Here is a 119,395-nt window from a genome sequence, read left to right on the forward strand (position 1 = left end):
CCCAGCCCACAAGGGTCTGCGGCCACGAGCAATTCCACTGCCTGTTCTGAGTGCTCTGTGTCTTGCTTGTCACGGGGGCAGCCTGCCATGGGGGGTGGGGGGGTCTCCTCCAAGTGCCAGGAGCAGCGAGGGGGTGTGTGAAGTCTCTTAATGGGGAACTCACTAGGCACGAGAAACGTGATCAGAAACCACGCCCCCCCTCCCATACGGCTGCTCCGTATTCCCGGGCCACCTTCCAATCTGTTCCAATTAGAGTCCTTGTCTAATATTGAGATAGATGTTAGAAATGGCTTTAGGAAAATTAAAAATAGATCTACCCTACGACCCAGCAATTGCACTACTCGGTATTTATCCCAAGGATACAAAAACGGTGATTCGAAGTGGCACATGTACCCCAATGTTTATAGCAGCGCTATCAACAATAAATGAAGTATGGAAAGACCCAAATGTCCATCGACTGACGAATGGATAAAGAAGATGTGGTATATATATATACACACACAATGGAATACGACTTGGTGAATAAAAAGGATGAGATCTTGCCATTTGCAACTATATGGATGGAACTAGAGTGTGTTATGCTAAGCAAAATAAGTCAGTCAGAGAAAGGCAAATATATGATTTCACTCATGTGGAATTTAAGAAACAAAACAGATGAACATAGGGGAAGGGAAGGAAGACATAAGAACAGAGAGGGAGACAAACCATAAGAGACTCTTAAATACAGAGAACAAATGGAGGGTTGCTCGAGGGGTGTTGGGTGGGGGGATGGGCTAAATGGGGGATGGGCATTAAGGAGGGCACTTGTCGGCATGAGCACTGGGTGTTGTATGTAAGTGATGAATCCCTAAATTCTATTCCTGAAATCCTAAAAAAAAAAAAAAAAAAGATGACTTTGGGGGCACCTGGGTGGCTCAGTCACTTAAGCATCTGACTCTTGATTTCAGCTCAGGTCATGATCTCAGGGTTCATGAGTTCAAGCCCAGCATCAGGCTCTGCATTGACAATGCGGAGCCTGCTTGGGATTCTCTCTCTCTCCCTCTTTCTCTGCCCCTCCCCTGCTCGCAACATCTCTGTCTCTCTCAAAATAAATAAACTGAAGAAAGGAAGAAAGAAAGAAAGAAAGAAAGAAAGAAAGAAAGGAAAAAGAAAGAAGGAGAGAAAGAAAGAAATGACTTTGGATGGTGACAAATTATAGACCTATGCCCGCCCCCTCTCACCCTTGCCCGGCACACCCAGGGGTCCACACTCTGAATAGCACCCAGCCCTGCGTTCAGAGGCTAGTGTCTGATTGCCCAGCTCTGACGGGAGTTTAGTTGCAATCCTGCCGGGAGGATGTTGTATCTGCTGCCAGAGAACCTTCCTTTCCACACAGATGCTGATGGGGGTCTCGAAGGGCAGAGGGATGGCGCTCACCTGGACTACAGGTCACACAACGTGACCCTTTCCGGGTCTGCTTGTCAGTGAAAATCTCAGCTTCCGGCCCTTCACCTGCCTGAGTGTGCAGGCCACCTGGTAGGGAGGCTGGGGCGGAGGTGGGGGTGGCGGGTGGGGACCTATGGCCCTTACTATGGCTGTCGCCTTCCCTGCCCTCCATGCCTGCAGGACCCCGGAATCTGCCAAAGACAACCTGGTATCGGGCTTATGTTGGTTTGCAGAAGACGGGGGGGGGGGGGGGCGCGGGGGGGACTCCTTTGTCATGAGTCACAGATCATAGATTTACCCACCTTCCCTAGTACGAGGCCCGGAGAGGAGGCAGCCGGTCCTCGGGGCAAGCGGTGCCACAGGGTCCAGTGAGGGACTCACTGAGGTTCGTTGAGAGCTTTCTCTGTGCCAGCGCTGTGCTAAACATTCTCGGGTCCTGGCACCCTTGGTGCCTTGGTCATTGTCCACAGCGCTCCCAGGCCAAAAGAAATACCTAACATCTCATATCTATTTGCCAATTTTATTTTAGGTCCAAATAATACAAATTTATGTCCTAATAACTTAGTGGTCATTTAGGAAATAGAATATGCATAAATAGGAAGAGAAAACAGTACTTTTATTTCATTCTTCAATAACTACTTGGGGCACCTGGGTGGCTCAGCTGGTTAAGCATCTGACTTCAGCTCAGGTCATGATGTTGCCTTGCGTTCGTGAGTTGGAGCCCCACATCAGGCTCTGTGCTGACAGCTCAGAGCCTGGAGTCTCCCCCTCTCTCTGCCCCTCCCCCACCCGCACTCTGCCTCTCTCTCTCTCTCTCTCTCAAAAATAAACATTAAAAAAAAAAACAAAAAACCTACCACTACTTACTAATCAGCTGTGTGCACTGGCCAGCTTCTCACACCTTGAAATCAGACTGGACGCCCCCCAACCTCACTTCCTGGTCCATGGTGGTGACTTTCCCTTCTTATCCCCAAAACCACAGGAAACCCAACGTCTCAGAGATACAACGTGAAGGGAATGTGCCGTGATCTGATGTTGAAGCTGGGAGCCACCTGGATCTATTAGTTCGCTTGGGGTGGAAAGGTACGCAGGATTGCTGCTTCCCTCCCAAATTTAGAAAATGTAAGATAGTCTCTGCATCCTTGTGAGTTTCCTACGGAGCCACTGTGCTGAGGGGTTTCAAACATGTCTCCTTGTTTACGGACGCTGACTTTACCAAGAAGGAATCTGCGGCTCAGATGGGTCAGGCCCTTGCCTGAGGTCACAGAGCCTGGCTCCAAGGCCCCCTAGAGGTTGCTAGATGCAAACTCGAGCGAGGCCAGAGAGAAGAGAGTGGAGGCGTGGTTTATGGTGGTGGGCGTGGGGTGTCTAAGAGAACTGAGGCTGAAGTGGGTGTGGACACGGTCTGGCCTTGGCCTTCAGGGGGTAGAGGGGATGTGAGGGGGTGAGGAATGGTGTGGCCGCAGCAGAGGATCTGTTGGGATGCAACCAGGGCTTTATGACCCTCATGTGGCCCCCTTAGCTGTCCTCACCCAGGCGTTCAAAGCCCTTTCCAGTGGGGTCTCAGTTCCTCCCATGGGGGTCGTGGAGAAAGGGGCACCCTCGGGCTGTAGGGGGTCTGTGGCTCTCACGGGCCCGGCCGCTGAGGCTACAGCAGGGCAGTGGCCAAGTCCACCGGGGCTCAGACAACCATTCTCCCTGCCCAGACCAGCAGGGGCGACCTTGACACGGCTCAGAAGTGGACCTGGCTCCCAAAGGAGTCCCTTGGGGGAGCTGCAGGCAGAAACACCCCAATAGACAGAAAAAGGATGAGTACGGGCGGGAGGGCTGGAGATGCTTATGGAGACTGCAGGAGGGGCGGGGGGAGTTGGACCTTCGGAGTCTGTCGCGCCCTCTAGACCCACGAGGGACCGGCAGCCCCGTCACACTCTCTTGGCCGCGGTCCCCGCAGGCCAAGCCGGGCGCTTCTCTCTCCCGGGTGGACGCGGTGGGACCTGGAAAAACAGGTGGGTGTGGGGAGGGGCGGGGCTTCCAGGAGGGAGGCCGGGCGGGTGGGCGGGGATTAGGGGGCCCTCCCCCTCGGCGGGGGTCAAGGGGTCGGAGATCTTGCCCCAGGAGGGTCAGCCGGGCACCCGTCCCGGGCGCCCTCCTTACCCCCGCAGCTCGAGACTTCCCGGTCAGGACAATACAAAAGCTCTTTATTTCTCATTTTCTATAAAAAGTCGTGTCTCTTCACGGACCACGGGGGTATGATGTGCAAAGCGCGCGGTGCACTGGGCGGAGCCCCGCAGCCGAGAGCGGAGCTGGGGCGGGACCGGGGGCGGTGGCGGCAGGAGGACCCCGCCCCTTCTGGGGCCCGGGGAGGGGTCGTGGAGGGCGGCCCCGGAGGTGGAGGGGTCGGCTGTGCCGTCTGTCTCTCCAACCCAGGGGTCTCAAAGCTCCGTCTCGTCCAAGAGGGGCTGCGGGACGGGCCCCCGCTGCAGGTGGCCCGGGGGCTCCGGACGGCCGTTCCCGAACACGGGGTTGGGGGCCAAGGTCCTTCCTGAAGGAGGCGCAGTCACGGGGGCCCCGACCTGAGACGCGGTAAACCGAGGCCGGCGAGCAGGCTGGGCCCCCTCACTGCTCCTCGGGCCCGTCGCCTCCCAGGGCCTGTTCGTAGGGGCAGGGCCGGCGGCAGAGGCCGGCCGGCTCCGGGCCAGGCCGGGGACCCGCGGGCGGCGCCTCCTCCTCCACGCCGTCCCCCGGGCCGCCGCCGCTGCCGCCTCCGCCGCCGCGCTCGCCCTCCGCGTCGCTCTCGTCCGAGTTGTCCTCCTCCAGGTACCGGTAGCCGCGCACCTTGTGCTGGGGCCGCGGGATGCGGGGCTGGCGCGGGACCACACCCCGCCGCAGCTTCTGCTCCATCCACAGGTACGAGGCCGCGGCCGCCACCAGCGTCAGCAGCAGCACGGCCAGCTTAGCCTGTGCGCACAAAGAGGGATGCTGGGGACCCGCGGGTCACCGCCCCCGCGCCTTCCCCGCTTAGCCCCTCGCGGGACAGGCGCCCTCGCGTCCCGCATCGCACTGCACAGCTGCCCAAGCCACCTTAGCTTCCTGAGCACCCTGCCGCGGGCGAGGCTCAGAGCCCAGCTCTGCCCCTCCCTGGGGCTTAGCCTCCTGTGTCCCTTAGCGCAGGCACCCTTGTAAGAAATGCCTCTCAGACGTTTCTGGCTGTAGCCCACAGCCAAACGTAGTTCCCCATCATAACAGTCCATACACACATATAAGCAGCACATCCTGCTCTCATGTCTTCTATTTCATTTTTTCAAATGTTGGGTCTCGACCTGCTAAACTGACCCACCAGTAGGTGGGAGCAGAGCACGAGGAACCCCGCCCAGCTCAGAGCTCACATCCTGTGAACAGATCATCAAACCACCCGCAGGTGTCTGGGATGAACACCCAAGGAAAGAGAAACTGTGAACCCCTTCAGAGACAGGTAAACTGAGGCCCATGGGAGGTGAGGCAGTGAGCGGGTCCTGGGTTTGGAGTGGGCTTGACCCGGCCCTTGGGGAGTAGTGCCTTTTGGGGGGCTGTGAGGCTAGGGTGGGCACTCAGAAAGTATCTGCCTGGGTGCTGGCATGAGGGGTGCCTAACGCCCCCAGAGACCCTCCTCCTACCACGCTCAGGCTCACCTTCATGGGCAGGCTTGAGCCCAGGTACACTGTGAAGATGGCCACCGCCTGCCACCAGTGGTAGATGGTGAAGACGAAGTCTTGCCTTTCTTTGTCCTCGTAGAGGATTCCCAAGAGTGCTGCAGGTGGGCAGGACAGGGCAGGGAGGGGAGAGGGGTCAACCAGAATGGCTGATCTCCCACTTGTGACCCCCTCAGCGCCAGCACTGGGTTGGTCTCAGCCCTTGGCCTTGGAGCTCCTGGAAAGCCCTTGTGAGCCGGCCCTGGCCTGCCCCCTGGTGGAAGCCCCCGTTATTACGCTGCCTGGGGAGCTGAGCAGAGGCAGGAACAGGTGAACTTTGCAGGGGTACAGTGTGGGCCTCACTCTGGAGCACATGTGTGGTCTCAAAGGCGGAAAACTCTATATGCCGTCATATCCTGTCCTCTCTCGGACCCCAGGTGCCTAACGCCAGGCCTTTGGAGGAGGCTGTTTCTCCTCACCCTGGGCTCAGGGGGGGCAAACTGCTCGCAGCAACAAGCTTTCTGCAAATCAAACCTGAAAAGGGGAGGTTTGGACTTATTTTTCGAGGAATCATCCCTGGACTGGGAAGAAAGACCACCGGACAGGGAGTCAGGAGACTCAGGACTGTGAAATGGAGAGACTTAGTACAGAGATGAGGATTCAAATGTTGGCTCTATGGGGTAGTCTCAGCGTAAGTTAACTCCCCATGGCCAGTTTTCCCAACTGTAAATGAGATGCTGCATATTATATGTCGTGTTCTGAGGTTTTAATGTGAGAGCGCCCACAGAGCACCTAGCAAATCGTACCCTCACCTGCCACTCAGGACATTAACTCCCCTGCCCTAAGGCCTTGCAGTGTGACCGCTCCTCCCAGGGCTACTGTGGAGGGACAGGGAGCCCCCCCCCCCCAACAGGGTTCACAAGGAGGAGGCAGGAAGCAGAACTGGGCAGGCAGAAGGGGATTCCAGGACCAGGTCCTAATCCAGACCTGGTACCAACGCCGGATGCTGCCCAGATCTGGCGGCCTCAGAGCAACAGCTAAGAGAGTGTGGCCCAGAATGCAGGGCTCCATGCCCTATGACAGATGAGGATACCGGACTGTCTGATGGCGGGTGCAGGGGTCACCTGAGCCAGCCCCCACCCTGCCCACAGCAGGCATGACCTCCACCACACCACGCCCCCAGGGTGATGTTCAAAACTGTTAACAGCACTGGCCCATCACAGCGGATGCTGATGTGGAAGATCCAAATAACCGCACCAGTGTGTACTGACTGCGTGTCACGGGCATATGCCTACCTGGGGGCAGCGAGCATCACACAGCTGAACTCTGACCCACCCACCCCCAATTTTCTGCCAACAGAGTTCCACTCCCCGGGGCCCCCACCCCAGCAGCCCAGACTCAGGGCCCGGACCCTGCTACTCTGCAGACCGGCGTTGGGGCTTCATGCCTGCTCCCAGCTCTTCTCCATAAAAAGGTCATGTGTGCGCCTGCACCCTGGAGCGTGTACAGGGCCACCTGCTGCTTCCCAGGCTCCCTAGAGCACGGACTGGCAATCTGCTCCCAGTGTCAGGGTGGGCCCTGTCCTCTGGTTGGAAAGCAAAGTATCCCAAGTGTGGTTTTCCACACTGTCGCTCAGGGGTGCCCGCAGAGCCCTGTACCTACTCCGTGTAGCCACAAGATCTCACGCTGACCGCCCCCACCCCCAGTGGCCACAGGGCCCCAAGCCCACCCTGGGGTGTCGACAGGATGTCCATGGCGTGCAACTCCCATACCTGCCCCTGGTGCGTCCACAGCCCTCCTCATCTGTCCCTGCAGCCCATGGAACTTCCTCCCACTCCTGGGAGTGTCCACAGGGATGCTCACCCACCTCCACCATAACAGACCCCTGGTGTATCCGTGGGACCCCATGTCTGTCCCTGGGATCTCTGTGTTCCTCCCCAACCACCCCGAGGCAGTCACAGGGTCCCCTGCCCAGCCATCCCAGTGCCCATGGCTATACTCACTGCTGAGCCCGGTCTTATTGAGGGCACTGCCCACACCCCAGAGGACAGCCGCTACATAGAGGATCCAAATGTGTCGCAGGACCCGAGGTGTGGGGGCCCAGAAGAAGAGGCTGAGAGTGAGCAGCAGGTGCACTCCAGCCCCAGCCACCAGGGGCACCGGGCGCGGCAGCCACAGTCCCAGCAGGCCTAGGAGCGAGGCAGCGGAGGCGCCCAGGCTATAAGCCACGAGGAGGTGGGCCAGGCGTTCCAGCCCCACGGAGCACACACCATAGCCCTGGGGGGACAGGAGTGAGTGTCAGAGGTCAGCTGGCCCAGGCTCTGGCCCTCCCTACCTGAGGTCTTCAGGCCACACCCTGTCCCCTCTGGACCAAGTCAGGGCTAACTCCTGGGAAGTTCATGGGGAGCTTCTGAAGGCACAGACAGGGGAGAAGGCTTGAACAATGTCCTCGGATACCAAGGCTGTACCCCGCATGGAACTATACACTTTATGGGCGTTATTCTATCTCAACCATGTAACAGCTCTGGGAGCAAGCATGGTTATTAGAATCGCTTCACAGATAAAGGAAATTGAGGCCCAGAGAGGTTAAAATAACGTGCCTAAGGCAGTGGGGGAATGGCGGAAGGGAGGGAAGAAAGGAAGGGGGGTGTCTGGGACGCACCTGTGCATACTTACACATGTATTCAAAACCTTTAGCCGAAATACAAATTTAACCTGAAGTTCTGTATATTATCTGACAACGCTATGCAGGGGGTACTTACCAGGGTGAGACCAGTGCAGGCAAAGAGGACCTCGAAGCCGCTGTAGATAAAGAAGGGCACGAGGTGCCGCAGGCGGAAGTCGCGCACGTGCTTGAAGGGCAGCTGGAAGATGTTACCCCAGCCCACGCTGCGCAGGTCGATCTCCTCAGTGGGCCGGTAGGCGGCGCCGCACAGGCCCAGAACCTGCGGACCCGCGGGCTGAGGGGGCGGGCTGCCAGGCACTCAGGCCTCAGGCCCGGCCCCTAGACACACCCACAGACCTCAGCCCCGCCTCCTAGCCCCAGGCCCCACCCCCAGGCACATCCACAGACCTCGGCCTCACCTCCGGGCTCCGCCCCGAAACACACCCATAGATTTCAACCCTGCTTCTCAACCCTGGGCCCTGCCCCTAGACTCACCACAGACTTTAATCCCGCCTCCCAGCCCCCGGGCCCCGCCCCTAGACACACCCGCAGACCTAAGCTCCACCCCTCAGCCTTTGGCCCTGCCCTCAGGCTCCCCGGTAGACCTCGGCCCCGCCTCCCAGGCCAGGGCCCCGCCCCTAGACACACCCACAGACCCACAGACCTCAGCCCAGCCTCTCGGCCTCGGGTCCTGCCCCCAGCTTCACCCGTAGACCTCGGCTTTGTTCCCCAGCCCCGCCTCCAGGAAGATGCCACGCCCAAGCCACGCCCCCTGCACCTTAGTTCTACCTCTCGGGTTCTGCCTCCAGCCCAGTCCTCTAGGACCCCGTCTCCAGCTCCACCCCAGACCAGGCTTGGTCCCCCTTTCCTTGTTCTCTGGGATTCCAACTCCAGGTTCATTCCCAAACCTCTAGCCTGGCTCCTAGGTTCAGGCTTCCTCCCCAGGATTCAGACCCGGCTCCCACCTCAGACCAGGACATTGCCCAGGCTGCCTGCCAGCAACGCGCCCAGATGGCACCCGTTTCTCCCCGCCTCAGTCCCCAGACTTTATTGACTCCGCCGCCACCCCATCCAAGGCCGCACCAGCAGCATGGCCAGGAAGGCCACTGCCATGAGCACGCTCTCCACCACAATGAGGTTTCGGCTCCGTGGTAACGTCTTCAGAACTGTCTTGTTGAAGCCACTGAGGATGCCCTGGCTGTTAGTACCTGAAGAGTGGGACGCAGGGAGTAGAGCACACTGTCAACTCAACCACAAAGAAATGGACCGAGGAGGGAGGGTGCAGGGGAGAGTCAGGGGTGGTGGGTGAGGACAGTGCTTGCAAAGGCAAGGTTCATTTGGGGAGCAGCTTGGGGGAGAGGGCCACTGGGGCTGGAGGGGCCACAAGGAGAGGAACACCTAGCCCCCCTTCCTGCCCTAGTGCCTGGAGGCTGGAGGTGGGGACCAGTCCATCCCCCAACTGCATACATTCACCCTGCAGTGACTGAGCTCTGAGGATATCTGTGGCTCAGCCCAGATGGCATCTCCTCCAGGCAGCCTTCCCTGATGCACTCTGTCCCCACCAGGCTGGGTCAGATGTCCTAACTGCATACTCCTACAGGGTCCTTTGCCTTGCCCGTAAGAGGTGTGGGCCACCAGGCTCTCAGCCCCGGACCCGTGGGCAAGGGCATCCTCTCTGGGCACTCTCAAGAGCCCAGTGTCTGCCGGATGACTCAATGGGGGAGGTGAACAGGCCTGGGGGTCGCACCCCATGCAGACTAACCGCAGCTCTGCACGTTGTAGAGTGTGTGGTTCAGGTCATACAGGTAGTGGTTCAGGAAGTAGATCATGGGCAGCTGGGCACAGGCGAAGCTCAGCTGTGGGCAGGAGGGCAGCTTGGGCTGGGCTCAGAAGCAGGCACGGGGCACAGGCATGATCTGAAAGGGGTCTGGGCACAGCCTTGGCCGAAGAGGAGCCCTCCCCCCGCTCTGGGGGCAGCCTGGTGGCAGGAGGGAGTGCCCAGCGCAGGAGGACTTTCTCCTCAACAAGGAGACGAGGAGGTCGGTCACCAGAGGTCAGTAAGCAGAGGGCGGCTCAAGAAAGGGCAGTCGGACTGGTGGGTCGAAAGGACTGTGGGATGGGCTCCAACGTGTGGGTTCTGGGCTTGCAACACCCTCCCCCCATGGCGCCAACGTGGAGCTGACTCACATGGAAGAAGCTATAGAAGATCACTTGGAAGACCAGGAGGTATGGCGCGTGGGAGCCCCGCGGCGGGCGCTTCTGGGGGCCCTGATCATCCTGCTCCTTATAATGGGAGTACTCGTAGTACTTCTGAGCCATCCTGGACCACAAAGGAGAGAAAGCTTCCCCCAGTCCAACCTCTACCAGATGTCTCTGATTCCTGCACCCAGGGCTATGGGCTGTGTCTCACGGACGGGGAAACTGAGACCCGAAAGGCAGAGAGAGCTCCGCCAGCTGAGGTTGGCAGTGCGGCAGAGACACAGCCAGGTCTCCAGCCTCCCACCCTGCGGCCCCCCAGGCTCACCTGGTGATGTAGTTGCCCATGGAGGCCCAAAGAGGCACGATGGCCATGCCCAAGGCCACAGCTGAGGGCACGAGTGTGTAGTAGCGTTCCCAGTAGTTGGTGGAGACAAAGAGGGCATAGATGCCCACAGCCAGGAACATCATCCACTTGGTGCCAAAAAACCTGCGGGCAGTAGGAGGGATGCTGGCACCGCGAGCCTGCCCAGACCACTGGGGCCTGAGACCAGAGGGGCCACAGACCCGGGTGCCGGCTCACCAACCAGGCGGTGCGAGACGGAGAGTAATCCCTGGCCTTGGAGTCAGGGGCTCTAAGAGTAGCAGAGACAGGGACTTGCTGGTGGTCTCAGTCCCAGGTCCCCACAATCAGTTTCCACAGCTTAAGGGGGAGCACGCAGCCCAAACCACAAGCTTCTCGTGGCCACTGCAAGGATGGGGGGAGAAGGGGCGGTGTCACCAGTCAGTGGCCTGTGTGTACATCCAGCCCTCATTTGTGTTCTGGGCTGGCTCGCGAATCCCCCTTCTCCATCCAAGCTCACGTGCTGTGGCTTCAGGGCCCAGGGACACAAGTCAAACCGGGTCGAGGAAACTTAGGACCAGAGAGAGGTCCTGGCAGGACCAACATCCCTTCCTCCCTGCCCATCGCTCTTGCCGTCCACTGTGGTCACTTGGGAAGCTCCGTCCTCACTGGCTTCTAGGACAACAGGCTTGCTGACTCAGAAAATGCCACACTGGGCTTAAAGGTGGTTGACCACTGACCGGATAAGGGCCCGCTCAGGGCGCGGAGGCTAGTCAGGCTAAAAACCACTGCCAGGAGCTCTGGGGTGTTTTTGAGTTATTTGTGCTCATTAGTTCCTTTCCTTGCTTTCGCTTCCAGGAAGCTCAAAGCCAAATGACTCTGCTTTTCCGATCACAATTACTTTCTCTATTACAGGGCCCAGTTCTTTTATTATCCTTATTTTGCCATATAAAAAATAGATAGGCAGCCCACTCTGATCTCTTGGGGGGGGGGGGGCAAGTCACATTTTGATGGAGTAAATGAGCAAAAAGTAAAAATATCAGCACTCATTGCTGGCGAGGCTGTGGTTTAAAAAATGATGCGCACAGCCCGAGGCCATGCAAATTGGCACAGCCCTCTAGGAAATCAGCCTGACAGTTTGGGCAAGGGGCAAGCTTAGGGCGAGGGAGTCAAACTTTCCGACTGCCAGGTGCTACCGGGGGGACCTGGGCAAGCCGTTGAATGTCTCGTTTTCTCCTCGTCTCTTAGATCTCCCTGGGATCCTAGGGAATGAGGGAACGCTCAGAAAGTGCCCAGCACATGGGAAATGAAGAATTAGCTATTCTTATCAACAGTGGTATGTTTTCAGAGCCATAGTCTTTCATATGGCTCTGATCTGCTAAATGTACCGCTAGAAATTGATTGTAGAATTTTTTTAATTTTAAGAAGGGAAGAGCTACAAGCATAAAGTGAATATGCAAAAAAAAAAAAAAAAAAAAACACAAGAAGGAGGGGGGCTGAATGTCCAACTCTGAGCCTCGGTTGGGTGCCCCCATCTCTGCAGAAGATTCTACCATCACAGAGTCCTCAGTGTGAATTCAGCACATGCTCTGGTGACAAGGACGTAAACGTTTATCCCTGCATGCTGCTGGGACAACAAAGTTAGCTGATTTACTGGAGGGCTTGGGAGGGTTTTCTTTTTTCTGATTTCAGTTAGGATCCTAATGGTCTTTGTGCGATGATGTTAAAGGAGTTTGGGGTTTGGGGGGTTTGGGGTTTTTTGGTTTTGTTTGTTTGTTTGTTTGTTTTAAGATAGAGGAACTAAAACCCATCTAATTGGTCTGCTAGTCTCTGGGTCTCATCTGAGCGGAGACCCACCTCCTGGTGGGGAGGGTGCATGTGGAGGGGGGTTTTGCACTGGCCAGAAGGCTGGACCAGATGCTTCCAAGGCTCAGGTCCAGGGTAGACCCTCTGGGGCACCTGCCGGGCCATGTCTTCCCTCAATACCGGCCATGGGGCTGATCAGGCCGGGCTTGGTTGCCTGGGCGTTAGGGCTGATCAGATCCTCTCCAGAGATTCCACAGCCCTGGTCTTGGAAAGGTCCCTGTAGCTCCAAACCACGGAGGAGGACACAAAGACAATGCCATGTGGGGCACAGGCAAGGTGAGGGAAGGGGCAGGAGTGGATTTCGGTTGTGGGAAATGTGCCCTGGGGTCAAGTTCCTGCTCCCTTCCCTAAACCTGGGTCCTCCCCTCTCTCTCACCCCTCCAGGTAGGCAAGGCCCCTCCCCAGCTCCCCACCCCCAAGAACACGGGGGCAGGGGGAGACCCCATGGGCCAAGAGCCCTTGCACCCTTCAGTATCTGAGTGACCGTCCAGCCCTGTTGGGGACAGCAGCAACGCACCTGATAAGCACAGGTGTGTAGAGCAAAGCGGCGATGGGCGTCACGTTGATGCCCATCAGCATCTTGCTGTCGATGTCGGGCAGCCCCATGTTGCCATACTTCACCTCTCGGTAGGTCTCATCGTAGTGCAGGATCAGCTGCATCTGCAGGAGGCCTGGGGGGGCAGGGGGCGGGCACAGAGGGGGCAGCCTAACTCCCGCGGCAACGGAACAGAGGCCGGCGCGCGAGCTTGGAGGGAGCGCCAGTCACCAAAGGAGTCCCCGATTCCAACGCCCATGAGGACCGAGAGGGATGCCCAGGCTGGGCCAAGCGTCCTGACAGCCCGTGGCAGCGTCGGCCACTTGAATCCAGATCCTCCCCGCACCCCCCCACCCTTCCCGCGTACACACGTCCAGCGCTCCAGAGCTGGAAGGCGGCAGACCCGCCCAGGGCGCCCAGACCCTGGCCACGCGCTCCCGAAGGTGCTGCCTGGGAATCCAGAACACTGCACCTGACCCCACCTCCATGTGGTGAGGCCACAGCTGCAGCAGCTGCGAGCGCGGCAGAGGAGGAAGTGAAAGAGGAAGGGAAGCCAACCGGCCCCTAAGGTTTCTCTTTCCCTGACCGGGGCTGGGAAGGGAGGCCGCGGGGAAGCCGCGGGTTCTGGCGCTGCGGGCCGCCTACCCAGGTAGACGGCGTAGGTGAGCATGCCCCCCGCGCTGGCCGCCAGCACGTTCTTGACCACGCCGAGGCGCTTGCGCCGGTAGTAGCGGCGCTCCTCCTCCTCCTCGTTGTAGTTGGGGTACGCGCCCACCAGCTCGTCCAGCTGCGGGGCACGCACGGCGTGCACGTCGCACCCGGGCTGGGGGCCCCGGGGGTCGCATCGCACCGCCCCACTCCCGGTACCCGCTGCCACGGCCCGACCCGGGGGCGGCGCCTCCCCGCCGCCCCCACGCCGGGGAGACCCCCCCCCCCGCGCTCCCGGTCCTCGCACCCCCCCCTCACAGACCCGTCCCCGCTCACCGGAGCCCCCGGCCCGTCGGGGACACCGAGCCGGTCCTCGTCGCCCTGCGGCCCCGCGGCCCCCGCCACGCGGTAGAGCGGCGGCACCGCCTCCATGGCCCGACCCCGAGGGAGCACTGACGGCGGCCGCCTGGGGTGCACGAGCGGCGGGCCGGACACTTCCTCCAGGCGGCGGGCCCCGCCCCGCCCCGCGGGTCGCCGGCTCGCGAGGGGCGGGGCCCAAGGTGTCCGCGAGCGCGGGGGCGGGGCGGGGGGCGGGGCCTGTGTCCCCGGGCCGCCGGGACCTGGCCTCGGAGACGGGAGGGGCAAGTTCGACTCTTCGCTCAGCCGTTTCCTGGCTTGGTAGCTTTGGGAATCAACTCCACTTCTCTGGGTCTCCGTTTTCTCACTCAGCACGGCTTCCCAGGGCAATCACCGGATTGCTAAATTAATGCAGAGCCTTGGGGGGCCTGGGGGGCTCAGGTCATGATCTCACGGTTTGTGGGTTCGAGCCCCAGGTCGGGCTCTGTGCTGACAGCTCAGCGCCTGGAGCCTGCTTCGGATTCTATGTCTCCCTCTCTCTCTCTGCCCCTCCCCTGTTCATGCTCTCTCTCTTCTCAAAAATAAAATCATTGAAAAAAAATTTTTTTTTAATTAACGCAAAGCCTTAGAAGAGTGCCAGGCCATAATAGGCTCTACTCAGGGCTACCAGTGTCGCCCTCAGCTCCACCTCCACGCCCCATGCGGTGTGTTTGCAGGTCAGCAAAGAGCCCCCCACAGCAGCCCCACGGAGGGATCCCACCACCGGACTTGACAGCCGGTGCCCTCCTCCCATGCACCGCCCTCCAGTTGCGGTGCGGCGGCTGCAGGCAGAAGCTCTGGCAGAGCTGGTGGGAGGCTGCTGGCTGCGCCCCGGAGCCTCCTGCACCCTCCCCGTGGGGTCCGCCCTGCAGCGGAGCCCCCGAAGTTCTTGCGTTGCAGGAGCTGAGGCTCCACAGCGCTGGCTATCACCTTGGTTGCGACCACTTGGGAAGCTTTTAAAAATCTACAGTTCCCAGGTCAGTCTCTTCAACAGATGGTGTTGCGAAAACTGGATAGGTAACCTCACGCAGAAAATGAAGCTGGATCCCCATCTGACACCCTCACAGAATTTAATTGAAATGGATGGAAGGCTTAAAACCATAAAACTCCTAAAAGAAAACAGGGCAAAAGCTTCTTGACATGGGCCTTGGAAAGATTTTTTGCGTATCACACCAAAAGCACAAACAGTACAAGAAATAAAAATCAACAGGTGGGACGACATCAAACTTAAAAGCTTCTGCACAGCAAAAGTAAACAGTTAAGAGATAGCAAATGTCAGTGAGGATGCAGAGAAAATGGAACCCTTGTGCCCTGCTGGTGGGGTGGCAAACTGGCCGGGCCATCTTGGAGAATAGTCTGGAGGCTCCTCAGAAAACTCACAGTAGAACCACCACATGATCTAGCAATCCCACTTCTGGATGTACGTCCAAAGGAAAAGAAAACAGGTTATCAAAAATATGTCTACACTCCCATGTTAATGCAGTCTTATAATAGCCAAGATACAAAAGCAACCTAAGTGCCCATCAGTGGGTGAATTTAGGGTAAAGAGGATGTGATGCATATAGACACAATGACACACTTTTCAGCTGGGAGGAAAAAAGAGAAAATTCTGCCGTTTGCAACAGCGTAGATGGACCTCGAGGACATTATGCTAAGGGAAACAAGTCAGAAAGAGAAGGACACGCATGATATGACACACCTTATATGTGGAATCTAAAAAGCACAACAAGGGGGTGCCTGGGTGGCTCCGTCGGTGAAGCGTCCGACTTTGGCTCAGGTCATGACCTCGCGGTTCAAGAGTTCAAACCCCGCCTCCGGCTTTGTCCTGACAGCTCAGAGCCTGGAGCCTGTTTCTGATTCTGTGTCTCCCTCTCTCTCTCTCTCTCTCTCTCTCTTTCTCTCTCTGTCCCTCCCCTGGTCATGCCGTCTCTCTCTCTAAAATAAACAAACATTAAAAATAGAACTAAAAAGAACAACAACACTGACTCAAAAAAACACAGTGGAGGGGCGCCCGGGTGGCTCAGTCAGTTGGGCGTCTGACTTTGGCTCGGGTCATGATCTCACGGTTCCTGAGTTCGAGCCTCACATCGGGCTCTGTGCTGACAGCTCAGAGCCTGAAGCCTGCTTTGGATTCTGTGTCTCCCTCTCTCTGCCTCTCCTCCGCTTGACTCTGTCTCTCTCTCTCGCAAAAATAAATAAACATTTGGGGGGCGCCTGGGTGGCGCAGTCGGTTAAGCGTCCGACTTCAGCCAGGTCACGATCTCGCGGTCCGTGAGTTCGAGCCCCGTGTCCGGCTCTGGGCTGATGGCTCGGAGCCTGGAGCCTGTTTCCGATTCTGTGTCTCCCTCTCTCTCTGCCCCTCCCCTGTTCATGCTCTGTCTCTCTCTGTCCCAAAAATAAATAAACGTTAAGAAAAAAAATTAAAAAAAAAAAAAAAGAAACTAAAAATTGGGGATGGCAATCACCACGGGCTGTTGGGACGTGTCCCCAAGCTGAGATGTGCCAAGGACACTGCCCGGTGCCTGGCAGAGCAAATGTCCAGGAAACGGTGGCTGTTGCTTTCGGCGTAGAGATGAGGCTCCCGGGCACTGGGGTGACTCCCCTCGGCTCCTAAGCAAGGACTCGGGGCACCCTGGAAACGCTGTGGGCCAGGGAGACAGGCCTGGCTGGACTGGAGTCCCCATCTGTCACTCTTGCTGTGTGGGCCAGAGGGCAACAACCTCTCTGAGCCTGTTGTCTGTCCTGCAAAGCTAGGACCATAATGTCTGAGACTTACGTGAGAATTTGCGTTGAGCGCCCGGCTCGGGGCCTAGCATACCGTAGGTGCTTAGTCCGGGTTTGCTGAGTGTGTGCTGGCCCTTGGCGACAAGTTAGCACCAGCGGCTTCTAACTCTGCCCCTGGAATGGGTCCTCCTGGTTTCTGAGGGGAAGCTGGGGGGGCGGGGGGCGGGGGGCGCAGAGAGAGGAGCCAGGGTGGTCTCGCCTCTAAGGCAGAGACAAGGAAGGAAGGGCCCCAGGGACAAGAGCAGGGGTGGCCACGGCCTCAGGAGGGTGGGAAAGGGGCAGAAAGGCATCCGTGCCTATTGAGCACCTACTGTATACCGGGTGTTTCCAAACGGGCTTCTGTTTCATCTTCTTGGCAGCCCACGAGGCAGGAAGAGTCAGCCCCGTTTCACAAGGGGGGCGGGGGGGTGGTGTGGAAGCGAAGGCCCAGAGGGGCCATGACAGGCTCAAGCCGCTTACAGGTGGGCCAAGGAGCCCGGCTGGAGTCTGTCAGCAGGCCAGGCAGGGCTGTGCTCTTGAGCAGGCCTGAGGCCCCATGCACCAGGCTCACCGGGGTGTCTGAGGGAGGGAGGAGGGGAATGAATGAGTGAATTAATGAGTCTGCCCGATGCCATCACCCCCCCGTGGCCAGCCCACCCTCCCCCACCTCTCTACCCTGGAGAAGGGGGCCAAAGGTGACGATGATGAAGGTCATTTCATCCAAGCCTCCAAACTAAAACCCAGAGGAGCTGTCAAAGGGCAGGGCGCCTGAGGGCCTCTGTGTCCCCTCTTCCAACCTCCGTGCTCCCCCAACGTCCACCCCACCTGGGTCCTTGGCAGAGTCTGTCACGCACCAGAGCTGGCCCTAAGCGAGCCCCTCGGTAGACCCCCACGCAGACCTCTCCCCATTTATCTCGAGGTTTCCACAACACAGACATGACCTCCAGACCCCTGAGGACCTGGAACCTCGAGGACCAGTAGAGGCATCCAACCCAGAGAGGGGAGAGGGCTGGTACCTGTTCCTCCCCGACAGGCAGTGCCCACTCAGGCTCCCAGGCCAGGTTGGGACGCCTGTGCCAGGGGGTCAGGCCTCTTTGGAGATGCCCCACGCTGTTCCTGAATTCGTGACAAGTCCACGGGTAGCCCCTGCAAAGCGGTCCCTGGCCAGGGAGGGTCCCTTCAGGATCCTGCAACACCCATCTTACCCACCAGTACTTCCCCAGGCGGGTCCCTGATTTGCTGTGTAGCCTTAGGCCAGCGGCTGCCCCTCTCTGGGCCCGGTTCCTGACTCGGGGCTGTGAGGCTCAGCCCCAGCCCAGCCCCAGCCCAGCCCCGCCTGGTGCCGGCTCTGCCTCTGCCTTTGCCTGGCTCCGCTCCAGACAGCAGGGCAGGGCTGTCACATGCTGAGCCACGTGACAGGCAGCGGCCGGGGGCTCCATCCCACGCCGAGGACGGGGGCCCCGCGGCCCGTCACCCCCGTCCCAGCTGGCTGAAGCCTCCAGGGACCAGAGCAGGTGTGGGCCAGGAGACCTCTCCTGCCCCCCAGGTAGGCAGGGACAGCAGGGAGGGCAGGGAGGTGAGGAGACTCCCAGGTGCCGGGTCGGCCCAGGGGCCCCAGGCCAGGATCCCGGGCAGACCCAAGGCACCGAGGCAGAGAGGCAGCAGTGGGCCCAGGGCCCGGGCCCAGGGCGGTGGCACAAAGGATGGTCCTGCCCCCGCACCTGTAACCTAATCGCCTGGCTGTCTGACACCAGGAGCTGCTCGGGAACCATCCCCCTCGGCACAGCTCAGGCACCAGAGGGGCAAGCTCACAGGAACCACCATGGGGACACATCATGACAGCTGTCCTCGAGGGCAGAGGGTGGCGCTCTTCCCTAAGGAGGCGATAGGGGACATCTGGGGACGACACGGCCCCTCTGCTCCAGAGCGACAAGCTTCCAGTGTGGGTCCCGGCCCTGACATGCTTGCCCTGGGTGGTCAAGCCCTGTCCCCTCTCGAGGGCCGTGTTTTCTCGCCGTAAACTGTCAGGTTGCAGGGTGACATATTATTCCGTGAGGCGGTGCTGGATGAGGTGGTGTTGACAGACACGACAAGATGGGGAGAGCTAGGGAATGGAGGGGTTCGTGAGCCCTGCGATCGTCTTTCTGGACTCCAGCCATCTTTGACGCTGATCTCTTCGTTTTGCACATGGAAAATCTGACGCTCGCAGGGGCTGGGGGGTGGTGTGGGGGCAGGGCTTTCCCTGTGATTCCGGACTACTGGACCCCCACCCCACACCATAATTCCCAGGGTCAATGCCTTGGGCTCTCCTCCTCCTCCTCCTCCTCCTCTTCCTCCTCCTCCTGGGCCTGGGTCCCTGCTCACCAGACCTTGGGCTGGACCCCTCCGATCAGAGCTCCCTAAAGAATTGCGGTGTGGCCCTGGCCTCATGCTCGCCTTCTTTGGGCCCTGCCTGACTCCTTCTCTGTGGTCCAGGAGAGGATCCAGAGGCCCCTGAGAGAGGAGGTGGTGAAATCTCAGGCTGCAGCTTCCAGCTGGCCCAGAGCCAAGGTCAGGCAGGAGGCCAGGGCGGCCCCGCCCCACGGGCTGGCCCAGCCTCGGACATTTCATAAGGGCTCGTGACTCATAAACGACAGGGCAGCAAGGCAGAGCAGGGACGGCCAGGAGGAAGGGCAGCTTGGCAGGGCCTCAGGTACGATGTCCCAGGGAGGTGGGGTTGGAGCAGCCGGCAGTCAGGGCCAGGGCCCCGGCTGGTGGGCTTGCTCGGGGACTCCAGGTTGCCGGCTGCCTGGGCAGGCCTGGCCACTCACGGCCACATGACACAGTCTGGCTTTGTCTTCCTGACTGCCTGGGGAGAAAGGGGAAGGAGGGAGGAACTTCCCTCTGTCCCGATCTAAGAATGAGAGTGGGAGAGGGAGGGGCCGAGGAGAGGCTCTGGGGTTCCTGAGGCTGGTGGTCAGCGGGCACCCTCCTTTTGTGGGAGCTGGACCACCGTCTTCCTCTCGCTGGTGTTACTGCGCATCTTTTATGGGTCCGAGGGCCCCAGCTCCGGTCCTGGCTGCCCCGGAAGGGAATCCCATCCTTGGGCGGGGGGGGGGGGGAGGGGATTGGGGAAGGGGTGGGGCGTCAAGCATCCACCTGGCAACACGTATTTCCTGGGCACTGCTGTGCGTGCCCGGTGCTGGGGCAGGGGTACCCAGTGGTTCTGGGACGTCTCATCCTTGGGAACGGGCTCTGCCAGAGTCCAGGAAGGTGGGACCAGCCAGACCCACCCGGCCTCGAGGAGGGACTGATTCTCAGAGGGACATTGCTGGCATCAGGGGAACGGGTAGCCCGACCTCTCTGTAGGGTGGGGCTGGGGTTGGCTCAGCCCACAGGCCAAGGGTTGGTCCCCAGTTCCTTTGGTCCCCATTATAGGGAGGGGACTCTGCCAGAGCTTCTGGACAGCCTATGAAAATCCAGCTCAGGCTACAAGGGGAGATCTGGGCTATTAGGACCTATGGGATCACCAAGGCCGGCCCTGTGACGTCTGCCTCCGGCAGCCTGATCGGGGTCCCCCAGGCCCTCAGACCACCACGTTTATCTCTGTCTCTGTGGCCAGTTCCATATCCCTGCCCCTACGTGGCTCTTGCCTCCCTGGTGCCCACACTGGGCCAAGGTCTCCTCGGGCTCCTCCCCCGGGGTCTCCGCCCTGAAGCCGGCACAGGTGTCCTTCACAGTCCGTCTGAATAACCATCCTGCAGAGCCATAGTCACCGAGCACTCACGGGGCTCGGCCCTGCACAGAACACTGCGCGCCCGAATTCTCCCAACCACGGGGCAGCTACAGGAACCATCCCCATTTCACAGATGGGGAAGGTGAGCCACAGAAAAGCCGAGCCACCCGCCCGAGGACTCCTAGCCAACAGACAGGACTGCCAGGATCCCGACCCCGGGTCATCGGGCCCTGACACGTTATACCAAAAGGATGCCCTTAGGAGGCCTCTGGGACCGCCGAGGAAACTGAGGCAGAAAGATTGACAGAGCGGGCAGAAGCCGGGGTGTGAGGAGAGTAGGGTCTGCACCGAGGATTGTTCGTCAGCAGGACTGGCCAGGATGCAGCGGGTGGGGGCAGGGCAGTAGATTCCCAGTGATGCTCTGGAGCCAGCAGACCTGAGTGCCCACCTTATCCACCCCTCCTTAACTCCACGCGACCTCTCTGGGCCTCAGCTGCCTTCAGGGTCACCATGCTAACACCCACACTGCACCACCCCGGGCACCCAGGCTGGCACGCTGCAGTCAGGGCCTGCTTATCACGATGGTTAGGGGAGCCCCGGGCCCACGGCCTTGAGGGGTCGCGGCTTGTCCTCCCCCGGCCTCCAGGCCATCCACTTATTGGTGTCATCATCAACTGATGTAGCCACTCCCATCACCCCACCCCCTGCCGCCCTCACCCAGAAGCATCAGGTCAGGAACAGCACACCTGCTCCCCCCCGAAGGCCCCTCCCGAGCCCAGCCACACAGCCCGCCTGCCGGGCCCTGCATCTGTAGTTCAGGCCAGCCCCCCGAGGTGTCCCGTCTCCCCAGGGGTCGGGCTACCCTGCTCCCCACCCGGCCACGCAGGGGATGAAGGGTGGATGGTGGCAGCCCTGTGTTCCTCTGGATTCCTCTGGATTCCTCTGGATTCCAGTTTTCTTTCTTTTTTTTTTTTTTTTTAACGTTTATTTATTTTTGAGACAGAGCATGAACAGGGGAGGGGCAGAGAGAGAGGGAGACCCAGAATCTGAAACAGGCTCCAGGCTCTGAGCGGTCAGCACAGAGCCCGACGTGGGGCTCAAACTCACGGACCGTGAGATCATGACCTGAGCCGAAGTCAGCCGCTTAACCGACTGAGCCACCCAGGCGCCCCTGGATTCCAGTTTTCAATGTAAAGAAGCTAAGCGGTCTCGGGCCACCTCCTTGCCGTCTCTGGGCCCAGGTATCCCTCTCGTTGCGGGAGAGGACAATGCCCTCAGCAGGCTGTCACGGTGGTCCGATGAGTCACACAGGCACAGGAAATGTGATTCAGCATCCTTAGGAGCCTCCACAGCGTCAGATGTACCCCGGGGGTGAGGGGCGGGGGACGGGGATGGGCTCAAGGACTCCAGCCCAGCCCGATACACGAACCCCCTCATCTGGGTGTCGTTTGTGAGGTCACAGGCCCAGGGGCCCGCAGATCCCAGGCAGAAGGTGGCCTGGGCTCCTTTGCACGCCTGGGTTGTGCCCAGCTTCCCATCCCCCAACAGGCACCCCTCGGTCCCTCAGTCCAGAGTGACCAACCTGCCGGGGATGCTATCAGGTGAGTTGACCTCAGTGTTGCCAAGGGAGGCTGCTGGAATGTTCCATCCAGAGCTGCACCCCCACGGAGCTCCCTGCCCCTCACTTGCCCAGACCTGTGCCATTATAGTTACCTGCCTTACATTTTTGTGGGTTCTTCACACGCTGTTATGAAAAGGCATGGGGGGGGTGCTGTGCTTTGCCCTCGACATCCGTCAGCGGGGGTCCGAAGGTGTGAGCGAGACAGAGAAGGGAGTGGCGGAGGGTGGAGAGAAAGAAATGTTTGATAGGTACTTAGTAACCATAACCACCGCTGGCCTTTCTTGAGCGTGCAGCACGTGGCTAGTGGCCAATGCTCTACATGGCTTTATGCCATTTAGCCATCAGGACGGTGGCAAGTGCCATTATCGTCCCCACTTTACAGACAAGGAAATTGAGGCAGAGAGATGAGTTAGCTGCCCGGGGTCACAAGGCCAGTATGAGTCTCGGCCAGGGGACAAGCCCGGATGGCAGGCAGGGCTCTCGGCTCCTGGGTCTTGGCACGGGCCAAGATGGAGGGCGGGGTCTGGGGGTCAAGGCCAAGACCGAGAGGGGCTCTGAGAATGTCCCCTTTCTGCTACACTGTCACCCTCTCTGGGGGCCATGGGGCCTGCCTTGTGCCCCAGGCAACTGCTCAGTTAATCTCAATCACAGCAGGAGGCCTATGGGGTCAGTCTGGCCCCCATCATGCCTAGGGCTCCAGCCAGGCTCTCAGCACAGAACGCCCTATGGGCTGGGCCATCCAATTGGCTGGAGCAGGCTCGGCTCTCAGGACTATGGAGCATTCCAGAAAACCGAGGGCCGTGGGGTAGCCCCTTAACCGTAGCTGGCAGCCTTGGGTGCACGGATGTCTAGCCCTGGGCTCAGAACTGGACAGCACGGTCTCATCCTTGAGAAGCACCGTGTCAGCTGGCAGGCGCTCCCATGACCCCCTAACAGATGAGGAGACTGGGGCACTGGGACCGAACTCAGGGAGGCAGGCAGAGAGGGGCCGGGGGGCAGAGAGGGTGAAACCCACTCCTTGTGTGAAGGAATAATCAGGGCAGGCTGCCTAGAGGAGGCATTAGCCAAGCTGAGACCTGAAGGGAAGCGAGTCAGAGCGGGCAGGCAGAAAGGGTCCCCACGGGTCCTTGGCACCAGGGCAAGAAGTGAGTGCGTCACCGTGTTCCTCCGATGAGCTTCGAGTAAACAGGCGGGGGCCCGGGGGACTGTGGCTGTCACTCAGGGCAGCATCACTGCCTCTCAGCCCTTGCGCCCCACTGTTCTCTGCTCTTTCGTCCCTGGCACCGGGGACGGGGCACAGAAGTGGCCACTGCCCAGGTCACTCAGCCCCCTGAGCCGCCACCACCCAGCCTGGCCTCCCCAGGCTAGGAGCCGGAGGGGACAGTGTATTCTGTGTCTGGACGGTCCCACAGTGATCGCCACGGTGGCTGTTGGTGGACCGTCCCTCTACTTACCAAACTCCTCCTGGTTACTCCGTGCAGGCCTGGCAGGGACGAGGGCTGCCCCATCTCCCCGAGGGGCACCAGGGTGGGACGGGGGCGCGGCCTGGGGGCAGGAGAAAGCGGGGTCCCCTGGCTGCCTGCCTACCCTTAGCGGCAGTGGGGTGGCTGTTCCCCAGCCCACGCCCCGTCCTGCACCTCAAGGTCCGGGGCTCTCCTGCCCCCCTGGCCAAAGGGAGGGGACTGTGAGCCTGTTGGGGTGCGTGACTGTAAGCGTGTACGTGTGAGTGTGCCCCGCGCGGTGGGCGTGTGCTCGCGGGGGCAGCCCGGGCCCTCTGGGGCTACACGTGTGTCCCTGCGGGAGTGTCCTGAGCCTTCGTGGCTGCGGCCAGGGCCGGGGGCGGGGGGACTGGCCGTGAGGGTGGGGGAGCCCCGGCCCACGCCGCCCCCTCCCTGCAGGATGGACCCCTTCGCGGACACGCTGAGGCGGCTGCGGGAGGCCTTCAGCGCAGGGCGGACGCGGCCGGCCGAGTTCCGGGCGGCGCAGCTCAGGGGCCTGGGCCGCTTCCTGCAGGAACACAAGCAGCTTTTGCAGGAGGCGTTGGCGCAGGACCTGCACAAGGTGAGGGGGGGCGGGGCAGGGGTGAGGGGGCAGGACTGGGGGAGCAGGGATGGGGGGCAAGGATGGGAAGGGGGCGGGGCTGGGGGGGCAAGGATGGGAAGGGGGGCGGGGCTGGGGGGCAGGGCTGGGGAGGCCAGGATAAATGGGAGGGGACAGTGCATCCTCTAGGCCCCCAGGAAGGGAAACTAAAAGCCCATCAAACCCCACCCCCTTCCCTGTGCCTGGAGGGCCTCTTCTGCAGGGCCATCCACTCATTTCTTCACCCACTCCACAACTATTTACTGAGGACCTACTAAGTGCCAGGTACACCGTTCTAGGCTCTGGGGGTACAACAGGGTAAAAAACAAAGTCCCTGTGCCCAGGGAGCTGGCCTTCTAGAGGGAGGCACAGAACAATAAATAAATAATTGTATATAGCCTGTTGGATGGAGAGACCCTCCCCGGGTGAAGGGGGCGGGAGAGGACCAGGATCAGGGTGCTGTCTTATATGTGGAGGTCAGGAGGTCAGGGACAGTTCCCCCAAGAAGATGGCATTTGAGCAGAGACATGGAGAATAGTGCCTCGCGGCACCCGGGGTCATGGATCAGGGCACCCCCGTCCTTTGGGGACAGCAAAGTGTGGCCACAAGGACTCATGCTGAGGGTGTGGCCTGGCGATGCCTGTTCCCTTTCTCAGTGTCCCCAACCTGCCATTAACCAGGATGCTCTGGGACTGTAGCCAGGTGAGGCCCAGGCTTCCTCGTCGGCCATTTCTGGAATCATCCGTCTCTCTGTGAAACCAGCGTGCCAGACCACACCCCCCTTGGTGTGCCCTTGCCTGAGGGGCCCAGCTTTGCCTTCTGTGGGAAGTGTCCCACTCCCTGGGCCTGGTCCAGGATGGAGGGGCTCACATCTCCCACCCCCAGTGAGCCTCAGCCACCGCCCGCCTGCTGGCCTGGCCTGGCCTGGCCGCCTCTGTGAGACCTGACCTGTCTGTCTGGTCCCTTTTCTCCCTTGGGCTCAGATTTTACCTGTTGCCTCTCATTCCAACTCCTCAAGGCTCCAGGAGCACAGAAAATCAATCCTGTCCCTGACCCTTCTGACAGACAGCATCTGCCCTGCCTTCCCTGAACCAAGTCTCTCATTTCACCCCAACAGTCCTTCCAGGTAGGGACAGTCACCCCCAGTCATCCCCACAGGAGGCTCAGAGAGGGCACGTTCTTGCCTCAGGACACACAGCCCTGGCTGAAAACAGCCTCCTCTTCCAAAGTTCAGCTGGGTCCAGACGGCTCATAAACTGGTCCAAACCTCGCTCAGGTCAAGGGCCACCTTGCTGGGCAGGAACGTGAGCTTTGGACACAGGCTTAGCGGAAGGCATGCCTGAACCAGGCTCAGCTCCTAGAAGCGCTGGTGTATGTGGTTCTTTTCCCCAAGGTCCCGGCTCCTTCTTCCTCAAGGCTCAGCTCTGGCCCTGGCCTTGCCCCTGGCTCGTTGAGTGACCCTGGACAGGCTTCAGTTCACTCTCTGGACTGTCCTGGCACGCCTCAGGCTCGTCCCTCTCGATTCTAGCGGGGGAGAGTTTGCACTATAACAGCCGAGTCGCGGGCATCAGGACAGCCTGACTCTGTATCCCAGGCCATGGGCCTCCAGCTCCTGTAGCCCTCGGCCGGGTCTCTTCTCCCCGGCAGGAGTGGAACAGACATACCCACAGGCAGAAATCAGGATAATAATCCCCCTATTGATTTTTGCCTCTCTCTCACTCCTGCCCTGTCCCCCGGGCTGTGGGAACTATCCACAATTACCCAGGGACATCTGTCCCCGGTGTTCCCCTGCAGACTGATAGCCACACAGCAGGCCACAGCGCGGCCACACCGACAGTTGAATTAGATCTTGTCCCTGCTCTGCTCGACAGTCCTCGCCCCCGTTGCCTGGGCCCATCACCTCACCCACTCTGCTCTTTGTTTAGCAGGAACAGGGGCGCCTGGGTGGCGCAGTCGGTTAAGCGTCCGACTTCAGCCAGGTCACGATCTCGCGGTCCGTGAGTTCGAGCCCCGCGTCGGGCTCTGGGCTGATGGCTCAGAGCCTGGAGCCTGTTTCCGATTCTGTGTCTCCCTCTCTCTCTGCCCCTCGCCCATTCATGCTCTGTCTCTCTCTGTCCCAAAAATAAATAAACGTTGTTTAGCAGGAACATAGCCAGCCTGCACCCGCCTCAGGGCCTTTGCACATGCTGTGCCCTTTGCCTGGAAGATTCTGCCTCCAGGTATCCTTAGGCTCCCTTCTTCCCTATCTTCGCTGCTCAAATGTCCCCGCATCTCCGAGGCCAGCGCTGACTATCTGGTATAAAGCAAAGCAAACACACATACATGCGCACCCAAGCACACACGCTTATGCACTCGCACACGCACGCTCGTGCACAGCGCCCCCCCCCCCCCCCCCCGAGGGGCGGGGGGGCGGGCCCCTCTACCGTGTTTCGCCTTCCCTTGCTCTTGTCACATCAGTGTTCTCCCTAGCATGTTGGCTGTTCCCCTACAACATCGGCTCTGTCCGAGTCATCAGGCTGTCCGTGCATTCGGTCACGGCTGCGCCCCTGGCACAGGAGGGGCCCCTGAGCACTGTAAGCATTCACCGACCACTGAGTGGATGAATGAACAAGCAAATAAGAGGAGGGCTTGCTTGGAGGAGGCTGTGCCCGCCACAGGGCTCTGGCCACCTGCCAACGCTGGTCCCCTGGCCTCTCCCCCGCAGTCAGCCTTCGAGTCGGAAGTGTCTGAGATCAGCATCAGCCAGAGTGAGATCAACTTGGCCCTCAGGAATCTGAGGGCCTGGATGAAGGATGAGAAAGTGCCCAAGAATCTGGTGAGCCAGCCTGGGGGTCAGGGCGGGCAGGCAGCCGGATGGAGGGCGGCACAGAGCGGCTGGGGGGGTCTCTACGCCTCGTCACTCACCACCATGCTGGCGGGGGCCCAGGCCACGCAACTGGACTCGGCCTTCATCCGGAAGGAGCCCTTCGGCCTGGTGCTTGTCATCGCCCCCTGGAACTACCCTGTGAACCTGACCCTCGTGCCCCTGGTGGGCGCCCTTGCCGCAGGTGAGAGCAGTTTCCACCTTCCCGCTGCTGCTGCCCCGCCCTCGGGCCTCACGGTGGCCCACAGAGCCCGTGAGCAGGGAGCCGGCAATAATTGGCTGAGAAAACCTGCTTCCCACCTGGCCCACCATGCCCCGGGCTGTGGGGCCTTGGGCCCGTCGGTCACCTCTCTGAGCCAGATTCTTCAACTGAAAGGAGAGTGAGGCGGGACGGGAGGGGCCCCCCCTCTCCCAGCGCTCCCCCTGCCCTGCCCTGGTCTGCAGGGAATTGCGTGGTGCTGAAGCCATCGGAGCTCAGCAGGAGCACCGAGAAGGTCCTGGCTGAGGTGCTGCCCCGATACCTGGACCAGGTGAGCCGGGCAGGGAGGGGACCGAGCAGCTACCCTTGGGCTGAGCAGGGCCAGGCAGGCCCCCTCGGGCAGGACCCGAGTTCCACCCTCAATCCTGCCTCCCCTGGGTCGTGTGGCCATGGCCGGGTCACCACCCCTCAGCCTCTTTCCCTCTGGGTGAAGCAGAGGGGTGGGGAGCACAGCTGTGCTCTGAGGGGCCTGTCCCCTGGGGACTCCCATCTGTCATCTGGTCACCCCTGCTTGCCACGCCCCAGCCTCCGCTCCCCCAAACCCCAGCCAGGCTCTTAACCACGCGCCTGTGGGGCTGCGACTGGCAGGTGCCCAGTGTCCCCGGGCAGCTCCCTGCTCCCACCTTCGTCCCACCTGGTCCACCTAGAGCCCTGGCAACTGGGGGGTCAGGCCAGGCAAAGGGGGGCGGCCCCACGCAGGCAGGCCAGCCTCTGGGTTCTCCGGGCTGGGGTCCCAGAGGGATCCCTCTGCCATCCCGTCCTACAGAGCTGCTTCGCCGTGGTGCTGGGCGGGCCCCAGGAGACGGGGCAGTTGCTGGAGCACAAGTTCGACTACATCTTCTTCACGGGTGAGGCTGACCCCCCGGGACCGTCTGAGGGCTGGGTCCTATCCCCTGGCGCAGGCCCCTTCACTGGTCACGATGTCACAGAGGACAGCATCTGTCCCTGCTGAGCTCTCATTGTGCCCCCACGACCTTCTGTACCACCCACTGGCCTCAGGACCTTGTACGTGTGACCCCACCAACCCAGAGGTCTTGTGGAGGGCTGGACAGGTGAAGGATTAGAGGCCAAGGTGACAAAGAAATGAGGCCCCCAGCCTGGGTCACCCCCTGGGGCCAGGATCGGGGAAGGCTGGATTTTCCTTCCAGGCCCTCCGAATTGTTCTCAGAGGTCACTTGTCATCTCCCTGGCATGTGTCCACGAGGCCCAGGAACCACCTGGCTTCAAGTGGCCAGGAGGGAGTTTCTCTGAGTGAAAGAGCTGAGAAGGCAGGTAGGTGGCAGTCTTAGCTGGCCAAGGTTCTGGAAGAGAGGGAATCTTGCTCACTGGCCTCCTGCCTTGCACCCTTTGTCCACATCAGAGCAGGGAGAGCGTTGTCTCTGCCTTTCTGCCCCCCCCCCCAGACCCTACCACAAGCCCAGGACAGGGCCCAGAGGCCCCCTGCCTTGGCGGTCAGGGGGCAAGCAGAGGGCAGGGTCCTCAGCTGGTCCTACAGATTCCTAGTGAGGGCGAGAAGACAGCCGGGAGGAGGCGGTCCTCCTTCCAGCATCCCAGCCGCGGCTCGGCGGGTTTTGGGCCTTGGGCCCCCGTGACTGCGGCCAGGAACCTGGGCAGCTTGTGCAGGGGCCGGCAGACTGACCCGGACATACTCTGCCACAACCTCCCGGCTTCTCCGGGCCTTTCCTTATCTGACGATGGTCACAGGTCTGTCTCCAGGACACATGAACTCATGGGAGCCTTTGTCACGGCACATGGCCTGGGGAATGTGTTGTTCACTTACTCACTGCATTTTGAGAGAGCGTGCCCTGTCCAGACTCTGTCACGTCATAGCGAGGGCACAGGGGACAGAGAGAGGAACAGCATCTCTTGGAAGGGCCCGTGACAGGAAGCTCGTCGGGGTTCAACAGACAGGGAGGACCTCACAGGAAGGCCTCCCAGACAAGGAGATGGTTTTGAAAGACAGGAGGACCTGAAGGAGGAATGGGGGCGGGGGAAGGTGGGTGGAGGGGACTGTGAGGCCCTGCAGATCAAGCCAGAGGAGAGAGGTGGGGACAAGCAGGTGGCCACTTCAGCCAAGAGTCAGGAGCAGAGGGAAGGGTGGGTGGTGAGGGGGGCAGGACGGCCATGTTGGTCGGAGAGGGAGACCCAGGTGCCGGCCCCTGGAGCTGGAGTCTGGTCTCGGGCCAGAGCAGTCAGAGTCAGTGCTGGAGGAGCCTGGAGAGGTGGGGAGGGGTGCAGGGCAGCGTGGAAGCAAGAGTCACTGGCAGGGTGAGCCTGGGACCAGAAGCAGGGCAAGGGGCGCCTGGATTTCTGACCAGGCAGCTCGGGAGAGGGAGCAGGGGCCTGGCTGGCTGCCCCGTGCAGAGCCCTGCACAGACTCCACGGAGACCCTGCGTTGTTCGGGCTGGTCTGGCGGAGGACGTGAGCAGGGTCCTGGTGCAGCTCTCCGGGGAGTGGGCCCTCCTCGAGGGGTCCTGATCCCCAGGCTGAGGCCGTCCCGCCTGGCTGAGGTGACTGAGGGCCACTCTGGTTTCTTTCCACCACCAGGGAGCCCTCGGGTGGGCAGGATCGTCATGTCTGCGGCCGCCAAGCACCTGACGCCCGTCACGCTGGAGCTGGGGGGCAAGAACCCCTGCTACGTGGACGACGACTGTGACCCCCAGACCGTGGCCAACCGCCTGGCCTGGTTCCGCTACTTCAACACCGGCCAGACCTGCGTGGCCCCCGACTACGTCCTGTGCAGCCCTGACACGCAGGAGCGGCTGCTGCCCGCCCTGCAGAACGCCATCACCCGCTTCTACGGCGAGGACCCCCGGAGCTCCCCGAACCTGGGCCGCATCATCAGCGACAAGCACTTCCAGCGGCTCCGAGGCCTGCTGGGCTGTGGCCGCGTGGCCATTGGCGGCCAGAGCGACGAGAGCGAGCGCTACATCGGTGAGCCTGCCATCCTGCCATGACCCCCGTGGGAAGGCCCGTCCATGAGGCGGGTCCTGCCTGGGCCGTGAGTCTGGGCCAGGAGGCTCCCACCTGGGCCACGAGTCTGGGCCGCGAGTCTGGGCCAGGAGGCTCCCACCTGGGCCGTGAGTCTGGGCCGCGAGTCTGGGCCAGGAGGCTCCCACCTGGGCCGCGAGTCTGGGCCGCGAGTCTGGGCCGCGAGGCTCCCACCTGGGCCGCGAGTCTGGGCCGCGAGTCTGGGCCAGGAGGCTCCCACCTGGGCCGTGAGTCTGGGCCGCGAGTCTGGGCCAGGAGGCTCCCACCTGGGCCGCGAGTCTGGGCTGCGAGTCTCCCACGGCTGCACTGGCTGCGCCCAGCCTGGACCCCGGCTCTGGGAAGACCGTTGGGAGACACAGGCGCTCCGCCTCAGCCCCGGCCAGGCTGGAGAACCCCTCACGGTCCTTCCTGGGGGCCGTGGGGACACCGTCTTCCCCAGAAGGTCCCTGAGCCCTGCCCGAGGCCCCCCTCCCCAGGGCTGAGCCGCCCCCTGTGCCCGCAGCCCCCACGGTGCTGGTGGACGTGGAGGAGACGGAACCCGTGATGCAGGAGGAGATCTTCGGACCCATCCTGCCCATCGTGAACGTGAGGAGCCTGGACGAGGCCATCGACTTCATCAACCGTCGGGAGAAGCCCCTGGCCCTGTACGCCTTCTCCAACAACAAACAGGTGGGGCCTCGGGTGGGGCTGGGTAGGGGTCGGACAGAGGTAGAGACAGAGGCCAGCAGTGGATGGTGGGGTGGTTGCAGCAGAGGGGAGGTGGCTCTAGGACTGGAGTGGACCAAAGGGACTGCAGGGTGAGGGGTCCTGTTTCTCTGGGACAGTCAGACCTCTTCTCCTTCCCATCTAAGCCACCGTCTCCTGGGCCTTTAGAGAACAGCCCCCAGAACCTCCCCCCGGGGTTCAGTGTCCCTGCTCTATCAGTCCCCACCTCGGTCTTCCTCATTATCTGGGCTGGTGGACAAGGGTCCCCTTCCAGCACCTGGCTCATCGAAGGCACACGTGGCATGGGGTGGAATGACAGTGGAGGGTGACGGACCAGACAACGCAGGCAGGACAATGAGCCCCCGCCCCCTGACCGGCTCACCCGCTGTGGGCAGCCTGGGAGCCTCCAGGGCACTGGGTGGGCATCCTCAGTTCGGGGCCCACCTTCCCCTCTCGCCCAGCTCCCACGAGATCCCTCGTAGGCTGGACAGGATTTTTTTTTCAATAAACTTTTTATTTTGGAGTAATTTTAGATCTACAGAAGATAAGAGCCAGTCCAGGGAGTCCCACTACATCCCACAACCAGTTGTCCTTCTTTAAGGGCCCGTGTGTTGGTCCAAATTAAGTAGCTGAGGCTGGTGCGTTACCGTTAACTCCACTTCGTATTTGATACGGATTTTGCCAGCTTTCTTTCCAGCCTCAAGATCCAAGCTAGGGTCCCACGTTGCATTCAGCTGTCATGGCTCCTCTGGCCTGTGACCATCTCTCAGCTCGAGAGCTCCTGTCAAGGTCTCCGGCAACACCGTCCCCACTTTCAGCGGTCTGTGGTATTGCCCATGAGAGAATTACCACGGAAGCAAGGGCTGGCCTCTGACGTCCTATCAGGGATCCGCGGGATCCACACGTCGCGGGTGAGGTTAACCTTCACCACTTGGCCGAGGTCTTGTCCGCCAGGGGTCTCCACCAAGAGAACTTCCTCTTTGGGAACGGTCACTAGCCCCCCTTCCACGGGAGGGGGGTGATTCAGCTCCACCTGCTGGAGGGGAATCTGTGCACAGATCACCTGGAATCTGCCAGGAAGTTTTCGCTCTGGAATCACTTCTTTGTATCAGCGTGGACTTGCTCGTATCTGCTTTATCCTCTGGGTGACAAGGCAACACCTGGCTCGTTTCCTTGCTCAAGCTGTCCTGCTCTGGGCAGTGGGAGCTGCTAGGTCCCTCAGACATCCAGCCCTCCATCCATCGAGTCACCCTTCTGTCTTCGGACCATTTCCTTCCTTTCAGGGTCTACCAGGTGCTCTGGCTCATCCTGTATTTCCCTTGCCCAGCCCTAGAGCCAGCCATTCCTCGAAGGAGCCTTGCTTTACCTGGATGGGATTAACTTTAGTGGGGTGCCTGGGTGGCTCAGTCAGTTAAGCATCCAACTTCGGCTCAGGTCGTAATCTCACGGTTCGTGAGTTCGAGCCCCGCATCGGGTGAGCTCAAGCCCCGCTCTGGGCTCCAAACTCCCTCTGCACCTCGTGGGATTCTCTCTCTCTGCCCCTGGCTCACTCGCACGTGCTCACTCTCAATAAATAAAATAAGGTAAAACATAAAATTAAAAGACTGAACTTTAGAAAATGCAATCCGGGTTTTCTGGAAGGGGGTTGTCTGGCAGAGTGACTTTCAAGCTCTTCTGAAGGCCCAGCACTGCCTGGGAGACAGAGAATCACACCTATGAGGCTTGGCTGCCCCCGTGACTGGCCCCTACTCCCCGAGAAGCACTGTGACACTCCTGTCCCATCTTCTGTCGCGATTGCTGCTGGCCTCCACGTGATTCCTGAGCCCCTGGTGGGGGGGTTCACTCTACCCACCGTCCAGACAAGCCATTAGCTCAGGATCACGTGTTGAAACTAAATACAGCCAAGTTTTCGGCAATGACTATTTAGCGTTTACCAATCTTCTTTCCCTCTCGTTCTTCAAATACACCTATAGGTTAAAGAGAAAAGATCTGGGGCGCCTGGGTGGCGCAGTCGGTTAAGCGTCCGACTTCAGCCAGGTCACAATCTCGCGGTCTGTGAGTTCGAGCCCCGCGTCGGGCTCTGGGCTGATGGCTCAGAGCCTGGAGCCTGTTTCCGATTCTGTGTCTCCCTCTCTCTCTGCCCCTCCCCTGTTCATGTTCTGTCTCTCTCTGTCCCAAAAATAAATTTAAAAAAAACGTTGAAAAAAAAATTAAAAAAAAAAAAAAAGAGAGAGAGAGAAAAGATCTTCCTGAAGTCACGCAAGGGCCAAGTTAATGTTTTTAAAATACCAATCTGGCTGTGTTGCCCTGGGTCAGTGTCCTCCCTGTGCTGCACACCGCATGGGCCAGTCCCTGGGTCTCTGCACCTGTCCCTCCCTCTGCCTGGGGGGCCCCCTTTCCCCCTGAGATGCCGCAGGTGCAGCTCACCCCTCCTCTGGGACGCCTCCCTGACGACCTGGCGTTTCACCCTGAACTCTCCGTGTCCCCAGACGACCGCTGGGCTTCCCGCCTCCCTCTCGGCTCTAAGCCTGGATCCCCAGCAGGGGCCACACGGAGCAGATGCTCAGGAAACACATCCCGAGTTGGGGGCTCAGTGTCGGGTGCCACGCGACCACACCCCCCTGCGGCTTACACGGTGGCCAGACTCTTCCTGGTGGCCTCTTGCTGCCCAGCCACGGGGTCTCATCGCTGCTTCCCTTGCAGGTGGTCAAGCGAGTGCTGGCCCAGACCAGCAGTGGGAGCTTCTGCGGGAATGATGGCTTCATGCACTTGACCCTCGACAGCCTGCCTTTTGGAGGAGTCGGTAGGTAGCCGGCACGGCCCCGCCTTCCCTAGCTGTTGCCAGACTGAGGGGCATCCCGACATCTCCATCCTGAAGAAACCTTCCAGACTTGTCCCTGCATGCACCCGTGTGGGTGGGCCCATGGAGACACAATTCAGGGTTCTCAGCCCCACTGTGATCGCTGGCCCTGCCCTTCTCACGAACAGCACGGCTCCGAATCTGCCTACCAGCTCACGCGGGGCAACCTCGTGTGTCCCCTTCATTCCACGGTGAGGCTATCAACTGCCCCTTTAACCCTTCCTGTGTCCCCTCAGTCCAGCACTTGGTATGTCACCCCCTCCCCCAGGAGATAGGGGCTGTTCCCTGCCCGGGGGAAGCCAGGTGAGCGGGGATCCCCGGCCCCGGCAGCCCCCATTCCCACTGCAAAGTTCTGGCCTCCGAGGCAGGAAACCTTAGGGCTGGTCCCAGCGAGCCCACTGGCCGTGTGACCTGGGGCAACCACGTCCCCTCTCTGAGCCCACCTCCTCCTCAGTGGACTGGGAGGGCCAGACACTGACCCTGGAGCCCCGACCTAGCCCGCCCGTCTCCAGTCCCAGCCCCTCCTCCCCAGGATTAGTGGGGCGGTCTGTCTGGGGGCGAATCTGATCCTGCTACTCCCCCCAGGATTGAGCAAGGCCCTGACTCACAGCTTCCGGAGGCCCAACTCTTCCCGGCTTGGCAACGGGGTCCTGCTCCCACCTCCTCTCCCTGCTGCCCCAGCCACACTGAGCCCTGCCCAGGCCACCCACCTCCAAGGCTGGGTTGTCCCCAAGCCTGGGCCCCTCTTGCCCACACTGAGCCCTGCCTCTTCATCTGGTCAACTGTACGTCCCTCAGACCTCACTCCCGCCAGGAAGCCCTCCCTCACTGCCCCCACCCCACCCATCCTGGGTCTCCTGGACTTGCGGTGCCGAAGCCCGGTCCTTGACTGCCTCCCCACCTGGATACTTCAGACTCCTAACACACCCCAGGACTTACTTCGTCCACGGGCCTGAACACCCGCCCGACCCCCACATCTCTAGGAAGTGGGTGCCATGGTCACCCGATGTCACATGCAAGCAGACCGAGGCAAAGTCAGTTGCCCAAGGTGAACTGATTCAGAGCAGGGATCGACTCTGGGCAGTCATTCCAGAATCCACACCTTTGACCACTGTCTACCTATCTTGCCACAGCCTCTGGTGAGCGGCTGTAGGCTCGGGGCTAAGCCCATTTTACACATGGGGAAACTGAGGCTCGGAGGCGAGGTCATACTGTGCGTGACTGGCAGAGCCCAGGTCTGTCTGACACCCCTCGGCTGGCCACCGAGGGGCTGACTGCTGTCTCCCATGCCCCTGTACAGGTGCCAGTGGGATGGGCAGCTACCATGGCAAGTTCTCCTTTGACACCTTCTCCCACCACCGCGCCTGCCTGCTGCGCTGCCCCGGGATGGAGAAGATCTACTCCATCCGCTACCCGCCCTACTCACCTCGCAAGCTGAGGGTGCTGCTGATGGCCATGGAGGCCCGTGGCTGCAGCTGTACCTTGCTCTGAGCCCGCCTCAGGCACCAGGGTGTCCCTCCAACTCTCATCTGAGTCCACTGCCCCTGCCACCTGCAGCTCCTGGAGATGTGGCCTGGGCTTCACACACAAGGAGGAAAAGACCACAGCCCGGACCGGCCTTGCCCTCCTCCCTCCCAGGGCCTTCTCCTCCAGCCCTCAGCCTCCTCCCTTGGCTGCCCCCCGGCTAGGACGGGCCACGGTGAGGGAGCATGGGAAACAAGGCAGTAACCTGCCCTCTCCCACCTCCGATGTAGCCACCTGTGTCCTGGGAGAGGCAGGCAGACAGGGATGCCTCTGAGTCACCCCCTTCCTGTGAAGGGTGCAGAAGGGGCCCTGGAGTCTGGTCCAGGCCACACCGCAGACCTGCAGTGGCCCAGGCCCTGGGCAAAAAAATCTTTGCCCTCCCTCCCTGAGTTTGTTTTTCTATCTGCACAGTGGAGGTGATGTCTTGGCACCTTTGGAGATCGTCATGAGGATTCGATTTTGCAGTTTAATAAATGAATTGTTGACCCCAAGCTCCCGGCATCCTGTCTCCTCCTTTGCGTGGGGTCAGTCTGTCTCCCCTCAGGCCCCTTGGGAGTTCTGAGCAGTCTCATCCCCGGGGACTGGGTGTCTTCCCCTCGCCACATCCCACATCGGACTCACCCTCTTCCCTGCCCTGCTCACCCTCCGGGGCCCTGACGCCATGAAACGGGTCCCTCATCCGCTCACCCACCAAACTAAACCCTGGGGGATCCCTGCTCAACACTCCCTGCTCACCTGCCAAGTCCCATCTTTGAGAAAAGTCCTGAGGGTCGTATCATGCTGTAGAACCTGCCAATGCACACACGGAACACCAGGCCCGGGGCCATCTATCACCTCCCCTTTCCCCGTGGGCCCGACCTCAGGGCACCCGAGGAGCTTCCCAAGCTGGACCGTTCCACCCCCCAGCCTGAGTCCCTTCAGTGGCCCGCCGAGTCAGGACCCACACGAGTCCTTGGGGGGCTCCGCCATGGCCCTGTGCCCCCACACCCGGCGTGCTCCTTTTCAAGAGGACTTCTGCGCGCACGTGGGCACGCCTGCTCTGCCCTTGGACTGCCCTGTTCCTCCTCGCGGACAGCCTGGACATCACATCATTCAAGAAGCCTTCCATGACCACCTCCCATTCTCCCCAAAACACAGAGGCGGTCCCAAGGGCCTTCTCGGTGCCCGCAACCTCCGGGGGCCCTCTGCCACACAATCAATCCACTGGGAGGAAACAGGTTTGGTGGCTGTTGAGGGACAAGGATCCCGAGTCACACAGATCCAGGTGGGATTCAGGCGGCCGCACTTTGCAGCCCGTGCCTCATTTCCCCAGCTGTAAGGCGAGAATAATCCTCCATACAGAGCTCCTGGGTAAAGGTTTAGCGCCGAGCAGGCACGGCTCCCGCGGAATCACTGCCGGCCGCAATTCTCAGCACCGTTATCACACACAACCCGCAGCGGTGAGCTGCCGGCCTCCAGCACGGGACGTCCGGTCCGACCCGGAGCCACTTCCTAAGCCACGCCCCGGATGTCCCGCCTGCGGTGGTGGGGGCTCCTCGCTTATTGGCCTCTCCAACCCAACATGGAGGCGCCCTACGCAACTTCAAGAGCCTGCTCTCCCCTAGCCAATCAGAGGAAAGATGCTGCTGGATCCCGCCTCTTTCAGGGGCACTATTGGCCAATCAGAGTACGCCGTAAAAGATGAGCGCGGAAAAGGTGAAACCAGCCGGCCCAATGGCAGCGTCTCAGAGTGTAGGCTCCGCCTCTCGGCGGACAGGCCGCTCAGCAAGGGAAGGAGAGGCAGCGCTTCAAGGTGGGTGCTCAGGGGTCAGCTGTTAGAAGCCGGACCTCGGCGGCGCGGCGTCGGGGGGTGAGTGCGGTGCTCTCGTCGGCCCCGTTGACTCTGCGCCAGGCTTCATCTCGGTCGGCTCACGACGCGCGGCCCGGGTGCCCTTCAGCGCGCCGCTAGCGGACCCGTGACCCGGCACCATCAAGGCGCATGCCCCGCCCGCGTCTGTGGGGTCAGAGGTCACGGCGAAGGTCGGGCAGATGTTGGGCTAGGTGCCTGGCGCTGGAGTCAGCGGTCCTAAGAGATGGGCCCGAGACAAGTCACAGATCACGGGAAGGGCACTTTCGAGCTTCGGCCAGATGCCAAGCTCTGGGCATGTACACCTCCCTTCGTTCTCGTGGCCCCCCTTCCACAGATGAGAAAACATGTCAGATGACCTCCCCCGCCCAAGGTCACTTGGCAGGCTAGGAGACCGGTCCAGAAGGACCTCGATGCTGGGGAAAAGAATTTGGTCCCGAGGGTTATTTAAGCCTTTAAAAGGGTTTCCAACGGGGGTGGACTGTGGGTGTGCAGGAGTTCCATACTGGTCCCACTCTCTCCACCCCTCAACCCCCATTGTGTGACTTCGGACAAGTCACTTAACATGGCTGAGCCTCAGCTTCTCTGTGTCTCTCACGAGGGATCTTTGTAAGGACCATATGACAGTGTGTGTGACCCCCTAGCCCAGTGCCTGACACAGTGGGCTGTCGGTGCTGGTGGCTGCTGGCCAGCTTATTTGGGTCAGCTTTGGGGAGGATGAACAGGGGAGGGGAGAGGTGGGAGGCAGGAGCACCGATCGGGGAAGAGAGGAGGGATGGATTTTAAAGACTTCTTAGAAGGTGAGCTAGATGGAACTTGGGCCCACGGATACTCCCTAAATCTTGGCCTCGCTGAGCGGAGTCAGGTTTGGAGGGCTGAGAGGTGCCACACCTGGGAACAGGGAGGCCTTGTGTGCCTCTGACAGGAATGGGGGGAATAGGAGACCAGGTGACACGTTGGGGTCAGGGCTCCCGCAGCGCCAGACTTCCCGCGGGGACAGGTCTGGGACCCACCCGTGTCTCCCTCCGTTTTCACGCCCGCAGATGCACTGCCTGACTACAGCTACGCTGCTTCGGGCCGTGGCCCAGGCCGCACGTGCAGGTAGGACCAGGGGAGCCTTTCTTGGGGCGCAGGGGGGCCCAGCCTCCCGATGTGAGGCCGCCGCTGACAGCGTCATCCCCCTCCTTCCAGGGCACCCCAGTGGCCGGAGCCTCCACAGCAGCACGGTGGCAGCAACCTACAGTGAGTCCCCGGGCACCTCGAGCCTCATTCCCGATCAGGAACTTGCCAGAGGCTGGGGAGGAAGCCTGGGTTCTAGTCCTGACTTTGCTAGAGGCTCCCCCTCTCTGAGCCTCCGTTTCTGCTCTGTCATGACGATCAAGTTTGAGTATGATTCATGGGGGCAGGGTCTGTCAGCTAGGGGGTGGGGAGCCTTCCCTGTGGCCACACAGGGGCGTCTCGGAGCTACCCTGCGTGGCACAGGTGGGAGGGGGTGTGTTGGGGCAGGAGACTGCCAGGTGTGAGCCTTGGGTGTGCATCCTCCTCACCAGGACCCCACCACCCAAGCCCCTTCCAGCCCCCTTCAACTCCTGGGCTCAGATGGCTGCCCAGACACAGGGAAAGGTGGGCAAGGATTGGCCAGGGCCAGAGGCAGGCCTGTCCGAGCTTGCTGAGGTGGGAAGTTTCGGTGAGCAAACAGGCCCTTGGGGGGAGGTCCAGCTGGAAGGAAGACCAGGCCCTTTTTTTTTTTTTTTAATTTCTTTTTGAATGTTTATTTACTTTTGAGGGAGGAAAACAGAGCCGGAGTGGGGGGGGTGGGCAGAGAGAGAGGGGAGACACAGAATCCGAAGCAGGCGCCAGGCTCCGAGCTGTCAGCACAGAGCCTGACGCAGGGTCCGAACCCACAAACTGCAAGACCATGACCTGAGCCGAAGTCAGATGCCTAACCGGCTGAGCCCCCGCCCCCAGGCACCCCGTGACCAGGCCTTTTCTCCTTGAGTCGGGTTCGTGGGGGACTTGGGCATGTGCGGCTGTGAGAAGCCCTATCACGACGGCCCCTCCGCTCACCTCCCCTGCAGAGTTCGTGAACATGCGGGAGACCTCGATGGACATGAAGTCGGCGACCGACCGGGCGGCTCAGACCCTGCTGTGGACTGAGCTCATCCGAGGTGGGCCCTGGGGGGAAGGGGCCGCACAGGCGGGGCGTGGGCACAGATTGTTGGGGGAGGAGGGGCCCCCACCCACCCACCACCACGCCCATGCTGCCCACAGGCCTGGGCATGACCCTGAGCTACCTGTTCCGGGAACCGGCCACCATTAACTACCCGTTCGAGAAGGGCCCGCTGAGCCCACGCTTCCGGGGGGAGCATGCACTGCGCCGCTACCCGTCCGGAGAAGAGCGCTGTATCGCCTGCAAGCTTTGTGAGGCCGTCTGCCCTGCCCAGGTGAGCCACTGTGGCCCCTGCCCTCGAGGAGGAGGCTGCAGCCTGTTGCGGAGAGGGGGAAGCTGGGCAGCCTGGGGCCCGAACTCTGGTCCCCCTGCTGGCTGTGTCCCCAGGAAAGCCCCTTTCCCTCTCTGAGTCCTGTTGCCGGGCCGGTTCAGCGTTAGTGAGTCATCGGAGGCAGGCTTGTGGCCCTGAGCGGGCCGCGTGACCCACGTGACATGACCCACGTGGGCCCCGCGCCTGGGGATCTGGTCAGGGGCGTCAAACCTGGGCTTGGGAGCCACGGGGCGGCCCCTGAAGGTCTCCGCTTTTGCCCTGAACACAGCAGCAGTCTCAGGAGCTGTGCACGTGTGCCTGTCACAGGGCCAGCCCTGAGGACACGCGTGCCGCAGCTGAGGCCCTCCCTGCCCCTGGTTGCTGCTCCTTGGAGCCCCCGGCTCCAAGTTCTGTTGGAGGGTCCCACATGGACCACCCAGAGGCGGGGGCTGTTAGTGTAGAAACAGAAACATCCAGCTGAGGCTCCTGGGCAGGCCCGTGGGCGTGCCCAGCTGGCGCCCCAGCAGGCACCGTGGTCACTCATCACCACACAGTGATCCCGCCCCCCCACGCCGAGGCTGCTCCAGGCCATGCGCGGTGGCCTCGATGTCTCTGATCCAGCCACCCCGGCGCACAGAGAAGAGCCCCCAAACAGCAGAGGTGGTAACAGTCACCGGGCAGTGAGCAGCGTCCACGGATCAGGCATTGTTCCAGCTCATGACTTATCTTTACATCAATCTAGGATGCAGAGGTGATCATCCCTGTCTTTATAGACCAGGAAACTGAGGCACAAAGAAGCAAGGCTACCAGTCTGGGGTCCCACTGAATGTGGGCATTACACTGCTGGGGGGCACGTGAAGGCCTTTGGCACACCCTTTGAAGGTCCTTCGGGCTGTGGGAGGTTGGCCTTTTCCCTGCTGGCACAAAGCCGTACCCAGAAACTGAGGGTTAAAGACCTACCTTCGGGTCTGGGCTTTGAGCCTCACTTGCCGTGTGGCTTTGGGAAGCCCCTCAACCTCTCTGAGCCTGAATTTTCTCATCCCTTAAAGGGGGATAACCAGACATAAATGGGAGAGCTGTTCAGCGTGCAACCGACAGCCATTGGGCTAGTCCTGAGGACCCCCCTCGGGGCTACAGGCCCTGCAGTGAACGGAGTAGGCAACAGTCCTCCCCTCGTGGGACTTAGGTTCTCAGGCGGGAGATGGCGGCAGTCAACAAACAAGAAAAATGTCAGCCAGGGCACATGCTAGGCTGTGTGACGGGGGCCTCCTGGGAAGGGCGGCAGGGAAGGCACATCAGGCTGAAAGTGGGTGGCAGGACCTGTTCCGTGGCCCCAGAGCGACCCCTCCAGGACGGGGCAGACAGGGGACAGGAACGAAGGGTAAGGAGTGCGCCGTGCCCCTCTCCCAGGCCATCACCATCGAGGCCGAGCCGCGGGCCGACGGCAGCCGCCGGACCACGCGCTACGACATCGACATGACCAAGTGCATCTACTGCGGCTTCTGCCAAGAGGCTTGCCCCGTGGACGCCATCGTCGAGGTGAGTGGGCATGGGGTTGGGTGAGGCCGGGGCAGCGGTGCCTTGGAGCCACCTCACGTGGCCGCCCCGCCCCCTCCTGCAGGGCCCCAACTTTGAGTTCTCCACGGAGACACACGAGGAGCTGCTCTACAACAAGGAGAAACTGCTCAACAACGGGGACAAGTGGGAGGCCGAGATCGCCGCCAACATCCAGGCCGACTACCTGTACCGCTGACGCCCCCCGCGGCCCAATAAAAAAGCTCTGCCCTCCCGCACCGCCTCTGTCCTGAATCCCGGCCACGGCCTGTGGACTCCTCCCCAAGACAGGTCCTTCAGTGGGGCCACCAGAGGTGGCCCGGCCTCCCTGTGGGACTCTATGGGCCCCTTTGGGGCTCCCTGTGGCTGTCAGCCCAGAGCGGCCCTGCTGCACACCCGTCTTCTGGGCGATGCCTCTAGGCTCGGCCTGGGGTCTGCTATTCCCATAACCCTGGGTGCCCACAGGGTCGGGGGCTGGGCCTGCCCTTGCCCGAGGGCCTCCCACGACTCCACCCTACGGATATGGAGCCTGCCAGAGCCTCAGGCAGAAGTACATCAACCGCAGAAACTCAGGCCAGGGTGTTGTCCTCCCTGGGGGCAGGGAGAGGCCTGCTGGGGGTGGTGGGTAGCTGTCACAAGGAGGTGACACAGACCCCGCTGCGCCTGAGCTGGCCTTGTCTCATCTCCAGCCACATCCCCTTTCCTCCCTAAGTTCCGCAGGCCAGGCTGCCGGCTTGGCCTCTGCTTGCTCAGAACTTCCGGCTTCGCAATCCCGGCAGCGGCGTGGTTGGCGTGGTTTCCCTGTGGGGCCACACGCTCCCTTGAACTCAGTGCCAGGGCCTGCGGAGGGACTTCAGTATATTCTCAGCTGTGAGCAAACCGCTCAGAGAGGTGAAGTGACCGGCTCAGAATCACACAGCATGCGTCCGATGAAAACTAACTCGGTCGGAGATCTGAGTCCCCCTTCTCCGTCATTTCCAAAAGCACTTTTTACAAAACACTAACCACCCATGATGTTTCACGGAAAGAAGGGAGGGGAGGGTGTTCTGTGAACCAGTCAGTGCGGGAAATGCCCCAAGTGCCCTCTTTCTGTGATAGGCACCGCGTGTGACCACGTTCAAGGCTCTGAGAAGGCCTTGTAGCAAAGAACCCCAGCCTTTCCCCAACTCATTCCCCAGGACACCCCTTTTTCTCCTCACTGCTGCTAGCTGGGCCATCTGGTGCTGAGGTGGCCCAGGACCTGCTTGGGCCCCCACAGCCTAAGGAACAAGGTGCAGAGCTGAGGAGTGAGAGCAGGCCTGGAAGGGAAGACCGGCCCCCGGGAAGTGTCTGTGTGCCTAGCCCCCGGCCAGCCCCGGTGGCTGTGGGATGCCAGGGTTCTGCAACAATGAGGCAGGTTTAAAACTCCTAAATCACCTCTAATTTCACTTTTCCCAGGTAGAACCAGCATTAGATCATTGTCATGGAGCCTATATTTGTACACAGAGAAACAGAACACTTCTAAAAATGGATCAGGGGGCGCCTGGGTGGCTCAGTGGATTGAGCGTCCAACTCTTGATTTCAGCTCAGGATGTGATCCCGAGGTCACGGGGTCGAGCCCTGTGTCAGGCTCCGAGTTGAGCGTGAAGCCTGCTTGAGATTCTGTCTCTGCCCCTCCCTCTCCCGCTCTCGCGCTCTCTCTCTAATTAAAAAAAAAAACAAAAATTAAAAATGAGTCAGGCTATCCAGCTCCTGACTGGATTCTTCCCTCTTCTGACTTGTCAGAAACTGCACGCGCGCGTGTGAGTGTGTGTGTGTGAGTGTGTGAGTGTGTGTGCAGCACCTCCAATGCCATTTTGTAACAGTGGGGTCCTGGTCTCCCCTGCACCAGGAGGTATTGACCTGAGGCCCCCACTGGTGCTGTTTGGTTGTGTTGAGGGGTCCTCCCCACCCTGGAAATAGACCTACAGTGCCCCAGGATGGGGGCCCCCACTTTTCAGAGGACACTGACCTTGGCGGTACTTTCCACCCCCAGCTCTGGGGCTCCATCTGCCCACCACTCCACCCCTCAGAGGACCTTGCCATGTGGGATTCAAGGATCACTAGAGTTAAGGGGCCCCTTGCACCTCCTGTCCCCGGTGGGTATGGTCCTGGCCCGTCCAAAGTGCAGGCAGCTGGGCAGGTGTGAACCTCAGCTCAGAGGTGCTGGGGCAGGACCAAAGTCTCCAGGGCACCCCCAGCTGCAGGGGGGGGGGGGTGAGGAGCGACAGCTAACATTGGGTGCCCAGCCCTGAGTGGAAGGACATAACATGGCCTGGCCCTCCGTGTCCTGTTGCCATTGAGGAAAAAGGCCCAGAGAGAGTGAGCACCTACCCAAGGGCACAGAGCACTGGGCCTGGAGCTTAGGTCCCTACCCCGGGTGGTCAGAGGCAGGAAGGTGGAAGGATCCGGTGCAACTGTGGTCTCATGAGAGGCGGCGGCGGTCCCGGAGGTGAGGGAGCGTGCGGGGGACACACGGCTCTTGGAGCCCAAACCTCAGCGTGTTGGGGTCCCTTCAGCCATAGGCCTCTAGGTGGGGGGGGGGGGGGGGGGGGGCCCCGTCCCATGCCCTACCCCGGCCGCCTCCCCGCACCCCGGGCCACGTAGGTGTGCGCGGTCGGCGCCGGTCTGTGTCCGCGCTCTGGTCTCTGGGCCCCTCGGCACACTCCTCCAATGGTCCCCCAGGAAGTTAGGGCGGGAGGGGTCGCAGCCGGAGCCCGGCGACCCTCCCAGCGGCTCGCGGGACTCCGGGTGGGGACTGCGGGGCCCGGACGGGACGGGGCGGGGCGGGGCTTCCGTGGTCCCGCCCCTCGCGGCCCCGCCCGCCGGGGAAAGTGAGTTGCGTGGGCGCCGCGGCGGGGAGCGCAGTGCCCGGAGCGGAGCGCAGAGCCGAGGGGCGCCGCGTGCTGCTGGCCCGGGGGTGAGTGCCCCGGCAGGGGTCTGCAGAGCCCGCAGCCCCGTCTGCCACCCTCGCTTCGCCCTGCGCCCGGAAGGGGATCTTGGAACCCCCACCCAGCTGGATCAGTGGATGAGACTCAGTCTGCCGGCCCGCCCGCCGCCCCGCCGGGTGTCAGGCCTTGGTGGGGGCCACAGTGGCGAGGAGGAGGAGGGGGAAAGAGAAGAGGAAGAGGAAGATGGGGAGTTAACAGCCACTAACTACTGAGCCCAAGTCCGCTGGGCCTGGTGGCGCGCTGGTGGCGCTCAGAGCTTTCTCTGTGGCATCCTCCTCGGAGGGCGGGACCCATTCTACAGATGAGGAAATTAAGGCCCACCCAACTACAAAGAGGGAGAGCTAGAGGCAAATAGGGTCACTCCAGCTCCAGAGCCTACTGGTCTGGAATAGAAGAGGCCTCGGGCCCTCCCCTCCAGTCCAGCTTTCATCCCTGGGTCGGGGGCTTAGAGGAGAGATCTGGGGGTTCCTGGAGTTGGCCTTGGCCTCAGTCCCTGAGGGACCAGAAGGAGGGGATACAGAGTGAGGAGAGGGCTGCAGTCTGGACCCTGAAGGCCACAGAACTGAGGAAACTTCATTTGCTCCATCAAAGGGACTGGGGTGGCCCCTGGCTTGGGTAGGGGCCAGGGAGGATGGGGGGGAAGGGGTGAGCCAGTGGAGTCCTAAAATGTGGGGGAGGGGTCTGACCAGCTCCCTACACACCGGGCCCACCCCAGCTTGTCCTCGTCGCCAAGGGAATTGCCGAGGGTGAGGCCGTGTGAGTGAAGGGTGCAGCGTGGGGCCGCTGGACCCTTGGATCCCCAGGCCTGGTTCCCTACAACCCTCCAGCCTTTCAGGGTGCTCAGGGCAGAGAACACATATTTCCTCTGAGCACATATTGTGCACTGGGACTTCCAGACCCGCAGCCCCAGGGCCGGGCTCCTGCCTGGCTCGGCCACCTGCTGACCACCTGATCCCAGACCTCAGCTCTCCAAGGGCATTGACCCGTCTGTAAAACAGGCCTACGGGGTCCTCTCCCCCCAGGATTGCCGTTAGGCTTAAGAGGTAGTGTGGGTGAACTCTCATTATTTTACCTCCCTACCCAGGTCCTGTCTCTCCTGGGGCTGGCCAAGTCCCGTTTGCCCAAAGAGGAAGTGAAAGTCCAGAGAGGGTGAGAGACTCCCCCAAGGTCACACAGCCAGTCACGGTTTGGGCCGGGCTCTGAACCCTGGTCCCTGGCCTTCTGGGGATGGAACCCAGCCCCTCCTGCCCACCCTTCCCTGTCCAGGGCCCAATGCTTCTGCGGCCTCGGGCTGCCTCTCAGCCTTCTCTCCTCTTCCAGGCCGGGGCCAGGGCTGCATTCCTTCGTTAGACGGAAGTAACCCAGGCCCCGGGGGGCGGAAGTGACCAGCTGGGCTGGCCCCAACCGGCCCAGACAGCCGGCAGGGCCTTTGGTGCCAGTTGGTCACCCTCTCAGTTGGGGACCTCACTCGTGTCTGTCCCCTTCGCCCACAGTTTGAGAGCTAAGGAGACTGAGTCCCACAGCGGGGAAGCGGCTGGCCCTGGGCCCCCAGAGCGGGGGCCATGGAGTCCTGGCTTGTGGGCCAGGGCATCTGCGGGGCCTCCTCCCTCGGCGTTTGGGCAGGGCCCCGGCGGGCCCTTCCTGCCCGTGTCAGTTTCCAGTTTCATTTTGTGGATTTCGACACCTGGGAGGCTGTTCCGCCCCAGTGTAGACAGCAGCTGCCAAGCAGTCCGGGCCTCAGGGGCATGTCTGCCGCCAGGCATCTCGGGCCTCAGTGAGGGGAGCCGGCGGAGACCCCACCCGCTCAGCACACACCCAGATACCTCAGGGAGGGAGCAGGGCTCCAGCTGCCCGTGGGGACAGGCCCAACCTCAGTGCTGGGTGTCTGGGTCACGGATGGGCGCTCCCTGGTGTAGAAGGACAAGGGCTCATGGCCAGCAAGGGCCATGGCACTTAGGAGGCCGGCTGCCGGAGGTGACCCTTGGCCTGGGGCGCCGAGGGTGATCAGGATCCCAGGTGAGGGCAGGCCACAGAGGAGGGACAGTGGGAGCAGAGGGCAAGTGTGAGAAGAGCCGGTGCCACCGGCGGTCAGGGGTGGGTGTCCGGGACAGGGCAGAGGCCGCTGGGAAAGAGCTGGAGTGAGGTCGGGCTGTGGCTCAGGCCGTGAGGTCGGTCCGCTCCCAGTTGCACGCTTATTTCCTGTGTGCACCCCTTTGAGGCTCCCCAGGCCTCAGTCTCCCCGTCTGTCAGATGGGGTTGGTAGCGGGACCTTCCATGGATTGAGCCGCGGCGGACGGAATCCCTACTCGACGGGGAGCCGTCTGTGGTCCCCGCCGACTGAGCCCTCACCCCCTGCCCGTCCCACAGGACCATGGGCTCCATGTTCCGGAGCGAGGAGGTCGTGCTGGTGCAACTCTTCCTGCCCACCTCCGCTGCCTATACCTGCGTGAGCCAGCTTGGCGAGCTGGGTCTCGTGGAGTTCAGAGACGTGAGTGGGGCCGGGCGCGCGTGGGGGGGGGTGGGGCTTGTCCTTAGGCATCCTAGATGGTGCGCCGCCACCCCCACACGGCCCCTGGCTGTGCCTGAATCCCAGCAGCCTCTGCCGTAGGTCCTCTGCTCCCTGAAAAGGCCAGCCTTACGCACGGCTGGGCCATCTCGCCTCCTGGGCCCCGTCACACCGTCCCCGGGGCACGCAGAGCCTGGTCCGTCTCCAGCTGGGCATCTGGAGGTTCATGGTGTCCTCACACCTTTTGGTGGGGGGGAGAGGGAGGCAGCCATGGCCTGTAGAGAGCCAAGCCTGGGCCCTTGGGTGGGGACCTCCCCAGCCCCCTCCCCAGAAAACTGACGCCTCGGTGCGGCAACCACAGCTCAATGCCTCGGTGAGCGCCTTCCAGAGACGCTTCGTGGGGGATGTTCGACGCTGCGAAGAGTTGGAGAAAACCTTCTGTGAGTTGGCCCCAGGCCCACATCCCAGGCAGGCTTCCTGGGGGAGGTGCCAGTCGTGCTTGGGCTGAAAGGAAGAGTCCTGGTGCCCCAGGTGGAAGGCAGAGAAGAGAGGTCCAGGCCCTGCAGAGCCTGGATAGGGCAGCTGGGGTCTGTGGGGGCGTTCTTGACAATGGGGCTTGCTTGGAAGAGACCTCGAATACCGCGTGAGGGCCTAGGAATTCATCCAGTGGTTGCTGGGAGCCAGCATGGTTTCTAAGCAGGGGAGGGGCTCAGACAGAGCTTTCTTTGCTGCAGATGGACTGGGGTGGGCAGAGGCCAGTATCCAGGGGCAGGTGCCCCAAGGAGCTGCTGCTTCTCTAACCTGGACAAGAGGGACCCCTGCCCTGGACCACCACTGTGGGGCCCAGGCCCTGGGTGGGGGCCGTGGCCAGGGCACTGGAGCGGGCAAGCAGTCCACACAAGCTTGGGAGGAGATACAGGCTTGGCCTGGGGTTTTTCTGGGGGTCTTGGATCCAGTGACTCGATTAGCTGGTGGCCAGCGGAGTTTGGGGCGGCATTCGGGACCCCCTAGACATCAGGCAGGCCTCGGCTAACGGTGGCCATTAGCTGGTGTCGGCCCCCGGACGGCCTCCCCTGACCCCGACCCTCCGCACCCAGTGTTCCTGCAGGAAGAGGTGCGGCGGGCCGGGCAGGTGCTGTCCCGGCCGGAGGGGAGGCTGCCCGCGCCCCCGCCCCGGGACCTGCTGCGCATCCAGGAGGAGACGGACCGCCTGGCGCAGGAGCTCCGGGACGTGCGGGGCAACCAGCAGTCCCTGCAGGTCCAGCTGCACCAGCTGCGGCTCCACGCTGCCGTGCTCGGCCAGGGCCACAGCCCGCCGGTCAGCTCCAGCCCGGGGAGGCGGGGAGGCTCGCGTGGGGCTGGGGGTGCCAGGCCCCCGTCCGGTCGCGGGGCTCACGGTGCCTCTCGGCTCCCAGTTGGCAGCCACCCACGCCGATGGGCCCTCGGAAAGGATCCCCCTGCTCCAGCCCCCCGGGGGCCCGCACCAGGACCTGAGAGTCAAGTGAGTAGGGGGCGCTTCAAGCTTCTCAGCCGGAGGCCCTGACTGACTCCTTGTCCGGTGCTCTGCTCGCCCACCCTCAGATTGCCCCCCGGCCTCCTCCTTCTGGCCCAGAATTTCCCTGGCACAGGGCGGGTTCTCCTCTTTTTTTTTTTTTTTAATGTTTATTTTTGAGAGAGAGAGAAAGAGAGTGTGAGTGGGGGAGGGGCAGAGAGAGGGAGACACAGAATCCCAAGCAGGCTCCAGGCTCCGAGCTGTCGGCACAGAGCCCGACGCGGGGCTCGAACTCACGGACCGTGAGATCACGACCTGAGCCGAAGTCGGACGCCCAACCGACTGAGCCACCCGGGCACGCCGGGTTCTCCTCTTCTGGGCCCTGCCGGGGTGGGGAGGCTCCGGCCTTCTCCCTGGGAGCAGGGCACCCGTGCCTGGCAGGCTGTCCTGAACAGGGGGCCTGGCCGGGGCTAGGTGGGGGGAAGCTGGGGCGGCCCCCACCCAGCCCGGCCGGCCCGGCAGCTTTGTGGCAGGTGCCGTGGAGCCCTCCAAGGCCGCCGCCCTCGAACGCCTGCTCTGGAGGGCCTGCCGTGGCTTCCTTATCGCCAGCTTCCGGGAGACAGAACAACAACTAGAGGACCCCGTGACGGTGAGGGCCGGGGAGGCCCGGGCTGGGGGTGCGTCCCGGGGTGGGAGGGCCAGGACGGCAGGTACAGTGGGCCCCCCTCCCGCAGGGCGAGCCTTCGACGTGGATGACCTTCCTCATCTCCTACTGGGGCGAGCAGATAGGGCAGAAGATCCGCAAGATCACGGACTGGTGAGATCTGGGGGGTGGGGAGGGAGGGAGGGGGGGAGGGGGGGCCGGGCGCCCACCGCGCTTGTGCCCAGGCCCCTGCCTGTCACCACCCTGTCCCCCCGCTCTGCCCCGTAACTTCCCGGTTAGACTCCGCCTCTGCCCAGCCGGCCCCCCCCCCCCCCCGGGGCTCCCCTCACGTCACCCCTCCTCCCTGCCAGCTTCCACTGCCACATCTTTCCGTACGCGGAGCACGAGGAGGGCCGCCTCGGGGCCCTGCAGCAGGTGCAGCAGCAGAGCCACGAGCTGCAGGAGGTGGGCGCTGGGGGCCGGGCCAGACGCCCCGCACCGCCGCACCCCTGCTCCTCCTAACCCCCACCCCGCGCCGGCCGCAGGTCCTGGGGGAGACGGAACGCTTCCTGAGCCAGGTGCTGGCCCGCGTGCAGCAGCTGCTGCCGCCCTGGCAGGTGCAGATCCGCAAGATGAAGGCCGTGTACCTGGCCCTCAACCAGTGCAGCGTGAGCGCCACGCACAAGTGCCTCATCGCCGAGGGCTGGTGTGCCGCGCGCGACCTGCCCACCCTACAGCAGGCGCTGCAGGACAGCTCGGTGAGTGCGGCGGGTCTCCCACCTCCCCCTCTGCCAGGCAGGTGCCCGTTCCCGGTGCCGTGCCCCGGCCCCCCCCCCCCCCCCCCCCGCCTTCCTCCGGGGAGGCTGCCCTAATGGCCTCGGCCATCCCGAGGTCGTAGAAGCCCTGGGACGGGCCAGAGCACCCTGGAGGCCAGCTCAACAGGCCCTGGCCCCGGGGGATCTTGGGCCGTTGGAGGGAGCCTCGGGCTACGCATCCGTGAAATGGGTGTCCCGTCGGCTCTCACGTGTAGCGATGCGGCTCCCTCTCCTGGGTCAGCTCATCTCAGGCTCTCCCTGGATCTCCCGCGGTTGGGGCAGGTGGGGCTGGTCGACCTCTCTCACAGAGGGGAGGAGCGGTCCCGAGTCTCCCAGGCACCTGCCCAGGGAGCCCCGCCTCTCCAGCCGGGTCTGGCTGGGCGTGTCAAAGGGTCCCTGAAGGTCCCCGCCCTCGGTCTCATCCCTCTGTCTGTCCACCCGGTGCTCCAGAGCGAGGCAGGGGTGAGTGCCGTGGTTCACCGCATCCCCTGCCGGGACATGCCCCCCACGCTCATCCGCACCAACTGCTTCACGGCCAGCTTCCAAGGCATCGTGGACGCCTACGGCGTGGGTCGCTACCAGGAGGTCAATCCCGGTGAGAGCCATGGAGCCCCGCGGTGTCTCCCCACTGGGCCCGTCCCGCCCTCTTAAGTTGAGAAGCACGCTCCCAGCATTCCGGGGTGGGGGTGGGGGTGGGGGGCAAGGGGAGGCCGCGTGGGAACTTTGTGTTTATCCCCAGCACATCCCCTAGCGAGGCTTACGAGGGGTCCAGCGCGGGGCTGTGCAAAGAACAGGTTTTGCCGTAGAAACAGCTCAGGTTTGAGGTCCCACTTAACTTGGCACATTTCGTCGTTTCTCTGAGCCTCAGTTTCCACATCTGTAAAATGGGACGCATAGTTCAGCCCTCAGAGCGGTGTTGGGAAGGCTGCCCGTCGTCAGATCGCAGGGCAGCAGTCCTTGAGGCCAGAGTTAGCCGGCCCACTGATGCGCTTTTAGGCCGCACCGTGTTTGTGAGAAGCGTGAATTGGGGGCCGTCGGGCTCTCCCAGGAGCACACCCTGAGGTGGGGACTCAATTAAAGAGAGGTGCTCCAGGGAGAAACCAGTCAGGGACCGCAGGGGCAGGGGGGGAAACTGAGGGCTGGCGAGTCGGGGGGGGCCATAGGGGGCTGGCTCTCCTCCCTCCCCAGCCCCCTCTGCACTCCTGGGGTACCTGGTCTGTCACCTGCCTGGTTCTTCTCCCTCCAGACACGGCTCTCCCTCCAGCAGGCTGGCTGCAGTGTAGCCAGTGGCCCAGCGGCCCCCGTGTCACCGGGTGGGGACCACGGTGGGTCTCTGAGCCCAAAGAATGGGTGTAGGAGGTGAACCACGGTGGGGCCCGGTTTTGGAGAGGACTTAGTAATTGGCCAAGGAAGGGTCCTGCCTCACCCAGGGGGCTAGAGGCAGGGTGCTGGGACCCCCCGAGGTGGCCCAGGCAGGACGTGAGAATGGAACCATCGAGTGAACGGTGATCAGGGCCGCATGCAGCCCTTCGGGGCCTGCCGTCCCTCGGGGTCAGCATCCTGGAGCTCGACCTGGGCCCCTCCCGTCTCGCGTGCTCACAGCTCCTCTGTATTAGCAGATGCCAGTCCAGCTAGGGCAGCCTGACCACCAGGCGGCCAGTTGACAAAATGCCACCAGCTCTCGGAGCAGTCACTTTGGGGGGTATCAGTCCGCCGGGGCTGGTGCAGCAAAGCACACAGGTCAGGGCTTAAACCATGGGTACTTCTCGTCTCCCAGTCCAGAGGCTGGAAGTCCGAGGTCCCCGTGTCCGCAGGGCCGCTTCCTTCTGACGGAGACTCCGTTCCAGGCCGACTTCTGTGCTTGGCTTGGAGACGGCCACCCTCACGTTTAAGCGGCACTCTCCCACGGAATGCGTCTGTGTCCGAATCCCACCCCCCCGCCAATTTTTAAAGTCTATTTTTTTTTTAAGTTTTTTTTTAACGTTTATTTATTTTTGAGACAGAGAGAGACAGAGCATGAACAGGGGAGGGCCAGAGAGAGAGGGAGACACAGAATCCGAAGCAGGCTCCAGGCTCTGAGCTGTCAGCACAGAGCCTGACGCAGGGCTTGAACCCACAGACCGCGAGATCGTGACCTGAGCCAAAGTCGGATGCTTAACCGACTGAGCCACCCAGGCGCCCCTTTACAGTCTATTTTGAAAGAGAGAGAGCGTGAGCATGAGCAGGGAAGAGGCGGGGGGGGGGGGGGGGGATCCCAAGCAGACTCCGCGCTGTCAGCACAGAGCTGGACGCGGGGCTCAAACTCACAAACCACATCATGACTTGAGCCGAAATCCAGAGTCGGATGCTTAGTCTGCTGAGCCACCCAGGCGCCCCCAAGTTTCCCCCCTTTTATCGGGACACCATTCCTAGCGGGGTAGGGCCTGTTCTGCTGATCTCCTTTTCCCTTGATCACGTCTGCAGAGACCCTACCTCCAAATTAAGGCCACTTTCTGAGGGACTGGGGGTTAGGACTCCAGTGTATCGTTTTGGAAGGGACACGACTCAACTCCTCACAGGGATGTGCGTTGTGGTCCTCGTAACGCCCGTTAGGGGTTTTTCCCATTTCGCTGAAGGGAGAGTGAGACCTCAGAGGTTAAGCGACCAGCTGGGCCTTCCGGAACTTGCCATGTGTGGGTCAGGACTGCCACCGGGCTCTCTGTTCTTTCCGGGTATATGCTTGTAGCTCTTTTAACAGCAGCAGGACCCGGTTTACATCGAGTGCTGCGGCCCACCAGTACTGCCCTGATAAACTCATGGACAGCAGCTCTACGAAGCAGCAGTATTGAACGTCCAGTTTATAGATGTCGGAACGGAGGTTCAGAGAGGTTAAGTCACTAGCCCACCGTCACACAGTCAGGGCTCTGGAACGCAGACACACGGCCTGGCGCCCCTGCCTCGCCAACACCCGTCCACGTTTCCTGGGGTCCCGGGGCCTGTCCCTGGGGGTCCTGGCTGACCGCCTGGCCCCTCTGCCCGCAGCACCCTACACCATCATCACCTTCCCCTTCCTCTTTGCCGTAATGTTCGGCGACGTGGGCCACGGGCTGCTCATGTTCCTCTTCGCCTTGGCCATGGTGCTCACGGAGAACCGGCCGGCCGTGAAGTCGGCGCAGAACGAGGTGAGGGCCGGCCCGGGGGGCCGGGTGGGTTGGGGGCCCGGGGCGGTCCCTCATGGCGCCCCCCGCCCCCATCCCCAGATCTGGCAGACCTTCTTCAACGGCCGCTACCTGCTCCTGCTCATGGGCCTGTTCTCTGTCTACACCGGCTTCATTTACAACGAGTGCTTCAGCCGCGCCACTGCCATCTTCTCGTCCGGCTGGAGCGTGGCGGCCATGGCCACCCAGTCTGACTGGAGGTGAGGCCGGGCCGCGGCACCACAGCCCCCCCGCCCCCGACCCCCGCAGCCCCCGACCACCCCGTACTGTTGCCACAGTGACGCGTTCCTGGCCCAGCACCCGCTGCTCACCCTGGACCCCAACGTCAGCGGCGTCTTCCTGGGACCCTACCCCTTCGGCATCGACCCCGTGAGTCCCTGCCACTTGCTGCGGGGGGGGGGGGGGGGGGGTGCGGGCAGGTGGGAGGGCAGGCCGGGGCTCCTCCGCTAACCCTGACCCAACCTTGACCCTGACGTTAACCCTAACCCCCCGCCCCCGCCCTTCAGCCGTGCTCGCCAAGCCCCTCCCGAGTGCCGGGCCTGGTGCCGGGTACAGGAGGTGCGGGGGTCCGGAAGGACGAGGGGGCCCCCCTCGCTTCAGAAAGCGGAGAAGCGTATGGTAGTAAGGGCGGCCCTCGGCTTGTCCTTGGCCTGCTGCGCCGGGCACCGTTCCGTGCCCTTGATGTGATGTGATGTGATGTGATGGGATACTTAGACAACCCTGTCAGCACCGTCCCCATTTCACAGATGAGGAAGCAGAGGCACAGGAGATCACAGGCTCAGTGTCCCCTAGCTAGGAAGAGCTGGGGTCTGGGCCATTCCCCTCTGCTGCCCCACAGCGGGCAGGTGGGCCACAGACGTGCCGAGGCCCCACGGGGGCAGACGGGCTGCTGAGGGACTCGGGCGGGGAGCCCCCCCCACCCCCGCATGACACCCGTCCCTCCTGCCACCCCAGATCTGGAGCCTGGCCGTCAACCACCTGAGCTTCCTCAACTCCTTCAAGATGAAGATGTCCGTCATCCTAGGGGTCACCCACATGACCTTCGGGGTGGTCCTGGGAGTCTTCAACCACGTGTGAGGGCCCGGGCTCCGGGGGACACCGGGGCAGGCGGGGCCGGGGCGGCCCGGTGGGTGACCCGGCGACCCCGCCCTTCTCCCGGCGCAGGCACTTCGGCCAGTGGCACCGGCTGCTCCTAGAGACCCTGCCGGAGCTGGTCTTCCTGCTGGGGCTGTTCGGCTACCTGGTCTTCCTCGTCGTCTACAAGTGGCTGCAAGATTACGCCGCCAGGGCTGCCTCGGCCCCCAGCATCCTCATCCACTTCATCAACATGTTCCTCTTCTCCCGCAGCCCCACCAACCAGCCCCTCTTCCACGGGCAGGTGTGCAGGCGCGGGGGTGCCGGCCCACACCCACTACGGGGCCACTCGGAGCCTCATCTGAGAATCGGGGACGCGAGTCAGACCTCCCTCCGCCGGGGAGCCGGGGAGGTGGAAGGAGGGCGGGCGCAGTGGGTGCTGGAAGCTTCCCCCCTCCGAGGACTCCTTGCGGAGCCACGTCCCCGGGGGAGGGGCCGGCCGCAGGCTCTCTGGGCCCGGGCTGGGTGCGCGGCGCGGCTCAGAGAGGGCCGGTGACTGGGACCCCCTCCCCCCGCAGGAAGCGGTGCAGTCAGCACTGGTGATCCTGGCCCTGGTCATGGTGCCCGTCCTGCTGCTCGGCACCCCGCTGTTCCTGCACTGGCGGCACCGCAGCCGCTCGCAGAGGGGGCCCGCTGGCCGACAGCCGGTAGGGGGGGCGGGGGGGCGGGGGGTGTTGCCAGGAGGTTTGACCCCACCCCGGCCTCCTCGGGGCTGCGAGTAGGCGGCGGCCCGGCCCCGTCCCTGCTCATGCCACCTGCTCCCCACCCCCAGAATGAGGACAAGTCCGGGATTCTGGACTCCTCCGATGCATCTGTGGCCGGCTGGGGCCCTGATGAGGAGAAAGCGGGGTGCCCGGAGGACGGAGAGGAGGCCGAGGTGGGTGTGGTCTCCCCGGGTGTGCGTGTGGGGTGCCGGCCGCCGCCCGGCCCGCCCCTCACAGCTGCCCGCCCCTCAGTTTGTCCTGTCCGAGGTGTTGATGCACCAGGCCATCCACACCATCGAGTTCTGCCTGGGCTGCATCTCCAACACGGCCTCTTACCTGCGCCTCTGGGCCTTGAGCTTGGCCCACGCCCGTGAGTGACCCGGTCGCGGAGGGAGGGCTGGCCGGCCGCAGCTCGAGTCCTGGCTGCCTCTGACGCTCAGAGCTGCTGGCTGGGTGGCCTGGGCCTGGGCGGGTCACTTCTCCGGGCCTCGGTGTCCCCTCTGTAAAGGGAGGATGTTGGAGGAGATCCCCCACCGGCTCCACAGGAAGGTGGGCTGCCGTGGGGGGGCTGGGCGGGCACCCCCTTGGCCCTGGCCTCCACTGCTGCCTCCCCGACCCCCCAGAGCTGTCGGAGGTCCTGTGGGCCATGGTGATGCGCTCGGGCCTGGGCCTGGGCCGCAAGTTGGGCGTGGCAGCCGTGGCGCTGGTCCCCGTCTTTGCCGCCTTCGCCGTGTTGACCGTGGCTATCCTGCTGGTGATGGAGGGGCTCTCGGCCTTCCTGCACGCGCTGCGGCTGCACTGGTGAGCGGCCCGCCTGGCCGGCCCGGGGTGGGGGGTGGGGGGTGGGGGGGCGCAGCGCGAGGGCCAGGGCCTTCCCCTCACCGGCTCTCCCCTGCTCACCCCCAGGGTGGAGTTTCAGAACAAGTTCTACTCAGGCACTGGCTACAAGCTGAGCCCCTTCACCTTTGCTTCAGAGGAGGGCTAGTGTCTGTGGCCGCACCCCGGTCCCTGCCCTTAGCTCCGGAGACAAGAAATAAAGATGTAGGACTGGGAACTGCGTGTCAGTCCTGTCTGCGGTGCCGGGGGCTGGGCAGGCAGGGCCGGGCTCTGGGCATGCGCCGGTCCCACCCCCACGGGACTCCCGGTGTCGTGGGCCCCGCACCCTGCTTTATGCTCGTCTCCCTCGTCCCCTCCTTTGCAGCTGAGGTTGGTGCAGGGTACGGCGGGGTGGGAGGCCCTGGTGTGGGATCTAGAGCCTTGAGAAGTTGGGGAGAGGCCCCACGGCGCATGTGCAGTAATCCCAGAGCCTTGGGGTGAAGTAGGGGCAGAACTAGGACCCAGGAGAGACGTTTCCAGCACATTCTAGTTCCGAATGAGTGTCTTACCAGGCTGAGCTGGTGGGGAGTGAGCTCCTCATCCACGGGATGCGCAAACTGGCTGTTAAGAGAACATTCCGGATGCTCTGGGCATGAAGGGTGATGTCTGGCACAGATGGGCCAATACTTCCACGCCCTGGTGCCAGCCCCACCCCAGGCATTCACGATGGTCCAAAGCGAGGACGCACGCACGCACGCACGCACTCCACACGGGGCAGTGATTACATACGTACACACACCACCGTCCTGCAGAGAAGGGCAGAGGCTGTCCAGGGCCCCGCGGGTGAGGCTGAACTGGCCTCCAGGCCCCACCGCCCCTTCAGGGGAGGTTGTGGTCTCTCCCATCCCTCCCTGGGTGACCGGTCCTGTTCCCCTGAGGCCATCCTCCGGCTGGTGGGGTGGATGATGGCATTTCACATGTCTTTCTGGCCTGGGTCCCCCCACCGGCTAGAAGGCAGCACCAGTGCTTCTCAGAGGCCTTGCCTGCTCGGGCCGAAGAGCTGCAAAGTGGTTCTTCCGGCAGGAGGCCCCGGGAACAAAGGCCGCTTTGAGGCCAGCAAGGCCCTGGGCACAGCAAGCCGGGCGGCCTGGCGCTCATCTGGCCAGCTGCTGGGAGGAGCCCGTCCCCTGGGTCCAGGACTGCCCTGCTCGGAATCCCCAGACGCGGTGGGGAGGGTGTGGGTGGCGGGGCCACAGGGCAAAGCCTGGGTGGGCACAGGAAGGAGGGGGGGAGCATCGCTCTTGGGTGAGAGCTTACGCAGGCGTGAGGGACCGTTTACTGCTCAGATACCAAAACACATTCACCTGGTTAAAATTTTAAATGTCTAGAAGGGTGAATAGTGGAAAATGTCCCTCCTGCCTTGGCCAAGGCAACCCGTTCAGTTTCCTCCGGGATATACCATTGCTTCCAGTTTCTACATCCTTCTAGGGGTCTTTACGGGGATGGGGGTGGGTTGGGAGCCTTGCCTGACACTTAGGACACACCCAAGAGTGACAGTGAGGATCGGTTTGTATGCTTTTATTGTTTGTATAGTACAATCTCTGGTAGCAGAAACGTATGCACAAAATAACAATTCCAATAAGAGTTCAGAGTAAAAAAAAATCATCCCAAAGGACATTTAATATATATGGGTGTCACAGGCCTACTGCATCCACACCCCCACATTCCGTATACTGGCTGCTCTTTCCCACCAGAGCGATCCGTCAGGGACGCGGGGGGCAGCGAGGGCGGGGGCACCTGGCCGAGGGCCAAAGCCGGGCCTCCGGCGCCCCACGGCCCCCAGCAGAGGGAGCCCCCGGGCAGGACGATGCCAGGGCAGCCAGCCCGGTCACAGGATCCCCGAGCAGAGGCAGAGGAGGAAGAGAAAAGCTGCAGGCGTTCGGGCCAACCCCGCTTTCCACGGGGAAGGCGGCCGGGAGGCGTGTGTGTCCCCAGGACCCCACGCTGCTCCTCGGCCGGCCGCGGGCTCTGTGTGGGCCACAGCCGCCTGCCCGCCCCGAAGCCGGGGCTAGAGAAGCACGTTCAGTTACGGAGGAGAGCGGGGCGGGGGAAGCGCCCGGTTAGGGGGCGACGCGCCGGCCTGACGGGTCCCCGGGGGCTACGGTCACGGGACGCAGACAACGGCTCACCCCCCTCCCGAGCCGTCTGCGGTCTCGTGCATCCGCCACGTGGACCAGAAGGTGAAGGAGCAGCTTCGGAGACTCGCGGCCGGGCCGCAGAGCGACGTCACAGTCCGGCCCGGCTGACGGGCCACCCTCGGGAGCGAGCGGCGTCTACACACGTCGTTCGCTACCCCAGAGAGCCTGGCTGCCGTGCTCAGAGCCGTTCATTCACATCCTTGAAAAAACCAACGTTAACCAAAAAAAGTACCCGCAGAAACACGGTTCACTCTTGCTGTCTGCCATATCTGACTGAAAACTTCAGGCCGCGGACACAAGATGCCTTGCCTACATTAAAAGGATTCTGAGATATTGCACTATTGCACTATATTTCTGCTTCCCATCTCATCGCAGAGTCCTAGTGAAATCGTAAACAAGATATGAAATAAATGTTACTCGGTTTTAATACAGTCTTTCGTATCATACACATCTGTGTTGGGCAGCGAGACATCCGAGCCTTCGTGCCGCAGGTACGGCAGTCGGAGCACCGAGGGCCCCCTCTGGCTCGGCCGCCCCTGCACGGTCCAGGGATGGAGCCGCTGGCGCCTCCCACACTCACACCCCAAGCTTCCTCTTCTGGTCGAAATAGGCATCGAACCTTGCCTGGGCATAGTCCTAGGAGACACAAGGAAGGGCAGGCTCACCAAGGACTCCCGCCCAGAGCCGCCCACGTCCCGTACCACCCCCCCCCGCCCCCGCAGGGCAGGGCCCCAACCACCAAGGGCACAGAACAGAACAGCTCCGGCTGCCGCAGGCTGTCCGGGAGCCCAGGCACCAAGCTCAGTCACCCTGGCCACCCTGGCCCTGAAATCCAGACGGGACCCCCGCCTACGTATTTGTGCGCTGCCACGGTGCGCCATCTTGTCGACCGGAACGCTGCAGACAATGATGCAAACAAAGGCTCCCCTCTCAAAGGAAAAGGTCCCGGGGGTGTCAGGAAGCAGAGGACAGAGGTGCAAGAAAGGACGCACCATGGGTTTTCTGGAACCCCCTACGGCATGATTACTGCCCAGAATGAGAGAGGGAAGTAAGAAAAGCTGGTCTCGCGTTCTGGGCATTCGAGAACGAGAACGGTCAAGCCACCGTGTGTCTCTGGGCCTGCTCCCCCATCCATCCGTCGGGGTGGACGACGCGATCTCTTAAGCACCTGCTCCAAACTGAAAAGCGTGTGACGCTAACTGCCGGAAGATCACAGCATCGCTGTTCACAATTCGGTGTTGGGGTGTAACTTCTATGCCACAAAAATTAACTCCTTCACGCACACGGTTGGACAGTTTTCACAAACGCATACATCGAGTTCAGCAGCACCACCACAGTTACGATAAAGAATATTCTGGCACACTCGAGTTTCCACGGGTCCCACCCCGCCGCCTGGCCACAGGCAGCCTCTGAACCAATTTCGATCAGTACGGATTGCTAATAGAAAGCTTTTCCATAAATGGAGTCACCCGGTCTGTACCCTTTTGCCTGGCTTGTTTCACTCGGCGTAACGTTTCTGGGATTCATCCGTGCTGTGGTGAGCATCTGGGTTCATTCTGGCTTACTGCGGGGTACTCTTCCATCATCTGGACCTCACACGGCACATTTATCCGTTCATCCGATCGGCATGGAGGGCATTTCCATTTCAGGGCTATCACACAGAAAGCTGCTGTGAGCATCTGAACCCAAGTCCTGGCGTGGATGTATGCTTTCACGTCTCCTGGATCCATGATGCCACAGTAGACTATTGGGCTGTACGGTAAATGTGTGGCCGCACTGTCTTCCAGACCGGCCAGACCCTCTCACCAGCCCCCTCGGCAACGTATGCCAGTTCCGGCTGCTCCACATTCCTGCTAACGTCTGATATTGTCAGTGTCTTAAGGTTTTAGCCACCATCACAGGTGTGTAGGGAATCACACTGAAGATGTGATTTGCATCTCTTCTTATGACTAATTACCTTATGCAGACACAAAGATGTGTACTGGCCATTTGTTTCTCTTCTGTGCAGTGTCCCAATCTTTTGCCTGTTTATAAAGGAGGTTTGGTTTCTTGCTAAGTTGTGAGTTCTTTCTGTATTCTAAATACAAGTCCTGGTCAGATACAAATTTGCAACATCTTCTCCTGTTTGTGCTTGCCTTTTTATTTTCTTAAGGATGTCATTCAAAGAGCCAAAGTTTTTCATTTTGATTAAGCCCAACTTACTTTTATGGTCAGTGCTTTATGTAACCTAAGAAATCTCTGCCTCGGTCAGGAAGCTTCTCTCTTGTGTTTTCCAGACACGTGGTGGTCTGAGCTTTTACATTTAGGTCTGTCCTCTCTTTCAAGTTAACTTTTGTGTATGGCAGGAGATCAAGGTTCAGTATTTTTTCCATATGGCTATTTAGTTGTTCCCACATCAGTTTTGAAAATATAACCCTTTCTTTCCCCCCAATGAATTATTGCGGCCCTTCTGTTGAATACTGGTTGGCTCTACATGCGAGTCTATTTCTGGGCAGTGGACTCTGCTCCATTTGACTGATGTCCGTCTTTCCACCAATGCCACACTGTGTCGACACATCTCGAGATCAGGCAGAATGAGTCTTCTGACTTGGTTCCTTAGTTTTAGTTTCACATACACTTTAGAATCAGCTTATCAGTTTCTGCCCAAAAGCCTGTGCGGGTTTTGACTGGGATCGTGGAGACTCTGGAGATCGGTTTGGGAAGAACAGACTCTTAATACCGAGTCTTCTGAAGCCATGAATGTGGTCTCTGTCTCCATTTAGGCTCTCTTAGCAATGTTCTACAGCTCTCAGTACACAGGTCATGCACATATTTTAAAAACCTTATCCCTAAGTATTTCATACTTTTATGCCATTGTCAATATAGTGAAATTTCATCTGTAACTATTTCTACCATATAGGAATGCAGCTGCTTTTTATACACTGCCCTTGTATCCCGTGACCTCAGTAAACTCCCTGCATGGTTTTCTATTGATTCTTTTATATTTACTCATGTACGTGATCATGTCACCTATAAAATAAAGGCAGTTTTTCTTCTTCCTTTCTGATTATGAATTCAATTTGTTGAATAAATATATGGTCATTTGTTATGTCAGTTTTGGTAATTTGTATCTTCTAAGACATTTGCACATGCACACTGTCGATCCGTTGGCATGAGGTTATTCATAATATTCTCTTACCCTTTTTAACATCCATAGGATCTGTAGTGATGTCTTCTTTATACCTGGTATCAGTCATGTGTCTTCTCTTTTACTTGCTCAGTACAGCCAAAAGTTTATAAATATTATTGAACTTTTCAAAGAACCAACTTTTGGTTTCACTGACTTTCTTTTTTTTTTCCCATTCATTTTCTATTTCAACGATTTCTGCTTTTATTTTTATTTAGTTCTACTGACTTTGGGCTTAAGCTTGTTTTTCTCTTTCTCGCTTCTTAAGGTCACTGGTTTGAAAACCTTCTTATCTAATACAAATGTGTAACCTTCAAAGCCACAAGTTTTTAAACACTACTCCAACTACATCTCACAAATTCTGATATACTGTGTTCCCTTATAATTTTCTTTGAAATATTTTGTTTCATTTCTTCTTTGATCCAGGGCTTCGATGTACTGTTTAATTTCCAAATGACTTCCAAATAAGAAGTTTCAGGATTCTGTTGTTGTTGATATCCTATTAAATTCCACCAGGGTCAGAGTATATTCTCTGCATTTCAGTTCTTTTCCACTTGAGACCTATTTTCTAGCGCTCAGCATATGGTCCATCTTGATGAACATTCCATATTCAGTGGGCAAGAATGTACCTTCTGCGGTGGGCATCAGTTGCGTCAAGCCGGGAGAGTGCTGTCCGCTCCTCCGTCCCTCCTGCTGCTGTGTTTCTGGCTCTGCTGTCACCAAGGGAGGGGGAGGGCTGCTCTGTGGGTCCGCCTCTCTCCCCATCAGTTTTCTCAGGTGTTGCTTCACGTCTTTTGAAGCAAGAAAGGTATGGACGCCTTCACGATTTTCTCAATGTCTTCTAGATCAAGCGATCCTTTTATTATTACAAAATTATTCTTTATCTCTGGTAGTATTTTTTTGATGTCTACTTTGCCTTACGATAATCACGTGACCGTGACTAAACCTGCTTCAAAAGTCCACGTTCCCCTTCTCTGGCCTGAGACCACCTGTGCAGTACCAACCCTTCCGCCTCATACAGGACTAGGGGATCGGAGAACTAGTCACTCCCACCTCCTGTCTCAAAGCAAGGTGCTCACTAGAGACGTTACATGCCCCTGCCCTGGAACACGCTCCCGACACTCACCATGGGCCAACAGAGGGCTTAACTCGAGGTTACAACTGTCTGCGTCAAGGACGCTTCCTGAAGTTAGAAGAAAACGACAGCCTGGCTGGTCAAACTTGCCTGCAGCGACCAGGAGGCTCATTGAGTCAGCACCAGCCGCCCGCACGACGTGGGGCGCTGCAGGCCGGAGAACGGAGCCGTGACAGCTGAGGAAAACACAGAGGCGGACCCCATCGTGTTCCTTCACTCGCCGTCCCTTGTGTCCGAAGGGACTGAGGTCGAGGGCTGGACCTCCAGCGTCCGATTTCTACATCCCCCAGGCGAACCACAGGACCACACAGCATTCTCTGGAGCAGGGAAGGCCTGGCCTGCTGGTCACCTGCCTTTGCAGATGCAGAGCCAGTGAGAGCGGGTTAAATTATTCAGCCTTTGACCCTCAGCTTCCTGGGCTGAGCCTGCTGTCCTGGTGCCGGGTCGCCTCATTCACAACTTGCGGGGGCACAGGGAGCCCTCTGCAAAGAGCGGTCATTTACCACCAAGCATTCACAGACATCGTTAACAATTTTCTTTCTGAGAATAGAAGAGAAAACCACCCCCAAAACATACCATGTACCCAAATTCAATGGAAGAAATCTTGGCCTGTACGATGGACCAAAGTCCCCAGAAGAAATGGGACGCAAGGGCAAACCTGTAATTACAAGAGCAGGAGACGCACGTGAGATGGGCGGCACCAGCCACAGGCCCGATGACGGAATTTCCTGCAGGTGGGCGTTTTACCTCCTCGGGATGCGAACTGGGTCTGCCCTGGCCAGCTCGGTGGGATTACACGCCACAGGGATCGAGCAGCTGGGAGCACGGCTGCCGGCTCCGCCCACCTCTGGCTGGGGGCGGGTGGACTTGCCGAGTGGGACGGCGACAGTCACACAGTCACGGGACTCAACGGGGGCCCTGGGGGCCACGCAGGCAGGCACGGGCCACGCTGGGAAAGAAACGCTGTCTGCTACCCGTGTGAGCCCACGGCACCAGCAACCCTCAGGGCGCATTGTGCAGCAAGAGGGGGAAAATGCAGGCCTCTGCATAACTCACCACCCTTCCTGGAGCTGGATGCCGCCCCACCCTCACCCCTGCCCTCGCAGCACAGCGGTGAAACAGAGGAGGGTGTGACAGTCCCCATCTCTACGCCGCACCATGGCCTCGGTCACCGTGAACCCACGCACGTGCCCCCTCACAACAGTGCCTGTGGGCTTCACTGAATGCTCTAGTATCCTCCTCACCCCTGCTTGGACTCCCTGACCCTCTACACGTCCCTTGGGGCTCCCCTTCCTGTCTGGCTCTCCCTTTTTCTATTTTCTATCCATTCCCGAACCAGAGAGGGAAGCTCCGTGCTGCAGGGGGAGCCCCGGGGACGGCAGGGCTGGCCACAGGCTCAGCAACAGGGGTGTGGACACTTCTGAAGACCAGGATCTGGAAGACATGATCTGTGCTAAGCGGGCTGGACAGAACAAGGTGGGTCAGAGGTACGGAGACATTTTTAGCAAGAATCTCCTGTTGTAACAGACCCCAAAGGATGGGAGTAACTCAAGCCTCCAGACTTGGGAGATGAGTGTGTATGATACACAGGGGTCTGAACCTTTACAAAATCCAGAAGTTTCTCAGCCCTGCTTTGAGAGCTGCTGAAACAAAGTTAAACAAGCAAGACTCAGAACCAATGCTTGCAATCTGTCATTATTTTTTAGAAGAAACACATTAATGGATGGTGCCCACCATCTCACGAGCATCGGGCGACAAGAGGGTGCAGGCCCTGGATGGCACGGCCTTGTTCCGCTGAGTCTTACACGTGGATTACAGTTTGGGGCACCATCCAAGCCTCCTGACCTTGTGCGCTGACCCTGCTCCTCCCCGCCCCTGCCGTGAGCTGCAATCTAGAGAGGTGTCAAATGTTCCCCTTTGGACAAAGTATAAGTCCTAGACACGTATGTTTGTAGAGAAGCTCCTAAAATACTCAGGATTGCGAGCAGTCACCCCAATCATATTCTGGAACAGGACAGCTATCTTTATCAATCAATGAAAGGAAACAATTACCTATTGACTTCAAGCAACATCTCTTCTTCTATAATGCACTTCTCTTCATTACTGAGGTTTTCAAATTCATTTTGGAATGCGGCCAAGTAATTGGAAATAAAGTGGAGCTTTAAAAAAAAGGAATTACATCGGAGTCAGTGATGGTTAGACAGACGGTGTCGACAGCTGTCAGGAAGCACTACACGTCCAGTGGACACCCCGCATCGCCAGAGACGCCTGGAGAAGGCCCAGCCGAGCCCGAGCAGCTCTGTGCCAGGCGTGGGGAGTGTGGAAGCTCGCTGATCCGGCAGGGAGCTCCAGCTTGCTGTCGATGCTGTCTTGTTGGCAAGACTAGTACGGGAAATTACGATGACTTCCAGCGAAAACAGGTAGAATCTAATCCACACTCATGTTTCCCATGGTCTGGGTGCAAAGCCTACATCATGCGTCTCCCCAGACTGGCTGGCATTCTGTGCGGGGTCACCGCAGGAAGCCCAGGCACAGGCGCCAGGGAGCCCAAAGGTGTTGGCAGGTGCCCCCCCGCCACCCGAGGGTGAGAGCTGACCAGACCGTGCAGAAGGGCCTTCCCCCTGCGGTGCCATGATTATCTACACATTTATGTCTGTCCGTTGGCCACGTCTAATTTTGGTTTGGAGAAGAGGGTCTACCAGGCCCCACACACAGTCCACACTCGCATTAGGATTTGGGAGATCCCATGTCCTTCTGTATTTCATCTTATACAGAACACAGCAAACTACCGCTTGCTTTCTCTGATAAATAAGGAAACGGCATCAGTTACGTGACCCAGAAGAACGCCAGGAAGCGATTACTTACTTGGAATGCCAACACTCCTTCTCGACCAGCTCTGCCATCGCCCTTCTCCCAAACCGGCTTTCACACAGTGTACCCCCTCCCACCAGAAGGCATCCCTCCAGCCCAAGCACTGTCCTAGCAGGGGGTTCCAGAAGGAGTAAATCTGCACAGAAAAGGTGACCGCTGGCCCCTAGTAAATTCTATGCAGCAGGTGCTACTCTGAGCATTTGTTTCTGCATATTACCTCGTCCCTCACGGTAACAAAATAATTTCTGCAGATGAGGAAATGGAAGCACAGACACAGCAGGTGACAGTAAAGTCAGTAGCAGATTGGGATTCAAATGGCACAGTAGTTTCTAAAACCCATGCGTGAACCACCACACGTGATGGGTTAATTTCCAGGAGATACTAAATACTCAAGTCGGCAGAAAATTTGAATAGATCGACACCCTGAGAGATGGGGTCACCATTCATGGCCTTCTCTCCCAAAAAGTTCTAGGCCCATGTTTTCTTACAGGCAAAGTCTACCAAATCTTCAAAGAACGTCATGTTTAATATAAATTTGTTCCAGAAAATTAAAAAGGGACACCCGACTCATTTTATTAGACTAGTATAATTCTTATTCCACAAGCAGATATGAATAATGGTTTTTAAAATGAACGTTAAGAGCCCAATCCACATATGTACACAGATGTCAAACTCCTAAGTGAGAGATTGCTTAACTGGATCCAAGAGAGCGATCCAAAATAACACACTTCACTCGAGTGGTCTATTTTAGAAATTCTAAGATGGTTTAACATTTTAAAACATCTCGTTAACGGCCTAAAGGGAGACAAGCGCGAGATTACCTCAGCGGTGCAGAAGGGGTGTCGAAAAAAGACCAATAACTATTCGCATTGCTGTGCGGTGCTGGCGGTCACACAGCTCTTCTGCGCGTTAATAGGAAACCTGCCTTCTTGCTGAAAAGCCCCTCTTCCCGGCTTGAGGGTTCTCACCTCTAGGGCTGCCCGGTTTTCACAAAGGTCTGCTTTCTTTTCAGTGAGGCAAAAACTCAAATACCTGAAGACTGCGGTTTCTTCTTCCTCGGGCTAAATGGCCTACTCTTCCCCTCCCTTCCTTCTCACACACTTCCCTCTTCCCCTCCCTTCCTTCTGACCTTGAGGGCCAGAACCAGCCTGGCCAGCTGGTACTCAAGTTCATCACAGTTGGCCCTACGACGTGGCAAGAAGAGGGCAACGCGGTTTCCGTCCCACGGCAAGTCAACATCGGAACGGCAGCCCCCGGCGTGTGGGCCATCGACTGAAGACACCGTCACCGCGCCTGGCGCAGGCGAGTGACGGAGAAACATGTCCCGAGTGAGTTACAGCAGCAACTGGCCGCATCCCCGTCCTCGCGCCGCTCTGACCTCTCTGAAATGCTGCTCGCTGGCAGGGGTTCCGCGGGAAGAGCGGTTCTGGGGCAGGGGGGTCGCGAAGCGGGTAGAGACGCTGTCCTGCACAGGCTCAGGGAAGCGGGCTCGGCCCTCCCTCTCCACAACCTGGCCTGCTTCCACCCCGCTACCCACTTATCCCCGGCCGCTCCAGCAGCGGGCTGAGGAATGGAGTAGGGGCTCCCAAGGGGGAAACTGCCACAGGGTGATTCTTCACGCGGCCCCTCGACCCCCACACTCGGGACAGGACAGGGAACTGGTTAACACCACAGCGGCTCCTAAGTCATGCTGCCCAAAAGATCACTTCTGTCTGCAGGGAGTGAAACACACACAGGAAACACCGTGATCCCCAAAAAGAAGGCCAGAGGGCAGAACAGAGGCTGGGCTTTTTGGAAAAAACCAGAAGGAGCTACAAAAGAGACCACTCTCTAACCGAACATAGGTTATCGCCGGCATGGGGATTAAAATGTCAAGTTTGTGTCTTGACACAAAATAACATTTTAGAGCAAAAGGGTCTGCTGAACCATTCTGACCCTTTCACAAGAGTCTTGTGAAAATTGAAGAAGTAATCAATTCTAACTGCATAAAACCAACTCGTGTAATTTACCTCCTATCAAGCCTCCACCCAGTAGTCTCCTACCTGCTGTTTCTTGGTGGGGTACTTCAGGATGTTGGCTCTGAAGAAAGGGTACTTTTCATAGTTATAGTCATACATCCACTCACAGAAATGATTCCCAATGTCAAATCCCCTGAAAGAGAGGTAAGAGACGCTGTGAACCGGGCACCCTGCCACGGCACAAGGCTCCCTGGCCAGAGAAGGACAAAGGCCGAGTCGTGAGCACCCCTCCCAGCAACAAACTGTCCTTCCCGAGGTTCCCCGGGGATGACAGTGTCAGTGACAGGGAGAGCCAACGGGGCAGTTACCAGAGCCACAGCCGACCGGAGCCACAAAAGTGCCCATGACTCAAGAGCCATTGTTCAAGGGGTGCCTGGGTGGCTCAGTCGACTGAGCATCGGACTCTAGATTCCGGCTCAGCTCATGATCTCACGGTTTGTGGGAGGGAGGCCTGCACTGGGTTCTGTGCTGCCAGTGTGGAGCCTCTTGGGATCCTCTCTCTCTCTCAATCTCAATCTCAATCTCTCTCTCTCTCTCTCTTCCCCTCCCCCACTTGCACGTGCGTGTGCACTCACTCTCTCAAAAAAAAAAAAAAAAACTTAAAAAAGAAAAAAAGCAATGGTTTGAGAGCCTCCTGCACTCAGGGCTCTGACCTCTGACACCAACAAAATACCAAGTTGCGCATCGTGACTCCTCACACCATTGCTCCCCACGAACCACGGAGAACAGGCCTCGCTGCCTCACGCACCACTGCAGGCCGCGGGGACAAACGCACCAGCTTCCACTGTATTTTGTTGGCACTGCTGCCTATTTTCTGCTCTAATTGTTTCCTACGTGTATCATTAACCTAATAGAACGATACGGAAATAAACACATTTTACTGTAACGTGTTACCTGTAATTATAACTGCTGTATTCGAAGTCGATGAGCATCAGTTTCTGCTTTTCAGAATTCTCTCTGCCTTCCAGCATTAAGATGTTACCTGCAAAAAAGGTTTCGACGACGTGCCATTTACCGTGGGCTTCACAGTCGAAGGCACGAGCCCCTGACCGGCAGGGCCAAGAGCGGTTCTGATCCTCTCCGGGAATCCGAACCACACGAGTGAACGCAGGCCACAGAGTCCCAGGAGCAGCACTGTCACCCCCCCCCCCCCCCCGCCCCCAAAACAGAAGGCCCGGGCCGTGCGGACACAAGAGCCCCTGTTCACAGCAGCCCAGGAGTAACACGGCCCCGGGCTTACCCCCGAACAAGAATGGCCCGCCATTTGCTTGCTGGGGCAGTACTCCCCAGTCGTTTCACACAGGGGTGCAGAAGACGACACTGGACTGGCATGCCAGAGTTCTGGCTGACCCAACATGCCCAGCAGCGCTGAGGCGGGGTGGCAGAAGGGCCGGCTGTGGCCCACCAGCTAGAGAGCTGCGTCCTGGTGTCCCCCCCGACGAGGATGTCACCGGTGAGGGCAGCTACCGTGCGTATGGCTCCGGGGACCATACTCGGCCCCACTGCTTCGCCTCACCCACTTCTCCTCCTGAGGAGGAGGCCACAGGTGGCGTTCCTTCCGCCACAGGTCCCGTGAGGCCGAATTCTGGGCCACAAGTGAACTGACTGCCAGACTGGCTCTTCAGACACACGTTCCAAGACCCCCACACTCTACACGGCGTTCAGCGTGACTACGGGGCTGGGGGGTGGCACCGGCGAGCCAGGCTTTGCTAGGTTTTCGGCCCCTCTCTCTCCAGGGTTTCTGCAGGAGGTGCACTTTCTAGGCTTCTCGGCATCCATGTTCTGTTTCCGGTAGCCAGCAAAAGGAGCCTTGGAAGCAGATGCCCAAAGCGGCAGAAAAAGGGAGACAGACGCCCCCAGCTTCTCCGGCCCTTGCACACATGGCCACCGCCGGCAGCTGGCCTCCCTCACGCCCCCGGTGATGTCTGTGCCGCAACCGCCCGCTGCCACGCAAACCTGTGGCTGACGCGTCTATACTGCGAGACGTGGCCAGCAATGATCAACTCTTCAATAAAACGTATTTTGGCTCAAACTGATGTCTTATCGATGACTGACCCTCACCACGGACTATTGTTAAAATTAAAAACAAACCGCTGAGCCTGGCAAACGGCCCGAGGGTGGGCATGAGCCAGCAGCGACGGAGAGGACAAGGACAGCACGGCGGAGCCTGCCGGGTGCCAAAGCACCACGGCAGCACCCGTGGGACCTGCCCAGCTAGACCGGGCCTCCATTTGAAGTCACGGTGGGCAAAGGTGGCTCACAGTAAGGGGTATCCGGCGTCGTAATTTCCTGAAGGCAGAGAGACCCAAGGCCATGGCAGAGTGAACTGATCTTGAGAGCAGGTGACCTCGATTAGCCGCGAGGCGCTGCAGGTGGAGGGGACGAGGCCCCCAGGACCGATCCCGGCCACGGTCATCTCCTACTGTGCCCTCAGATTACCGAAGTCCTGTGTCCACCAGAGTAAACACTAAACGAGTAAGTGACTTTGGAAGTTTCCGTCCTTTATCCTCCCAGGTTAGCGAACATTCTCATTTTTTCTTCTGTGAATATATTTCTTGCAAAAATGGGAGGATACCCCTGTGTTTTTCCAAAAGTTGCTTTTTTTCTCTTAACACATCCTGGAGATTTTTCTGTATAAAAACTCGACCTCATTCTTTTCAACAGTTACACAGCACTCCATTGTGCGGCCCTGCCATTATTCACACAGCCATTCCCCTCTCCGCAGCCCTGGCACTCATCACACAGTGGACACACACACACACACACACACACACACACACACACACACTCAGCCTTCCAAGCAGACACATAAAGCCAGCTCCACAAAACAGGCAGCAATCCTTACCTTCCTGACAGTCGTTATGACAAAACACAACTGGAGAAGGGGTGGATTCCAGCAGCGACCTGGGAAAGGAAGGTTTTGTCGTCACTCGTCACACTGTAGGCCAGAGACAGAGCACCACCATCTCTGTGCCCGGCGCTGCACAGGCGCTCCGCGGTGCCACACGGCCTCCGTGCAGTGCTTTTCTTGTGGCCTCCGGGAGCGCCACCATCACGCGACGACAGCTCCGCAGCAGCTCAACCCAGAGACCCTCGTGAGCCCCCGGGGTGCCCAGCAGCTCTTCCCGTGTGGGCCCCCTCCTGGAGGACCCTCCTCACGTGGCTGTGGGTCCTGGCCCGCAGCCCCCCCCCCCCACCCCAGTATGACCCTCCTCATCAGTCTGCCTCTGGTCTCCGTCACACCTCTTACCACGACTTGACATTACGGGACGTGTTTGCTGGTCTCCGTCTCTCCTACTAAAACACAAGCGCCTTGAAGAACGTCCCGGTCACCACTTGCTGGGCACCACGTGCAAATGTGACCGAGGAAGGCCGGGACCGCTCGCACTCGGGGCGAATGCCGGAGGCCCGCACCGCTGCACCCCAAAGGCCGGGTGGTAGCCCCTGCTCGGAGGCCAGCGCCGAGCTTCCTACTCCATTTCCCCCCAGAGCTTGCGGCGCATGGTTCCCCTCCTCTGCGGACACCCCCAGCCTGCCGCCCCCACGACCTCCGTTCCAGAAGAAAACCCGCGCCGTCGCCACGGACCACGCCTCACCTCAGGTTCTCCAGTTCCAAAGGCAGGTTGTGGCGGAGGAGTCTGTGGAGCTGCTTCACTCTGGGCTCCCCGGCAAACTTGACCCTCAGGACTTGATTCAGATACCTTGCAGGAAAGGGGAGAACGGAAACCACCGCTCAGTCCCCCGTGGCCTCCTCCTGGAGCTCCCGTGAAGTGCAGCCACGGGATGCCAGTGGGGAGCCCCGGGCTCTCTAGAAAACTCACTTCCTGCCCACCCACCCGTCCGGCAGACCAGAGGAAGGACTCCGACCACCGTGGCAAACAAGTACTCACGCTGGCACCTCTGGTGGCCGCTAACACAAAACTGAGTCAGAGCTAAGCGGTTTGGCCACTTACTTTTCCATTGTTCCAAAAAGCCATTTTGGTTCCTTATTGAATGGCATTTTCATACCATGAAATGTGGCCATTTTCTCAGCTATTTCTGCAGAAATATCTGGCAAACTTAATTCTTCAGTGTCTAATCGCCGGCTCTGGAATAAAAAAGGGAGTTAGAAAACAGCATTTGTTCAGGGAACCTGGAGGTGTGCGATCACACAAGCCTAAGGACTAGGAGTCCGTTCTGTAGGGCATCTAAGTCTCCTCCGGCGCACCGAAGTCCCGTAGGAACGGGCACCGTGCCCCGCGGACAGTGCCCCAGCAATCGCCATGGCGTTTGTCAGCAAGGGGGAGGGGCCTGCTCCACAGCTCAGTATCATTTTGAACCCTTTTAATCCTGAGAAGGTCCTCCCCGCAGACAAGCGTTTAGGCGGACTCTGTGCTCCCTGCCCTCTGCCTGACGCCAGAGCGTGCCCTCTTCCCTGGTAAAAGCTCCAGGTTTCCAGCGGTCTGTCACATGAGCCCGTGTCTAACTCCTTCAGCAGCTCGGACACCCCGCCCGGACACATCTCAGGCACGAGGTGGTCCCAATCGGGAGCACTGCCAGGAATTCAGCATGAGCCACGGCCCCCTCGCCCACGGTGGCGTCCACAGCCCCCGCCTGGCACAGAGCAGGCTCTCAGAGCGCAAAGCTGAGCAAAGAAACAGAGGTGCCCAGCTCCCACCACTGCGGCTCCCGTCACTGCCACCCCCAGAGCTCCCAGTTCCCACTACTGCGGCCCGAGGCCACGCCCGCTCCGGAGGCACGTCCCAGCTCCTCACGAGGAAAGCACAATCCACTGAGACCTGTTCGTCCTTCCCACACGCACTGCTCCCCTCCAGAAGCCCAAAGAGGCATTCCTCCGAAAATCCAGAGTGGCACAGCACAGGGGTGAACAGGGGGAGTCTCCAAGCTAGAGACAAAAAACCCAGCTCGAACCCTGGCTTTAATCCTCATGTCAAAGGCATAGGGCCAAAGGCACGCTGCTCAGACCTCTGCGTCTGACTTCCTGGTTTCCACAAAATGAGAAGCACATCAAGTCCCTGGCGGGGCTGCTCTGAACGAGGGCGGGTGCTGCAGGCAAGGGCCCTGGGCCAGCAGCCCGCCGGGCAGGTCTTGACAAATGGTGGGAGCCCGGCGACGAGAGCTCAGGGCTCCCTGGAAGCAGCAGGCCCAACCTCGCCCTCCTCCTGCACCTGGGGCCCTGCAGCTTCTTGAGCGGTGGCACCAAGGTGAGGGCAGGGCGTTCACTCGGCTTTCCCTCGGCTCGGTTACAAAACGCCACTGATCTGTTTGGCACCGTGGAAAGTGTAAGGCTAACCGCGCTCAAAAATGAGCCCCTTGCAGGGTTCTAAGCTCCTTCGGAAAGTGCAGCAGGAGACCAGCGTTCGCAGAGGTCACTTCCTGTGCCCTCTGGAACAGAGGCTTCCTGTGGCTACGGGGACCGGATGGGGTGGGGCGCACGCGGCAGTCCCGAGGAAACTTGCAAGTAAGACGTGCCATCAGGCCGAGCCAAACGCAATCACCGTCTCTGGGGTCAAAAGCGGTTGGATATCGGTAGTTTCAAGTGGTTTGACCTAGTATTTTAACAGAATTTTTAAAAATCTTCATGACATAGCAAACGTTATATATAAAGACACTGGAATTACAGAACTCAAACCGCATGCACCCACGGACACTCCGACGCCCGCATCCTGGTCTGGGACAGGACGCCCCGTTATTCTGAGCTGTGGTCCCTGCTCCTTTCCCTTCCCTACAAGGAGTTTCACCACATGTGTATACTTCACACAGCTGCCGGTGTGCTTCCAGGGCTTTATTAAAATGACCTGTACTATTTGTAGCCTTCACCACCTGGTCTTGTGGCTCAGTGTCCCCTTCTTAAGGTGCATCCGTGTCGCCACTCGTAACCACAGGAAGGGCTTTAGATTTTTAATTCTTTCAAATGCTTTATTATTATCTCATTTGATGCTCATGCAGCCAGATGTTACTGTCCTTACTGGGACAGTTATAAATAAAACAATCGCCAGGTGGCAAGCCAGGTGCCAGGCTAGAGACCGAGGCCTGTCGGCCGGCGGCCGCTCGTATGGCGCCACCGCATGACCTAGAAGAGGGTTCCCCTCCTGGGAGACAGGTCACAAGGAGGCTCCTATCCCTGGGCTGTGGGGAATTAGACCGTCAGCAGCCCTTCCTCCAGCCTCTCGCCGAACACGGGTTGAGTCCTGGCGAGCAGGGCCTCCCTTCGGCCAGGCCAACCGTACAGGTGGCCACGTGAGGCCGGGCAGGAAAAGGCAGCCATTCGTGACCCTGTCTCCGAGGGGCCCCACAGGTGAAGAAGAGGAACCCTTCACCACATCTGTGAGCTTGGCTGTGAGTGGGAAGGCAGGCTGGCCAGGCTCAGCAGCTCCACCTAAACGGCCCGGAGCCGCCCCACGCTCCCTCTAACGCGAGCTCTCGAGGCCCGAAGCCCTTCGTGGGTTTACTCACACGTAACTCTAAGCGAGACACGCTGGTCCAGATGTTAGAGCAACATCAGAAATGCCTCAGGACAGCAAGAAAGGGCAAACACTCCCAACTCTGGGAAACGGGATTTGAGCCGGGCCCTGAAACACCAGAGGCACTTGACGGCCCGTGGGAGCTGGGGAGACTCAGACAGAGGGAGTGAAATGGGAGACGAGGCAAAGAGCAGTAGTGGCCCCACGGGGCGAAGACCCGGGTGTGGCACGCGGCGGCCAGGGCCACGGGGACCCGCAGTGACTTCTAAAGGAGGCCCGGACGTCCACGGGAACAAGGTGAAGGGGGAAAATGCCGGGATAAGCAGCTTTAGGGGTCAGTGGAATGTAGGCTTCGTACAGATTTTTCATTCGGATGAACATCTTTGCAGAAAGACAGAGGTGCTAATGTAAACGCAACAGAAGTTTGTTTTTTCTTTATTTCTGACGCAATGGAATAACGTGTCACATTCGCTACGTCCGAGCGCGACGTCTCGGGCTCTTGCAGCCACAAGGGCAAGAATCCATGTTTTGTGTGCGGCGCGTGCCGGCCGACGGGCGCAGAACACATCTTACCGGGATAAACTGTTCCAGGCGGCCTTGGGGGAAGATGCCGTAGAGCTTGGGTCCCAGCGACCTCTCTGCGAGAATGGCAAACATAACGCTCTCCAGAACCATGGCCTCGGCCCCCTAGAACAGACAGCAACACAGCACACGTTTCCTGAGGGCTGAGGGTGCGCAGGCACGAGCGCTTCGCGGGAGCAGCGGCATCAGCCCCAGAGCCTCTACGACTAGGCGTCGTGACCGCCACCCCCATCTGGAACGCGAAGACACAGAGATCAACATCTTGTAACGTGCAGGGTCCGTGCTTGCAGGGGTCACGCTACACCAGTAAGATTTAAAATTCCAGTTTAACTGGGTCGCTGATTCCAAAAGCAGAGTATCTGTTGGTATTTTACTGCTCGTATCTACCTTAAAACTTCTATGAACCCCACCCATGGCATCTTCTCAAAGGCCGCCACAATGCCGTCCACTCTGGAGAGGGGGGTGCTGGCCTGCTTTTCAGCCGCGAGTGCGGAGCAGGAGCGCGGGGGCCTTCTGCCACCGAACCCATCCTGAAGGACAACTGACAGACCTGGGCCTGTTTTTCGGTCCAAAGAGCGCCCTGGCGCGGCACATCCCGGCCTCCATGCCCTGCTCTTATCCCTAGTCTTTGCTGCCGGTTTAACTTTGTCTCTTGCCAAAATCCCTGAGGCTCCTAAGCGGTCTCTAGTCCCAGTGACTCAGGTGGGATCTACAACCATCCTGCCTACAAAAATCATCTTTTGGCCTCAGTTCAAATTCACTCCTCGGTCCTTTGCCATTAAACAGCAAATTAACCTCTAAGTCACTGTGTCTGAGGAGGGGCCAGCGGGCGGGGGGAGCTTTCAGAGGATTCTTATTCACCCCTTGTTAAGAAACGTGCCGTGGGGAGTGCGATCCCGCACAAACACGGAGCAAAGCGAAGCAGCTCTGTACGCTCATGTTACAAACACGCACAACGGGACCAACTCAGGCAATGACAGGGCGCTGACGTCACAGAGAAGAAAACAGAGAAGCTACTTTTCCAAAGGACACGGAACCACACTGGAGTAAACAGCCATTTGATCACCCTCACATTTTGGGGAGCAAACGGCTTTGCTGGTGATCCCCCGTAATTCCAGTTTAGCCACCGTCTCGTGTGTGTCATTTATTCCCACAACTGTGGGCTGACCACCTCGTGAGACCTGCTCTTTACTTACTCACTTGCAGTTTGGCACCTACGGCTGCCGTGAACGATACCGCATCCTCCCCAAATCCACACGCCGAAGCCCTGGCCCCCAGCGTGATGGGTGTGTGAGGACGGGCCTCTGGGAGGGGGACGGGCACAGATGAGGTCACGAGTGCGGGGCGCCCACGCGATCAGCGTCCTTATACGAAGAGACACCAGAGAGCCTGCTGTGCCTCCCTCCGTCTCTCCATCCCTCTGCCATGTGAGGACTCGGAGAAGACCGCACCCGCAGGCCGGGAAGAGGGCTCCGCCAGACCCCAACCGTGCCGGCACCCTGATCTCAGGTGTCCGGCCCGCAGCGCCGAGAAATAAACGTGTGCTGTCCGCACCCCCACGGAGCCTGTTATGGCAACCTGGGCAGACGCAGACAATGACCACACACGGCACTGCCCTGTCAGGTTAACGGCGTGGAGAACGGGGTCGAGGGTCAGACAGGTTTTATTTCTGAACCCCTCAAAGGAGGTGGAGTCCCTGCCAGCCCGACGACCCGCACCAGAGACACCCCGCAGGAGAGTGTGCGCAGATCTGCAAGGCGCCTCTCAGACTCTCACCTGGATGTCGGTGTGGAGTGAAATGCCAAGGTGCGTGCAGGCCGGGCACCGCGGGACGGGGGACGGGGGTGTGGAGGCGGACAGGCTGTCAGGCTGTCCGTGGTGGCTCTGTGCGGCCCTCAGCACACCCTCCCCTCTGCACACCCTCCCTTCTCACGATTTCAAAGGGTTGCATCAGGATTTCCTCTGTCTAGGTATCCAGATTTTGTCGGAATCAAAATTTGTTTTCTGGCTTCCCTCTGTGTGGAGAGACTAAGCCTTAAGGGCCTTAGGGTTGGCGCCGTTTAAAACATCCGAGTGCCCGATCCTCAACAGGCCTTCGCGTTTGAAGTTACAAACTTTATACAGAGTTAAGACCCACCGCGTTACCTCAGTAGCCTTAATATTTTGCGCATCGTGTCCACTCAGTACAAAGGCTACTGGGGACTGACTTCACAGGCCGTGCTGTCGCTGAACACACACACTGTCCAGAATCCTCCAGAGTCGAGTCAACCCATCGCCAGGATGGAGAGAAGATGGAAAGAGACTTAAGAACTTTGCAGCTCTCTCTGGCATTGCTCCAAACACTATAAACAAGAAATCTCTTTGTTCATATGTAGTATCGCAGTTCAATATTTATTCCCGGTAGGGAGGAAGGGGAGCTGGTGCGTGGAGGGAAAAGTCTGGAGGAAGAAATGAAGGAAAACAATCACAAGCAAGAAACATGGTTAAAATAGGTTAAGAAGGATAACCGGTGGCACGCCTGGGTGGCTCAGTCGGTTAAGCGACCGACTCTTGATCTCAGGGTCATGAGTCTGAGCCCCACATTGGGCTCATGCAGGACACGGAGCCTACTCAAAAAAAGAAAAAAAAGGGGGAGCGGGTCATCTCAGAATGAGTGCATCGACTTGTGCCAGCCTTTTGGGAACCGCCAGGTCTCCAAGCACCTCCCTGCTTGCTACTTAAGTGAGTAAAGAACCGGATGGGACCAGAGCGACCCAGTTCACCGCCCCGGCACTGGCCCAGGCGCCACCACTGGCCATCCAGACACTGGTTCTAATTTCTTAGGACAGAAGGTCCTACCTCCGCTTGAAACCATTTCCTTGGCCCCAGGGAAACCGGAAAAGCCTGCAGGGACCCGTATCCCGGAGAGAGAAGCAGACAACGCACAAGCCCTGCGGCAGGGGCAGGACAGAGCTGCTTCCAGGAAATGACAAGGACACCTGAGGGTGAGACGGAGGTCCCCGAGGCGGGAGTGACTTTGGCACATTCGAGGGAGGGGAGGGGCGGGCGCCGGGAGCCCAGCCACCAGGAAAGAGGAGGCCCAGCCGGAGAAACCTCAGCGTGTGGAGCATTTAAGGGGAGGAACCCACAAAGGGCCTGAGATTCCCGGCGACAGTGAGGAGCACACTCTGGACCCACTCAATCCTTAAAACAAACCTTATATGCTCACAACTGTGCCAGACTTTCTAGCATTTTCTAATGTATTTCCTTTTAAAAAGCAACAAAAACGCTGACATCTCATGTCTGTGACCGATTCAGATGGGGGCAGCAGGAGGAGGAGGGAGCAGGAGAGGAGGCGGAGAAGGCACAGCCGTGATGGAGAGAGTGTGGCGCTCCGTGTGCTGCTGATGGCAAACTCAGGGGAGGAGCAAAGTGGCCCCTGGATCCGAGCACGTGGAAGTCGTCGGTGACCAAAACAAGAATGGTTCCAGGGGAGTGAGGGGTACAGGGGCAGAAGTGTCTAGGCAGACTTTTCATTTTATCTATGATAGATAATTTTCTTTTACAAAATTAAAATTTGTGAGCCTGGGTGGCTCAGTCAGTTAAGCGTCCGACCCTAGGTTTTGGCTCAGGTGGTGATCTCATGGGTTGTGGGTCAAGCCCCACATCGGGCTTGGCGCTGGCAGCGTGGAGCCTGCTTGGGATTCTCTCTCTCCCTCTCTCTGCCCCTCCTCCCACTCTCTCCCTCCCTCTCTGCCCTTCCCCCATTTGCACTGTGTCTGTCTCTCTCAAAACTAAACTTAAAAGATGTATTAAAAGAAATTAAAATCCAGGAATAGAATATCAAACTTACGAACTTCTTGAGAAGACATAACAGCGTTTCTGTGGTATTCTTGCGCAAAATGCATAACCTCGTTCCGGTCATGAGAAAAGACGAGACAAACCCAAATCTGAGGGGACGTGCTACAAAGTAACTGCCCAGCGAGCACTGGGACTGTGAGGCGCACGGAAGCAGATACATGGACTAAGGGGGGAACAAGCAGCAAATGCGGCACTGGGGTCCTGGCTACATCTCAGAACAGAACAACAGTGGAAAACCCTGGGAAACTCAAGTCGTTGTTACTGTGCCACGTTGGTCTCCACGGTTGTGTCAGGTGTTAACGTCAGGGGAAGTCGGGGAAGGGTCGTATGGGAGCTCTCTGTACTAGTTTGAAAGCAAACTTCTGTTGTGTCTACAATTAGTTTAAAATAAAAAGTTAAAAATAAATAAATGCATCTAGAAAAGACTGAAATCAGGGGGTGCCTGGATGGCTCAGTCGGTTAAGCTGACTCTTGATTTCAGCTCAGGTCACGATCTCACGGTTTTGAGTTCGAGACCCACATGGGGCTCTGTGCTGACAGTGGGGTGCCTGCTTGGGATTCTCTAACACGCTCTCTGCCCCTCCCCAACTTGTGCACATGCTGTCTCAAAATAAACTAAAAAAAAAAAAAAAAGAAATCAGCAGTATGATTAAGTCAGCTACAAATTCTGCGCGGTGGCATAAAGGTGTTTACTAAATTATTCTGTGCTATTCCACGTGCTCAAAACTTTTTCAAAAAAAAAAAAAAAGGTTGATCGGGAAGTGAGAAACAGAGAGTATATAAATCCTCTCATACTCTCTCAAGAAATCCTGCTACAAGAGGGAGCAGACTCAGGCAAGGCCAGCAAGTTCTGTCCGCCACGAGGGACAGGAGCAACGCACCTGCAGACAGGGAGAGAGGACAGCTGGAGTCTGGAGCCCAAGGGAAGGACCAGCCCATGAAAAGGGCAGGTGCAAACACAGACAGTTCACATGCTTGCAAGTGGACAGACGAGGGCCGAGAGCATAGCGGCCACCAAAGACTGGGGCTCCGTGGCCTGCCGGGGGCGGTCCTCCCCGGCCAAGTGGTTTCCCGCCAATGATGTTGCTCAGGTGTGGGCTTAGAGAAGGCCAGGTGGCTGGGCCCAAAGACCAAGCTGGACACGGAAGTCTTCAGCGAATCAGGGCAGCTCTCCGATGGTTTTCAACAGAGGAGAAATGGTTTGGAAGCAGGAATGGGGAAGAAGCGAAAAGACACCACCCCCCCCCCCACACCAGTCGGCCTGGAGAAGGGGGCTGGGGAGCAGTCTCTGAGACAGTGAGCCTGTGGAGAGGCCAGTTGGCAGGGGAAACGTTCAGAAGAGAGAGGACAAGATTACAGACAGAGGCCAGCCATCCAAAGGGGCTCCAAGAAGAAAAACCACCTTCCCCATTCCCGCAGCCAAATCCCTACCTTTTCACCCAAAGAAATTACAATCAGAGCACCCGCTGTTTGCTGCTGGGCTCTGAGTGGAAATCCAGCAGGCACAGGAGGAAGAAGCGTGGCGGTGACCAACGGGTCACCCGAGGCAAGGGCATCTTGGGCGGAGGAGGGGAAGGGACAAGGAGCGTGTGCACCAGCGGGCAAGGGGCAGAATGTTCCAGAGCTGTCCACTGGCTCCAGCTGCAGCCGACGTTCAACAATTCTATACTGCGCCCGCTCTACACCAGGCAGGACAGCCGTGGCGAGACCACACGGGGTGGCGAGGTGCTGCCCTGGGTCTAGAATCTCACAAGAGGGGGAGGCAGACGTGAACCGCGTGACACTGAAAACCCCGGCCTGACAAGGTGCGGAGCGGCGGCATATGGCGCTCGGGGTGCGGGCACGGAACAGACACGCACGCCCAGTCCAGAGGGCAGGAGGGCTCCCTGGGGAAGCAACCCCGAGTGAGGTCCCATTACGTGCACAAGTGGGGGTGGGAAGCGGGCACAGTGGGGAGCACTCCAGCCGGAAGGAGCAGCATCGGCAAAGGCTCTGTGGCTGCAAGAAGACCACAGTTTAGGAGAACGTGGCTGGAGCAGGAATGTGGATGCGGGACGAAGGGGAGAATGGAAGGTTCAGCAGGATCAGACGACAGGCACCTGCTGGGATAAAGCCCAACCCGACCCGGGGCGGAGCGAGCACTGAAGGATGTCAGGCGAGAGGCTGACCTGACCAGAGGAGCGGTTCGAGCGGGAGCGGGAGCGGGAGCGGCGCCCCCAGAGGAGATGGCGGGAGCCTGGACCCCGGGGGTGGGCGGTTCCAGAGGAGACGGGCACACAGACCCTCGGTAGAGTTCAGAGGAAAACAGACTCGGGGTTCGGATACGGGGCGAGGGAGAGAAGGGGATATCGGAGGTGACTCCCCGCCCTCTGTCTGCAGAGAAAGGAGAAAATGAGGCTCCGCCGAGGGGACGGGGTGGGGAGGAGTCCGTGTGTTCGTCTTGGGCCTGGTGACGCCACTGAGGGGCGGCGGCGGGTGGCGCTACCCCAGGCAGGGGGTCAGGGCCGGGAAGCGACCCAGGGACGAGGGGCAGTATGGGAGGAGAGCCTCGGGCAGGTCACAAGCATTCTGGCATTTGAGACGCTAGGAGGTCAGGCCTGGAGAGGGGCCGAGGAGGGGAGGAAAGCGCTCAGAAAGGGCAGGGTGCTACCGAGTGCTGCAGAGAAGGCGAGTCAGAACTGGAGGCGCACGGGGGGTCTGTGTCATGGACGCCCCAGTGGCCCTGGTGGCCCAGCCTTTTCTACCGCCGGCACACACGAAGGTCCACGGGCAGAGGCCTCAGATGGCTGCAAACTCACTGTCAATCACTTCCCGCCCAAGGGCGTCTCTGTCAGCGGTCACCCAGAGAGCACAAGCTCCAGATCCACTAGACGCGGGTCTCCAGGGAAGGGCGCAGCCACAATGATCCACTGCGACACGAGAAGGAAGTCACTACCAGTGCTTTATTTCTCCATGACCTCACCTCTTTTCAATTTCTACCTCTAGACCATTTGAGTAATTCGAATACGGTGAGGAAAGCTAGTGTACTTATATATGCGTGTGTAGATGCAGGTTTTATGTCTGTGTTGTGTGTGTGTGGGGGGGTGTATACTTATACACAAACTTGCACATGTTGGGACAGTATGCTCGAAAGTTGTTTACTCCCTGGAACGTGGAGATCACTCTCAAGACTCCCCACTTCTGAGCCTCATAGAGGGGCCAGGTGTGGACACAGCAGTGCTCCCGACCCCAGGCTCTTCTCTGAGTGTGAGCATTTCAGAGAGTGAGGTCATTTTAATTGGGAAGGAGCCTTTCTGACCGGATTGCCACTCTGGGAAAAGGCACCCCTGCCTGCACCAGGCAGTGCCTGCTTAGCAGAGGGGCGCGTGACCAGAGAAGGGGGCCAGAGGCACGCAGCGCAGCAGCACAAGCCTATCACGCACAACCGTCTCCCCAAACTGCCCTCTCCCAGCGCCCCAAATAACGTCTAGGTTGCCACAGGGGCACCACACGTCCACTGACTACACTCAGGAGGAACTGAAAATAACGGCAGCACGCTCGGTCTTAATCCCAGCGTGGCAAGAGCCCGTGCCCCGAGACCGACAGACCAGGGCCGTCCAGGGGCGGGAAAGAGGCACCGCGAGGCCGGAGCGCCAAAGTGGGCTAACACGGGTTTGTTTACACCTCATACAGACGCAGAACGGACTTAATTACTTACTTGAAATTCATTTTCTTTCTGAGCTTGTTCGGATCCCTCTTTATTACAGGACCTCTACGAATGAGAAAAAGCAAACACTTCCGGTAAGATGGGGAACACCACACAGACACTAACTTTGCAACCACCAGAACAGTCAGGGTTTATAAAACATCACAGATCTTTAATGAATGTTTCTCAACCCACTGAAGCCACCAGCGGCAGGCTAAAATGCCCCACCAGTGCCCACACTAATGCTGATACCCAAGGAATCGCTTCATTTCTTTCCAGGAAAAGGAATGTGCTGTCGACACCCCACAGCCTTGTACCTTTTCACAATTTCATTGTCCGAGGAAAGTCAATAGGGGGCGCTCTTCCAATCAGGCCTTCCCGAGACCGACCGTCAAGTGGTCTCCCGATTTAGGTAGGCGGTTCCTTCAAGGCAACACTATCCCGAGGAAGCCTCCTTCCTACAAGAACGGGCAGTGTATACACACCCAGGGCAAGTCGTGGTCAGCACAGAACTGGGACAGAGAAGAAAGCCCCGTGCGGGCGGGAAGCGTGGCACCGAACGTGGGCGACGAGCCTGCCAACTTGGTACGTTCAGACTGGCCCTGCTCGCTCCGCCTGTCCCTGGCTCGATCTGAATTCTTCCTCCGCCAAAAAGAGGGTCGTGCAAATTTAATAAAGCCCCTAAGCTTAGTTCATGGATTAAGGGATCCGTGTATCACTTTCCTCAATGAAATTGCAAATTATTGGAAGCCAGGGATCTGGCAAGTAACAACTAGATCATTAACGACCTTAAATGACTCTCTGGCTAGTTCTTTCCTCAAGGCACAGATCGTATGTTTTAAAAGCCCCCCCACCCCCACCCCAAGTGCCGTAAAAGCCTTCACAGTATCTTTAATAAGGGGATGGAGAAAAGCAAGTCAGAAATTTAAGGATCGTGTCGAAATTTTATACTCAAATATCACCTCCAGAAATGTTACTTGTTATCACTGAACTACGTCGGCTTAAGCCAGACACAGAAGGAAGCCCACAGGGGGGCTTTTTAAAAACTTTAAGGTAAAAGATTCTGGAACATCCCGTGAAAAACATACCTTTCCATTCCACAGCTTTATCAAAAATACCTGTACCAAGGGTGGAAAGTGTGGACAGGGGAAAAAAAATGCCACGTTAAGCAACACCAGCTACTCCAGCACCATTCAAAAACTGTAGTGATTTAAAGCAGGGCTCGCATCCATCATAGACGGAAACAGTGCACAGACGTCTTAATGTGTGTTCTGCACAAACCGTACACGTGCTGGCTTATGCGATATAAAAGTAAACAAATACCCACGTTCATGAAGCTATCTGCAAAAACCTCGCACTTATACGTATTCGGTAACATCTTTAACATCCAGTTAAGTTCATTTTGTACCAAGTACAGAAAAATACAAATGGAGGACATATATTTTCATTTGCATAATCTGCGTTTCTCTGATGAAAAGATGCTGCAGGTGAAATCCCGTTACGATCAAAGCTACAAAAATGAAAACGCTACGGAAATAATTTTAGATGTTTGCCGACAGCGTGACGTATGGTATGACGGGCTCTAGGAAGGAGTAACTGGGAACCGTTAAAGCTTTCCTCCTTCCTTAATTCCAAAATACTCCCCTTACTGAACCGTTACCTCAGACTCTGACTTTAGCGTCTCCTCTCTCCCCAGTGGCCTACAAGTTCCTAATGAATAGGGATTCCGTCTTTTATTTATTGTTAGTGTTCCCCCAAAGCACCAAGCAATCGGGGCGCTCATTACACTGTCGTTGGGGTGATGGAAGGCCACTCCCGTGCTGTGAAGCTCAAGGCATGGCCTCTGGGCCGGAGCTGGCGGGCACTGGGCAAGCTCGCGTCCCTGATCGGAGCAGCGCAGCAGGGGGAAACTGGCTACAGTGTTAATCAGGATGCTGAATGGGGCCAAGGAAAGTGAAGAACAAAAAAAGTACCGTAATGTGACACACTGTATATCGATACTTTGTCAAAAAGACAAATATGGAATGTGGATATCCTACTGAAATCTGTTGTAACGGGATTTGACCTGTACAGAACTCTAAATGACTACAGTTATTCCTACACTGTTATTATTCAAACTGTACTTCTTAGGGAGATACAGTTAATGGGTTATACAGCCAACAGAAGTCCCTTTCCCTTGTCCAATGGTGCTCTCCAAAGCGAGTCATTTCCTCCAAAGTCACAAATTGCCTTAGTTCCCACGGCCATTCCTTTTTAATACTCGTACCCTTAAGTGGAAATCAATTCTGTTAATAATTTCCCCACCCCTGCCCACTCCATTCCACCCCCAAATGAATGCATTACTTATACCATAAGAGCACCATCCTGAAGGCAAGATGGACTTCTGCCATATTCAACCCTCTGTTCTGTTTCCTCAGTACAGAATGTTCAGGTTCCCTCAATCCTGCAAACAAGAAGAGTAAGAAAAAGACCAGGAAGTCTCAAACCAATCAGATATTCACAAAAAGTGAGAGAAGAGGCCTCCTCCTGATAAGCCACAGAGAGACAGACTCACATTGCCAAAAAAGAGGTCAGAGAACTTTTTTTTGTGCAGGAAAATGGGAAGTAAAATAGATCTTGGCGTCTGTGGGATTCTACTTCAGAGGCACAAATTTATTTGAAGCAGATATTAAAATATCTTGTATAAATATTTAACACGACCCCGAATTTTCTGCCAACTTGCAAGTTAATAAAAACTCTATGCAAATATATAAAAGAAAACTACAATTTTTTACATTAGAAATTTGAACACTGGTTAATACCAAATAATTACTAAAATCTATTGATGTGAACATGATTATGGTCATTTTTTTTTTAAATCATCTTACGTAGACAGAGACCGAGACGTTCACGGAAGTAGTAACACGATGTCTGGCGTGTGCCTCATAATAACCTCACCGAAGGAGCGAGGGTGAAGACTAAGGACTGGTCAGAGGGGAGGCGGGTATTGGGCACTTGGGGTTCATTATACTCCTCTGCTCTACTCTGTATGTATCTGAAATTCCCCATAATAAAAACTGCTTTTTGTAAGTAAACAGAAATTTCAGGGCCTAAGAAGTCAGAATGCATCAAATATGTTCAAGATTGTAAAAACCATTAAACGGTACACTCTAAATGGGTGACCTGTAGAACATAAAGACATTTAAAAAAACAAAATACAAAAGACACCCGAAGATAATTTAAAATATACCGCCACTGGCTTCCCATCTTCCTCACTCTTTTCTTCCTATTTTGGGCTTGTTTTTCAAGAGAATCTATAAAAGGATTCATTATAATCCACATATTCATTAGATTGTGATATAGGAAATAAAATTGTCTAAGGGGGTAGCAGTACTAACAGGGGTATGGTTTATATTTCGTTTGAGAGATCAAGATTTTGAAAGCGGAGTCAGATTTTTCATGGGCCAAGAACTTCTAAATAGGAAAAAAATTAACATTGATACTATAAGTTATTAAATTTTTAAATGTTTTATTATATGCTTTGAAAAGAAAATGGAAGTCAGTAGACTTTAGAGGCTGAGATGAGAAAATATCGCTTGACTAAATTTTGTCTTAAATAATTTTAGGATTCAAAAACATTCTATTTAAAGTTACCCGAGGGGTGCCTGGGTGGCTCGGCTGGTTAAGTAAGCATCTGACTTCAGCTCGGATCATGATCTCACGGTTTGGGAGTTCAAGTCCTGCACTGAGCTCTCTGCTGTCAGGGTAGAGCCTGTCTTGGATCCTCTGTTCCCCTCCGCCCCTCCCCCAGGCGTTCCCTCTCTCTCTCAAAAATGAATAAACCCCTCTTATAAAAAATAAACTTAGGGGCAGCTGGGTGGCTCAGTCGGTTAAGCGTCCGACTTCGGCTCAGGTCATGATCTCACAGTTTGTGGGTTCAAGCCCCGTGTCGGGGTCTGTGCTGACAGCTCAGAGACCGCAGCCCGCTTCGGATTCTGTGTCTCCCTCTCTCTCTCTCTGCCCCTTCCCCCACTTGGTCTCTCTCTGTCTCAAAAATAAATAAACATTAAAAAAAAAATAAAGCATATGTGTTACCTTTAAAAAAAATAAACTTAAAAAAATATAAAAATAAAAAACAAAGTTACCCCATACTCCACAAGGTTTATTTCTTTAGATGTGTCTAAGCGTTTGTGCAGAATCAACTCTTATCTGGCCAGTTCTTACTAACAGATTCCTCTAATGATGAGGGAGCTAGTGTTACAACTGAACTGCTTTAAGAAAGCCCCATTTGTGCAATGAAACAAAGCATACCTCGCTTTCCCTAAAGTCTGTGTATGTGTGGCTATGCATGTAAATAAATCAGTCAAAGTGTATAAAGAAAGTGGCATGGAGTGGCACCCAGCTATTTGAATGTCATCTCTAAGACTAAAACATTTGTCTTTAAAGTATCTTTAGGGGCACCTGGGTAGCTCAAGTTGGTTAAGGGTCTGACTTCGGCTCAAGGTCACGATCTCACGGTTAGTAGGTTCAAGCCCCACGTCCAGCTCCGGGCTGACATCTCAGAGCCTGTAGCCTGCTTTGGATTCTGTGTCTCCCTCTTTCTCTGCCCCTCCCGTGCACTCACTCTCTCAAAAATAAACAAACATTAACCCCCAAAAAAAGTATCTTTAGAAGCCCAGCACGGGGGCGCCTGGGTGGCGCAGTCGGTTAAGCGTCCGACTTCAGCCAGGTCACGATCTCGCGGTCCGTGAGTTCGAGCCCCGCGTCAGGCTCTGGGCTGATGGCTCGGAGCCTGGAGCCTGTTTCCGATTCTGTGTCTCCCTCTCTCTCTGCCCCTCCCCCGTTCATGCTCTGTCTCTCTCTGTCCCAGAAATAAATAAACGTTGAAAAAAAAAAAAAAAAAAAGCCCAGCACGGCACAAGCTAGTTGCCAGGGGACAGCCTGGGAAAAGTGCTGAATCAGCTGCATGAAAGACGTCTCATCAACAGTATAATGAACTGGAAAAGCCATTTAAGAAATGAAATCATCATCGATCGTAAATACTGTTATGAGGAGGAAGTAGCCACAGAAATAAAAAGATACAAAAAAGAGTGTTTTACAGAAACACAGAGGACAACTCTTCTCCTTACTAGCCCTTCTCCACCAAAAACTGAAACAAGAAACTACACAGAGCACTCAGCTGGCTCTTTGGTTTTTATTTATTTTCAGCTGGCTCCTTTAAAGGTTCTGTACAAAAGAGTACGTTGGTTGTAGCCTTTTGATAACACTTTGGGACCCATAAATGAGAGACTGAGAAAGAATAATTCAGGAGCGCCTGGGTGGCTCAGCCGGTTAAGCGTCTGACTCTTGGTTTTTGACTCAGGTCATGATCTCGTGGTTCGTGAGCCTGCCTGGGATTCTCTCTCTCCCTCTCTCTCTCTGCCCCTCCCCTGCTCGTGCTCTCCATCTCTCAAAATAAACATGTTTATAATACTTATAAATGTTTTTATAAATTTATATAAATGTATATGTTTTTAAATAAATTTCTAAATATATCTATAAATGAATAAAATCTTAAAATAAAGTATAGCCCATGTGATTACCTACTGAGCACATTCGAATTATGAGAACTTAAAGAGACAAACGATTTTTAGCATTTTATGGTCTTCTCTAGCGCATCTTCAATTGCCCTGAGAGACACTCCAAAAGAATTCGATCTTCTGACTTTGTAAAATGGGACGGAATGACTTGAAGAATGTCAGTTGGAGACCAGACCCTCTAAGAAAGAGGCTCTCGGAAGGCACAAACCAGAGGACAGGCAAGGGGAAGACCGTGGAAGGCAGGCTCTTCCCAGGGCCTCCTCAAAACTTACTTCTGATCCAGGGTAACCTGCTGCCCCCAGACCCCCCAGGCTTCCAAGCGCATTAGGCATAAGCACCCCAAGCGCTGATGTGTAATCCACATGCTTCCGCTTCCGGGAACAGCGCCCTTGCTTCCCTAGCCTGCAGGCGCCTCCCAAGGGCCCAGAGCTGCTGCTGATCCCCCCCCCCCAACCCCCGCCCCATAAAGGTGTGGGGGAGGGGAGGGCACTGCCTGATAAGGACAAAGAAGAAAGTCCGTTTCTAACTCCGACCAGAATATCAACAGAGCAAGGCGTTTCCAACAGAGCAGTATGCAGGAGGAAGCAGCTAAATACTTGAAGTGAGTTTCCAAGTCGAGGCCCATGAATGTCTACAATCACCCAGCCATTTTCTACTGAGGAAACAGAAGAGAGGGATTGGATTTGCCTGGGACAAAACAAAAACAAGCCCCCCCCGCCCCGCCCCAAGAAACAAAGGCCATAGAGCCAATACATAACATTCTGAAATCTTCATCACTGCACTGTTCTAAGCCCAGCACAATCTGTAGCTGGTGCTACTTAACAAAAGCATTACAATTTTCTTTTTCAAAGGCATTTCTTGAAACCAAGAACTAAAAGAAAGAAATTAAAGCTGTAGAGAATGCTCCAACTTTCGGAGGACTCATACTATACCGTGCATCGGGTCTGTCACCTGGAAAGCAGACTGCTCCAGGCACGATCGCATGGGCAGCCTGCGGCAGAGAACACATAGGCACAGACAGCTCAAGTGGTACATCCCCCCCACGTGCCCTTCAAGCCACCCAGCGCGCACATGCCTTCCCCAGGCGGGTGCGCTGCGCTCACGCCGTCGCTCCAGGGACCAGAAACCCGGACTGGCTTCGTGCTAGAAACCCCACACATTTAAGACCAGCAAGACAAAGACATGTTGCATACGTCAAAATCAGACACAGCAGTCCGTGATTTCTTTAGTTATCAAAAGAAGGCACCAAAGCAGGTATGGAAGGGGCTACAGAGGGTGATCTGGCAACCACCCCTCGAGCATTAGCTGAAGAAATACTCGGTGAGACCAAATGGGAACACACGCTACTGGAAAAATGTACTTTGGAGAGGCAAGTCTCACCACCTTAGGGAGAAGTAAAATCACACCACAAAGTACGAGGCGGTTTTTCAGAAGCAGGGTAAAAACAAGTCAAACTCACGATAATCCTAATATAATGAGAAAAAAATACACAGAGTTCCCAGTGTCCAGTTACTGGCGACACGAGCTCTCACAGTCTCTTGGGACCATGCAGGGCTCTTCGTGAGGGAACGTGAGTCGCACGGTCTTTGCACGATGCAACCCTCGTTCCGGGGAGAATTGTTTGCGAGCAATTTCTCAGCGGCCAATAGGTGACTGTGAACGATCTATGGGCTGTTCCCGTGTCGGGTGTTTCCCATATTCTATTGTGGTTTAATTTCTATTTAAACTGGCATTAAGGGAAGACGACCTTCTGCTTTCTGGTTTTAAAACAGACCGTGTCCCAGATTGCACTCTTTTGAGTCATTAACACATATCTGCGTTGTGCCTTGATGCCTTTCATTTTATTATGGTTAGTACTCAAACAAGCATTAATATTAGCCTTCCCTCACTCAAAGAACACACAAAAACATTTTCCCAGACAACGCTCGAGGGATCTTTGATGTGTATCCCAGACGTTCATGCCTGTGAGACCGTTCAAAACGGCAAGGCCAAATCTCTCCATTCATGCACAGAAGGAACTGGCTCCACACAGAGTCGCTGTTCTGACCGAGGAAGGGACAAAGCAATCCCCTGAGACTTCTGCCAACTGGTACAGGTGACACTGAATGAACAATACGTACTGACATTTGTGTCTTCCACAATTCATGATAAATAAGCAAACGGGTTATTTGTAATCAGCCAAACTTGCTGCTTTGAAAAGGCCGCTGCTGGACGTTGCAGGGCTCGTGTTCCTTCCCAGTGTCAGAAAGGAAAAAAACCAAGTTACATTTATAGCCTGTGTCATCGTTTCAAGCTCCTTCTAGCAGTTACATCTCTTCCCACAATGGCAGCGGCTGAACTGGTACTTCTGCCCAGCTTCTGTTAAACTATCCCACTTTGCTTCGGGGTAATTTTACAGAGGAATCCGGTTTTCACTGTCTGTGCCACTGAGGAGATCGCCCCATTGAAGTGAAAGCTAGGCCGTGCGAAACAGACCCTGAATTATATCGATTACATTGACAGGTGCTGTTTTAAGACCAGACCGATACTTTTATGCTCACAGTGTCTACGTTACAGAAACAGGGGCTGGGGGAGAGTGATGTCTGGGGACGGAAACTGTAGGCTTTGTGCCGCCTGAACCCCCACGAGCTGCACCAAAGATCAGTCGTGGCGCTGCTAGGATCTTAGACGTTCTGCAGCCCCAAGATGAAGAAAAATGGAAAAGCTGAGCAACATCAAATTATTTTAAGCCGGGTCACTTGCAAATAATAGTAAATGTAAATCAAAGAAATACTTCTACTTCATATTTGATTCTCAGAGGTAAAAAAAAAACTCAAAAGCGTATAAGGAGAAGGAGAAAGGGAAGGAAGGGACACACTCAACTCACCTGGCCCAGCGTGTCATTAAACAAAAAAGGACAGTCTGAGAAAACACACGGGACCATCATCACCTGTAGCTGTCAGTGAACGATTCGGAAGGAAGGAGCTTATACCAACCCGCCTCCAAGGATGCCGCAACTGTGTTTACGGCCGACCTCGGGGGTCCCGGATTATTTGCACACTGCACGTCCACGCACAGGCATGCGTGTGCTCTCCCCGCAGGCAGAGTACAGACGGGGAGAGCGCGACATTTGAGTTGTATGACATTTCTGTCTTGAATCGCTACATTTATGAGAGTAATGGCATTTGTTATTCAGGCGGGCTCGAGATTTGCTCAGCCACGTCTCTTCATCGATGCAAATCCTGACAAATCACTGTCAACGCTGGCAACTGCTTTGTTGGGGTGGGAACAGGAACCTCCTGGTAGACTCTACCTAACTGTCCTTCCACGACAGCGCCAGGTTCTTTCTGAAAAGCTGATCGGCGATAGGACTGAACCCACGCCCAGCAACAAAATAAATAAAGATACTTCACATCTGAGCTGAAAATACTGGAAAAGGTATTTAAGTTTGTGGTGAAGACCCTGGCACAACGTGGTGACAGCTCAGCTTCTGCGGCCCCGGGACCCAGCACCTGCTGCCTGGTTCGTGTCCCCCGGGCTCAAGCTCTGTCCCTACCCCCTTCTCTCTTGGACAGTCATTTCCCAGAGCCCCGGATTTGGTTCCCCCTGTTGTCAAGGTATTCAAATGACCAACACTTTAACAGTGGCCATTAATGTCTAAAATTCCACTGGCAACCAGTGCCCCCGCCAAAACCTGGGTTTTGGGAACCAAAAATATTTATATTTGAGGCTGTAGGTTTCATATTTTTAGTAAGCTTGAACTTCAACCAAAAAAGTGTTCCTGAAGTAAGGACTCAATCAAACGAGTATTTATGCTGAAAATGGGTTCTCTCCTATAATGCAAAGGAACAGCGTTTTTTCCAACAAAAATGAGATTACTGTCTAATAAGTCAACCGTGGGACTGTAAACACACGTTTGCTGTCCAGTCAGTAAGCTGCTCACCTCCAGGTACAGCTTCTGCCCTGCATGGCGGATGCACCTTCAGGAACGGCAACTGGCATTTGCTGATAAGCATCATTAAGAAGCTAAATGTAGGGTGTCCCCCAGAAATTAGAATTATATGCAAAACATACTCCATTCTGTTAGTTTGGTAAGGATTAACTCCACTTTGAGTAGCTTTATTCTATTTATTTTGAGTTACCTAAGAGGTTTTTTATTTGTTTTTGTAAAAACGAATAGGAAAATAGAATTGTTAAAACAAATTCTATTTCCAGGGGTGCCTGGGTGGCTCTGTTGGTTGGGTGCTCGACTTCAGCTCAGATTATGATCTCACAGTTGGTGCGTTTGAGCCTTGCCTAGGGCTCTGTGCGAACAGCTCGGAACCTGGGGCCTGCTTCGGGTCCTCTGTCCCACTCTCTCTCTCTGCCCTTCCCCTGCTCACCTGCTCTCTCTCTCTCAAAAATAAACAGACATTAAAAAAAATATCTATTTCCAGACATTTCTATTGCATTTAAGTACTATAAGGCAGTAATTCTACACTGCCAAAATTTCAAACAGGACAAAATATTAACTACTGATAGTGAATCTTTATTAGGGGGAAGAGACAACTGCTCAGTTCCAGGCTGTGCTGTCGGTGGCTTTTACTAAGTTATCCATCAGATAACACAGCACATTCTAGAGCTGCGCTGTCTAACATGGTAGCCACAGCTAGGTGTGACCACTGTAATTTAAATTAATTAAAATTTAAAATTCCAAGCCTTGGTCACACTTGCCACATTTTCACATGTTTGATAGCCACGTACGACCAGTGACCAGCAACCTAAACAGCACAGATCCCGAGCACTTCCCTCACCCCGTCATCGAACTGCGGCTCCAGACAGAGCACAGAACCTGGCAACTGGCTCAGCCCAGCACCTGGAAGAGTGCATAGCACACGTTTAAAACACCCTTATTTAAGTTATAAATACAAATAAAAGCCTCATAAATCAGATTTAAACAACAGTCTATATCATACACAATTCCAGCAGCTGGTTATTAAAGTATTTTAGGGGCACCTGGGTGGCCCAGTCAGTTAAGCATCCAACTCTTGATTTCGGCTCAGGTCATGATCTCACAGCCCATGGGATCAAGCCGTGAACAGTCATGCTATTAGTGTGGAGCCTGCTTGGAATTCTCTCTTTCCCTCTCTCTCTCTCTGCCCCTCACCCACTTCTTCTCTCTCTCTCTCTCAAAGCAAACATTTAAAAATATATATATGTGTATATATATGTGTATATATATATACACATATATATATATTTTTTTAAGTATTTTAAAAGTGCAGCTTAAATGGAAGCACACAAATAAACAGAAATGGGACATAATGGTTAGAAAATGTGAAAGTCCCCCAAAGAAAAAATGGCTACAGATTGATTTCTTTAAAAGTACCAAAAGGGGGGCACCTGGGTGGCTCAGTCGGTTGAACATCTGACTTCGGCTCAGGTCATGATCTTGTGGCTTGTGAGTTTAAGCCCCACGTCGGGCTCTGTGCTGACAGCTCGGAGCCTGGAGCCTGGAGCCTGCTTCGGATTCTGTGTCTCCCTCTCTCTCTGCCCCTCCCCGCTCATGCTCTCTCTCTCAAAAATAAACAAAAATTAAGAAAAAATAAAAAAATAAAAACCAAAAGGACATCAACTGGGTTTTTCAAAAACTGTGCTTTAAAAGTACAACTTGATGAAATGAAAAACTCAGCTGGGTGGTCAACATTAGAACCCTGCTGCCTGTGTACTGTCAGTAAGGGGCCGGGGTCCGCTGTGTGCTCCATCACAAAGAGGCCTCAGATCTCCTTGGGTGAACACACACAACTTGAACATATCATCTGGCTTCCAACTTTCAGATCCTCAGCACTGCACAGCTTGAAAACGCCGAGGAAAAACTATCCAACAAAAAGGCTCGGTCACGTTATGACACAGAGTACCGATTTTAACTATAATATTTCTGAACGTTACAACCAAATTATTGTAGGCATGGACATAATCTGCTTATCAGATTGAATTGAGACTAGTCTCTTAAAACAATGAGAAAATTATTCCCCGTTTTATGATGATCAAAATAGGCCCTTTCAAAGAAAATTTAAATGGATATCAAAATTCTACCACAGAAATATAGCAAATGAACATCTGTGTGTATGGTCAGTAAAATGGTAAATTCAGAGTATAAATAGTTAAAAAAAAAAAAAAAAAAAAAAAGCCAGACATTTGGCGTCTCCTATAATCGGTTAAGACGATTCAAAAAATAAAGCACTTTAATTGAAAGTTAGATTCAATTTAGTAATACAAAAATTTAGAAAGATTATGAGTCTAGCCAATTCAAAGTTTCAAAAAAATCCCGATGGAGGTAGTTAATAAATAGAGCTCCACTGAGATCACACTTTGTCCACTGGAACTCCCTTGTACCCGTAAAACCTTTTGGATATGTAATTTAAAACAATACCTTTCCACATTAGAATTTTACAACCCAGGTCTCAGCTAAAAATTTCAATGTGTGGAAAATCCAAGCATCATAACCACTACTAAAGACTTAACCAACATCATATTTCTTCTGGATATGAAGCTGAGAATATTTGTACTAGCATACTAATGAATTATAAGCAAAAACAGGAATTCAGAACATAACAGGATATAAGCAAAAAACCCAGTTGTGCAGCCGGATTAAAATAAAAGCAGTATGTAAAAAATAGTTTTAATAATACCATTCAAGTATTTAAAATCTCTTTCCAGGTCATTCAAGAGAGAGGGTGAAAGCTGTTCACAGGGCCCTCCCGACCCCACACAGCCTACAAACTCACCATCTTTAAAATCGCCCCGTACAGCCGCAGGAGCACTTTCCGAGGCTCGTCACCAATGGTGGCCACGGTGTCAGGTAAGGAGCACTGGAACAGCATGTTACTGAGGCCACCTCTGTTGGAAGTAAGAGGACAGTAAGCATCGGTATTTTCAAGGTCAGCTAAACCTTCTTGGGCAACTATGGATGAGAAATCGGGGTCCCACGGGAACGGTTCTCATCGAAGTCTCCATCAACTCTTAGGATACACGCGATATCAATGACAGGCTCCATGGTTTTTAGACCAATTCAGTCATATTAAAAACAGACAAATTCCCAACTTATTCTTCTTAGATTAGCGCTGGGGAGGGGGGTGGGGGGGAGTTTTGTCTAAACTGCATGTGTGCGCCTGCACACGGTCGGTGCCTCTAGGGAATGACCTGGATGGAAGAGAACCCCCTGCAGCACTGGGAATAGAGGAAATCCCAGATGCACTCTTTCAGGCCCATGTTCTTCCATGATCCAAAATTTCCATTATATTCCTACAACGAGCAGGTTAAAATCTCGGGGCAATACTTAAACCACCTCCCCCAGGACCTTCCACTTGAAGTAACGTAGTTTCATGTTCTTAAAAATCTCTCAACCGGGGGTACCCCGGGGGTGTCAGTCGGTTGAGTGTCTAACTCTTGACTCCGGCTCAGGTCATGATCTCACAGTTTGTGAGATCAAGCCCCACATCGGGCTCTGTGCTGACAGCTTGCAGCCTGGAGCCTGCTTGGGATTCTGTGTCTCCTTCTCTCTCTGCCCCTCTCCTGCTCGCGTTCTGTCTCTGTCTCTCTCTCTCTCACAAAAATAAACATTAAAAAAATTTTTCTTTTTTTTGATTTGCAACGTAACTGGTCCTTGGAGCACTCAGTGGAAATGGGAGATCTCAGTACCCTGAAACTTGCACTCTATGAGAGAGACAAGAAACAAGTCACAGGGGTCATTTAAAACAGGAAAGGAACTGCCTTTGGGACAACGCACCTGCCCAGGCTGGACATGATCAGGTACAGAAGCAGAAGGTTAGTGAACAGAGGAACCAAGCTCAATGAAGGAATACGAAATACAAGAAGCAACCCATTTGCAGCAGACGTCAGAGTCCCTCGGCCCTAGTTTTATCCACCTGGCAAATCTTAAGGAGCTATTCCGTGAGTACAGCCCTCTGCCGGAAGCCAGGGTAACATAAACCTCAACTGTGTTCTGGGCCTTGCCCTCAGGAAACATCCTCTCTAGCGAAGGAAGCAGACATAAAACTGTCCGAACTCAAAGTCACAGGGCAGTGCGGGAGGCTACATGCTGCAGCACGTCCACGCCTGCCTCGCAGAGGCTGCGGTATCTCGTGGCAGTAGGTGCAACTCTGGGAGGAAAAGTGACCAGCAGACCAAACCACAGTTTCTAGAGGATATCTCCTGGTCACAGGAGTCCCCAGCTCTCTCCCTGCTCCATCCATAAAAAGCCCAGTCAAGCTACGCTCCCCAAGTGAGGCCAGAACACAAACCTAATTTACACCATCATGTGCACAATTACACAGGTATTACGAGCATACAATGACCAGGGCTGCCAAGGGCTACAAGATACGGACCAGGAGGCCGCGTGGGGCGGAAAGAGAACGGGGAGAAATTTTCATCTGGGGGTTCATGTTGGCAGATTGACGTTAACTAGCAATTTCGGAATTTCAGCTGTGGCATTCTCCTCCCTTTCCTCGGTAAGCAAAGCCAGATTTTAGGCAGGCAGCAACGCGCCTGCCACGAAGACCGTATTTACCAGCTGCCTTTACAGGTACGTGTGCCCATGCGACCGGGTGCTGACAAATACAGCATAAAAGGAGGTGTTTGTGCGACTTGTGGAGGTCAACTTAAAACACACGCACGGGCCTTGCCCCTTTCTCCCTGTCCTTTCTCCTGCCGTCTGACACGGGCAACAGTGTGTCAAGTGGTAACTAAGCTCTGGTCTCTGAGTCCACATCTACCCTGCAGTTCTCCATTGTGGTGCTGGGCTGGGGCTCCACCGGTTACAAATCTCCTTTGCCAGCCGCTCCCAGTTAGGTCCGGCCAGCGGGGGTCCTGCAGGGAGGCAGGAAGGCAGGAGGAGGGAGATGTTGTGTCTGCCGGCTCTTCTTCTCCGAGCGCGGCAGGAGCAACAGCGGAAGCCCCGCTGCTTTCGCCAACACCGGCATCGCCCAGGGTACCAGCTCGCAGGCCTGGGCCCCGGCTCCGGGGGGGTGCCCTGCAAGTTCTCAGATGCCAGTAGCAGCCCAGCAGCGCCCTCTCCACGGGGGCTGGGGGTTCCAGCTCCAGGGTCTCGTAACCTCAACCTCTTCCTTCTGTCCCTCAGCCCAGGGAAGGGGCTGCTTCCTGCAGTTCTGTGTGCCACTGGGTCCCGTTTTTGCTTTTTGCGTTCTCCAATACCTGTTCAGCCGATTCCCAATTCCCTATATTAAATTCTCTATGTTGAAATGTCTAGTGTTGTTTCCGCTTTTCTTGCTGGGATCTCGCCAGGCACATACAGCCAGAGCTTTAGCAGTTTCTTGGATCACGTCCTAGGAATGGTGGAGTAGTTAGCTGCAAGGAACCCGCATCCCCATCAAGCCCACGGAGCTGCCACACCTGCCCAGCCTGTCCACCTTTGTGTCCCTTTACACAAAAGGGAAATAAATCTCTGTGTTAAGTCATTGTTACTCTGGGGTTTTCCGTCAGAAGCAGCTAAACCTAGTACCAACCGATCCAGCTGATCACACATCCACTTAATCGTGCTCTCCCAATCTGGAAACTCCTTACTCTGCTAAAAACTACCTCCTTACGGTTTAAGACCAAGTTCAAAGCCCAACCTCCTCAAGAAGCTTTCCCCATCTTCGCTGCTAGCTCCTTGAAGGCAGGGGGAATATCTCTCTTCAATACTCAAGGCTAGTGACCCCAAATGGTCAGTGCTCAATAAAGCTTCTCTGAAGATGACAATAACCAACAGCACTCTTGTCCCACTGAGTGTCTCTTCTCCAACTCCCTCCTGTTATGTGCACTGTCCTACTAGGTCTAGTGGGTTAGGCGTGGCTCCCTGACTAATGAGACTGTAGGCCCCCTAAGAGACAGTCCTGGGAGAAGGCATCATGCTGCAAGAAAGACCACTGGCTTCAGAGCCAGGGCTTCAAATCCCAGTTCTGCCGCTTACTGTGGTAGCTGTGTGGTCTTGGGCACCTCGCTAAATCTCTCTGAGCCTCAGATTCACCCCTCTGTAAAAGACTTGCACTTTCTTTAGTCATTTTAAGAGCTCCATGGGGCACCTGGGCGGCTCAGTTGGTGAAGCGTCTGACTCTTGATGTTGGCTCAGGTCATGATCTCATAGTTTGTGAGTTCAAGCCCCACACTGGCTTCCATGTTGACAGTGTGGAGCCTGCTGGAGATTCTCTTTCTCCCTCTCTACCCCTTCCCCACGTGCTTTCTCTCTCAAAATAAATACACTTAAAAGAGAGAGAGAGAGAGAGAGAGAGCTTCTTGGGCTGCAGTGTTCAACAGGTGAGCTCAGTTCACTCTCCCTGCAGTCCTGCAGGGTAGATGCTGATCCTGCCGCCCATTCATAGATAGGGAGACCAAACAGAGTGGGGGAGCACCAGGTGTCATGCTAAGCACATAGTAGGTGCTGTGCCAGCCACACAATCCCAAGAGCCTTACATCAGGATGAATCTGTACAAACTTGCATAAAACAAAGGTCTTTGTTTCCTGTGGCTGCTGTAACATACGACCACACACTTCATGGCTTAAAACAACACAGACTTATCTTACAGTTCTGGAGTTCAGATGCTAGGAAATAGGTCTTATGTGGCTAAAATCAAGATGTCGGCAGGGCTGACTATCAAAGGGATATACCACATTCCAGGAAACACATACAAAATGACTAAAAACAGATTGAGCTAGTTGAATTTCAAAGGACAGTGTTACTGGGGGGAAGGAGGAATCGGGTGTGTAACCCGGGGACAGAGTTTCAGACCAGGAAGATGAAAGTGTTCCTGGGATGGGTAGGGGCGACGGCTGCACAACAGTGCAAGCATCCTTAATTCCACCGACCTGCACACTTGAAAATGGTTAAAAAGAGTAAATTTCATGCTGTGTATATTTCACCACAATGTTTTATTTTTTTAAAGCTTATTTAATTTCTCCATCCAACACGGGGCTCAAACTCACAACCCCGAGGTCAAGAGTTGCATGCTCTTGCAACTGAGCCAGCCAGGCACCCCTCACAATGTTTTTAAAAAGGAATGAAGTATTGACACCTGCTATGACATAAATGAATCTTAAACACATTATGCTCAGTGAAGGGTGCCTGGGTAGTTCAGTTGGTTGAGCGTCTGACTTCAGCTCAGGCCATAATCTAGCAGTTCATGAGTTCAAGCCCCGCACTGGGCTCTGTGCTGACGACTCAGAGCCTGGAGTCTGCTTTGGATTCTGTGTCTCCCTCTCTCTCTGCCCCTCCCTGGCTCTCACTCTGTCTCTCTCAAAAATAAACATTTGAAAAAAAAAAAAAAAAACATTATGCTAGGTGAAAGAAACCAGTCACATATTATGTGATTCCATTCATACAAAATGTCCAGAACCAGGAAATTTATAGACAGAAAGTAGACCCGTGAGTGCCTAGGGCTGAAGGGGCCAGCATTTCCGTCCAAGATGATGGAAAATGTTCTAAAATTGGCTGTGGGAGGGGCACCTGGGTGGCTCAGTCAGTTGAGCATCTGACTTCGGCTCAAGTCATGATCTCACGGTTCATGAGTTCAAGCCCCACATTAGGCACACTGCTGTCAGCAGAGAGCCCACTTCGGATCCTCTGTCCCTCTCTCCCTGTGCCCCCCCACCACCACCCCCCCCCCACCCTGCTTGCAGTCTCTCAAAAGTGAATAAGACATTTTTTTAAAAGGTAGCTATTTTTACAAAGGACTATGGGATGACGGTTGCCCGTACCTGCGAATATACCAACCGATGCATATGCTTTGAATGGGTGAATTGTATGGTATGTGAACTATATGTCAATAAAGCACTTTTTGAAAAAGAAAAATGACTTTTTTCCTATGGAATGGTTTTCCCCTAACCAATTGAAAACTTGAATGTGTTTCTACAGAAACAATATTTCCCACATGTAAACAAAAGTCATATTTAAGAACTTTTTCAGTATCTTATTTAACAGAAAACAATCATGAGTCCCTGGGAATCTTCACAAGAATAAAGCCCTCTTTTCCCAAAAAAGGCAAATCAGTTGCCACCCCAGTGAGGGAAGAAGACAGACCAGGGGAACCCAAGGCTCGGACTTCCCCCAAGTGAACCTTGAAGCACAGGGAAAGGTGTGGAGAGGGTTGAGGGAGCCTTGACCTTTCTTCTCGACTCAGGGCGACGCCTCTAATGGGCAGCTTATCAGAACCGCCCTGCCACACAGGCTCCTGGCTACCAGGCGAGAGAACAGGCATTCCATCAGTTAAAAGCCCCGTTTTCCTTCCTGTCACACACTCTGGAGACTTCAGTCAACAGCGGGAGCAAACAGATGAGCTACTGTTCCAAACTGTGTGACTCATTTCAAAGTTTAATCCCGTACTCCTAGAGGAGGCAGGCCAGCCAGCTGGGCCAGAAACAAGCCCACAACCTGGAAACCCTTCATCTCCTGAATTATCTGCAGCCCCTGTTGCTCAATAGGCTGTAGCGGGAGGAAGTAAACCGTTGGTTATTTTGTAGTGACTAGCAAGATAAAGGAAACAAGGTCATTACCATGGATGACCCAAACTGGGAGAAACCACGTAGACAAAAACTCAGTTACCGACGGAGCCAAACAACACGACCAGGAACAAGAAGATATGTTGGGAAGATATGCCTAGACATGGTAGCAAGACTACAGCAGCCCCATGACCGTGTAATTTGTCAAGATATTCTCCAAAGTAAAATCCCAGAAACTCTCAAGGGTTCAAACAAGTGGCAGAACAGCTTTATGAGAAACACACGTGTCATAGTCGAACTCTCGGGACACTCAAGTAAGCAAAAATATCAAATCAAACAAAACGAACACATTCATCTCACAGTCGACACATGGAAGCAACCCACAGCAGGTAGCAACCTGGACGGCGCCGCTGGCGGGCACCCTCACCAGGCCGCGTGCCCGTAACCCATCATGCGCTCAGGCCTCTGACACAGAGCCGACGGACTAACGGGTGGAACAAAGTGCTTAAATCAGACATTAAAATAACCATCTCAATTTCTCTTGATATACAGCTAATCAAGAAACAACTTACAACGAAGAACAGTGACTTCTCTAATGGCAGCACACGTGGAAACGAAAAGGATAGAAAAGCCACGCAGTAACAAAGCAAAGAAACCCCCACCAAGCTGAAGCCCGATGGCTAAGGGGTTTCTGTGCTAAAGAAAGTAGTTTGTGAAAACAAAGCCACACAGCAGCCCCTTTCTAGAAAGCAGCGCTGTGCTGCTTCCATCACACTGGCTCTGAAGGTCGACCTCCCCACCACAAGCAATAAAGAACTCAGGTGACCTGGGCACGTTTTTAAAGATGCAGGTTTTATCAGTGTCACCGGACCAACTAAAGGAGGCTGCTTATGACATGCAGTAAATTGTGTTTCTTTCGGATTTCAGAATTCGTGTTCCAAAAAATGTTAATACGGATCTTAAAGACTCCCAACATAAGAAATATAACAAGTTACCCAAAGTCTATCATTCGAACATGACGACTTTGAACATTCTGGGTTGTTGTTTTGTTTTTTAAGTAGGCTCCGTGCCCAACATGGGGCGTGAACTCAGGATCCTGAGATCAAGAGTCACATGCTCTATCCACCGAGCCAGCCAGGCGCCCCTCCACATTCTGGGTTTTTTATTTGCCATTTTCCTAAGCTCCTCTTTTCCTACTTCTTTCTTGTTGTTAAAATTTGGACCACACTCTAATGTTCCTTTTCCATTTATATTACGAACATTTTCCATCAATTCATCATTAAAAACACAATTTTTAATCGTGCATACAATTTCATCTTAAAGACTGAGCATGGTTTATTTAGCCAAGGGCGGACTGCTGGAGACGGCGGGCTTCTACGTAACTGTTTACTTCTATTCGTAACTCTATAGTATGGACACCTGTACATCAACCTTCACGCACAATCTGACGAGACCCTTTAGTTACAGCTGGCTTTTCTGGGTCAAAGGACACTAACATCTTAAAATTCTTGCTGCCCATTGCCAAAGTATCCTACATATAAGCCACTCACTCGTCCTCGCCTTTTAGCACATCACAACTCCTGCCTCAGTCTTGACTGACTTATCAATGAAAAATTGATATATCAAAATATTACTTTCTAGAGACATCAATTTGCTAGTGAGAACTTTTTTTTTTTAAGGCTACAATATACAGGAAGTTAACAAAGGCTATGAAAAATTTTAAAGTTAAAAAACTTGCACAGGAAATATTTGTAGGTACATCAATACAGACAAAAAAAGTTATTAAATAAACTATAAAACATGCTGAGAGCTAGCAGCTTTATTTAAATGACTTCTTGGCAACAAGCATCAATGATTTTCCCCCAAACTGACAAATGTCAATTCATTACTCTCCCCAGAAAGCCATAAAATTAATTGCACTAACCACTGTGAGGAGAAGAGAAAATCAGAAAATGTAAACTAGCAGTTAATCTAAAAATTTAGTTGCTCAGAAATGGGTCAAAGATACTATGTCACAGTAGGCAACATACTAATCAACAATTACTTTTTTTTATCAACAATTATTAAAAAGAGCCTTGAGAAACCCTACAAAACCATTTCAAAACAGAAACCACTCCATGTAACACTAACATCTGATACCTGATGCTACTCGCTCTCAAAGTGCCTTATGGCAAAAAACATCAACCATGCCTTCTTAGCATGAAAGGTCTTCCTGACATAGAAGCCTACATGGCAACAGGTTGCATGTAGTCAGATATGAACCACAATATCCCCAAACACACACGATTACTAATTCTCCTACATGTCAGCTATTCTATTACAACTCCACCTACCACAAAAAATACTCTAATGCTTGGGGCGCCTGGGTGGCTCAGTTGGTTAAGCGTCCAACTTCGGCTCCGGTCATGATCTCACAGTTTGTGGGTTCAAGCCCTGCGTTGGGCTCTGTGCTGATGGCTCGGAGCCTGGAGCCTGCTTCGGATTCTATGTCTCCCTCTCTCTCTGCCCCTCCCCTGCTCGTGCTCGGTCTCTCTCTGTCTCAAAAATAAATAAAACATTTAAAAAAAAATTTTTTTTAACACTCTAATGCTTTAGCACTTAAACCACACAGGTTATATAAGATTTCAATTATAAAGACCTGATCTTTAGATCACAATTTTATTTCAGGATGAAACAAAGAGAATTTTAACACCAATTCAGAATGATGGTTATTTCTGGGCAAAGGAAGGAACCTGAGGCCAATTAAGCAGAGTGTTCCAATTTGATAAAGTTCCTCTACTTTTGAATTCTTTACTACTTTCTAAATGTTTGTAATTTTTAATTAAGAGCTTATGTCACATACTTCATGGCATCTAATACACAATCAACAGCATACACTGTAACAAACTCTTCTCAAAAAATCAGTTGGCAATTTAGGGTATATATAAAACCAAGACCGTAGGTAGCAGGAAAACATGGTGCTGGTAAAGATCACAACGGGTCAAAGCAACAGCAATCTTGGGTATCCTCTCAATCACAATGGAGAATATCTGTTGGGGTCTATGGAGATTCTCTTTGACAGAGGCTTCAAAAGATCAGTGACATCTTCAAAAGGTTAAATATCAAGTCACCACCTGACCCAGCCATTCCACTCCTAAGACATATACACCCAAAAGAACTGAAAACATATGTCCTCACAAAAACTGTACACGATGTCCCCAATAGCCAAAAAATGGAAAAACTCAAATGTCTACCCACTGATGAATGAATAAACGAGCTGTGGAATATCATGCAACAGAATATTATTCAACCACAAAAAGGAACAAAGTACTGATACATGCTACAACATGAACAAACACTGAAAACATTATACTAAGTGAAAGAAACGGTCACAAAGTCCACACATGTTGTAGGACACTACCTGTCCATAAGATGTTAAATAGATTAGTGGTTGTCAGGAGCTAAGAAGGGGAGCATGGAGAGAGACTGCTGTAATGGTACAGGATTTATTTCTGGGGTGATGAAAATGTTCTGAAAAGACAGTGGTGACTGAACCCTTTAAAAATACTAAAAACCACTGAACTGTGCAATTTAAAAGGGTGCACTTTATGGTACCCTAACAAAGCTGTTATTTTTCTCTTTAAACCAGTGATAACCAACTTGCCTTAAGTAGTTCACTGTGGACTGAACATTCATGGATTTACCTGAACCATCCTCTTAATATTAAACTTCTGTGTCTTAACTACGGCCACCATCATTTGGTTAAAATCTGCTCCCAACGACTGAACACTTCCAGGGGAACTGGAAGACCCTAAGAGCAATCAAGCTCTGGTTTTCGGATCTGGAAAAAGAAACATCAGTAAGAGCTGCAGAATGAGAAAGCTACCCAGTTTCCGGAAACCTCTCCACGGCTGTTCTGAGTCCCAGCTTCACATGTCCATTCTTACTCTTGCCCCACCACTACTACCAGGGGTCCTTTCCTCTCTGGGCCTGGCCAGATACTTCTTTTCTCCTCCCCACAGATCTTTTTTGCCACTTTTCCTTCCTCCCTTCAAGTCTGAGGCCAGCAGGAGAGGACTCTCACACAGACACAGAACCCACCACCTTCTCTTCTCCCCCTCTCCCACTGCCGGGGTCCCACCGTCCTGGCACCCAGGACACTGTAAAAACAGTCAAGAGAAACATTCCAGAATAAAGTCCAGGGAATGGAAGTTTGCTAACACCCACCGCTCTTGCCCTTTGCCCTCCTCCTACAGACTCCCATGCTGTCCACACTCTCCTGGCTTTTCAAAGTCTTTAACTTCTGCCTTAGTAGCTATGGCCGTCTCCCCCCGAGGGGGCTTCCGCAGCGCATCATGCTGAATTCTGCCACTGAGCCAGCTGGCCAAATACAAAGGTAGGAAAAGGAAGAGAGTCAGACGGGAAGACTCAGAAAAGACGGCATTTTCAATAGCACATGGGCAGGGAAAAGTCAAACTACAACCATTACTTTAGGCATGAGTTGCCTGCCCACTGATCATACACACGCCCTGCAGAACCCTAGGCTTCTTTATTCACAGTCCACAAATGGACAAAGGGCCACCCATACACCAGATCTGTCTGCAGTTTTCATTAGTGACGTGGGGTCCCTGAAAAGGGTCAGAGACACCTGCAAGATTCTTGGGCTTCCCCACATGCCCCTGCTCTCAACGTACACAAATGTCACCTGGTCCCGGACTGTAAGAGGATGTATGCCTGCACAGGTTTCTAACGCTCCGGCGTATCTGATTGGATGTGAGGGTGGCAATATCTTTTGGTCATTACCGATCTCAAACACAGGACCGAGCAACACACTCACGGTCATCCGGAGTCCTTGGATACTTGCGCACATACCTGACAAGCAATGGGTGCTGTCATACGGAGCCACTGATCACAAAAAATCTGGGCGATAACAGGGACAGGAGAACATAACCTCCTGCCAAAACCGAAGTGCATATCTGAGTGAATATTAGAAAGAACCATCACACTGTGTGGGAACTGCAATGGGAAGGAGACTAGAAGATCAGACAGGAGGCTGATTATTAACACTATTAATTAACACTTTAACTTCCAGCAAACTACTCGACCTCTCTGGGACCCCGGGGCTAAGAACACCTCTCTCCTAGGACCGCTACCCAGATTAACTGAGATGAATGTGATCAATATAGTATCTGGCAATAGTAGGCACTTAATACATGCAATCTTTTTATTAGAGTGATTACCTTAGAAAACAGAAGCTCTGGTATTTGAACTATCATGAAAATATCAGAATAATATTTAAGTTAAAATACAACATCATGTCCCTACTTAAAAGAATAAGACAGCTCAATAAATACCAATATAAAACAATCTCTGAGATATTGTGCTGCTCTCAGCACACAAAAAAAGGTGCTCTATTGTAAGTTCACATTGTTTTTTATTGTAAGTTTTAAACAAGAGGAGGAGGCTACATATTCGTAGCCCCCTGCACACTGCCTGGCCCAGAGCAGCTCTCAATATTTGTTGAAAGAATGAGTACACCCAAATATACTAACACATGCGAAGCATCTCTCTGGAAGAATGTTTAAGAACCTAAGAACGTTGCTTGCCTCGAGAGAGGAGCACTGGGGCCAGAGGTGACAGAAAGAATTACGGCACACCCCTTCATGTCTGAATTTGAAAACCAGTACGCAGATTACCTACTCAAAAAAAAATTTTTTTTTAACAACATGAACAAAAATAACCCGGGGCGCCTGGGTGGCGCAGTCGGTTAAGCGTCCGACTTCAGCCAGGTCACGATCTCGCGGTCCGGGAGTTCGAGCCCCGCGTCGGGCTCTGGGCTGATGGCTCAGAGCCTGGAGCCTGTTTCCGATTCTGTGTCTCCCTCTCTCTCTGCCCCTCCCCCGTTCATGCTCTGTCTCTCTCTGTCCCAAAAATAAATAAACGTTGAAAAAAAAAATTAAAAAAAAAAATAACCCTTGTTCTTTCCCGTTGTCTTCTGTAATCACTTCACAAAGAAAAGGAATGCTCAGGGAGGGAGCTAGCCCACTTGATTGAATTTCCTGGTTAATCATCAAGTAGGTACGAAGAAGCATCATCCTAACCATAAGACAATTACAGGTTAACGGAACATTCTTGTTGAAAATCTAAAATTCCTTCATACCTCCCTCCATTCCTGCCTTAAATATAACTTGCAAATATGATGTAGCTATTAACCATCTGAGCCCCTTGCTGATCTAAACATGAAATATCACTGCAGAACTAGAGAGGCAAGAACAACAAGGGAACTCAGACCTGAGTGGCTTCCAAAGCACAACAGGGAATGTTTTTAACTCTTAGATAATCTTGCATCTTCTTACTTTTACATTTTCTTTTAAAAGAATAAGATAAACAAGTCACCGAAATGAAAAGTATAGCAGAGAATACAGAGTGAATAATATCATAATAACATTTTTTAGTGACAGATGGAGACCACACCTATCATGGTGAGCACTGAATAATGTGCACAATTGTTGAATCTTACGTTGTACACCTGAAACTAATATAACCCTGTATGTTAATTATACTTCAATAAAAAACAAAACTTTTTCATAAAAGAAAAGAGTATTAAAGCAGAAGAACCCAGGGATACCATTTAAACCATAACTTCTCAAACTCTCCCATCAAAGTGTTTCGAATGCCAGGTAAGAAACACGTTTGCTTTCTCATAAGTGCAAACTTTTATATACATATCCAGGCAGCATTTTCTCTTCTGCTCCATAATATACCATTTTTCTGTTTTAACAAACACAGCTGGTCAATGCAAACTACTCTCTGAATCTGTTAATACCATTAGCTTTCTGGGGAGATTTATAAGATTACACGGTGGCCGGAGTACTAACATAGGTATTCTAGTTTGATAAGCACAAGTCTAACCCTTTACTTGATTTTATGGACAAGAGAGTAGTTAAAAAAAAAAAAAAAGAAGAAGGAAAATTTTCAGTAAATTGGGCCCCAGCTCATTGAGCTTTTACTGCAAACTTCGTGCCTCATGTCACATAACAGATAATATTCTGGGTGCTTTTCAGGATTGTTATGCCCAGGCCTCCTTTTCAGCCCTGCATTTCCTGATGGCCTTTAACACAGCCTGAATGTTTTTTATCCATTATCTATAATAAGAGCTCATTTGCTTCTTGATTAATTTTCCAACCCTCAACTTCAGAGAACTAGGTATTTTTCTCTCCCAACTTGTCTTTCTCTACATCAGCTCCATTGCTCCAGAGCAGGTAGCACACCCCTTTCCAACAGAAGTCTAGGCTGCTAGACAGTAAAGCAGCTCAGGGAAATTTATATGTTACCTACACCCCGGGGCAAGTCCGCAAAACCCCAAAACCCGGCAGGGCACAAAATAAATCAAGTTCCTCTTAATTTGCTACTAGGCCCTCACCATTCAAACAGGCTACTCTAACATGTAGCCATAAAGCACAATTAATTCCCAGACGTAATATACTGGCAAAGTGTAAATCGTCAAGGAAGGGGAGAGAAAATGGACACTTCTCCACTACGAGGTAAATGAGACAAGGCCACTGACGTCACCATTTGGGGCACAGCTGTTTTTCACCTGAGAGGCCAGCGGTGGCCGAAGTGCTCCCCTTTGAAACACAGGGAACGGGGTGCCTGGGTGGCTCAGTCGGTTGGGCGTCCGACTTCAGCTCAGGTCACGATCTCGCGGTCCGTGAGTTCGAGCCCCGCGTCGGGCTCTGTGCTGACAGCTCGGAGCCTGGAGCCTGTTTCAGATTCTGTATCTCCCTCTCTCTGACCCTCCCCCATTCATGCTCTGTCTCTCTCTGTCTCAAAAATAAATAAAGGTTAAAAAAAAAAAATTTAAAGAAACACAGGGAACAAGTCGCTTGAAATGACCCAACCATAAGAAGAGGAAGCAAAGGAAGGCGGCTACTGCTGCCACAGCTGGAAAGTTACCCCTCTGCTTTCTACTGTCCGGACCGTCACGTGGGACAGGACAGTGCCGCCCGTAAACTCCTCACCCCCTCTCCAGGCATAAAGTGACAGGAGCGAGCTGTCATCTTGGTTCCACAGCACAAACAGAGGAAACAAAGGCCACTTCGCAAATCTGTCCAGACTTTCCACCCACCTTGCCAAAAACATCGAATGCTACCATCAGGTGTTGGCCACGAAAACAGTTATTCAAGTTCGGTTGCTCTGTAAAGTTCACATAGCGTGTTAAATACACTCTACATGTGAAAGGAAGTCAGGGGGTGTCTGCACGTGACTCTTGATGTCACAATTGTGAGTTCGAGCCCCACACTGGGTGTAGAAATTACTTAAAATAATAAAATGGAGGAGGAGGAGGGAGGGGGGAGGAGGGGAAGAAGAGAAAGAAGAGGAGGAGGAGGAGGAGGAGGAGGAAGAGGAGGAGGAAGAAGAAGGAGGAGGAGGAGGAGGAGGAAGGGGCCCCTGGGTGGCTCAGTTGGTGGCTCACCAATTCTTGGTGTGGCTCAGGTCATGATCTCACAGTTCATGGGTTCAAGCCCCATGTTGGGCTCTGCACTAACAATGCGGAGACTGCTTGGGACCCTCTCTCCCTCTCTCTCTCTCTGCCTTTTCCCTGCTCCTGCTTGCTCCCTCTTTCTTTTTTTCAAAATAAATAAACATCTAAAAAAAAAAAAAAAAAGAAGAAATCATAAACAAAATTGTTAATAAAAATAAATAAAAGGAAGACAGACTGGAGTCAATGAGATCATCAAAACTTTCTCAGCCCCAGGGAAAAAGCTTAACAGTCCAGTAGATGTGATTTATTTGGGCTGCATCATGTGACCCATTTTAACACATCAGCATCAGGAAGCTGGCATACACAGTACAGATTTGGGCACTTGGCGAATGTCACATCCCGAGATTCAAGTACCAGTTTGTAGGTGAAGAAGTAGCTGGGGAGGGGCGCCGGGGTGGCTCAGTCGGTTGTGTGTCCGACTTCAGCTCAGGTCAGGATCTCACAGTCTGTGACTTTGAGTCCCGCGTCAGGCTCTGTGCTGAGAGCTCAGAGCCTGGAGCCTGCTTCAGGTTCTGTGTCTCCCCCTTTCTCTGCCCCTCCCCTACTCATGCTCTGTCTTTGTCTCAAAAATGAATAAAAATTAAAAAATTTTAAAAAGAAGTAGTTGGGAGATTTTGCTGAAGAACAAATTTTAACTACAAGTTATAAGGCAAACATATAAGAGAGAGCTTCTGAGCTAGTCTCTGCATTTGCATCTAGGAGTGGCTTCAATGTTTTCAACTCTTTATGCTACAGAGTGTATTTTTCTAAAATTTTGGAGTATAATCACTTTGCTAGATAGGGTTTATTGTGTAATACAGCTTTTATTTTAGGAACACATTTTTAAACAGCTTTAAAACTGGCTCGCATCCTTTATTTGTAGACTTAGCAGGTCTCAAAGAGGTCACTTAATTCCTATTTTATTCCACAGCAGTCTAAGAAGGAAAATTTCATGCTATATAGTGATACAACTTAGAGGAGTGCCCAAAGTCTTGAAATATGACGTTCCAAATGTCAAACATCTACATACCTTTTTTTTCCAATTTTTCAACAGCCATTTTTTTAAGTTTTTATTTTTTATTTTTATTTTTTCAGTAGGCTCTAAGCTCAGCATGGAGACCAACACGGGGCTGGAACTCATACCCGTGAGATCAAGACTTGGGCTGAGATCAAGATTTGGGTGCTTCACCTTACTGAGCCACCCAGGCGCCCCTTTTTTCTTCTTCATTTTTAGTAATCCCTACACTCAACGCAGGGCTTGAATTTACAACCCTGAAGTCAACGGTTTCCGTAGTGTAGTGGTTTTCACGTTTGCCTGACAACCCTGAAGTCAAGAGCCGGCCAGGCACCCCTATTTTTTTCCAATCTTTAAATTGTGATAAAATACACATATCAATTTACCACCTTAACCGTTTTTAAGTGCACAGTTCAGTGGCATTAAGTGTATTCACACTGTTTTTGCAAACACCACCACCATTTGTCTCCACAACTCTTTTTATCTTGCAAAACTGAAACTGAGCCATTGGGCACTAGCGCTCCAGTCTCCCCCCACCCCACCCCACCCCCCCGCCCCCAGCCGCCACCATCTACTCTGTGTGTATGAATATGACTACGCTAGAGGTCTCACAGAAGTCGGATCGTACAATATAGGTCTTTTTTGTGACTGGCAAGCATTTCACTTAGCATGTCCTCAAGGTTAATCCCTGTGGTAGCATGTGTCAGAACCTCCTTCTTTTAGGGGCGCCTGGGTGGCTCGGTTGGTTGAGTGTCCAACTCTTCATTTAGGCTCAGGTCATGATCCCAGGGTCATGGGACCAAACGGAGTATGGAGCCTGCTTAAGCTTCTCTCTCTCCCTCCGCCCTTCTCCCCGGCTCGAGTGTGCGCTTTCTCTCAAATTAAAAAAAAAGACTCTCTTTAAGGTTAACAAATATTCCATTGTATGTAAATGGAACATTTTGCTAATCCATTCATCCATCAAAAACATCTGTATATCTTTAATTGTTTGGAAAAGGATTCATATTCAGGTGTATCAGCTCAATGTTCAGGGAATGATCAACCCAAGAACCTGCCTGCTCCAGAGAAATCTTGAACAAAAGATTTTCACCTGCTAAACTAAGATGGGGAGTTATCTGATCCGCACCTAACCAACCGTATTTTGCTAAAAAGCAAAAAAGCTCCTGAAATGTCTGCAAATTATCCACAAGTAACTAGGCGTCAAGTCCAGCACGCAGACTCAGTCTCCCTGGGGCTCGCCGCCTGGAAACAAAAGGTTTCACTTTTTCTCAAAGTCAAATGACTGGGGGGCAAGGGGGGGCGGAATTCAAACACAACCACTATCTCCACAGAGAAAGGACTGGCAAGAACAAAGGACTGGATACATAGAAAATAGAAGACAGTGAAATACCAAAACAGCCAATGAATTTGGAGCACAAATGTAATAAGGAAAAAAAAGGGGGGGGGTGGATTTTTGCAAAACTTCTGACCATCTAAAACTCAACTTGAAATAATCATAGCTCAGGTGGAGGGGGAAAAAAAAAAACAAAACTAGAGTGAAATGCCAGCATCAGTGTGTGGTAATCAGGAACAGATGCCTTAACCCCGAGCCTGGAGGCAGAGTTAAGAGAACAGCCTTTGACCTTGGTGAGCTGCTGGCTCCCAGACAGCTGTGTGGCCTTGGGCAAGTTACTCGATGCCTTTTAAGCCTGTCTTCTCACCATAAAATAATGCAGGAGCATCTGATAGGGGTTTTTGTGATGATCAGGTAATGCCAGCTGCTCACCAGGAGCAATGGTAAAGCAAAGGTGCATGTGTTAAGAGTGGGCCAAACGGACGAAAGAGGAAAGCTGGTCTTCAGTCCCGCATTCCAAGGGCTGTTCAACCTTGGCAATGTTGACACTTGGGGTCTGAGAATCCTCTGCTGGAGGAAGAGGAGGGGTTGTCCTTTGTACTGTAAGATGGTTAGCGGTATCCCTGCTCTCCACCCACTACATCGCCTTAGTGCCACCACCACAACCACCACCCAATCGTGGTAATCCACATGTCCCACAGAAAGGGTTCCTAAAACACCGATTTTTTTTTTAAGTTCACTTATTTATTGTGAGAAAGACAGCGGACAGAGGAGGGGCAGAGAGAAAGGGAGAGCGAGAGAATCCCAAGCAGGCACCGCACTGTCAGTGCACAGCCCGACGTGGGGCTCGAACCCACGAACCGTGAGATCGTGAACTGAGCCGAAACCAAGAGTCAGATGCTTAACTGACTGAGCCACCCAGGCACCCCCCCCTAAAATACCCATTTCAAGCCAGTATTTTTTTTTTTTTAACCTTTATTGATTTTTGAGACAGAGAGAGAGAGCATGAACGAGGGAGGTTCAGAGAGAGAGGGAGACACAGAATCTGAAACAGGCTCCAGGCTCTGAGCTGTCAGCACAGAGCCTGATGTGGGGCTCGAACTCATAGACTGTGAGATCATGACCTGAGTCGAAGTCGGATGCTCAACCGACTGAGCCACCCAGGCGCCCCTCAAGCCACTATTCTTAGCATCCTTGGAAGGTAGCATGCTTCTTCCTGCTCTTCTCACCAGAGAGGTTCTTGCACCTTGCAGAGTTCAGGGGTGCTGCCACTTTCTCCACAAAGGGCTCCCACATCACTCCTAGCTCACATGGACCTCCCAGGCCTTATTGTCTTACTGTTTCATCATCAGCCCCTGGGTCACTGGGACACTGAACAGAAAAAGCACCGGCCACAGTGAGATGTGTAAATATGTTATGAATGACAAGGAGTGGCGCCTGGCTGGCTCAGTCAGTAGAACATACAACTCTTGACCTCGAGGGCTGTGAGTGTAAGCCCCAGGTTGGGTACAGAGCTTGCTTACACACATGCATAACTTATGAAAGACATGTACAGTACAACCTCGTTGTGGATACAAAACAGACCCCTGAAAAGCTAAAGACAAGGGCTGTCCAAGGGCAGGACAAGATTCTCCGCCAGCTGATAGAGGATGGTGAGATAGTGGAGGGGCCTAGGCTGGCTGCCAGGGTTCCACTGCAGGCAAAAACCCAGAAGGAGAACATGGGCATCGGTATCAGAGCTGGACAAGCTAAGAGGCTAGACTGAAAAAAAAAAAAAAAAAAAATCCTGGAACTAATAAGAATTATAGCAAGGTTGCAGGATACAACGTTAACATAAAAGTCAATCACTGTCCCCTATACTAGCAATGAACAAGTACAAATTAAAATCAAAAACCTATTCTCACATACATCAGCAACCAAAAAATGAAACACTGAAGTATAAATGTAACAAAATACGAACAAGATCTATAAGAAGAAAAATACAAACCTCTAATGAAAAATATCAAAGAACTAAATAAAACGAAGAAATATCCCATGCCCATGGATAGGAAGACTCGATATTGCCAAGATGTCAATTCTTCCCTACTTGTGTAGATCCAACGAATCCCAATCAAAATCCCAATGTTGGCAAACTGACTCTGGAGTTTACGTGCAGGGGCGAAACACCCAGAATAGCCAATCTGGCATTAAAGGAGAAGAACAAAGTCAGAGAACTGACACTACCTGACTTCAAGACTTACTACAAAGCTGCATAATCAGGACTGTGTGGTGTTGGCAAAACAATGGACAAACAGATCGATGGAACAGATTGCACAGCCCAGAAATAGATCCACATAAATACAGTCCACTGATCTTGACAAAGAGCAAAGGCAATTTAGTAGGGAAAGGACAGTCTTCACAAATGGGGCTGGAATGACTAGACATTCACATTTAGAAAATGAAATCTAGGGGCGCCTGGGTGGCGCAGTCGGTTAAGCGTCCGACTTCAGCCAGGTCACGCTCTCGCGGTCCGTGAGTTCGAGCCCCGCGTCGGGCTCTGGGCTGATGGCTCAGAGCCTGGAGCCTGTTTCCGATTCTGTGTCTCCCTCTCTCTCTGCCCCTCCCCCGTTCATGCTCTGTCTCTCTCTGTCCCAAAAATAAATCAACGTTGAAAAAAAAAAAAAAAAATTTTTAACAAATGAAATCTAGACACAGACCTTACATCCTTCCCCAAAGGTAACACAAAATGGATCCTAGACGTAAACGTAAAATGCAAAACGACAAACCAGACTATGACAGGAAATCACCTAAACAACCCTGTTATGGTGATTACATCTTAGATACCACACCAAAGGCATGATCCATGAAAGAAATAACTGATAAGCTGGACTTCATTAAAATTTAAAACTTCTCCGCAAAAGACGTCATTCAAGAAAATAAGACGACAACCACACACTGGAAGAAAGTACCTGCAAAAGACACACTGGGTAAATGACTATCGGCCAAAAGATACAAAGAACCCTTTGATCACGACAATAAGGAAATAAACAGCTCAACTTAAAAAATGGGTAAAAACCCTCAACACATGCCTCACCAAAGAAGACAGGCAGAGGATAAGAAAGCATATACATCACATGTCCTCAGGGAATTGCAAATTAAAACCGCAAGACACCAGCTCACACCTACTAGAGTGGCCCAAATCTAGACCACTGACCCCGAATGCGGGCAAGGGTGCGGAGCGACAGCTCTCGCTCACAGGTGGCGGGACAACACGGAGCAGCAGCCCTGGAGATCAGACCAGCAGTATCTTTTTTTTTTTTAATGTTTTATTTATTTTTGAGACAGAGAGAGACAGAGCATGAACAGGGGAAGGGCAGAGAGAGGGGGAGACACAGAATCCGAAACAGGCCCCCAGGCTCTGAGCTGTCAGCACACAGCCCGACGCGGGGCTCAAACTCACAAGCTGTGAGATCATGACCTGAGCTGAAGTCAGACGCTTAACCGACTGAGCCACCCAGGCGCCCCAGACCAGCAGTATCTTAACAAAACAAAACATGCTCTTACCCCTCGAGCTAGCAACCGCACCCCTTCATATTTACTCAAAAGAGGAGAAAGCTTATGTCCGCACAGAAAGCTGCACATGGATATTTACAGCAGCTTTCTTCCTAACTGCTGAAACTTAGAGGCAACCAAGGTGTCCCGCAGTAGGTAAACGGACAGACCGTAGTCCATCCGGATGAAATAGTGTTCAGTACTGAAACGACACACACTATCAAGCCACGAAGGAGACTTTTAAATGCAGGCTGTTAAGTGAAAGAGGCCAATAGAAAAGGCTACATGCTTCGTGCTTCCCATCATACGACATCTGAGAAAAGGGGTTGGGAGGAGAGAGGGGTAAATAAACAGGCAGAGGACAGAGGACTTTCAGGGCACAGACGCTACTCTGCAGGTTGCTACAATGGTGGAAATGCGTCATCATACATTTCTCCAAACCCACAGAATGCACAACACTGGAAGTGAACCTCAGCGTAAAGTAAATCATGGACTTTGAGTGACGGTGACGTGTTGATGTAGGTTCACGGATTTTAACAAACGTACCACTGTGGTGTGGGGGGCGGGGGGCGATGTCAACAGTGATGGAGGTTTTGGTGGGGTGGGGGACTGGGGTATACAGGAACTCTCTGTACTTTCTGCTCAGTTTGGCTGTGAACTAAAACTGTTCTAAAAAAAATTAAGTTTATTTTTTCTAAGTAAGCTCTATGCCCAATGTGGGGTTCAAACTCACGACCCCGAGATCAAGAGTCACATGCTCCACTAAGCCAGTCCTATGCTCCAAGTTTATTAATTTTTTAAAAAAGTAAGACCCCTCAAGGGACCAAATTTTCACAGTCAACAGTAAAAACAAAATGTAAATGAAACATCTTGGAAAATGAAACTAAAAGTTATTTATAACATAAGTTATAATGCAACCGTGCACATAAAAAGGAAATTAGGTAGGGAATTTTGGCATAATTTTACCAAAAAGTTAATGATGACACCATAAACCATAATTCACTCCCTGTTTGACTTTTATTGCATCATTCTGCAAATACATCTACGGACTTGGCCAGTCTTTTCAAGGGCTTCTCTCTGTTTTTTGATGTTTAAATGATTCTATTGTGAAGGGCTCATGGTATCATCCTCCCCATCAATTTTCAACTGTTAGTGGGTCTGTGGGATATATTGTGTCAACAGGTATGTGTGAAACTTTAACAGCTCTCAAGCGTTTCTTCCAGCAAACTTCAGGAAATCTTGCAGAGATCTGCAATTTCATTTCACAACTGACTGTGACTTTTATCAATCAGCAATGAGAGTGATAATAATAAACACTTGATTTGATGGGCCTGGACAAAAGTTAGTGTTCAGCTGCGACAGTTGGGCATGGACAAAATTTTTGAGCGGTCAGTTTATTAATGACAATTTCTATGTTATAGTAATTTTTTTAAACGTTTATTTATCTTTGAAAGGGAGAGAGACAGAGTGCGAGCAGGGAGGTGCAGAGAGCAAGACACAGAATCTGAAGCAGGATCCAGGGTCTGAGCTGTCAGCACTGAGCCCAACTTGGGGCTCGGACCCACGATCCGTGGGATCATGACCTGAGCTGAAGTCAGACGCTTAACCTCCTGAGCCACCCAGGCACCCCTATGTTATGGTAATTCTTATCTTTCCCTATACCACTGCTAAAGGACTCAGGCAAACAACAGTCTGATTACAGAGACCCCTGCCATCAATCACATTAAAAGGACAGTGAAGAGGCCAATTTAAGCTAAAATCCAGTGCCTACCACGAGTCAGGCACTATTCCACTGCTGGAGACACGAGGATGAACAGGAAATGCCCTCTAGGAATTAATTCAATCTAACACGGGAGTCAAAGAATAAACACACAGATGTGGTAAGTGCTGTTGCCGTGAAGGTGTGTATGTATATGAAGTGCTATGGAGGACAAACAAACAGGGAAGAAATTAATTCTGTTTCTCCCTAAGCCAGGCCTCGAAGGAGGAAGTTTAGAAGCAGACACCAGGCTGCCAAGCAGAGTAGAGGCGCAAAGAGAGGCCTGGAGACTGAAAACACAAAGCTCATTCAGGAAACGCAGGGTCCAGTGTAACTAGCTCCCTGTTCCTTGTTGCTGGCAAGGGGGGAGAGCGATTTTTAAACAATAGCAACAACAACAAGAAAGAACCCCTCTAAAAAGGGAGGCTGGGGCCCAAGCTGAAAGCACGCCAACAAGTTTGGATTTTAATCTCCAGCTACAGGAAGCCACAGTAAACTTTTAAAGCTAAAGGAACAGGGGCGCCTGGGTGGCTCAATCAGTTGAGCCTCTGACTCTGGCTCAGGTCATGACCTCACAGTTCGTGGGTTTGAGCCCCGTGTCGGGCTCGGTGCTGACAGCTCGGAGCCTGGAGCCTGCTTCGGATTCTGTGTCTCCCTCTCTCTCTGCCCCTCCCCACTTGTGCTCTGTCTCTCTCAAAAATAATAAATAAACATTAAAAAAATTTTTTTTAATTTTTTAAAACAAGAATAACAATATTTGAGAAATACCAGGCAACAAGATATAGAATGGATGGGGGTGGGGGGGACCCAAAGTGCAAGGACATCCACAGGTGCCTCCTGGTACAGGGTCTAAGTAAGGGCGCAGGCCTGGACTCCTGGCTTCAGAAACAACAAACAGAGGAGACAGCAGGTGTGAACGTAAAAGGCAAAAGCGGCTCACCAGGTCTCAGCTGTCACTGCAGGCAGAGGAGGGGCCTCTGGGGGAGTGCAAAGGTGGCAGTGGTCCGGCAGCTCTGGCCAGCTGCTGTTACAACTCCAAGACAGAAAGCAGCAAAAGTATATTCCAGGGTGGGAAGGAGCAAAAGGGTTAAACGTGGGACTAGACTCAGACTAGACGGACTGAGTTGAGGTGGTGAGGTCTGATAAACCCCTGCAGACAGACCAGCACTCAGTAAAAAGCTGAAAGATTGTGAAGTGTCAATAACACAGCCAGAGACACAGGAAGTGCCACCTGCCTGTGGAGGGCCGCTGGATTTGGACCCAGAGGAATCCCTTTCCTCGCTCTGAACTGCCTCTTTTGCCCCCCACCTTTTTTTGAGAGAGAGAGAGAGAGAGAGAGAGGGGGCACAAGTGAGCGAGGGACAGAGAGACAGAATCACACAAGGAGCAGGGGGAGGGGGGAGAGAGTGGGGGAGGGGGGAGAGAGTGGGGGAGGTGGAGACAGTGGGGGAGGGGGAGACAGTGGGGAGGGGGGAGGGGGAGAGAGGAGGAGGGGGCAGGGGGAAGGGAGAGGGAGGGAGAGGGAGGGAGAGGGAGGGGGGGAGGGAGGGAGAGAGAGAGAGAGAGAGAGAAGCAGAGCTCACCCGAAAAGGGGCTCAAGTTCAAGAACCAAGAGCTCATGACCTGAGCCAAAGTCAGATGTGTAACAAACTGAACCACCCAGGCGCCCACCTCTTTTGCCCCTTTTTAAAGCTAGGCATCACCCACTTCCCATGTGCTAAATCACCTCTTTTCTCATTAAACCCATTCCATAATTCCAGGACTAAGAGGCAATGTACACCATAGTTTTAAAAGGTCCTCTAAACAGAAAGGAGAGCTTCCAAGACTACTTCTGCGAGGACCAATTCCTGGAGAAAAGAAAACATCTTCAGTGCTCTTACAGTAACAGTTACTAATTTTTTTTAAATGTTTATTTATTTTTGAAGGAGAGAGAGAGAACATGAGCAGAGAGAGAGAGGGGACACAGAATCCGAAGCACGCTCCAGGCTCTGAGCTGTCAGCACAGAGCCCGACACGGGGCTCAAACTCACAAACCACGAGATCATGACCCGAGCCGAAGTCGGCCGCTTCACCGACTGAGCTGCCCAGGTGCCCCTATTCATTTTTTTAATGAAAGTGTCTCCAAAACTATCACATTCAGGTAGGCCTGAAAATTCTCAAAGAAAAGGGTGATAGAGATCATCCCAGGCCATGTAATCATCAGTCTGTATAAACGAGAAACCTAGAGGGGCTGGAGGTCAGTGGCTATTCGCTGATGTCAGAGTCTGAGAGACTGAGTCTCTGGCACCCCACTCCTGCCCCAGTGCTCTTGCCTGTTGCCTGTGAGGATGTTCGGACACCCAGGATCCAGCCTTAAGACATTCCCTTGTGGGCCCTTTCAGGGGAGTGTCACTGGTCAGTTAAGCTGTTGTGTTTTGCTTAAAACTGTCATTGTAGGGGCACCTGGGTGGCTCAGTCGGTTAGGCGTCCGACTTCGGCTCAGGTCACGATCTCGCGGTTGGTGAGTTTGAGACCCGCGTGGGGCTCTGTGCTGACAGCTGGGAGCCTGGGTCCCGCTTCAGATTCTGTGTCTCCCTCTCTCTCTGCACCTCCCTGCTCACACTCTGTCTCTCTCCCTCAAAAATAAGTAAACATAAAAAAATTTTTTTTAATAAGTAAAATGAAAATATAAAAAACCTTTCACTGGGCAAACTCCTTTGATTCCCACCTTTGGCTCCTACTGCTCGTAAGCAAATCCGTGAGAGGGGCCAGAGGCACAACAAGGAAGTGAAGCTCTGCTGCAAGACTGGGCACAGAAAAGGAATCAAATGACTAAAATTGGAGTTGGGGATTATCAGTGGCAGCCGGCCAGTTTCCAGATACTACACTCAGCCTAGTCAACCAGCTAAAAGAAAACGGGCAGAGAAAGAAAAGCGCTTTTAAAGGTCTAGGGGCGCCTGGGTGGCTCAGGGCACCGTCTCGAGGTTTGTGAGTTCGAGCCCCGCGTCCAGCTCACTGCTGTCGGGTGCAGAGCCGGCTTCGGACCCCCTGCCCCCCTCTCTCTATCCCTCCCCCACTTGCACTCTCTCGAAAAGAAAGAAGGAAGGAAGGAAGGAAGGAAGGAAGGAAGGAAGGAAGGAAGGAAGGAAGGAAGGAAGGAAGAAAGAAAGAAAGAAAGAAAGAAAGAAAGAAAGAAAGAAAGAAAGAAAGAAAGGTCTAAATAGGTCCCACGCTAGGGGCGCCTGGGTGGCTCAGTCGGTTGAGCCACCGACTTCGGCTCAGGTCACGATCTCACACTCCGTGAGTTCGAGCCCCGCGTCGGGCTCTGTGCTGACAGCTCAGAGCCTGGAGCCTGTTTCGGATTCTGTGTCTCCCTCTCTCTGACCCTCCCCCATTCACGCTCTGTCTCTCTCTGTCTCAAAAATAAACAAACATTAAAAAAAAATTTTCTTTTAAATAAATAAATAAATAGGTCCCACGCTAAATGTTAAACGGTCATCTCCTGCGACCAGAGTGGCCCCAAAAATCAAGGCAGCCCCTTTTCCTCTTCCGTCTGAATAAACACACGCGGACATTTTTTCGGTCATTTAAATATATGGCTACATATTTTTAGCTTAAGAAAAGGGGAGGACCTTTCCACCTCGCTCCTCGTCATTCCTGGAGCCACACCTCCTAAACTCGGACCACGAAGACACCCCTACGTCTGAGCAGCGTTAGCGGGGAACGAACAGATGTTACCCCCAGGACACGAACAAGTGAATTTCGGGGGCGGGGAGCAAGTCGTGGACGCGAGGAACTAGCAGTGAAGTCACCAAGGGTCTTCTTTTAAAGCCACTCACAACATCCCTCTCACTCAAGGCCCTGAACCCCAAAGGGAGGGCCTCCCCTGGCAAGGTTTCATGAGCTTCTGCACAAAACGCACTTTGTGATGATTCAACGGTATTGTTCTGCTCGGAGGAGACCTGTCTTCGCATGGAACCGGGATCCGTTCAACAGCCGGTCTTCTGGAAGGTCTGGGGGGGGGGGGGGGG

At 55.1% G+C, this 119,395-nt stretch overlaps 5 protein-coding genes and 1 long non-coding RNA gene across 34 annotated transcripts; 3 read left to right on the plus strand and 3 right to left on the minus strand.

Moving 5' to 3' along the window:
• Positions 1 to 3,601: 3,601 nt before the first annotated feature.
• UNC93B1 (unc-93B1 regulator of TLR signaling) lies at positions 3,602 to 13,852 on the minus strand. The gene is made up of 11 exons (XM_040465640.1): positions 13,683 to 13,852; positions 13,344 to 13,485; positions 12,681 to 12,834; positions 10,283 to 10,444; positions 9,946 to 10,078; positions 9,521 to 9,614; positions 8,842 to 8,966; positions 7,856 to 8,038; positions 7,097 to 7,370; positions 5,094 to 5,212; positions 3,602 to 4,383 (listed from the first exon to the last, which is right to left on the minus strand). Exons 1-11 carry the CDS (start codon positions 13,776 to 13,778, stop codon positions 4,042 to 4,044), a joined length of 1,824 nt encoding a protein of 607 aa, XP_040321574.1. The 5' UTR covers positions 13,779 to 13,852; the 3' UTR covers positions 3,602 to 4,041.
• A 4,067-nt stretch (positions 13,853 to 17,919) lies between these two features.
• ALDH3B1 (aldehyde dehydrogenase 3 family member B1) lies at positions 17,920 to 35,612 on the plus strand. 12 transcript variants are annotated; one of them, XM_040466124.1, is made up of 12 exons: positions 17,920 to 18,051; positions 21,769 to 21,821; positions 23,740 to 23,902; positions 26,062 to 26,139; positions 26,625 to 26,735; positions 26,847 to 26,967; positions 27,228 to 27,313; positions 27,809 to 27,890; positions 29,590 to 29,976; positions 30,536 to 30,702; positions 33,442 to 33,541; positions 34,898 to 35,612. In XM_040466124.1, exons 3-12 carry the CDS (start codon positions 23,741 to 23,743, stop codon positions 35,086 to 35,088), a joined length of 1,485 nt encoding a protein of 494 aa, XP_040322058.1. In that variant the 5' UTR covers positions 17,920 to 18,051; positions 21,769 to 21,821; position 23,740; the 3' UTR covers positions 35,089 to 35,612. The 12 variants fall into 12 exon arrangements, 11 of the variants coding, with proteins under 11 accessions (XP_040322058.1, XP_040322057.1, XP_040322056.1 ...); XM_040466121.1 differs by lacking the exon at positions 17,920 to 18,051 and adding an exon at positions 19,113 to 19,197; XM_040466123.1 differs by lacking the exon at positions 21,769 to 21,821.
• On the minus strand, positions 29,979 to 30,334 carry LOC121023909 (uncharacterized). The gene is made up of 3 exons (XR_005787544.1): positions 30,254 to 30,334; positions 30,162 to 30,220; positions 29,979 to 30,036 (listed from the first exon to the last, which is right to left on the minus strand). It is a non-coding gene; the product is annotated as an uncharacterized LOC121023909 (long non-coding RNA).
• A 1,223-nt stretch (positions 35,613 to 36,835) lies between the features above and the next one.
• Positions 36,836 to 41,240, plus strand: NDUFS8 (NADH:ubiquinone oxidoreductase core subunit S8). Of its 3 annotated transcripts, none has more exons than XM_040466133.1 (7): positions 36,836 to 36,913; positions 38,011 to 38,068; positions 38,159 to 38,209; positions 39,046 to 39,135; positions 39,239 to 39,411; positions 40,858 to 40,986; positions 41,069 to 41,240. In XM_040466133.1, exons 2-7 carry the CDS (start codon positions 38,011 to 38,013, stop codon positions 41,198 to 41,200), a joined length of 633 nt encoding a protein of 210 aa, XP_040322067.1. In that variant the 5' UTR covers positions 36,836 to 36,913; the 3' UTR covers positions 41,201 to 41,240. The 3 variants fall into 3 exon arrangements, with proteins under 3 accessions (XP_040322067.1, XP_040322068.1, XP_040322066.1); XM_040466134.1 differs by having other exon boundaries at positions 36,882 to 36,970; XM_040466132.1 differs by lacking the exon at positions 36,836 to 36,913 and adding an exon at positions 37,210 to 37,262.
• A 2,579-nt stretch (positions 41,241 to 43,819) lies between these two features.
• On the plus strand, positions 43,820 to 55,515 carry TCIRG1 (T cell immune regulator 1, ATPase H+ transporting V0 subunit a3). 2 transcript variants are annotated; one of them, XM_040465859.1, is made up of 21 exons: positions 43,891 to 43,939; positions 45,055 to 45,119; positions 46,338 to 46,458; positions 46,838 to 46,916; positions 47,574 to 47,794; positions 47,892 to 47,977; positions 48,491 to 48,617; positions 48,703 to 48,785; positions 48,983 to 49,076; positions 49,157 to 49,369; positions 49,877 to 50,021; positions 52,448 to 52,587; positions 52,666 to 52,823; positions 52,902 to 52,992; positions 53,578 to 53,696; positions 53,788 to 54,001; positions 54,276 to 54,404; positions 54,530 to 54,634; positions 54,714 to 54,831; positions 55,085 to 55,262; positions 55,368 to 55,515. In XM_040465859.1, the coding sequence occupies exons 3-21, from the start codon at positions 46,342 to 46,344 to the stop codon at positions 55,444 to 55,446; spliced, it is 2,496 nt and encodes an 831-aa protein (XP_040321793.1). In that variant the 5' UTR covers positions 43,891 to 43,939; positions 45,055 to 45,119; positions 46,338 to 46,341; the 3' UTR covers positions 55,447 to 55,515. The 2 variants fall into 2 exon arrangements, with proteins under 2 accessions (XP_040321792.1, XP_040321793.1); XM_040465858.1 differs by lacking the exon at positions 45,055 to 45,119 and having other exon boundaries at positions 43,820 to 43,939.
• Positions 55,516 to 57,877: 2,362 nt separating this feature from the next.
• CHKA (choline kinase alpha) lies at positions 57,878 to 115,648 on the minus strand. 15 transcript variants are annotated; one of them, XM_040465870.1, is made up of 14 exons: positions 115,496 to 115,646; positions 101,384 to 101,389; positions 93,541 to 93,652; positions 82,325 to 82,354; positions 81,249 to 81,302; positions 73,703 to 73,816; positions 70,619 to 70,752; positions 70,262 to 70,366; positions 69,511 to 69,569; positions 67,560 to 67,647; positions 66,690 to 66,798; positions 63,829 to 63,935; positions 62,353 to 62,434; positions 57,932 to 58,111 (listed from the first exon to the last, which is right to left on the minus strand). In XM_040465870.1, the coding sequence occupies exons 3-14, from the start codon at positions 93,634 to 93,636 to the stop codon at positions 58,052 to 58,054; spliced, it is 1,038 nt and encodes a 345-aa protein (XP_040321804.1). In that variant the 5' UTR covers positions 93,637 to 93,652; positions 101,384 to 101,389; positions 115,496 to 115,646; the 3' UTR covers positions 57,932 to 58,051. The 15 variants fall into 15 exon arrangements, with proteins under 15 accessions (XP_040321794.1, XP_040321796.1, XP_040321805.1 ...); XM_040465861.1 differs by lacking the exon at positions 57,932 to 58,111 and adding an exon at positions 62,173 to 62,296 and having other exon boundaries at positions 62,337 to 62,434; positions 115,496 to 115,523; XM_040465872.1 differs by lacking the exon at positions 82,325 to 82,354 and having other exon boundaries at positions 115,496 to 115,642.
• Positions 115,649 to 119,395: the final 3,747 nt, after the last annotated feature.

The sequence above is a fragment of the Herpailurus yagouaroundi genome, unplaced genomic scaffold, assembly GCF_014898765.1.
Source record: "Herpailurus yagouaroundi ecotype Mexico unplaced genomic scaffold, PumYag 569, whole genome shotgun sequence".
Classification (NCBI taxonomy): domain Eukaryota; kingdom Metazoa; phylum Chordata; class Mammalia; order Carnivora; family Felidae; genus Herpailurus; species Herpailurus yagouaroundi.

Coding starts and splice junctions, on each gene's coding strand:
- UNC93B1 (XM_040465640.1), bottom strand. CDS start 13,778: ATGGAGGCGGTGCCGCCGCTCTACCGCGTGGCGGGGGCCGCGGGGCCG. Junction 7,371..7,855: donor CCTGCACTGGTCTCACCCTG/GTAAGTACCCCC, acceptor CTGTCCCCCCAG/GGCTATGGTGTGTGCTCCGT. Junction 5,213..7,096: donor CAATAAGACCGGGCTCAGCA/GTGAGTATAGCC, acceptor GCCCACCTGCAG/CACTCTTGGGAATCCTCTAC.
- ALDH3B1 (XM_040466124.1), top strand. CDS start 23,741: ATGGACCCCTTCGCGGACACGCTGAGGCGGCTGCGGGAGGCCTTCAGC. Junction 23,903..26,061: donor TGGCGCAGGACCTGCACAAG/GTGAGGGGGGGC, acceptor AACGTTGTTTAG/CAGGAACATAGCCAGCCTGC. Junction 30,703..33,441: donor CCTTCTCCAACAACAAACAG/GTGGGGCCTCGG, acceptor CTTCCCTTGCAG/GTGGTCAAGCGAGTGCTGGC.
- NDUFS8 (XM_040466133.1), top strand. CDS start 38,011: ATGCACTGCCTGACTACAGCTACGCTGCTTCGGGCCGTGGCCCAGGCC. Junction 39,136..39,238: donor GTGGACTGAGCTCATCCGAG/GTGGGCCCTGGG, acceptor TGCTGCCCACAG/GCCTGGGCATGACCCTGAGC. Junction 39,412..40,857: donor AGGCCGTCTGCCCTGCCCAG/GTGAGCCACTGT, acceptor CCCCTCTCCCAG/GCCATCACCATCGAGGCCGA.
- TCIRG1 (XM_040465858.1), top strand. CDS start 46,342: ATGGGCTCCATGTTCCGGAGCGAGGAGGTCGTGCTGGTGCAACTCTTC. Junction 50,022..52,447: donor CTACCAGGAGGTCAATCCCG/GTGAGAGCCATG, acceptor CTCTGCCCGCAG/CACCCTACACCATCATCACC. Junction 53,697..53,787: donor CTGGGAGTCTTCAACCACGT/GTGAGGGCCCGG, acceptor CTCCCGGCGCAG/GCACTTCGGCCAGTGGCACC.
- CHKA (XM_040465860.1), bottom strand. CDS start 93,636: ATGCTGTTCCAGTGCTCCTTACCTGACACCGTGGCCACCATTGGTGAC. Junction 81,303..93,540: donor ACGGGGCGATTTTAAAGATG/GTGAGTTTGTAG, acceptor TCTCATTCGTAG/AGGTCCTGTAATAAAGAGGG. Junction 73,817..81,248: donor AGAAAGAAAATGAATTTCAA/GTAAGTAATTAA, acceptor TGTCTGTTCTAG/GGGGCCGAGGCCATGGTTCT.